Below are 141576 nucleotides of genomic sequence, written 5' to 3'. Positions count from 1 at the left end.
AACCTTCCTTAAGAGGCGACTACTGTCATCTCAGGGCTGGGGATGCAGCTTCACATGTACAAAGCCTGGGATTCCATCCCCAGCACTGGACAAAGGAACAAACAAGCAAACACCCCCAGACAACACATAGTAGACCATTGTAATCTCTCCCTCTTACAAGGTAGTAAGATTTTATCTGCACGTTAACTATTTATGACAATTAAACCTTACACTACACTAGTTGGTATTGCTTCTGAATCTATACACATTCAGAAAAGAATATCAGCCAGGCGGTGGTGGTGCACACCTGTATTCCCAGCACTTGGGAGGCAGAGGCAGGCAGATATCCATGAGTTTGGGGCCAGCCTGGTCTACAGAGCGAGTTTCAGGACAGCCAAGGCTACACAGAGAAACTCTGTCTCAAAAAAACAAACAAAAAAAGAATACTGTGTTAAAAGATATGGAAAAATCATAGCATGAACCCTACCTCCCCCTTCTGCTTAAAGGTCCAAGGCAAACCTGAACCTGAAGCAGCCCAGGCATGTAAACAGTAAGGAAGCTTGAGAAAAATCATAGGTTTGTAAAAGTGCAGACAGCCTGTCATTATATAACTCATTTTTATTCATTGATTCATTTGCATACAGATTATGCAAAAACTGTACCATAGAATTCACCATATTTGATGTATGTATCTTGTCAACAGGATGGGAAATAAGTGAAAAAAAAACTTAATTTTCTTTCAGAGGATCATTACCAGGATGATGAACATTTGTTCTGCTGGCCTCAAACTTGCTATGTAGTTAAGTCAAGGATGACCTGGGGATCCTGATACTCCTGCCCCCACCTCTGGATTTATGGGGTGCTGGGGAATCGAACCCCAGGCTTTGTGCATGCTAGGCAAGAGCTCTACTACCTGAGCTCTGCCCCCCTGCTCCTCTCTTCAGTTTGCTACTTCTCTTTAACCCTAAAGAAAGAACGTCAGAGCAAGGAAAGCGGGGAGAAAGGGTCAGCACCCCCACCCCTGGTCTTGGATCTAGATGTGACGACTAAAAACAGTGAGCCAGAAGAAGCAGGAAACAAGAAGGCGGGGCTAACCTAAGGACAGAGAGCTTGCATGTGAGACAGGCAAAGGTATGGACAGAACAGACCCTTGTCATCTGTGGAAGCCCAGCTCACGCAGGGAGAGGAAGGCATAGATGCCCCTCTTCCTGTCCACCACAGCCAGGATTCAAGCATGGACACTGACATTTCCAACTGCCCCCTCACCCAGCACTTTGGGAGAACAAATAAATGACTAGAATGTCATCGTGGTGGCATTCTGGGGCAGCGGCGGCGGCAGTAGCCCAGTCTCCAGGGGCAGTGTGGCCAGCACCAGAAATAGCAAGCTGGCAAGGCTGGCTTAATGGGGTGACTCACGGTCCTTGGGACAAGTCCAAGAGTTTCCCTTTCTGTAGGTCTCTGACTGCTTTTGTTTGTACTAAAATCGTACAGCGGAACACACGGTACACCACACTGAACACGGCAGACAGACCCCCAACAAACTCAATCTAGAGACCAGGCATGGTGGCACACACCTTTTATCCCAGCACTTGGGAGGCAGAGATGGGTAGATCTCTGAGTTCCAGGCCAACCTAGTCTCTATAGTGAGTTCCAGGACAACCAAGGATACACAGTGAGACCCTGTCTCAAAACCAACAAAAACCTCACGACAGCACACAACACAAGACAATGTGACATAATGAGTCTAGTTTATGTCTGAAATGTCCCCAAAGACTTGAAGACTTGGTCCCCAGCATGTGGTTCTAGGTAGGGAAGAAGGACTCAAAAAGCTGAAGCTGGCCGGGCAGTGGTGGTGCACGCCTTTAATCCCAGCACTCGGGAGGCAGAGGCAGGCAGATCTCTGTGAGTTCGAGGCCAGCCTGGGCTACCGAGTGAGTTCCAGGAAAGACGCAAAGCTACATAGAGAAACCCTGTCTCAAAAAACAAAGCAAAACAAAACAAAAGCTGAAGCCATAGGGTCACTGGGGCCCTGGGAGTTCAACACCAGCCTGGGAAACAGCATGGCCCTGTGTCCTAGATAGGGTTATCATTGCCATGATGATGCAACATGACCAAAAGCAAGTTGGCGAGGAAAGGGTTGATTTGGCTTACCTTCCATAGCACTGTTCATCATGAAAGGAAGTCAGGACAGGAACTCACACAGGTCAGGAACCTGGAGGCAGGAGCTGGTGCAGAGGCCATGGAGGGTGCTGCTTACCAGCTCACTTTCCATGGCTTGCTCAGCCTGCTTTCTTACAGAACTCAGGACCAGTTCAGGGATGGCACCACCCACAATGGGCTGGGCCCTCCCCCTCCCTCATCAATCACTAATTAGGAAAATATCTTATAGCTGGGTCTTATGGAGGCATTTTCTCAATTGAGGTTCCCTCCTTTCAGATGACTCTGGCCTGTGTCAAGCTGACATAAAACTGGTTAGCACACCCTGCCTCAAGAAATGAAGAGGTGGGCCCAGTTACAGGAAGCTGAATCACTGGAGTTGTATACCCTTGAATGGGATACTGGGATTCAATGGGATACTGGGATCTTATTATCCTACCCCCCACACAGGGTGAACAGTTTCCTGTGTCAAGTGTACCCATCATGGGGTACCATACATAGGTGGAGAAGTGTTTTCCTATTAGTTTTAATTTCTGAAACTTTGAAGAAAATTTCCCTTGTAAAATATAATAAAAATGGAGGATTAAAAAAAAAATGAAACTAAAGGAGGTCATATAAAACTCAAGCCAGGGCTGGAGAGATGGCTCAGCAGCTAAGAGCACTGCCTGCTCTTCCAGAGGACCTAGGGTTCAATTCCCAGCACCCACAAGGCAACTCACAACTGTCTGGAACTCCAGTTCCAGGGGATCTGACACCTTCACATAGACATACATGCAAACAAAACAGCAATAAAATGAATAACTTTTAAAACAGTAAAAAAACAAGCCAATATTTTAATTAGGAAATTCAGTAGGTATTAAATCACTTTGTCCAACGACTACAAACATATCTATATGCTCACTCCCACTCATCACTCACTGTGGCTAGCAAGCAGTCCAGGGGCCTCTGACCTCAGCAGGGCACCTTCTCTGGATCAGCCCGTGTCCGGCCTGTTGGCCTCTAACTCCAGCTCCAAGAGGACCCAACAGCTTTAGCATCCACAGACATCTGCACTTATGTACACACACACACACACACACACACACACACACACACACACACACGATTTTTAAAGTAATAAAAAAATGTTAAAGGAAATGAAACTTCTCACAGTTACAGAGGCCAGAAGTCCAAGATCAAGCCTGGGGAATAGTTGACTGGCAGTCTATTTCCTGGTTCATGGATGGAAACTTCTGACTGTGTCCTGGCTCTCTAGGTCCTCTTTTATTTTATTTTAGGCTCAGGAGCAATTTTATGAGAGAAAAACATCAGGGTGGGCCGCTGGGACCGAGTCGAGTCTCTCTCCTTGAAGAGAGAGGAGAAGGGCTCCGTAGCGTTGACACTGTAGGACTTTGAAGCTGTAACTGTTGGCAGCTGTGGGACCCAGGGGTCTGGATGAGAGGGAAGGAGAAGCCTGCAAGGAGGTGCATGGGTGAGAAGGGGCCTCCAGAGAAAGATGAATGCCCAGGTGTCAGGGGACTCGTGCTTAGGGTTTAGGCTGGTACCTACCCCCTCCCTCCATCCAAAAAAAAAAAAAAGTCACACCTTTTAGAGTTGGAATTTAAGAAAACAGGCAGTCGTAGCAAGGAGTGTTTATAAGCACCTGCTTGGGTTCCTTTTTTTATCAGAGTGCTCATCCTAACCACACATAGTGGTACATGCCTTCAGTCCCAGCACTCAGGAGGCAGAGTTGACCTCTGAGTTCAAACCCAGCCTAGTCTACAGAGTGAGTTCCAGGACAGCCAGGGTTACACAGAGAAACTCTGACATGAAAAACAAAACAATAGGGCTGGAGAGATGGCTCAGAGGTTAAAAGCACTGGGTGTTCTTTCTGAGGTCCTGAGTTCAATTCCCAGCAACCACGTGGTGGCTCACGACCATCAATAATGAGATCAGTTGCCCTCTTCTGGCCTGCAGGTGTATACTCAGGCAGAATATTGTATACATAATAAATAAATAAATAAATAAATCTTTAAAAAAAAGAAAAATAAAACAATAAATAGATAGATAGGTAGATAGATAGATAGACAGACAGATAGATAGATAGATTGATTGATTTATTGATAAAAGAGTGATCACCCTATTCATGACAGCAGAGGCCTAGTGACCTAATCGCTTCCTAAAGGCCCCACCTCCAAAGACCATCATGGGAGGGGGTAGAATTTCAAAGTGTGAATGATGGGGGACACAAACCTTCAGACCCAAGCAGTTTGGTTCAAGGTTGGTGTCCTAGTTAGCTTTAATGACTTGACACAGCCTAGAGTCACCTGAGAGAAAAGCCTCCGTTGGAAAAAGAATCGCCTAGATCACTTTGAGCAGGTCTGTGGGGGATTGTCTTGATTGCTACTTGATGCAGGAAGGCCCAGCCCACTGCAGGTGGCACCGTTCCCTAGGCAGGTGACCTAGGACTGTATAAGAAAACTTGCTAGTCATGAACTAGCAAGCAGCATTCCTCTGTCACTTCTGATTCAGCTCCTGTTTGTGTTCATGCCCTGACGTCCCTCAATGATGGACTGTAACCTGGCAGGGTTTGCCAAATAAATGCTTTCTCTCCCAAGTTGCCTTGATCAACATTATTTTATTATGGTAACAGGAGGAAATTAGAAGAGTCAGTAAAAGAAAGCAAGCAGGGTCTGTGTAAAAGCGATGATACTTCAGGGGTCACTGTGAAGGGTGTGGAAACATTGATCTCCACCGTCTCAGAGAAGAGTCTCAGAACATGGCTGACAGAGAAGGCCAAGATGCCCCACCAGACTGACAGGCCAGCCTTGTCCTCTAATTCTTATAGCTTGTGCCTGATAGAAGACCCTTCCAAGTTTGAAATTCACATGGGAAATATCCTTGTCCTTGATCTCTGGGAGCAAAAGACAGGTCTGGAGGTGTGGAAACCTCCAGAAATCCAGCACTGTTATGCACTGGCTAGAATAGGGAGTCCCTGAACCAGGGAAAGAAAAATCACCATGTGGTCCCTCAGGCCTCAGCTATTCTATCTCCTTGAAAGGAGACGGATGGGATCAGTAGTCTAGTTTGATTCCCATAGACACTGAAGCACATGCGAGCAGCATGAGGGGACTGATGGGTTTGAAGGGTGTTTCACTGTGCCATTGCTTCATAGTAAGCACTTTGGGCAATGTTTTAGCATTCTCCATTTGTCCAAGAGCAAATCATCCTAAGAGTTGCATCTTGATCAAAAGCACGCACCAATAAATCAGTGTGGTAATGATTGACCTGAGATGTTTATGCAGTGTGGTAATGACTGAGCTCCTGAGATGTTTATGCAGCCGCTCAGAACGACGCTTCCATTCCCTGCTTGGGGTGGTGAAGGAGCAAATTTATTTATCATTTCAGTTTTTATTTATTTTTGGTTGTTTGGTTTTGTTGTTGTTTTCTGTTCTGAGACAGGATTTTGCTATGAAGTCCAGGCTGGCCTTTAACTACTGGTGCTCCTTCAGTTCTATCCTCTTCAGTGAGGGGATTACAGGCCTCGCTCACCATGACATTTGGCTCTTTCATTGTGTCATTGAGACAAGGTCAAATGTAGCTCAGACTCCCCTAAAATATTCTGTGTAGCTAAGGCTAGCTTTGATTGATCTTCTCCACCCACTCTGACCTTTTTTGAAACAGGATCTTATTTTACTTGTTTTGTTTGTTTGAGACAGGGTTTCTCTGTGAAGCCCTAGCTGTCCTGGAACTCATTCTACAGACTAGGCTGGCTTTAGCTCATAGAGATCTGCCCACCTCTGCCTGTTGAATGCTGGGATTAAAGGCGTGTGCCACCACTGCCCACTTTATACTATAATTATCATAGCCTGGGCTAGCCTGAAACCTACCGTGTAGCCCAGGCTTGAACTTACTCCTACCTCATTTCCCTGAGTGCTGAGGTCATGGGCATGAGCCACCACATCTGATTTAGGTTTTGAAATTTTTTATTACATTTGTTTATTGTGTGTATGTGCACACACACACACACACACACACACAGTAGGTATATATGTGGGAGACATACATACCATGGCACATATGGGCAAGTCAGAGAACAACTTTTAGGAGTCCATTTTCTCCTTCTACCCTGTCGGTCTTGGGAATCGAACTCAGGTCTTCAGGTTTGGAAGCACCCACTTCTATCTGCTGAGCTGTGTTTTTGGACCTGGTTTTAATCTATAGTTCACTTTGAGAATAGACTGAAGGGATGAGATAGAAATTTGTCATTAAAAATACAGAATTCCAAATCCTACCTCTTTACAAGGAATTGATTGTTGGGAAGTTAGGGGAATGTTCAAACACATCCATCCATTCAGTTTCCTTACCTCATCTGCCAGAAGGCAGCAGAGTAGGGCTTCTGCCAGTTCACAGTGTTTTCCTTGGGCTCTGCATCCTCAACAGTGTCCACAAAGCCCCATGTGTAAAGGCTTGGCCATGAATGTGTGACTCCATTGGGAGATGCTGGGACTTTGAGTCCTTGCCTTCAGTGGAAGGAAGTAAGGACATTGGAGGCGTGCCCTGGAAGGGGATACTGGGATATATGGATGCTGGGGTGCTGGGATGCTGGGATGCTGGGATGCTGGGATGCTGGGATACTGAGATGCTGGGATACTGGGATGTTGGCATGCTGGCATGCTGGGATGCTGGTGAAGAGCTCTTCTCTACTGCATGCTCCTGGCATGATGCCTCATAACACTACAGACTCAAAGGAACAGGGCCGGGTGACTGTGGACTGAAATTCTGAAGTGATGAGCCAACATAAACCCTTCTTATTAATTGTCTTAACTCAGGTATTTGCCATAGCGACAGAAACTCTTTTGGGGTGTGATGAGACTGTACGTGGCATCCAGGAAACAGCAGAATCAGAGAGGAGCCAGCCTGAGTGGTATATTCCACTTTTCCCTAGTACAGAAACTCTGCTTTCAACTGAAAACAAGACCATTCTAAATGTCACCACGCTACACCCCATCTGGACTCCTGAACACAAGCTGCCTTGCTTCTGAATCAGATGTCATCACCCACTGAAAAGAAGTCTCCTGCATTTGGCTAGCAGCGGGGGGGGGGGGGGGGGGGGGTGTCTCAGCTTGGTGGGAGAGACTCACACCTCTCCACCAGCAAAGTGGCCCTAGGTGACTGGCATTATTACTTCTGAGACAGAAAGAGGGTGGAGAGGGCAGCCGGGAAGAGTTGTTCCTCCAAAGATCATCTGACCCTACAAAGGACAAACAGTGGAAACAGGGACTGATGGTCCACTTACTGAACATTTGCCCACATGAAGAACCAAGCAAGTGCTGCCCCTCAGTGAGACTCCCGGAAGAAAGGGCGGGAAATTAGCATCCCAGTGTATTAGTCTATAGGCTAAGACAGTATTCGGTTAAAATCCAATATGTGTGGTCTGGGGATGGTAACTCAGAGCCGACAGGAGACAGAGCTTGCCTGAGCCAGTACTGAGTGGAGAGGTCGGTCTTGGGGGAAAGCATCCAGAGCCCTTCAAGATGCACTGGCATCCTTTTTAGCTCCCACCGTGAGCCTCCTTCTCAGAAGAATGAAACAAAAAAGCAGGAGGCTGGGGCAAAACACTTGCCATACAAGCATGAGGATCAGAAGTTGGATTTCTTAGTGGCCACACAAATACTGAGTAGTGGGCATGGTAGCCTGTCTGTAAGCCCTGTGTTTAGAAGGTAGAGACAAGGATTCTCTGGGGGAAGCTCGTATGTATGTTAGACTAGCCCAGTGGTGACTCTGGATTCCCTGAGAGAGCCTGACTCAATGAATAAGGTTGAAAGCAACAGAGGAAGACTCCCTGCTCATCCTTGGGCCTCTACAGGCACACACACATACATGCACACCCACCCACCACAAGTTCAGCCACACATATTCACATGTATGTGAGCTGCATGCATGCATACATGAGTGCAGGCAAGAGTGTCAGAGCTATAAATAACCCATCTCTTTGAGGGAACAGGTCTTCAAGATCACAATAGTTCTCAATCTCCCGAATTAAGTTGCATTTGTGAAACTGTATACACAGTCAAAAATTTTCAAAACTTAGACTTCCATTCCACGTGATATTCCCCAAGGAACAGGAAGCCATGGGAGATTCTTCCAAGAGGGGACAAATGTTTGTTTCCAGAACTTAAAACGGTATCCCATCATGTGACTGCCTACCTTGTAACAACAGCTGACATTTTGGCAGAGGTGTTATACCATGAAAAGCTGTCGTGCTACAAGCCAAAAGACCTTTGGGAATCTACGTTCAACATTTAAAAGCACAAGACAATATTTGTATGAGCACGTTGTACTCTAGCAGCAGGATGAAGAGAGACGGGCGTTTATTGAACTTTGACAACGAGCCGGGGCTTTGCCCACCTAGCCATACTCAACAATAACCGGCACAGTACAGAGCGTTACCACTTCCGCTGAGGGAGGAAATGAGGCTTCCCAAAGTGGCTCGTCTGAGGTCACATAGGAGCAAACAGCAGTCACTGCATGGCTTCCCTAGGTTCTCCAGGTCCCGTTTGGGATATTTCCTGCTAGAGCAGTTTTGTTGTTGTTGTTTTTAAGATCTATTTATTTATTTATTTATTTTCAAAGCAGAGTTTCTCTGTGTAACAGTCCTGGCTGTCCTGGATCTCACTTTGTAGACCAGGCTGTCCTCGAACTCACTGAGATCCAGCTGCCTCTGCCTCCCAAGTGCTGGGATTAAAGGCATGTGCCACCACCGCCCGGCTTAGATTTATTTATTTTATGTATATAATGTTCTAGCTGCATGTACACCTGCACACCAGAAGAAGGCATCAGATCCCATTATAGATGGCTGTGAACCACCATGTAGTTGCTGGGAATTGAACTCAGGACCTCTGGAAGAGCAGCCAATGCTCTTAACCTCTGAACCATCTCTCCAGCCCGCTAGAGCAGTTTTTATAGTTAACTGTTGATCACTACCAAAGAGATAGGAGAAGGATGGAAAAGGTTGGAAAAGACAGAGAGAGCCCCATCACATACAGAGACATTTCCAGAAGACACTAGCTAAGAATGCAAGCTCATCATTAATTAGACGCCCATGCATGTGGAATGCTTCCTTTCTGCATCATATTTTGGAGATTTAAATGTGTTTTGATTGCATTCCAAGCACAAATCGAAAGCTACCCGCATTCCACCGTTTCTGTCCCCGATTCCCCCGCTGTGGTCCTCAGACCACGGTCTCGATGGAGATGGTGTTACCGTTGGCCTCCTGGCGTCTGGGCTGCATCTCATCTTTGAAAGCCCTGGTCAGGACCACTTTTAAGGACTCCCTGAAGCGCTTCTTCTTGCTGCTGCCCACAAAAAAGTAGATGAAAGGGTTGGCGCTGCTGTTGATGGTGGAGAAGAGCAGGGAGACGTTATGCAGGTTCCCGAAGGCTGACCAGTACTCATAGTACAGCAGGTAGAGGACCCGCATGGGCATGGCGAAGATGAGGAAGATGATGATGGTGACCATGATGACGATGTACAGCTTTGAAGAGTGGGAGGCCCACGTGTTCTTCCGTATCTTCACCACCAAGATGGTGCTGGACACTAGCATGAGCGGGGTGAAGACCAGGAAGCTGAGGACGGCTATGAAGATGATGACCGCCCGGCAGTCACTGCGAGAGTGACCGTCCCCGCCGCTGTCAATGCACATGACGTACTCCATGGTGGTCACCAAGCACGAAAGCGCCCACAGGAGGGCACAGACGAACGCCGACTGGTGCTTGGGGCGGTGGCATCTGTACCAAATTGGGTAGAGGACCGACAGGCACCTCTCCACACTGATGGCTGTCAGCAGATAGAGGCCCGTGTTGTAGCCAAAGAGAAAAGTCACCGATAACGTAACAATCGTGTAGTAATGGCCAGAAGAGAGTTCATAGTCCAGAGCGTAGTCGATGGACAGAATGAAAATACAAAACAGGAGGGAGATGTCGGCAATGGACAAGTGGGTGATGTAGACTGTGAAGGGATTTCTCCTCATCCGGAAGCAGAGGAACCAGAGGAGAATCCCATTCTCCACAAAGCCCAGAGGGGAGATGCTCATAATGACCCAGTGCACTATGGGAATGGGCGGGTGCGAGCTCCCCAGGGAAGCATTCCTGCTGGAGGTGTTCATGGCTTTCTCCTCAGCCAGGGAGGTCATATTTGACTGGTCCATGAGGAGGCTTCGGGCTGAGCTGCTTCAGGTAATTTCCTGCAAATAAGTCAAACAAACAAAAAAACTATGAAAACCGGAGAATTAAAATAGAAGAGAGGGCTTGTGGGGATAGGGGAGGCTCAGTTAGGAAAGTGTTTGCTTTGTAGTTGGATCTCCTAGACTCACATTTAAAATAATAATAATAATAATAATAATAATAATAATAATAATAATAATAATAATAATAAACCTGGGTGTGGGGCCTGGAGAGATGGCTCAGTGGTTAGGAGTACTTCTCTGCAGAAGGGTTCAGTTCCCAGTACCCAGATGGAGGCTCACAATCTGTAACTCCAGTTCTGGTGGATCTGATGTCCTCTTCTGTAGGCACTGTATGCATGCGATGCACATATATTCATCCAGATAAAACACGTATACACATAGAAACAGATATATTTTTAAAAGCTAGATGTGGCAGCACACATTTGTAATCTCGGAACTGGAGAGGCAGAGCTGGGGGAGTACCTAGAGCTTGCTAGCCATCCAGCCTACCCAAATTGGCAAGTTCTAGGCCAGTGAGCAATCCTATAAAAAAAAATGCATGGCACCTTAGAAGCAACACTCAAGGTTGACTTCTGGCCTCCAACACATACCCACCCACATGCATGTGTACCTGCACACCCATTAACACAGACATACACACACACACTCATGAACACACACACACAAAATAAAATAGAAGAGAGACGTTCAGCTATGAATCATAACCTTGGCATTGTGGCTAGAAAGTTCAGAGGCTGGAGAGATGGCTCAGTGGCTAAGACCACTTGCTTTTTTTGCAGAGGACCCAGGTTCCATACCCAACACCTACAGGGTGGCTCCTGAATAACCTATAACTCTAGTTTCAAGGGATCCAACACCCTCTTCTGACCTTGAAGGACACCTGGCATATGGTATACAAACATACATGCAGATAAAAAAAGTAAATAAGCCGGGCAGTGGTGGTGCATGCCTTTAATCCCAGCACTCGGGAGGCAGAGCCAGGTGGATCTCTGTGAGTTCGAGGCCAGCCTGGGCTACCAAGTGAGTTCCAGGAAAGGCGCAAAGCTACACAGAGAAACCCTGTCTCAGAAAAAAAAAGTAAATAAATAAACCACTCGTACACACACACAATAAAAATAAATAGGGGCTAGAGAGATGGCTCAGTGGTTAAGAATTTATTGCTCTTAGAGAGGACCCAGCCTGGGCCACAACCTGTTGGCCTGTTGCCACCAAGGGCCATGTGGATGGCCAGGGTCAGGTCAGCCAACTGAGTCCATGTTGGTGTCTGAGGGCCTTGCTGTAGCTGGGGCCATACAGATCTGAGTGGCTTGCACTGCTACCCAATGCTATGGTGACATCCAGGCCAGAGCTGCAGCTGAGGGCCATGTCTGGGTCTGTGGCCCTACTGCAGCCAGAGTGTGTGTTGATGTCTGAGGCTCCTGTTACCATCAAAGTCCATGTGGATTTCTGAGGTCTGGGGCCATGCTAGTGTCTGAGGACCACGCTGCCGCTGGAGCCATGCCGATCTGAGTGGTCTGCAGCACTACTATCTGGGGCAACGGTGACATCCAGACCCGGCTGCTGCCAAGGACCACGTCTGGGTCCATGGTCCTACTGCAGCTGAGGTCTGTGTTGAAGTCCAAGGTCCTTGTTGCCACCAAAGGCCACACGGAAGCTCTGGGTTGGGGCCACAACCTGTGACCTTGCTGGTGTCCTGATCTGAGTGGCCAGTACTTCCACCTAGAGTCAGGATGTCGTCCAGGTTGAACTGCTGCTGAGGGCCATGTCTGGGTCTGTGGTCCAGCTGCAGCTGGGGTCTATGTTGATGTCTCCAGCCTGTGTCACATGAGGGGGCCATAGGAACCACGTGTGATGAAATCAGAGGGCCTTGCTGCGCTGGCTATGCCCTTTGCTGGCCTTGGGAAAGCTGGCCCTGCCTCTTGCTGGACACTGCAGCAAGAGAGTTGATCCCTGTCCTTGAGAGAGATGACACCACCCCTCACCACAGGCAAGGGAGAGCCAACCCTGATGGCGTGGGCATAGGGGAGCTGACTCTGCAAGCTTGCCTGAAGACAGTGGCCTGGAATAACCAGTTCAGCTACCACCCAGACCCATAGCCAGGCCTTGGGTTGGCCCACCCTAACAGCTACCCATCTAGGACCCGCTGGTCCTGTGGAACGACACCCACAGGATCTCCATGATTCTGGGCAGCCGTGGCATATCCCAGAGGAATTTTGGTGAGGATCCTATGATGGTGTGCCAGAAACCAGAGGCCTTGAACCAGACCAGGGACTTATAGCAGTGAACACTTGCTAGTAAAGCTGATGGGACAAAAGGGTAATCTGTGTGACACACCAAGGCCTCCCAATGCCACCAGGATGAATGAAGAAGTATGGGAGAGGCGGGAAAGATGGAGAAGCCAAAAAGTTCATTTGGTTTTATTCTTGTTTTTGTTTGTTTGCTTGCTTGATATGTTTTATTTTGGTTTGATTTTTTAAAATTTTCTTTTGGGAGGTACTGCAAGGATGAGGGGAGGGCTACGGGGAGACTGGGAGGTGAGTGGAATTGGGGTGCATGGTGTGAAATTTCCAAAGAGTCAATAAAGAAATTACGTTTAAAAACTGGGTGAAATAAACCTTTCCCTCCCCCATCCCCTCATAAGAAGAGAGGACCCCCAGGCTTAATTCACCTCTATGTGGTTTACAAGCGTCCAAATGGGGGTCTGGTGCCCTCTTCCGACCTCTGCAGACACCAGGCATGCAGGTGGTACTCACACATACACACATGCCGGCAAAACACTCGCTAGAATAAAGTTAAATGAAATAAATATTCTTAAAAGAAGCAAAAATAAACCAACGGAATTTATTCTGATGATGTATTTTATTTAACCCGGTGAGTTCAAAACAGCATTTCATCATATAACTGATATGAAAATAAAAATGGGAAAAAAAAGAAGGATGTGTGTCCCACCTGCAGTGTGTAGCTTAGCAGATGAGCCACATTTCCTACGCTCCAGAGGAGCAGGTGACCAGTGGCCACACACACACACACACACACACACACACACACACACACACGCGCGCGCATAGGGAGAGCTCAGGCTTTCAACTGTCACAAACATGAAATCTCTCATACAAAGATAGGTAGTCCAGGTTCTTAGGAGCAAACCCACACCAAATGCTGGGAATGTGTAACACCAGACGTCAGCTGGGTTTTTAGGGTAGGTGACGGGGACGTCCTGCTGTCTCAGACAAGACACACACCCAGGACCCTCTAGACCTCGAAGGCAATCAGCTCTTGGCTTCTCACCTGAGAAAAAGGGCTCCCTTGTTTGACTGCAATGATGGGGTGAAAAGGATCCCCACCATGGTGCTGCCTCCCTTCCCTATCTCCTCACTGAGCCCCAAATTCACAGCCTGCCCCTCCCTCCTCTGAGAAGCCGTGTCCCACACTCTCCTTTTATGACACAGTTTTTATTTCCATTCAACTGTCCTCCCTCTTCCCAAAAGCTTCAAACTACATTCACAAAAATAGTTGAGAAAGCTGTTTGAACATGTTAGGCCCAGTCATATCTGTCTTTTAAAAAAATCAAACCGAACTTCAGTTCTACAGTGGGGGATTCATCTTTGTGATGATGGAACAGGCTTTCTCCATTCTTTCAAGATTTAATTGTAAGCTCTTATACAGACTGTTAAAAATAAGAGCCTTTGCGTAGTTTTGTTGGGGAGAAAGAAACGGAATCTAATTCAATTTGGTGAGCAGAATGAGGGAGAGAGTGCCAAGAACAGGCAAGCACACAGCAAGACATAGCTTTATACGGTTCCAAGGGAGGCCTAACATCACCGGGTCTTGAAGGGTCAGTAGGAGTTCGTTTGCTGAAGAAGGGGAAGAAAGGCATTTTATGAAAAGCAAACACCATGGACAGGAACATGCATGAAGGCAGGAGGTACAGAATGTCCCTGCTAGCTGCACATGATAGCTTATGTCTGTAATCCTAGCAGTCAGGGGGCCAAAGCAGAAAGAGCATTACAAATTCAAGGTCAGCCTGGTCTACATAGCGAGCTCCAGGCTAGCCAGGACTGTGTAGTAAGACCCTGTCTCGACCCCAGAACTACAAAAAGAGTGGTCAGCTGTGCATGATGGTGCACATGCCTTTAATCCCAGCACTCGGGAGGCAGAGGCAGATGGAGATCTGTGATCTCCCTGAAGGAAAAGCCCTCACTTCAGCCCAGGGTATCCCAAGGAGTGGACACAGTTTTCTCGGGGTTGGAGCAAAACTCTTGAATCACATAGTCAGACTGATTTTGATCATTGGGTTTTTAATGCAAATAGATAAATTATGAAAACTAAACTCTCATTAAAAACAACAACATATATAATCCCCCCATTGATTTGTTATAGTGAGAGTTTACCTAAATGAACACATTGCTATAAAAAAAAATAATCACATCCTCAATGTTATTTGATCAATGGGAATTTCCAACTGTCTGGTGGCAGTTTGGGAGGCTTGGGAACCCACTGGCCCTGTATGCTCACCATCCTAATCCCCATCCCCTCAAGGCTCCTGGCTGTCTTATCTACCACACATCTGTGGGAGTAGCTGGGGTATCTGAGGGTGGGGAGGGTAGGGTGAGTAGAGCCATAGTTGCTGCTCATGGACAAAACAGTCTAGCTTGGAATTTACTCTAGCCACAGTGATACATTCCCAACAGTCACAAGCACCCCGTGGTTGGGCCCCCTGATGAGGGACCACACCTGCCTGGCATCTCCAGGTAGACCCAGTTCTAGGATGGCAGGCTTCTGGTCCAGACATGCACCACGTCATCTTGTTATTGAGTAACTGTAGCTGAGGCTGCGTGCTTACCTGGCAGGGACAGTCCAAGCAGAAGGACAGCTCATCCTATCCGGTCTTGGTGGAGAACGCAGTGGCGGGAACCTCAGCTGGGGACAGAGTTCGAGAGGATGGGAGCAGGGGGTGGCGTCATTAGTCAGCTACACGGTCAGCATCACAGAGCGTCGTTCCCGCCTCGCTGTTCCTCATGGAAGCATCTCCTAGGGAGAATGAAGTTTCCTGGAGCATCAGAGTGCAGATGCTAGCATCCAAAGAACCCTTCCTTGCTGCCTAACTATGGGTCCTTCTCACCAGTGTGGGAGGCTGGGAAAGAAGCCATCATCATCCCGATTTAACAGGGGAGAAAATGAAGGATTAATAAATACCAAGCTTGGAACCTCTGCAAGTCACAACCCCACTGGGGGTTCTGCCGCCCACAATCGCTTGATGGTGGCTGATGTTCCCTGGGCAGCAACACAGCGGTGCCTGAAAATGCTCAAGGGTCTTCATCAGAGAGCTGGCCAGGTCTCCCAACTGCCAACCAAAGGCCGAGCCTGTTTCCCACTCACCAGAGAAGAAAGTCTGGAGACCATTGGTTTAACCAAGCCTCTCACTTCACAGACAAACAGAAGCCAGAGAGACCGGGAGGTGGACCAGCACTCACAACCAGGGCAGAGCTTTGCCAGCCGGAAGTCCTGACCTAGCCCTCGCTCCTTCACCCTGCTGCAGGTCTCACCCATGGCAGAAGTCTTCCCATGCTTACATTTTGTTCTCCACGTTAGCTTGTCACTAACCTCCTCTTTGAGGACTTGAAGGCACCATGTTCCCTGATGGAGAGGACTTTTTTCCCTCTAAGACCTAAGGTTGATTTCAAACTATGATCTCGTCTACGGTGGGTCCAGGGTTCCTGTGCTCTCTCTACATTAAAGTCTATTGTGATGCTCATGCTTGTAGTCACAGAGGCAAGAGGATTACTACAAGTTGGAGGTCAGCCTGGTTTACATAAGAGTCCTAGGAAAGTCATCAAGCAGCAGAGTGGCTCTTAGGGACAGATCAAACCGCTCCTACCTGTGTAAAAGGGCCACCAAAATGCCATCCTGATGGGCTCCTCTATGATCCACTTAGCTGTGATACAAAGTGGGGGGACTTTAATTTATTTTACCTTTTATTCCAACTATAAAACAATATGTTCTCACTGTAGAATATTTGGAAATTTCACATGTAAGACCAGTACTCAAAATTAACCTTATTTAAAACTTGAAATAGTCCCTTATCTTTTTTTTTTCAATGTCTCAAACACTTAAAAAAAAGTTGGGAGGCTGGAGAAATAGCTCAGTGGTTAAGAGAACTGGTTGTTGTTCCAGGGGACCCAGGTTCAATTCCCAGCACCCACATGGCAGCTCACAACCGTCTGTAACCCTAGTTCTAGAGTATCCAATGCCTCCTTTGACCTCCATTGGGCACCAGGCATGTATAAGGTACATGAACATACCTGGAGACAAACACCTAAACACATAATAAAAAGAAGTTGGGATCAGTTTAAGATAAGGGTTGGTATCATACATTTTCTCACTTGTATATCATATTTTTCCTCCTATCAGGGTATTCTCTAAAATGCATTTATTTTCAACTAACCCTCTAGCCTTGAACATATCAGTTCCTTCTCTTCATCATTATTTTAAATATACATATATGCTCATATTTACAATTGTATACATGCACTTACAATCATACTTATGAAATGTGTATGTGCACACACAAATACATACATCTATACCAACATCTCCCAAGTCAATTGAAGAGTTGGTTATCTCCATGTCTATAACGTCCTTCTATGATAGTAAGGTGCTGGCTCCTCTCATCCACCTGTGTACAAATAACCCACTTAGAAGCCCTTCTTCTGTGGTTGAACATCCCACGCTGCCACTGTGCCCTGCTTTGGAACACTTTTTTCACTTATCAAGGGCTCCATGTTTACCTCCCACATAGATGCCCTGTCTAATGCTGCCACCCTCTGTCACGGTCCCATTCCTGTGTCCTCTCCCTGCTGGGCTGCATTCCCTGCACGAGCAGACACTACCCACCTTAGGCCAGACTGGCCAACACAAAGAATGCTTAGCACAACCCATCTACCTGTAGGAATTAAAACAACTGTCGGCAGCAATATCACATCTGAGTGTAAGAAATTTTTTTCTTTTTTTCAAAGTCAGTAGAGGTTGTATTACATCATTAAAATGTCACAAACTAGTCTTATAGTCTGGGATCTTTTTTTTCTGGCATGAGGCAGCCCTTTGGTGGTGTGCATCGCCTGCTGAACCGTCTCTTTTTTCTGAGACACAGGCACCTCTACACGAATTGTCAGGGGTCTCTGGGTTGTTGTTGTTGATGATGATGATGATTTTTTTTTTGAGACAGTGTTTCTCTGTGTAGCTTTGGAGCCTTTCCTGGAACTTACTCTGTAACCCAGGCTGGCCTTGAACTCACAGAGATCTGCCTGCCCCTGCCTCCCTAGTGCTGGGATTAAAGGCGTGCGCCACCACCGCCTGGTGTTCATTTGTTTTTTAAGATTTATTTTCAACCCCTACAGTCACTAAGGCTCAGAGACATCAAAGAAGAGAGAACGGAAAGGTTGTGAGAGCCAAAGAACCAGGAAGTCTGCATCAAGATAGTGTCTTCTATATATGCCAGGGAGGTCGCACCCACGAAATCTCAAAAATATTGCTGCCAAAAAGACCAGAAAAATGGCAACACCAGTTGACATGCCAACATAGATGGGCAAGCATCACAAGACCTCACTGCTAGACGAAAAGCTACAGATTACTAATGGCTGCTGAGAAAGGGAAATTCCATCTTCTCCAGGGATGAGTCCCCTGATAGTTATCCAATCCCAAGTGGTTAGCCTTAAACATATATACATACAAGCAGCACTAAAGGGATTCTAAAGGTTGTATTTATAAATTTACATGTATATGTGTATATATGCAACAATAATAATTAAAGAATAAGAGGCCAGGGATTCAAGAAGGAGTGGAGGAACACTAGAGGAGCTGGAAATAGGAAAAGGAGGGGGAGCGTGATATAAATATAATACTCATACATGAAAGTCAAAAAACAATTTAAGATTCCCATTTTTTATTTTTTAATTGTGTCTCTGTGTGTGTCTGTGCACCTGAGTACAGTGCCCACAGAGGCCAGAAGAGGTCGCCAGATCTCCCAGAGCTAGAGTTACATGTAGTTGTGAGCTACCCAGTGTGTACTAGAAACTAAAACTAGGTTCTCTGCAAGAGTAGGGCGTGCTCTTAACTGGTGAGTCGTCTCTCCAACCTCAGATCTGTTTTTTTTTTTTTTTTTAATTTTCCGGAGCTGAGGACTGAACCCAGGGCCTTGGGCTTGTTAGGCAAGCACTCTATCACTGAGCTAAATTCCCAACTCCTCTGTTTTTTATTTTTATTTTATTTTTGGTTTTTTCAAGATAGAGTTTCTCTGTGTAGCTTTGGCTGTCCTGGAACTAGCTCTGAAGATCAAGTTGGCCTCGAACTCACAGAGATCTTCCTGCCTCTGCCTCCTGAGTGCTGGGATTAAAGGCGTGGGCCACCACGGCCTTCAGATCTGTTTTTAACTGTTGTGGTTTGCTAAACCACAGCAGCAAGATTTGAAGCCAGTTCCACAGTGCTTCTTTAAGTGTGGCCTCACCTGTCCCAGCACCCCAAACTTCAGACTTCAACAAGTGGCCTGGTCACCCTAACGAGGTGGTGCAAAGGCAAACAAACGCACGTGTTCCGTGACTTGTGACAGAGCTCAGCCTGACACCCCTAATTGCCTTCCGTGTATGACCGTAGATAAAGTAAATGGCAGCCAGCTTCTCCTGATTTCCACACCATTTGTCAAGTCAGAGTCTCTTCCTCGTCTTTCTCAGGAGACTAGAATCTACCTGGATGTGGCCGAAGTCCCTCTGCAAGGTTCCTCCAGGGCCTTTGACCTGATGACCTATTCCTAAGAGTGGCAAAGGCCCAGAATGTGGTCAGCCTCGTTGTTGAGAACGGTCTTTGCTCTCTCGGCAGACGTGGCGAAGACTGCCAAGGAGGCTTTGTTGTGCACATGACAGTGCAGGGGCCTCTGCTGTCTGTGCCTAACCCTGCCTGGCTCAGGAGCTTAGCTTCCAAGCCAGCTAGCTGATCACAGATGCAAACCCCAAGCCAAGCAGTCCGGCCCCTCTGAACCTTGGCTCCTTCATGTGATTATCAATTTTAATGTATTTCTGGAAGGCTGAGATATGAGAACAGCTAGAAATTGAAAAATCTAGAGATTGAACGGTTCTTTGCCAATGTGAGCCCTGTGGAAACGTCAGGCTGAGATAATGAAGTCAGCAAGCAGGGAAAAGAAGCCTGGTGGTTCTCACAGCCGTGGAAGGATGTGAACTCGCACAGCCAGGTCCTGACAGCTCCATCCAGGGCTTACACTCATCTCTCCTGCACGTGTGAGGAGTGTTTGCACAGTGGAGCCGATGGCAGAATCAAGGAGCTCCAGTGGGGATGGAAGGTTTAAATTCCCTCCACAGGCTGATGAGATGGCTCCACAGGCAAACGTACTCACAGCACAAGCCTGCTGACCTGAATTCAATCCCCAGAACCCACTAAAGGCAGAAGGAGAGAACCGACTCCATAGAGTTATCCTCTGACCTCCACTTATACCCCCACACATATGTACACACACAATAATAGTACATTCAATGTTTAAAATAACAAATGCCATGTGTTTGTGTGCATTCTCTAGAAACTCGGGAGCAGGCATCCTCTTCCACATTCCCGCTCACTTAGTCTTTCCTGAGCCCCAGACTCCCATTCTGAAACATTCCTTCTGAGAGGAGGGGGAGGGGGAGGGGGAGGGGAGAAGAGAGGGGCTGGGGTGATGACAGAAAAGACAGAGGGGGGAGAAAGAAAATCAGAGCAACAGCAATAGCAGCCATAAACCCAGGGGTTGGAGGAGTGTGTATCTGGAACCTGCTCCTGTTCCCAGGCAACCGCAGAGAAGCTGACCCCAGGCAGGACCTTGTTTGGTGTGTAGATGCAAAGAAAAGGGTGCATTCTTTCCTCTGTGTATGTGTGTACACTAACCTGCACAAATAGAAAGCCATTTGTGAGGTGGAATTTCCATGGCAAGGAAGGGCACTGAAGGGAATGTATGGCAGGAACACCTGTCCTGTGTTAAACACATCCTCACATTACCCCAACACCAGAGCCACCTGCGTACAGGAGCAAGGACAGGTCCCCTTTCTAGTGTGCAGAAAAAAGCAACGTGGTGTGCTGCTTTCAAAGGTGGAGGGGAATTATGTCTCCTTTGGGACATTTGGCACGCCGGGTGGTCTAGAGTTCAAGCTGAGTTGAGTGTGCTAACAGCATCTAGTGGCTGAAGTCCTGCAAAACGTAGGACAGCCACACAACAGAACCATGCAGTCTTCAAATGTCCACAGTGCTGAGGTGAGCCTCCATGCTCCAGAGGCCAGCTTGTGATCGCCTTGTTGTCACATACAGCAATGTGTCAACAGCCCGTACACTCACTCCTTGCCAAATTACCCCTCCCACCCGGGCTGGGAAACACTGCAAAGGTCTACCAAAGACTGCTTAGTACACCTTGTCATCACTGGACTAGACAGAGCTTCACAAACACCGATAACCACTAAGGAAAGCAAACAGAAGCCCACCCAGCTTGCCTCTAGCCATGCCCAGGGACTAAGGCAAGCATTTTCTATATGGTAATCAATACTGCCACAGCCCTTTCAGTCCCCAGTTCTGCAACAACCTCGAAAGCATCTGCATCCACCATCCAACCTGCGAATCAACCCAATGACTCTTCCATACCTTCCCAGTCATGAGTCAAGACGGCAGAGCCACGGTAGAAGTTTCAGCCCGGAAGTTGGAAAGCGATATCTGGGAACAGCTCCCCCAGCAGAAAAGCAAACTTCCCAAAATGAAGGCAGTGGGAGACAGAAGTTTTTGCCAACACACACTGACAGCAAATAACTAGCACTCCATAGAAAGCAATCGGCATAGAAATCGCTGCCGGGGTGTCAGCTCTCGGCACAGGGGAGATCTTACTGCATTTGTCAAGAGCATCTGAACAACTCCTCACCGGAGCGCAGACTCACGGGTGTCCTCCGCTCAGGAAGGGTCAGAGGTGACAACGGGAAGACAGCTCCTTGGAATCCTGTGGCATCCATGCCCAGCCAGCCCGCCAGGTCCCCTGTCCCAGCATCTCCAAGGATGGCTGCAGACTAGTCTCTGAAGTCAGAGCTGCTCTCCCACTTCGGAGAATATTTGAGCTGTGCCAAGCAGATGGTCCCACGCTTATCAGCAGAGGCAGCACTTCAGATGGCATCATTCACTGACACACAAGTGAAAATCTGTACCCTGATCCATAGTGGGAGTGACTGAGGGTAGCACAGGGTGGCTCATCACCCTGAGAGACTAGGGCCAGCCTGGGCTAAAGAGAACGGTGCTCCTGAGACATAATGTATGAAAGGGCAGAATACATAGACCCATTCCTATTCCTAGCTGAGCTCCTAAGTAAGCACATGACCTGCATTGAGCCCTTGGAGACTCAGTCTTCTTTACTGTAAAATGGATTTTTAATATTACGTCAAAAAGGTGTGGGGATTAAAAGGGACATGTATGTCTGTATAGTGGGAGGCACATGGGTAAGTAATTCAATACACATTCCCTCTTACAGGTCCTTGGAGTATATCATGCACAATTTACTGCAGAAAGTTAGGCTGAGAAAATGGAGAGGAAGGGAAGCCAAGGAACCAGGGACTGTAGTAGCGGGGTATGTCTGCTCCGTGGCAGTACCCAAGCAAAGTCCTTCCTAGGACTTTGTTAGATTCTCTTGCAGGAACCTGGGAACACAGCATTAAATAGCTTTTCCCTTGACTTCTGTCCACTTTTCTCCAAGAACCCAAGATAGAGCCAAGCAAGAGAATTCTAGACTACCTGGATCTCAGGTGGCCATGCCCACAGTGGAGAGCTCCCCCAACTCCCATTCCTGTCCACACTTCTCCTTTCAGAGAGCTTCCTCCAGTTACCGTGAAGTAGCAATGACCCCGGAAGCAGTCAGATCAAGGGGGAGGGAAGGTGATTCCAATGTGTCAGAAAGCAGGTGTCCATGGACCAAGTCCGAAGCCTCTGCTGAGACTGTTTCCAAAGCAAGTCTGAAGGGCAGGAGCTCAATTACTCTGCAGGAAGCCCAGGGCTCAGTCCTCGAGGAGGGGAAGGAGACCACGTGAGAGGAGGCTTACCCCGAAGACCTTCAGACCACAGCTGGCACGGACACAGAGAGATGATAAATCAACAGAAGCGATGAGCTCTGGCCAGATGTGGGAAATGCTTTCTCATTACCTGATTTCCATGTTCCAATGGAAGAGAAGGCCAGCCTCCTGGAGGAGCTTGCGTTTCAGGAGGAAAGTCAGAGAGAAAATAAAACCCACTAAGGCAAACTACAAGGTAGAAAGGAAGGAACACACGGTGGGGAGGGATCCGTGAGAGAAGCCAGGATCCCTGAGGATCCTGAGACAGCCAAAGGCTGGCTAAGAGGTCCCCAGCAGCAGTCCCCAGGGGACGGAATGAAGGAGGATGGGATGGGTCAGAAGGATCCTCTCTGCTCCTTTATCCACATTTGGTGCTCCTCAGAGCTGAGTCTGTCCAGATTTGGTGAACAGTTGTCCCCAGGAGTGCCGTGGAACCCTGAACAGAGTGACCAACTAGAGAGAAGATGCCAACGTCATTGTTTAAGTCAACAGAACAGGCGCACACCCATTGCCTTTTTTCCATCTCGAAACATAACAGAGATGCCTGGCCACTCTGGCAGTGGACACAAGTCACCCAATTTGGAAGTTGATACCAGTCACCAGGTGAATGCAGAGCAGAGCTCCCAGGAAGCTAGGTGGTCAGATGGTCTCCAGGGAAGTTGACCACTGGCGGAAGGGGCCCACTGCAAGGGAGGGTTCTCCTCCCACAGAGTGAGTGGGTGGGGGAAGTTGCCAATTGTTTTGTGACTAATTGGCACCACCAACAAAGCAGGAACTATCACAGATGGGGCTGGAGTTTCATTTGTGGTAGATAATGATTTATGCTTAGAGAAAATACAGCAACTTACTGTAAAAATAAAGCTGCTTGCATTGAAGCCGTAAATAGGACGGTTATTTCTGCGCTCGGCTTGTCGTGGTGAGTAATCATTTTCTTCAGAGGTGGGAAGACTTGGGGGGGAAGAAGGTCTAGAGAGAGCAGGAATAGGCTGGCTGAGCCCAGGCAAGAGAAGTATCTGTGACCCCCAACTTTCCTTACATAGATGTTCTAGGCTACACTCCTGTGAGGTAAGTCACACCTTCCAGAGTTCCTTAGAGAAAATTCCCATGTTCCTCCTGTCAAAGGACAGAGAGATGGCCGGGCGGTGGTGGCGCACGCCTTTAATCCCAGCACTCGGGAGGCAGAGCCAGGCGGATCTCTGTGAGTTCGAGGCCAGCCTGGACTACCAAGTGAGTCCCAGGAAAGGCGCAAAGCTACACAGAGAAACCCTGTCTCGAAAAAACAAAAAACAAACAAACAAAAAAAAAAGGACAGAGAGATGAAAGAAGCCTTGGTGGTGGTGGTGGAGTCCAGGGACGTGAGAGAGGAGAGAGCATAGTAACAGAAGCAACTGAAGGAAGGGAGGATTGGTTCGGGCTCACCGTCCAAGGGTCCAGTCTGTCATGATGAGGAAGTCACCATGATGGGAGCCTGAGGCAGCTGCTCACATTCCATCAGCAGTCAGGAAGCAAAGAGCAATGAATGCTACCACTCAAGGCTTTACTCCCTTCATTCAGTCCAGAACCAGGACCCAGGGAACGGTGCTGCCCAAATACAGGGTGGCTCTTCCAAACTCAGCTAACCCGATGACATAATCCGACAGGCGTGTCAAGAGGCTTGGCTTCCAGGTGCTCCAAGTTAACAACTCAAGTTAACTACCACACACAGTAATACAGGAAGCCAGGTGGTGGGTTCATAGCAGGAGACTAGTCAGTGGTAGAGTCCGTATGTGCTAGAATGGCAGAACCCAGAAGTGGACCCCTAGCCCCTGGGTTGGAATTCCTTCCTTCCATCTTAAGCCTCATTTCTTAAGTTCCAAAGACTCTTAGTACGGAGGTGGGGGGCGGGGGTGACTCTGCCCTGACCTAGGGAAGCAGGCGCACTTCATCGTACCCTCAAATGTGTCCTCACCTGGAGCCAACTCTGCCCAGTCCTAGATGTTGATTGTTGATTACAGGAAGAGTTCCTCAAGTGCTTCACGGAAGCCCACATTCCCTTCCGACTTAGAAAACGGAGAGAACTGGCAGAACTGAGTGGTAATGAGAGACAGAAGGAAGATGGATCGGCCCCTCAGAACATGCTGACTGACAGCCCGGTGCACTGTCCTGGTCCGCCATCAGAACTGACTTCAGGGACGCTAGATATTCGATCTTGCAAACTTGACCGGAGTGCTAAGCAGTTCTGTATCCCATCATTCTTACTGACAGGCTCCCAGAGCCGACCCAGTCTTCAGATCTCAGGGACCAGATCAAAGCCAAAGATAAAACCCTGAGAATGGAACTCTCCCAGGCCATCTGATCCCTTCAGCCTGGGGGAAATCTTCTCTCCTGCCCTGTACAGGGAGTGGCTGGATCTGTCCCAAGCAAGGATTTTCATTTTCAGAGCACATTCTTAGACACCAAATCTCCCTCTTGTGCTTTTCCGTCCACCTAGACAGGCCCAGGTGGTGAGGTCCAGTGAGAGCACTCTACAAGGTGGAAGAGTCCCAGGTATGAAAAGAGAAAACAAACTGGTTTAGGAAGATAGCTGTAGCCTTCCTAATAAATCCTAGCAAGGATGCAAACGGACCCAGCTGCAGACTGAACTTGGCCCAGCCCTGAGGGCCCCCTGACATCCCCTGTGTTTAGGATCTGTCTGAAAGGAGTTTTTTCCCACCCTTTGCTAAGCAATGAGGAGGGCACGAAGTGACCCAGAATGGGTGACAGTCCTCATCAAAGACAGCATCTGCGCTAAGGGCCCTGAGAATATTCTGGGCCACTCCCCTCCAACAGACTCTGTGACCGGTGATGGCTACAGCAGACAGACAATGCACCGTTTGCTCCAGAATGAAAATGCCCAAATCAAACATCAATGAAGTAAATGAATGCCTCCCTGAGTTCCTCAGAATCACCAGGTACCATGATGACAGGGCTAGGCAGTCAGAAGCAGGAAGAAATAATTAGAAGATTAATTGATGAAGTATTAAGAAGCCTAGCCTGGCCCAGCCCAGTTAAAGGGGCCACAGTGGCTTCAAACACACTATGTCTTTGAGGATTGACCTCGAACTTTTTTTAAGGTTTATTTTTACTAGTTTTAATTATGCGTATGTGGGTGTAGGTGTGCGCACGTGAGTGCAGGTGCCCACAGAGGCCAGAGGAGTTGGATCCCCCTGAGGCTGAAGTCATAAACAGTGTAAGATGGCCAGCGTCGGTACTGCGAATCAAACTCGGGGCCTCTAGAAGAGCAGTGTGTGTCCTTAACCACTGAGCCACGGCTCCAGCCCCAACCTTGAACTTTTGATACTTCCATCCCCACCTCATAAATGCTGGGGTTTACAGGTTCATACCACCATGCCCAGCTTTATGCAAACCCAGGACTCCCTGCATGTTATGCAAGCATTCTACCGTTTGAGTCCCATCTCCAGCACCTTAAACAAGTATCTTTAATATATATATATATGGGGACTGGAGAGGTAGTTCAGTGGTTAGGAACTTTATTTGCTTTTCCCAAAGACCCGATTTGATTTCCAGCACCCACATGGCCACTTCTAGCATCTGTAACTCCAGTCATAGAGGATCCAATGCCCTCTTCTGGCCTCCACGGGCACTGCATAAATTTGGTGCATAGACACACACGTAGGCAAAAAAACCCATACACATAAAATAAAAATAAAGTTTAAAATGTTTTAATATTTATTTTTATTCTATGTGTATGGGCATTTTTGCCTGCACGTATATCTGTGCACCACGTGTGTGCCTGATGCCCGCAGAGGTCAGAAAAGGGTATCAGATCCCCTGGACTAGAGTTATAAACCTGAGTGTGAGAAAAGCAGTTCACAGTCTTAGCAGGTGAGCTGTGTCTCCAGTTCCATTGAACAAATATCTTACAAAAGAAGTTAAACAATAACCTCATGAATACATTAATCATGAAATCATCAAAACATTAATCATCAGAGGAAAGTAAATTAAACCCTAACGAGATACTACCTCATACCTGCTAAAATGTGGGTACAAAAGATTATAAACAAAAGACTATTCATTCCAAATCTCTCTCTCTCTCTCTCTCTCTCTCTCTCTCTCTCTCTCTCTCTCTCTCATACACATACAAATAAAAATAAATCTTAAAAAATAAAGTAAATATCTATCCACCAAAATCCTCATGTGAGAATAGTCATAGCCACCTTTATTCATAAAAAATCAAAATCTGAAAATAGCCCATTCAGAATTAATCAGGTCAACGAAGTGACATACAGTCACACAATATAAAGCTACTCAGGAATGAAAAGGAGAGACTCACAGAAACATGCAGCAGCATAGAATTCCATCTATATAGAACATTCCGGAAGGGACAGAGCTATCCTATACTGATAGAAATCTGATTATTCTCCACTGGTCATGTCAAACTGTCTAGGAAAGACAATGCCCTGTGTCTAGGTTAGGGTACAGCCTACAGGGGGTGTGTACTTATCAAACTAGACCAAAGGGGACAACTAAGAGTTATGATTTTCACTGGGTATAAATCAATACAAGAGTTTCTTAGTTCAAAGAATTCTTATAGCTGACCTCGCCATGGAAAACTTTACACGTTCCTTCTTCCATGTCTAAGACGGTGACTTGGTACTGAAACTCAAGACAGTAAGTTCATGTTCATGCAGGAGCCCACGTGGAATAGCAAACTGAAATGCCTTCCTTGCAAACTCCGAGAGGAAATAAAATCTTACATTTATTTCTTTAACAACTTCAAGTCATGTAGTAAAGTGATAGGCTGTTGCCTCCTCACATCAGTTCTCCTCCATTGTCTGCTGTCCCACACTCAAAATATTATTCAAGTAGCTTGTGTTAGCTGACAGAAGTCTTTGTGGGGAAAGGCTAGATTAAGAAATTAATCGTACTCACAAAGCTGAGGTAGAACAGTAAGGAATTTGGACCTAGCATAGGTCCAAATAGGCTGCATAGCAAGACTGTCTCTAAACAAACCAAACCAAACCAACACAAACCTCAATTGTAAATGGAGGACTTTACACTGGCCTACAGCATCAAAGCATCATGATACTTCATTTTTATTTCATCTTATCCTATGTGTATGGATATTTTGCCTACATGTGTGTCTGTCTACCATATGCATGCCTGGTGCCTGTGAAGGCCAGAAGAGGATATCCAATCCCCCTCCTGGAATTGGAGTCAAAAATGGTTGTGAGCTTGCATGTGTATGCTAGGAATCAAACCCAGTCCTCTGCAAGAGCAGCCATTGCTCCAAACAGTGAGCAATCTCTCCAGCCTTGTTAGGGTACTTTAAACCTGTGGAGCCTCATGCACGTCCCAAAGTTAGTCCTGGATTTTCTGTTCGCTTATGTTTCCACTAGAGGGTATCTGGGCCAGTGAGGATTAGCACGCTTAGTCTCTGAAAGTCTCCGGCCAACTGATAAGAAAACACACTTAAGACTGCCAAGGAAAAAATGTAAAATATCCACCAGAGAAATATAAATTTAAAAAAAATATGTTTGCCATTTTCCTGTACTGAGTTGGCAAACATTAAAAATAAAATTATCAATGCTGGAAAAGCATGCAGATATGTTGCTGCTACAGATGCCAATTAATAAAATGTCTCGGTAAGTAAGAACTCCCTTCTCTGGGTCCTAATGAGGTAACCATCCATACTCACAGCACTGAGCAGTGTGCTGGTTGGCTTTTGTCAACTTGACACAATCGGGGGCCGTCCCGAAAGCAGGAACCTCGATCAAGAAAGTGCCTTCATCAATTGGCCTATAGGCAAGGCTATGATTGATATGGGAGGGCATAGCCCATGGTAGGCGATGCCGCCCCTGGCCAGGTGGTGCCATGTTATATAAGAAGGCAAACTCTAAGCAAGCCCTGAGGAACTAGCCAGTAAGCAGCTGGCTCTGCTTCACTTCCTGCCTCCAGGTTCCTGCCTTGAGTTCCTGTCCCGGCTTCTCTCAGTGATGGACTGTGATGGAATATGTAAACCAAAATCAGTCCTTCCCTGAGCTGCTTTTGGTCTGCATTTTATCACCGCAACAGGAAGCAAATTTAGGACAGATGGGCTCTGAATTTTGAATAAACACCCCATTTCTCTCCTTGTCCTCTGAAGGCGCCTTACTGGACACACACACACACACATACACACACACACACACACACACACACACACACACACACACACACACTTTGCCCTCTCTGCCATTTGCCTAGATTATGATCATGTGCTCTCCCTTGTCCAAACATCATGAAAAAAAAATGTCCAGTTGTGAGAAAGAATATTTTTGGAGTATTGCCTTGGGACATGGAGTCTAGCTATGCCACTGGCTGTTGTAAACATTTCCCTGGGCTCAGCCATGCACACTTGGCTTGCATTGTTTTGGCCCTTCGTAGAAATATAACTTCTAAATTTTCCCTCACAGATATTCATCAGCTATACAAAAAAAGGCATAAGACGCTGAAAGCCGCGCTCCTTAGGGCCCTCCACACTACTTCCCACAACACTCCCTGACTTTGCATGGAGACTGCACCTGGTGCCTCCCTCTATTTCTTCTGAGCAGTGCTTGGTCTGTCTGTGTTGATAGAGCGTTTATTATAAAGTAGATATAGGACCTGAGTCTGTTGTTCTCCTCCTGACTGTGACAAATCCCTGCAAAGACAACCTCAGGAAGGAGTGTTTACCTTAGCAGCTCAACTGTGAGGCCGCTGACCACGTGGCATCCTCAATCAGGAAGCACAGATGAATGCTGGTGCTCAGGTCTCTTCTCTTTTTCACTCAGTCTGAAACCCCCACCCCACAGAACGGCATCACCTGTATTTAGGGTGAGTCTTCCCACCTCAGCTTACCCAATCTAGAGACTCTCTTACAAACATGCCCAGAGGCTTGTCTCCACAGCGATTCTAGATTCTCTCAAGTCGACACTCTTAACCGTCACAGGGGTATTCGTTTCCCATTTCTTGCTAGAAATCCTGAAGACACATTTGATCTACTTTTACAAAATACACCATTTAGTTGACTGAACTTAGTCAGAGGCCAACCCCAGGTACCATTAAATGTGTTTTTATTTTTCTTTTCTGCCCATGATTGTTTTGTGAAAAACAGTGAGTTGTGTTTTTTTTTTCACCTGTAATATCTTCAAAGATGCTGGAAAAAGAGTCACCTCCAAATGAAAGCAGCTTGTTCAATGTTTTTACACAAGATGTGAACTTCAACAACACTGCCTGAATCCTTGCAGAAGGAATTTTCCAAATTCTATAACATATATTAAATTCCATAGATTTACTTGCTGTCTGTCTGTTTTTCAAATAAAAATTAGCACCTTGAAGCAGTAAGTATGCCTCACTCATTTAGAATTAGTGAAAGCCCAAAATAAATTGAATAAATTAATTATGTTTAGAATTTACATAATTTTAAATATTGGTTGTTTTATAGTGTGTGTGTGTGTGTGTGTGTGTGTGTGTGTGTGCGCGCGCGCGCGCGCGCGCGCGTGTGTGCGCGTGCGCACATGTGAGCAGGCATATGTACAGGTGTGCTTGCCTATCCATGCCTATGTGGACAACAGAGATCAACACTGAATATCTTCTTCCTTTATTGCCCTCCACCTTATTTATTTTAGTTTTCTTTCTTTCTCTCTTTCTTTCTTCCTTTCTTTCCTTCTTCCTTTTTCTTTCTTTCTTTCTTTCTTTTTTTTTTTTTTGAGACAAGGTTTCTCTGTGAAGCAGTCCTGGCTGTCCTAGAACTCACTCTGTAGACCAAGCTGGCCTCGAACTCACAGAGATCTGCCTGCCTCTGCCTCCCAAGAGCTGGGGTTAAAGGCGTCCACCACCGCCCAGCAAAATTGTTTTATTTTCTATGGGTATTTTTTCTGGATGTATGTCTGTGCAGCATGTGTGCCTGGCACTCACAAAGGCCAGAAGATGTCGTCAGAGCCTTTGGATCTGGAGTTATAGATGGTTGTCAGCTACCATGTAGGTGATAGGATTTGAACCCTGGTCCTCTGGAAGAACAGCCAGTGCTCTTAACTGCTGAGCCATCTCTCTAGCTAGTATTGTTATTAATTCTTTCATACAAAGCATTTGGTCTTACTCATCTCAACTCCTCCCTTTTTTCCCTCCCAGATCCACCCTAGTCCCCTTCCCACCAGCTTTATGTCCTCCTTTACACTTCTTTTTCATTTAATAACCCACCAACTTCAATTTGTGCTGTCTATATCCTTCTGGGTGTGCGGCCATCCATGAGAGTGGCTCCACCTTAGTGTCTGAGACAATGAATTTGGACCGTTCATTTCAGCTCAACCGGCTGGCCGCTGAGCCCCTGGGATCCTGCCTCCACCTCCTGGGACCCAGTGCTGAGATTCTAGATGTAAGTCACCACCTGATTACTATGTGTAGAGTGGACAATTTACTTCGGAGCCACTTATCTCCCCAGCTCTAGACTGGTTTCTTGAGAGCTGATTTAGTTTCTCTGGTCTAGACTGTATGTCGTTTGGGAAAGTAAGGACACATTGCGGCAGCTGACTGATGGACTGACAAAGGGTCTGCTCCCTCAGAGCCCTTTGGTTAATAACTTGCTGAGTGTTGTGTTTCTGGTGCTCACGATTAGCACTTAGCAAACACTCCCTGATGATAACTTAATAGAATGTGCATGACCCAGCCACATAAGTGGTATGCTTAGTTTGATCATTTTCTTATGTAAAACCAGAATGCCTCATCATGCCAATGGGCACTTACTAAACAATTTTGGTGACAGATTGAGAAGGTGAAAATGCAAATAGCTTTGCTCTGTTGGTCTAAAATTAACGGGAACAACACCTGAACTTCACACTGTGGGCAAGCCAATGCCCTAACAATGTACCACCAATTCTGGGCCCTCATCTCCAGCCAGCAGGTCAGAGTTTAACATTCCTGGCACTGTAGCTACCGAACAGCCATCCAAGTACCTTATGTTCAGTTACAAAACTGGAGAAGATGGAACAAAATATATGTCCTGCTAAACAGTCTAAACTAAGCAAAACAAACGAATCAAGTTGGTCTTCCTAACTTTGTTCCAACTTCAGCCATCCTTTAGGGGAGAAGTATACCGTCGGGTCTGATGCCTCCAGCTTGGCCGTGCAGTGTGTGCCTCTCTGTGGCATTTCCCTGCTTGCTCTTCTTCATTCTGATACACCAGAGTGATTGGAGAAGCAACATAGGCAAGCCTTCCTAGGAGAACGTGGTGGAGAAGGGAATTGTGCTCTTGGCTAATAATGGGATAATTTCAGAGTTTTCCATTCATTCCTTTTAAAAATTGGCTAGCTCTACACATTAGGCCAGGTTCCTGTTAGAGACACAAGCTTCAGGGGCCTCTGGACTCTGAGACCACGGAGGAATAGGAGTGGTGTGGAGGGCTGGAGCCCTAAGTGCTGGCGGGGGCGGGGAGGAATAGATGACAAAGGAGACAGTCCCCACAAAGGGCAAAACTGCATGACTCCTGGGAAACTGCCTCCTCACTGAATCTCTCCAATCCAAAGTGAAAAGTCACAGTCAGAGAACAGAACTGTTGATGTCAATGAAACCCAGCCCAACCCAGGATCAAGATTCATGTGAGTTGCATGTAAATCTCTTAAATGGTTCTGATACACAAGAATTGCAAAAAAGTGAAAAGTTCTAGAAGAGGAACATTCTAATTAGGAAGCTGACGTGGTCCCCCTGACACGGTCTCCCTGAGAGACCATTCTGTCACACCTGGCTTCCTTGGCGGAGGTATGCACTCTAGGGGCCGCCTTGCTAGAGACCACACTTGAGGGGTTCTCTTCTAGTTACCAGGGTCAGCAGGAGGTTTTCAAGCCCACATTGCAGAAACAGGCTTGTTTATTCTCTTTACTCCCCAACCTTCATGGAGAGACATCCAGGAACACATCCATCTCCAGCCAGCTCCTACTCTCCATCCTGTGCATTTAGCAAGGCTCATCAAGCAGATGTGTAGTTGGGTTTTTTTTTTTCTCTTTACTCTTTTGGGGGCCCACCATCCAGCTCCCAAATAAATACACGGAGACTTATTCTTACTTATGAATGCCTGGCCTTAGCTTGGCTTATTTCTAGCCAGCTTTTCTTAAATTATCCCGTCTACCTTTTGCCTCTGGGCTTTTACCTTTCTTTACTTCTTACTCCACAGCTGGTTGTGTGGCTGGGTGGCTGGGTGGCTGGGTGGCTGGGTGGCTCGGTGGCTGGGTGGCTGGCCCCAGCGTCCTCTCTCCTCCTTTTCTCACTCCTCTCCATTTCTTTTCTCCTCCTATTTATTCTCTCTGCCTGGCAGCCCCGCCTATTTCTCTCTCCTGTCTAGCTATTGACCATTCAGCCCTTTATTAAACCAATTAGGTGTTTTAGACAGGCACAGTAACACAGCTTCACAGAGTTAAACAAATGCAACATAAAAGAATGCAACACATCTCTGCATCATTAAAACAAATGTTCCACAGCACAAGCGAATGTAACACACCTTCAACTAATATTCCAGTGGAGTCTGTGGAAACGGAGAAGAAAATGAGGAGCCGTGAGACTGAATGTGACAGTGTCATCAGCCTGCCAGAGTCCCCACTCAACTCCACCATTGTCCACTTGGAGCAAGTCACTTAACTTCCCAAAGCCCCAGCGTCATCTCTAAGGTAGGGACAAGGATACGCCCACACCACAGGGTCCCCCAGTAAGTGTTCACATGTCTCAGTTGTTGCTTTGGCAACTGTGTGGGGCTGCCAGTGCGACACATAGATGTTGAATTCAGAGTTCCATTTAAGTTTTCAATGAGTCAGTTCCTGGTTTTTAATCAAGCAAAACGTAGAAAGGGCTTAATAAAGTTGGTCTGACTTGTGGGCTGTGGAGAAAGCAGAATAGGAGAGTGTTGGGTGGAGAGGGTGGTCATTAGCAGGCATTCTGAAAAATCGCTGTGCCAGTTGGTTGGGGTTCGTGTAACCCACCACCACAAGCTGAGTAGTCTAAAATGGCAGAATGTATTCTCTCACAGTGTCAGAAATCAAAAGTACAAATTCAGATGCCAGCATGGCCAGGCTCCCTCTGAAGATGGGTACCAGCCCTCCTTGCCTCTCCCGAGCTCCAGTGGTGGCTATCAAGCCATGGCATCCTTTGCTTAAAGGTACAGCACCCCTCTGCCTCTCTCGCTCCGTGGCCTTGCCCTCACAGGTTAAATTAATACAATGTGAGTTCACTCTACTCCAGCATGACCCATCTTGACTGATTACAGCTGTAATGAACCGATTTCCAAAGGAGTCCTCAGTTGATGCTTCAACATAGCTGTAGGGGTTGGGGGACACACAGAAATTCAAACCATAAGACTTGAATTGTGACTTCCATGCTAGGCACTTTGGAAAGGTGTTGAGATCTGTCTTCTCAAGCAGTTCAGGTAACTGAAACTCCAACACCTCGACAAGCACTCTTCAGTTACATATCAGTAAGCACAGTGATGTGGCTGTGCAGCCAGCACTGAGAACCATCTCCTGAACCTTCCCATCTTCCCAAACAAAAACCCTGCTCACTAAAATACTATGTTCTAAACGCACGCACGCACGCACGCACGCACGCACGCACGCACACCCCTCCCCTCAGCCATCACCTTCTTTCTCTCTTAACTAACACTATTCAGGTACCTTCTGTAAATGGAGGAAGACACTGTATGCAGGTGAACTCTCCTACATAGGCTGGTGCACTGGGGGTTTGGTTGCCAGCTTTGGGATCATGCAGGCTCTGGCTTCATGAACAGATTAATCCACTGGTGGATTAATTGATGGTATTATTGGGAAGGGATGGCAACATTAGGAAGTGGGCACGGTTGGATGAAGCTCCTGGTGGTGTATCCCTTCTGCCCTCTCCTCTCCATCCAGCTCCCTCTGCTTCTTGCCTGTCAGGAGGTGAACCACTTTGCTCCACCCATGCTCCCATCATGCTGTTCTGCCTTATCATGGCCCAGAAGCAACAGAGCGAAGGACTGCAGACTGACTGAAACCCTGACACCAAGCCCAAGTGGGTAATCCCCTCCTTTAAGTTTTTTTTTTAAAATCAGGAATTATGCTGCAGTAACTTGTAGACAGTGTTTTCAGTTTTGTGACTGACTTATTCCACTTACCATGATGCCTTCAAGGTTCATCCATGTTGTAGCATGTGCCAGAATTTCTCCCCTTTTCAATCTTGCATGGAAAAAAAAGCTCATCTTGTTGGTTCATTTCCTCTGGGAGTAGACCCTTGAATTGCTGGAGGACAGCTTTCATAAAGTATCTTTACTTTTAATTGACATATAATAGCCATTGTGTATATTACACATGTGAGGTACAGTGTGACATTTTCACACATTATGTACAATGTCTAACTGGTCTGTCCATCACCTCAGACATGTCTTTGTGCTGGGAACAAGAATCCTCTCTCTTAGCTGTTTGGGAATATTTAATTGATTACTGTCATGGTTAATACTGTCAACTTGATGGGATATAGAATCACTAATCCTCTGGGCGTGCTGGGATTTTCTAGATTAGGTTAGTTGAGGTGGCAATACCCACCCTAAATGTAGGTAGTACTGTTCTGTAGGCTGGGGTCCTGAACTACATACAACCAAAAAGTGGTCTGAGCATCTGCATTCATCTCTCTCTGCTTCCTGACAACCAAGGCGACATGTCTAGCTACCCCACTGTCCTGCAAACATGCCTTCCCACCAAGGTGGACTCTATCCCCTTGAACTGTAAGCCAAATAAACCCTCCCTTCCGGCAGTTGCCTGTGTCAGAGCCACAAGATGATGATAGTTAGGGTGACATCTTTTCTCAGAGAGCTGCATTAGAGAGTTGAAGGAGACATGTTTGCTGATCACCCCCTGAGTCCCTTTCTTCCTTTCTGACTCTTGGGAGCCTTTGGGAATCAATCGCCTGGCAGACTTCACCGAAAGAAACCCAGAAGGCACTCTACGGGACCTGCAAGCAACACAAAACGGCCACCGACTTCAGTAGAAAGAGCATCTATTAAAGGAATGTTAGCTGGCTCACCAAATCTCCAGGAGGCAAAAAATAATCCAGGCTGTTAAGTTAGGTTGCCAAAAAAACAACTGCATGAGCTAAAAGCGTGCGGCAGATTTAGCTCCACCAAGTCGTGGCTGCTGCCTCCACAAAGCACCATGAGTCAGTGGCATCCTGCCATCCATGGTCCCCTCCGTCATGTGCTGTGTCTTGCCATTGTCACCCCCATGCTGAAGGCGCTTTCTGTGTCCCTGCCCCTTACGGACAGAGTCCTTGAGGTACATGGAGCATGTCTGGTGTACCGTGCCAAGGTCAAATGCCCGTGGCCAGCATGTGCATAGAAGGTCAGGAAGAGACACACGGTGGGGAATCCCCGACATAGGAAGGGACTCAGACACAGAGTGGCCAAAAGGAGGGAGCTGCTTCAGCTTTTAGCAACTTCTCCAGTTCTGTCTGTAATGGCAAGCCATAAGTATCCTAAACTACTCATGCTGTTTTGGGGTGGGGAGGGGGTGTCCCTCCTCGGAGTCTCCTCTCCATAGGCCCGGTAGCCTTTTCTATCTTGTTCCACTCTCAAAATCCAGATGCCCCATGTCCTCACCGACACTTGCTTACATCGTGTATGTGTGTGTTGAGTGTGTGTGTGTGGTACAGCCATCCTGATGGGTAGAAAGGGTTACTGTTTCATAACTTTTCAACCCACCTCGGCCTCCCTTGAGTCTGTTCCTGAGGAGAGTGTGGAAAGCCCTCAGGAGGGGAACTGGTTGCCAGAGGAGCTGTTCATGTGATTAGAAGGTTGAGACTCTCATGGAGGAAGGACCGGGGCCAGAGGTAGAGTTCACCTGCTACTGCCAGTGACATCTGTGTAATAGAAACTTTGTAACACTCTAAAGGGACGGGGATTAGGAAGCTGGCTGAAGAATGCATGGAGGGTCTGGACACGGTGTCCCTCCCCACACTCCTCCCGTGAGCAGCTCCATCGACGGCTCTGAGGTGTAGCTCTATGACCAATCGGTACAGCAAGTTGTTGTGTTCGGAAGTCTCCTGAGCACACTAACACACTTGAAGGGGGGCCCTGGGAGCCCCAATTCGTCCTGGCAACTGCAGTCTTGAGGGACAGAGCCCTCAACCTGGAATTTTACACTGACTCCAGGTGATTTCAGAAAGGAATTAAATCATACGGCATCAGGCTAGTGTCTGTAGAGAGCAAACGAATCGGCTGGTGAGGGAACTGTGCACATCTGTCAGAAGAGACGTGAGTGGACGTAGAAGAACAGCTAGCGTCCCCTCTCTAGGACTCGCCCCACCCCCCACCCCCATCAGCCCTAAACCTCCAGGTCTGTCTTAAAATAAACACCCTATGCTTAGTCCTCCGTGAGAGACCGCTGATATTTTTACAGACCAGCCTTGGAAGTTTCCAGAACAGTCCTCCTTTCACTGGCAACACAGTGAACTTTCAAAGTCTGCATTAAACTCGGGCTGGGCGGTGAAGTCTGTTGGAACCCACTTCCCAGAGACCACAGTCCCAGCCTCGGGTTACAGAGCCTCTGAGAACAGAGATACATTCAAAACCACCTCAAAAAATAGCATCCCTCCCAGGCACTTGGGAAAATGCCCAGGGTTCTACCAGGAGGCGAGAGGCCCCTGTGGGTTCCTTATTTTCTGGTGCCATCAAGTGGTAGGTTTGCTTTTTCTTTCTTTTTTTTTTAATTAATATTGCTTGGTAGGCTGGGTGGTAATCTGTGCTCAGATATGTTTATGTCATGAAACACTCTGTTTGGGGACTGGAGACATGGCTCAGAGGAAAAAGGTCCTTGGGGGTCACTGGTCCTCCCAACCCACCCACTGTCCCATTTCATGGATGAATACCTTTGCTCCCTGCCATGATGATCTGTTTTATGCCTGGCCCCGAAACATTACAGACAAGTGACCATGGGCTGACACCTCTGAAGCCATGAGTCAAAGGCACCGAGGGAGGTCATTGTCGTGACTTGTCCTGTCGGTGGGAAGCAAGTCTTTGACACTGGTGGGGGCGGACATTTAGAAAGGCTTGGAAATGTGAGCTAGAGAAGCACCTAGAATCTTTCAAGTTGAGCTTAATAGGGTGTGAGCTTAAAAGATCTGATTCTGAAAGATATCGGACTGCGCTCCTGAGGGTGAGATGGGAACAGAGTCTTTGGAGAACTAGGCTGGAGAACCATCCATCTGGGTGAGCGCCTTGTCTGCATTGTGTCTGTGTCCTTGGAGTCGATGGCATTGAATTTAAAGATGACAAATTAGTTGATTTGCCAAAGAAAATTTTAAGGAAGCACACAAACAGTGATATAGATATTTCTGCTGTTTTTGGACAAATGTATAGTAAGAATAATGGGCAGGAGCATAGTGGGGCCATTAGAAAAACTCGTACATTGGCCCAAAAGGACCTCCTATAAAGCTGGGGCCATGGCCAGCAAGATAACTCATCAAGTAGAGTGAACGTGTTTCTGAGCAAGCCTGGACCCGAGAATCGTGGAGGCAATCCCCAGAACCCATGGAGGCAGGAGAGAACGGACTCCTGAAAGTTGTTCTCTGCCCCCACACACATACACATGCGACTGCACTCACTCATACATACACACATAAGACCATATACACGCATATACACATAAGGAGAATAATACTAATTATTACTATTATTCTCATCATCATTATACGTCTTAAAGAGAAATGCAGGCAGCTGCATGTAGTGACCTCTGGGCCACAGTAAAGGCTTGCCCACAGTCCACCTTCTTTTTGTCTTCTGACCAACTCCAGGACTTCCTAAAGGGCCTGTGGCTGGGTCCCTGCCTTACCTACTTCTGGGGACTATGAAATAAGTGTCTTCCTTTGTGACAGTCATCTCCGTGTCTTCGTGTCTTGCATGGCTGACTGAAGCTCATCCTGGGGGCTGGGTGTAATGAGAGTTCATTCCAGTGCTGGGAGGCTGAGGCAGAAGGATGGCAACTTCAAGAAAGCATCTCAAAACAAAAGGGCAACCATAAACACGTAGACTCTGGGCATGGTGGCACACGTTTGTAATCCCAATACTTAAGAGGTGGAGGCAGGAGGACTAGGAATTCAAGGACTAGGAATTCTGTAGACCTTGTCCAAGTGAACCAACAGACTTAGCATCGAAACAATATCCTAGCAGCTTTGCCACAGCGTCTTAGTTAGAATCAAGTCGGTTTTCTCCGCACTTAAGGGAGAAGGACCACAAAGGCTGTGACTCACGTGGGGTTGGGGGGGGGGAGTCTTCCACAAATACCGTTGACTTTTTAAAAAATCCTCAAGTAGCACAGGCAAGATGACTCAGTGAAGAGACACTTGCCACCAAGCCTGACAACCTGAGTTTGAGCCTTGGCACCTACATGGTAGAAGAGAACAACTCCTAAAAGCTGTCCTCCGACTCCACGTGCGTGTGCCAGGACACACTTGTGTGCACACACTAGCTGCTAAAGCTAGCTAGCAACACCACCGCCTTTCCTCAATGCCTCTTTTTCAGCCTCCTTCTTGAGACCTCATAAAAACGGGACAACGCAGCAGCCCCCAGAAAGGACAGACACAGGGTCTGGGACAGAGGCAGCCACATCCCTCCCCACTCCCCAGCCGCCATTCCTCTGGGAACACCGCTTTCTGTTCTATCGCCCACCTCCCCACACGTAGCCCTGATAATCATGTCTTCTGGCCATTGTCTGTAGCAGAGAGGTGGAGAGTGTAATTATCTCAGTGGGAATAGGCCAAGAAACCCCACAGTACCTGTTCCAGAGGGTGGGTTGAGGGCTGGTGCCTGTAGGCTGGCCCTCCCATCTGTGGGGAGGGTAGAGATGCAGGAAGCAGGAGGGAGAGGGATGGGAGACACAGAAGCACCTATAAGCAGAGTGCTGAGACATGCTTCCGGTTCACTAACAACCTGAACGTGATGAAATGCCAGGCTCCTACTGGGGTAGATTGGGATATTTCCCCATTAGCTGGGACTTGATGCAAACCACCAAGAGTGTCGAGTGATTATTGGTTTGACTGACAGGTCTCAGAGGAAAACTGGCCCCGCCCTCTGCCCTCAGGGCTTGCCAACAGGAATCTAAGTTTCACTGGCCAGAGATGAGGCCAAAATAAGACCCTGAGAACAGACTGGTGCCAGACTGGTGTGGGCTCTTTCAGCCTTCCAGAACCGTCTTGTCTGCTGAACAGGGCCTGAGAACCAACCGAAATAGCAAGCCCTAAGGGAAGAACCAGAGATCACCACAGTGGCTTCACACCGGCAGACTGTGAGTGCTCCTTACTTGCCCCTTCCAGAAAGATCTCTATGACTGAGTGTACAGGGAGCTTTCCTCGCCCCCCAGCTCTCTGCAAAGAGGGCCATGCTGAGTGGAAAGAGAGTTCGCTCTGAGAGGCTCCCCAGGGCTATCTGGGGGGGGGGGCATATGTCTTCTGAAGCAGGGGTCTTCTGGCTTGACTGCAACCATAGAACCTCCCCTACAGCACCATAAAAAGTTAAAAGGTCACCTAATAATCATGTTCCATATATGTGTGGGCGTGCGTGCTCACAGGTGTGTGCGCAGCGTGCAGGGTGCTGGGTCTGCACACCCACTGAGAGACACTTGGTTTGGAACACTGAAGCGGCACCAGAAATAAAATGTGGCTCTGTTCTATTTTGTAGTTTCCCTACTAGAGCGTTGTCGCACAGATGTGAGCACATTTAACTCCCGCTGAGCTTCTTGGATTGACTGGATCTGAGAGCCAGGAGGAGAGGTGGAGAGAAACCATTAGAAAAGACCATAAATAACATGTTCTGGACACCAGGCTATAAATCCAAAATGGGGTGCCTGCAAAGCCACTGGCCGCCCCCCATCAGAAGGTGTGGGACTGTCCGCACGTGGCAGGTTTAGCAGACTCTACCCACTTTGAAGATGAGCTCGGCTTCTCCTTGGAAAGGCCCTTCCCTGCTATGGCCTCCTGCTGCCTTCTCTGCAGTGAGAACTTCCCGGGATAGTGACAGTGGTGACTGAGGTATAGGTATCTGCATTCAGACAGGAGTTAGAGAGCTCTTGCCTGCAGGAAATGGTATTGGTAGCAGGTTGGGGAACCGAGGCAGGTCCTCAGAGCCCAGAGTCCTCAACACGTTAAACGAGGATGGCCTCCAACCTCCCTGGGTTCCTTAACAATCATATGGAATCAGCCAATCAGAATGATTAGTATAATTGAACTTATTTGTTCTGCTCTCAAGTCTACACATTCTCTCTCTCTCTCTCTCTCTCTCTCTCTCTCTCTCTCTCTCTCTCTCTCTCCCTCCTTCCCTCCCTCCCCCTCTCCTTCTTATCTCTGGTTTCTCTGTGTAGCCTTGGCTGTCCTGGAACTCACTCTGTAGACCAGGCTGGCCTTGAACTCACAGAGATCTGCCTGCCTTTACCTCGCCAGTGCTGGAATTTGAGGCATGCACCACCACCACCTGGCTCTACTTTTTCTCTTGAATTATGCTTTGTTCCTATGGCCAGAATATTAAGACATACAATTCAAGTAAGTTTCTTTTTGTTTACTGATACGCTTGGATCCAGGCAGAAAGGTTAGTTTGGGCAGTGTTACACAGACAGACCCATGCCCTTATTTCTTCAGACGTCCGTGGAAGTGTGGCCATGAGCATGAGCTCACTTAACATGCTGCTCCGTGCTCAACACTCGGTCTCCAGGCGGGCTGTTGCAAGCGGCTTCCCTGGTGGCTCCTGGTCTATGACAGAGACACCCTGTGGGATCTTTCTGCCCCACCCCCCGATTCTGCTCTTAGCCTAGGCCCGCACAGAGGATTCTGACAGTTGAGTTAGTGGAATCGAAGAGAAGGGAAGAGAGAAGGATTTGAGTGGGAAGGGTCCGCACTCACCTGTGCCGGGACCAGCCCTTGAGAAGCCCAACTGGCCTGCCTGGAGGTCTGCGCTTTACCTGGAGAAGACCACTGGAAGCCACAGAACAGATCAATGCACCTTTACAGGCCAGCAAGGACCTCAATTCCCACAAGCAGAAAATATGAGCAAAGCACACAGAGCATTCTGTTCAAGAAGAAACAGAACATCGAGACTATACCACCTTGCTGAGCCCTGAGCTGTCCAGTTAAAACTTTCAGATGTCTTTTTCCCCCCCATCAAGTTAGCAAATTTTGTTTTATTTGAGAAAAATGATCAATATAGAAAAAGCTTCATTGTTCACCTCGATTGTGCTGCTTCCAAAAAAAAAAAAACCATTTAAAAACATTTCTATTATTCTTTGAGAATTTCAATGCATACGGTATAATTTTATCATGCTTACCCCCACCTTCCCGCTACCTCCTCTCAGGTCCACTTCCCATCCCTTTCTCCCAACTTCATCTCCTTTTTTGGTTTTCAGTTTCTTCCTTTTTTTTTTTTTTTTTTTTTTAAATAACCCACTGGGTCGGGTTTGAGCTGTCCATATGAGCGTGAGGCCATCTGCTGGGGCACAGTTGACCTGCCGGGGGCCGTAGCCTTAAAGGTGGCTCTCCCTCCTCCAGGGGTCATCAATTGTCATCGGCTCTTCAGTGAGGGGTGGTGGTTTGTGAGCCCCTCCCCACTCCATTCTAGAATGTTGACTGGTTTGATCTTGTGCAGATATTACACACAGCGGCTGGGTCGCTTTTAGCCTAGACCAGCCTCTGTCTAACTCCCTGGGTAGCCGAGTATGACACTGCCTTCTGATAGCCCTGCTCCTACCTCCTGAATCCTGAGATTACAGGTATAAAACCCCGTACCCAGTGTATGTGGTGAAGGGGATCGAACCCAGAGCATCCTGAGAGATGAGCAAGCATTCTACCAGCTGAGCTACATCCTTAGCCCTGGAAACCAGACTTTTTGAAAATGGCCAATCTAATGACCTGCATGTGTCTATGCTCTGTGTCAAACACTTAGAATAAAAGTACTCTTTTTAAAAAATGAAATCTAGGGCTATGGAGATGGCTCTGTGTGTAAAGTGCTTGCCGGCAAACGTGAGGACCAGAATTTGAAATCCAGAAGCCATTTAAAGTCTGGGAGAGTGTAGTGGCTGCCTAAAATCTCACTCAGTGCTTGTAGGACAAAGGCGGGATCCCTGGTACAACTAGCTGAGTTGTTGGGGTCCAGGTTCAGTGAGAAACCCGCTGACCTAGTTATCTTTCTATTGTTGTGATAACAACCATAACCAAAGACAACATGGGAAGGAATGGATTAATTTCATCTTACAGTGTACAGTCCTACAGGACAGGAATTCAAGGCAGGAACCTGGAGTTGGGACTGAAGCAGAGACCATGGAGGAATGCTGTTACTGGCTTGCTCCGAGGCTCTTGTTCAGTTACCTGCTTCATACTTCCCAGAACCACCTGCTCAGGAGTGTCACCACCCACTGTGGAATGGTGTCCCTCCCACATCAGTCATTAATCAAGAACATGTCCTACAGACTTGACTACAGGCAATGTGATGGAGCCACAACCAGGGGTCCCTCTTCCTGGATGACTCTAGCTTGTGTCAAGTTGACAAAACCCGTGCGATCATCATGCTCTCCCTCAACAGACAAACTAGAGAGCTATGGGGAAGACACTCATGTCAACCTCCACACACACATATGCGAGCCACAGGGACAAAGAGGAGGAGAAGGAGGTGACCAGTTGATTTCCTCGAAAGCTGTGCAAAGTGCTGCTGTTATTACCTCCATTTTGCAGACAGAGAAACAGGTTTACAGAATGAAAGCCGCCCAAGGTCAGATAATCCTGTCCTGGAGATGGAATTTAACCCCAAATCTCTGAGCCCAAAGCCAGTGTTCATGTCTATTATGCTTTTCTGACTCAAGCCTTAAGGTCTCCCATGAGAAATTGTTGCTGAAGTAATTCATCCCAAGGAAGAAATTAGAGATTTCTGACTCCCTGCATTCAGAGACAACATCCACACTCAGCTCTGGCCACTCTTCAGACGTTGACTACAAGTTCCAGTCACTTTACCTGTGGTTCAATCCATTTCCCTAAACAGATTGTAGAACTCAGCAGGAAATCTTTTTTTCTTTTTTCTTTCTTTCTTCTTTCTTTCTCTCTCTCTCTCTCTCTCTCTCTCTCTCTCTCTCTCTCTCTTTCTTTCTTTCTTTCTTTTTTTTAAAGACAGGGTTTCTCTGTATAGCTCTGGCTGCCCTGGAACATCACTCTGTAGACCAGACTGGCCTCGAACTCACAGAGATCCACCTGCCTCTGCCTCCCAGATGCTGAGGTTAAAGGTGTATTCCACCACTGCCCAGCTCAACAGAAAATCTTAACAGTGCATTTCAAATGTTGGCACAATGACTATAGATGAACAGATATGAAGTGTGAGGAATGGTGAAGGGACAGAGTTTTCATGCCCTCTCTGCCCCCACCCCCAGGAATCTCCACATGTTCTGTTTTCTGGAATATCTCTGAACTCCGTTCTGTTTGGGGAGGGAAGGTGGAGACTCTAATACCGACATGATCATTGTCCACTGGTGGTCAATTCAACATTCAGGCCCTCTCCTTCCCTGCGGGTTGAGCAGTGAACCTTCCAGTGACCAAGTCCATCCTGAAGCTATCTAGGGGGCAGCCAACCATCAGTCACTGTAGACAAAGATAAACTGCTGTGGAGATCCCAAGGTTGTTTAGGAGTTGTACACCAGGAAAAGAATGAAGACCCAATGTGAAGTCCATAATAGCAAAACCCATTTCTAACTCACATTAAGTCTGAATCTACCAGCTATTCTGGGAAATCCTGCTGAGTCTCCAGAAATATTAATTCTGAGTTTCTAGGAGAGACTGAAAGCATCTTTAAAAACAGTGTCTAGCCAGGTGGTCGTGGCACACGCCTTTAATCACAGCACTGGGGGTGGAGGGCAGAGGCAGGTGATCTCTGTGAGTTTGAGGCCAGCCTGGTCTGCAAAGCAAGTCCTGGGACAGCCAGAGCCGTTACACAGAGAAACCTTGTCTCAAAAACCCACCATAGATAGATAGATGATAGATAGGATAGATAGATAGATAGATAGATAGATAGATAGATAGATAGATAGATAGACAGATAGATAAAAGCTTATCTACCTGTAAAGAGAAGACTGCTGTGCTTTATGGACGAGTCTATAAAAACAGCCTAGGATGTCCTTGCTCTGTCAGTGCTTCCTGAATTCCTCCCACACTTTGGTTGGCCATGATGAGGTCATCCTTTGGGCAATGGGGACACTGAGTAAGGAAGAAGTAAGAATTACGCCGTCACAACACCCAACAGCACCTGGGCACCCAGGCTGTCCTGGGTCTGGAGATTACAATTCTGCATGACTGTCCACTCTTGATAGCCTTCTCCTCTGCGGACCCCAGCTCAACAGAAACTCCTTCTCAACCTACCCCTCTTCCCACCTTTCCCAATCATGACAAGGTTGTCTTCTCCTTAAACCCAAGGGAGTGACCTTCAATGTCCAAGAGGGAAGCATCCAACTGTCCATTAGCTGTATCTCTTGGTGAACTGGTCAATGAGTGTAGCTGTTCTAAACTGCAAACTGAGACACGGGGACAGGGAAACAGCGGAGAGACGTGGCAGAAGAGATCAGCAAAATTCTACCTATGCCAGAGCTGCCTGTTCTCTCTCTCTCTGTCTCTCTCTGTGTACTATTTCTCTTTCTCATTCTCTCTCTTTCTATCTCTCTCTCTCTTTCTTGTCTCTGTTTCTTTTCTGCTTCCTTTCTGGTATATGCAAGGGTATGTGGTGGTGTGCATGTGTGTATGTGGGGGGGGGGGTTTCTTGTCTTTGCAGGCATCTATGAGTGACAGAAGACAATATTAGGTGTCTCCTATTTAATCAGTCAGTTCCCCATCTTATTTTTTAACACAGGGTTTCTCAGTGAGCCTGGAACTTGATGTTCCAGCTAGACTGGCTGGCCACTGAGGCCCCAGGATCTGTCTGTCCCCACTGCCTGGTGCTGGGGCTATAGATAGATGCTGCCGTATCCAGATTTTTTTTTTGTTTTGTTTTGATACAGGGTTTCTTTGTGTAGCCTTGGCTGTCCTGGATCTCACTCTGTAGACCAGGCTGGCCTCGAACTCACAGAGATCCACCTGCCTTTGCCTCCCAAGTGCTGGGATTAAAGGTGTGCACCACCACTGCCCAGCACCATGCCCAGATTTTTATATGAATGCTGAGGATCTACACTCAGCTCCTCAGGCTTGCACAAACATTTTTTCTGAGCAATCTCCCCAGCCATGGTTTCTTCTTTTGTTAATGCATTGGCTTTTGTCATTGGTGTATTTCAAGTTATCTTTAAAAAAAAAAAAAATCCTGTTCCTAATTCCGTCGCCTAGTTCTAGTAAGAACTCTTAGAAGTAAGAAACACAGTGGGCTTGCCCACAGAGCCAGGCAAAAAGAAGAATTGTTGTGGATGCCAGTAGCTGGGGCTGAGGTTGGAAGTCAGCCCTGGTGTTAGTGGAGGGGATGTGGACATTTCAATGGCATCTGCTGGGTAGAGAAACGGAAGACGAGAGAATGGGGCAGGGGATGGAGAAGATGGGAGGACACAGCAGGGGACTCTGGCTCCCCTTATCCCTCATGTGGGAGTGTAGCGCAAATTCTAATTGGTCTTAATAATAAAAACCTGGAGCCAGATATTGGGGTAAATGCTGAAAGATCAGAGAAGCAGAGCAGCCAGCCACTAGAAAGACTTCTTACCTCTAGGAATCCTCAGACTGAAAGGGCCGATGGAGCTCCCGTCTCCTCCCGCCTTATCACTTCCTCTTTCCGCCCAGCCGTATCACTTCCTGTTTCCATCTCCCTAGTTCTAGAATTAAAATCATGAGATCCCAAGGGCTGGGATCAAAGGTGTGTGCCACCACTGCCTGGCTCTGCTTCCCTTTTAGACTGGATCAATCTTGTGTAGACCAGGGTGGCCTCCAACTCACAGAGATCCGTCTGCCTCTGCCTCCCTAGTGCTGAGATTAAAGGTGTGTGCTGCTACTGCCCGGCCTCTGTGTCTATCTAGTGGCCAGCTCTGCACTCTGATCTCCAGGCAAGCTTTATTTGTTAGAGTACAAACAAAATATCACCACATGGGAGAGAGCCTCCCCAGTAATACAAAACCATCTTGAGATGTAGAGCAGATGACACTTGTCACTGTCTTCCATTTGTGACCACAGGAGACCACAGAGAAAGAGATTTCCCAAGAATGGAGCCCTTGGCAACGACCTTTTGTCCTCTGGAATCCACACAATACACCGGAAACAAATCTCTAAATGAAACTGCCTGGTCTTCAGAGCAAGTGGCTGAGTACAGTTATGTTTCTATCTTCCTGGTGATGTGTATGTTGGGACTGGCTGGGAATGGACTTTTCATATGGTTCCTAATCTTCTGTGTCAAGAGGAAGCCATTCACCATCTACCTCCTGCACCTCGCCATTGCCGACTTCATGAATCTCCTCTGTTCATCCATCATTCAACTAGTGAACATCTTCCACATCCATGACGACAAGTTGCTGACTTACGCCATCTTCCTCATGATCTTTGGCTACAACACAGGCCTGCACCTCCTCACAGCCATCAGCGTGGAACGGTGCCTCTCAGTACTTTACCCAATCTGGTACCAGTGCCGACGCCCAAAGCACCAGTCGGCTGTGGCCTGTGCACTGCTGTGGTCCCTGTCTGTTCTCGTGTCTGGGTTGGAGAGCTTCTTCTGCATTCTGGAAGTGATGCCCCAGTTCCCAGAGTGCCGTTATGTGTACATATTTTCCTGTGTCTTGACATTCCTGGTCTTCGTGCCTCTCATGGTCTTCTCCAATTTAATCCTCTTCATCCAGGTCTGCTGCAACCTGAAGCCACGGCAACCAGTCAAGCTCTATGTGATCATTATGGCCACGGTCATCCTGTTTCTCGTCTTCGCCATGCCCATGAAGGTGTCGCTTATCGTCGGCTACTATTTCGACACAACAGATGCGTCTGTATGGAAATCCCTCCCTTACCTGAACATGCTGTCCATTATTAACTGCGGCATCAACCCGATTGTCTACTTTGTGGTAGGCAGTCTGCGGCGGAAGAGGAGTAGGAAGTCCCTAAAAGAAGCACTGCAGAAGATCTTTGAGGAAAAGCCGGCGGTGGGCTCAAGGGAGAACGTTGCACAATTCTCTCCACCTTAATGACCTCCTGCTAGGACATCCCCAGGCAGGTTCCCTGTGTGGGAAAAGAACGCCATTCTGAAACCATCTTCCCACCTGGCGGCTCACCAAGATTAAAGAGAAAGTCCTTCATTCCTCCTGGAAATAAATGATAACCAAACACACTGTACCCATGACACACTTGGCCACTGATAACTTGATGGAAGCTAATCATTTTTTGCCAGTACTGGAGATTGGCTTTTGAACATCATACATGCTGGGCAAGTGCTCTAGCACAGAGTTCCAACCCTGGCTTGATCCCACCTTCCCAGCACAACAGTGTCTCACTTAATCTTGTCACTCTTATGACCCACTGTTATTAATCTACTGTCACAGATAAAGGTAAGAGGTTTAGAAAGATTTCAGAGTATGGATGGTGTTGAGCCGGACTGTGACCTAAGAAGTCTGACGCTCAGACCAACCCTTGAGACCGTAACACCCAGGTCAGTCTTTGAGAGGTCCTCTCAACTGTTCATACCTTTGTTGTCAATACTACTCCTCACTTCTCCCTTGGGTCCCTCTTTCCATCTTATGCTTCGAATGCCTCAGAGGGAAACATGTTAGTACATATAAGGGACAGACACCCATGCTTTCTTACAAGCGTCTTTACTATTCATACACTGAGGATTTACCATGGGACCAACTGAGAGATAGATAGGACGTCCCATGAACCTTTAAAGATGTCATCCTATAAGAATTAGAGGGAGCCTCAACAAGCATGAATGAAGATTTGCTTAGGCATAGACATTTTCTCTTTATCTCCCTTCCTGCCTCCCCCCACACCTCCAGTCTCCCTCCTCTGATTTTCTTCTATCCTTACTTAGTGTTTTGAGACCAGGTTTTACTATGTAGCTGTCTGGCCTCAGACTTTCCAAGCTCCTGCCTCAGGTTCCCGAGTGCTGGGATGACAGGCACATTCTACCCTTCCTGGTCTCTTTTTTTCCATCCTTTCCTCTCTCCTCTCCTTTGCTTAAATATGAGGTGCTTACACACCCAGGGACAGCATGTAGTGCATTTTGTTGTAAAATGTGTACAAAACAAATCCGTGTTTTTCCCTCCACTGTCTCAGCATACAGCTATTACCCAACCTCCCTAACACATCATCCCTCCTGCCTCAGCTCTTTGCTGAGCGGCTGATTGGAAATGCTGCTGCCGATACTTTGGAAATGGAGTGTTTTCTGTTTTTATTGCAAAGAAGACATTCTGCAGCAATCCCAAGGCACAGTGGAAGGACTTCACTATTTTAAGGTCAAGCCCAGCTTCTCAGCACTATTTATAGATTTTGTTCATCCAGTCATTTTCTTACTAGGATAAAAATCCCATAATACAACTGGCTTTCATAACATAAACCCTTAAATGTAAACCCGACAAACTAGGAATTATACTGAATGCTTCAAATTTTGGTGGCTTTGGGCCTGTTCCAACTATGATGAGAAGTTACAACTATGATAAATCATGAATTAGAAAAATGTATTTTAATAAATATGACAACTGGCTAATATCCCTTAATATATGGAATGTTCAACTAAACCAAGAATAAAAATGGTGGGATACCAATAGATAAATGAATGGGTAAAGACTAAATGAAGGACAATTTATAATCCCACTATAAACAAGCAAAAATGACCCATAGTCAGAAGTGTTTGAACTCAGTAGTTACCAAAAATGCTAATTAAGACAACAAAATAGAGCCAGGTGTATCCAGATCCATAATCGGAACACTTAGAGGTGGAAGCAGGGGGATTCCTGTGAGTTTGAGGCCATCCTGAGCCAGTTAATGAGATCCTGTCTCAAAATAAATAATAAAGTAAAATAAAATATCTGAATGCTGTTTAGCTCATACAAATGGCAAAGCCTAAAATAAATTGCTGTATGTGTATGTGTGGTGCTTGGGGAACAAACCTCATATGCTAGGCAAGGACTCTGTCATGAGCTATACTCCCTGCCACGTATGAATGTTATTAGTCAAGTGGTGAAAGGGGCCTCTTCGGATACCACTGAGTCTCTGCCTTCATGGTTTCCACCTCACTCCATCCTGAACTGGGTTTGGTTTGTTGAGTTTCATGCTGAGGAGGGAACTGGACCTTTCCTTTGGTGGCCGAGTTAGGAGAGTGTCTTGCCATTACCTCTCAGCTGGGGATGTAACCTTACACCCTCGTCAATCACATAGCTGTGAGGAAGCAACTGACATCATCGCCAGAAGAGCATGGGCTCTGACTAAACTCTGGTGGGAAGATGGGTCACTTCCGAGCTACAAGCCCGAACGTGTCATTCCTTCCATAACATCCACCTTCCTTCAAAAACTTGCACTTTGGTGGGGTGTATTTGGCTTGCTCTGAGAAATGTGGAGAGAGACCGTCATGGTGACCTTCCCTCCTGAATTTGACAATGAGATGTAGCTGAGGAGATCATCCTTCACACCCCAGTGTCCTTCTTGAGCCCAGGACTAGCTGTGAAACCACAAGAGTGAGTGAGCCTGTTCTTGTCTGGACCCCCTCAGCCTCTAGGCTGACCAATCCCTGAGGCCAGGACCTGTGCAGCATCTTTCTCCAGCTCCAGGAAGTTTCAGGCACCCAAGAGGTACTCTTCTTCTAGAGGATCTGAGTTCAGTTCCCAGCACCCACATCAGCTGGTTCACAACTGCCCGTAACACCAGCGCCAGGGGGATCCAATCAATGCCTCCGGCCTCTGGCTCATACCCTCATGTGGACACACACACACACACACACACACACACACACACACACACGTGCACACAACATACACATAATTAAAAATAATAAAAAAAAATAAATCTTGGGGCTGGAGAGATGGCTCAGAGGTTAAGAGCACTGACTGCTCTTCCAGAGGTCCTGAGTTCAATTCCCAGCAACCACATGGTGGCTCACAACCATCTGTAATGAGAGCTGGCACCCTCTTCTGTATACATAATAAATAAATAAATCTTTAAAAAAAATAAATCTTTAAAAGCAAACAATTTAAAAATGCCATCAGGCAGCATTAGACATTTAGGCAACCTTATTCTTTGCTATAGCTGACTGACATTAGTTAACCCGTGGAGGATGAACTCTCACACATTCTAGCTACCTCAAAGCTCTTGACCCACCCTTGCCTCACTTGATAAAGGTAAACCAGGGAGAAAAAGCGGAGTGAGCTGGCTCCACTGCTCTGGCTTTTCTCTGTGCACTTCCTCTGCCTCCAGGTGGCAGGAAAGGAGAGAGCCGGCCTCAGCAGGTGTGGGCAGGCTCGAGTCTTCCTTGCCCCTGCCCAGAGTCAACGTACTTGGACTATTCTGGAAGCGGGGGCTGCCTTCGCAGGCTGAGGCTCAAGAATCACTGGAGTCAGGGCCCGGGGAAAGCACCAAGAACAGGGGGAGCTCCTAGTGTAGAGGTGACAGTCTCAGAAGCGTGCTCCTACGCACTACTCACACACTCCCCGGGGAAGGCTTGAGCATGCCTGGATGTGCACACTGCCCTAAGCAACTGTCAACCAAGGATAAAACACACAACAATCCATCCCTGCTTGCCGGGAGGGCTAAAATTGAGTGGCTACTTAAAGTTATATTTTGGTTTTTAGCTTTTTATTTTTTTATTATTATTAAGACATGGTTTCACTATTTAGCCCTAGCTGGCTTAGAACTCACTTTGTAGACTGGGCTGGCCTCAAGTTTATAGATATCCACCTGCCTCTGCCACCCCAGTGCTGGGATTAATAGCTCTTAGATTTCTTGAGACTAGTCATTCAGGTTGGCCTTGAACTCAGGAAGCAGTGGAAGATGGCCTTTAACTCCTGATCCTCCTGTTTTCATCTCTCTAAAGTAACTTTAAAAAAGCTATTTCAAGGGCTGGGGAGATGGATCAGAGGTTAAGAGCACTAACTGTTCTTCTAGAGGTCCTGAGTTCAATTCCCAGCAACCACATGGTGGCTCACAACCATCTGTATTGAGATCTGGTGCCCTCTTCTGGCTTGTAGGAATACATGCAAACAGAACACTGTAAACATAATAAATAAATAACTTTTTTTTTTTTAAAAAAAAAAAGCTATTTCAAGGGGTTGGGGATTTAGCTCAGTGGTAGAGCGATTGCCTAGCAAGCGCAAGGCCCTGGGTTCGGTCTTCAGCTCGGCGGGGGGGGGGGGGGGGGGGGGGGGGGGGGGGGAGGCTATTTCAAGCTGGGCGGTGGTGGCATATGCCATTAATCCCAACATTTGGGAGGCAGAGGCAGACGGTCCTTTGTGAGTTTGGTCTACCGAGCAAGTTCCAGGACAACCAGGGCTATACACCAAGAAACCCTGTCTCAAACAAAAAGAAAAACAAAAAACAAACAAAAAAATTATTTCAAGGGAGAGAGAATGTAGCTCAGTTGGTAGACTGTTTGATTAGCATGCATGAAGCCCTGCGTTTAATTCCCAGGGCCCCATAAACTAGGTGTGGTTAACAAGTGACTGTAGTCCCAAGCACTTAGAGGGTGGAGGCGGGGACTGGAGGGATGGCTCAGTGGTTAGGAGCACTGGCTACTCTTCCAGAGAACCAAGTTCTGATTTCCAGCACCCACATGGCAGCTCACAACCATCTGAAACTCCAGTTTCAGGGAATCCCACCCCCTCTTTCTGGCCTCTGTGACACACACGTGGTACATAGACATACCTGCAGACAAAACACCCACGTTCATAAAATAAGTAATTTTTTAAAGATGGAAGTGAAAAGAATAAGGAGTTCAAGGCCATCCTTGGCTACATAGTAGGTTTGAGGCCAACCTAGGCTCCATGAGACCTTGGCCAGAGGCATTATGGGTAAGGGGCTGAAGATGGTGGTGTGATCTAGGAACTGTAGACTCTGTGAATGTAACCTGAAAACTCACTGTCAGTGAGCCATGCAATGCTGCTGAAATGTGTGTATCCTTCACCCTCATGAAGTGCACAGACCCTACTTCCAGAGGAGGTAGTTACAGGTGAGGCGAGGACTTCAACACATCTTTCAGATGATCCGTTCAGCCCTAAGGGTGGGATCTGCTCAGAACCAAGGTGGCCACTGGGGAGAAGGCTTCTACTGACACCCAACTGAGGGCTGAAGAGAGCAGATGGAACTGGGCTGTGAGACCTCCTCAGACCTGCCACTGCTCCTTGGAAAAGTCATGCTTGCTCCATTTTCTAAGCACTGAGTCAACATTTCCAGTTAAGAGCCTGGAAATGACAGAAGAGACACCAGGAGACCAAGAACTTAGTACCTGCCCATCGGTGGGTACCAGAGCACCTAACCTGCTAACCTGACTGGATGGGATGCCACAAAAGAAAATGGGGGTCTGAAAGAGGTAAGGGAGGTGAATCCCACCACATCAGGATTCTGTGGCCTCACAGCAGGGGGTGGAGGCCCCTTGGATTGGTGGAAATGTAAGTGAAGACACAAAGGACCCAGCATGGTCCTGTCCAAGATCTAGAAATACAAGATGGTTGAAATAAGTACCAGTGACTTGAGATCTCTTCACGGCCAGCTCAGAGACAGTGGATAGCCTCACCTAATAAGGTGGCAGGTGTTGCCACTGGCTGCTGTGGCCTGTCCAGACAGACAGCACATGATATGGGGAAGCAGAACACCAAAAACACTGACCTGTAGCTCCCTGCTGAGAAGTCCATCATGCTGCAGGACTCAGGCACCATTCACTACTCCAGACCCAGAGCAGGAAGCCTGTTAGAGACCCCCCCACTCAGGCCTCTCATCCTGTGGGGGTGCTGGGAGGAACCAGAGTCCCTTGCCTCTTCATCTCTTGACCAGGCCCCTCTATGGGTCACACTGTGTGTGGCTCCACCATGCCCTGCACACATGCCCTGGGGCAGCTAATCCTGGGTTCAGACCCTGCTAGGCTCTGTACCCCTGACCAATTTTTCCAGTCTCCTAGGGCTTCAGGTACCTCATCTGTGAGAGGAGAATGATGTGCCTGAGGTACACTGCGTCCATCATGGGAGGTCTTCCATAGCAACTATCGGAGCAAAGGCCACAGTTATGGACAGTTTTGTTTGTTTGGGGCTTTTGTTTTGTTGTTTTTGGGTTTGGTGTTTTTTGTTTGGTTGTTTTGTGATTTTTCTTTTGTTTTGTGTGTGGGTTTTTTTTTTTTTTTTTTTTTTTTTTTTTTTTTTTTTTTTGAGACACAGTTTCTCTGTGTAGCCCTAGCTGTCCTGAAACTCACTCTGTAGACCAGGCTGGCCTTGAGCTCACAGAGATCCACCTGCCTCTGCCTCCCTAAGGGCTGGGTTAAAGGTGTGCACCACAACTACTGGCTATAGTTCTTTTTGTTGCTGTTGTTTTTATTTTATTTTTTTCTATCATCAGCTTGGTACAGTACTTTTAGTTTGAAGTTTATTTTATTAGATATTAGGATCGCTACACCAGCTTGCTGCTACACCAGCTTGCTTCTTAAGTCCATTTGATTGGAAAGTCTTTTCCCAGACTTTTACTCTGAGGTAGTGTCTGTCTTTGAAGTTAAGGTGTGTTTCTTGTATGCAGCAGAAGGATGGATCCTGTTTTTGTATCCATTCTGTTAGCCTGTGTCTTTTTATAGATGAGTTGAGACCATTGATATTGATGGATATAAATGACCAGTGATTGTTAATTCCTGTTATTTTTTGGTGGTAGTGTTGTGTTTCCCTTCTTTGGTATTTGTTGGGGTGGGATTATCTATTGCTTGAGTTTTCATGGGTGTGTTTAACTTCCTTAGATTGGATTTTTCCTTCTAGTACTTTCTGTAGGGCTGGATTTGTGGATAGGTATTGTTTAAATCTGGTTTTATCAAGGAATATTTTGTGTACTTGGTCTATGGTGATTGAGAGTTTGGCTATAGCTCTTAAAATTTCACTCTTACCTCTTGAGAATTCCCTGCTGTGTTTTGAGGAACGCTTCCTTCGTTTGCCTAGTCCAAGGAGTACGATGTGAGGACCAAGTGACAGTCGCGCTCCCAGTGCGGGCTCTAGGTGTTGTGACACATTTTACTGAACTAATGTCCCCTTTGGCCTTGTCAGATGTATTTCATGAACTGTCTTTCAAATCCATCAGCATGTATCTGACAGCATGGGCATCCGCTCACCATCCACACACAGGACTCCTCTGCCCACAGCCCCTCCAGCATCACCTAACTTCACGGCAGCCTTGGGTTAGAACATGTCTGGACCAGCTTTGCACTGGATATGCTATCACCCCACACAGTGCCAACAAAAGCTGCCGAAAACACAGACCTGAGATTGTGTGCTGTGAACTGTCACGTTCGGACCGTAAGCACAAAGCTTCCTGCACGTAGGTTTCATTAGGGACAATGAAGGTTGACGATTTCTCCCATAACTCCTCAGCATCTGTCAGTCCAGCAGCAGTGTACCCTTGGATTAGAACTAAACAATTGCTTGGTTCTAAAATTTTCTGGTTGAGCTGCTTAAATTTCATCTCTAAAAATGTAACATGAATTTTGGCTTAGGCTTAGGACATAATTCCAGCAATTTCTGAAATGGCCCCAAACATACTTCTACCACTTTGTACTATGAATTTATATGAAATAGCATCCTCAGAACTGGCGATTATAAAATCAGAATATCAGCCAACTCTGAAAAACACTGATGAGGTTTTCAAATAGTCAGCCAAGATTTCGTTCTTTATATAAAAATAAGCAGATATCTCATTAATTTATGAATGTCTTCATCTTTAATGTTAAAATTACATGTATGCTAGAGAAAAGTTGTGATTATTAGTAAACACTTATGTTTTATGTCTTGAGATAGTCTTATTATATAGCTCTGGCTGTCCTGGAACTATGTAGACTGATCTCCAGCCCAGAGATCCACCTTCCTGAGTGCTGGGATTAAGGGTACACACCACTACACCACCATCTTATAAATGCTTGATTTATAACTTAATAGACTTACATACCTGAGATCACCTGAAAACATCTCGGGTGGAAAGATGCTGTGAGTGGAGAAAAAGCCACGAAGCCTCTCCTAAGATAATGATACAGAATACGGGAGGAGCTCCATCTCTCCAGTCTGTGTAACGTCCCCCATTGTAACATTCAAAGCCTACCTTGAGGGGGTGGTCTGAAGAGATGGCTCGGTGGTTAAGAGCACATACTGTTCTTGCAGAGGACCCAAGTTCGGTTCCCAGGACCTACATTGGTCATCTCACAACTACCAGCAACTCCAGTTCTAGGGGATGACAATTTGGATCTGACATCTGCTTCTGAACTCCAAGGACACTGCATTTACACACACCCTCGTCAGTCTGTCTGTCTCTCTCTCTCTCTCTCTCTCTCTCTCTCTCTCTCTCACACACACACACACACACACACACATGCAGAGTTTTAAAATTAAAAATCTTTTTTAAAAACAACTTTGCCAAAAGCAGAGGGCATACAGCTCCTCTCTCCCCTCAGTGGCAACAGGACTGAGGCCCGTCCTGTCACGAGTCTCTGTGGACAGACAGTCACAGAGGCCCCTGCAGGTGTTACACTGTACTTGGGGCTCTAGGGATAAAAGATAAAGCTGAGTAAAGGAGGGAGAGGGATAGAATACTTTCTTGGTCATGGTGGTCTGGCAAGGTCTCTCGGTAGAAGCGGCATGTGAGCAAAACACCAGGCTAATGTGAAGTCATGTGACTGGGACTATAACAATTTAGGAATTCTAGGTTGAAGCTCCATTGGTGCTGAAAAGCCTAGACAGGGTTCCCACCAGTTCAAGACGGGGTGGTGTGGGCGCACATGCGCTCATAACTGCAATGAAAACAGGCGCCTGGTTGAGGAGAACGGTCCCAAAGAGAGAGTAAGGAGCCCACACCTGCCCTGCTAAGCTTTGGACAGTGCTCCTTGTTGGACGTCCCCTAAGGGTATATCGAAGGCTGGGTCACTGGATGGTACCACTGGGAGTGGTGGACCTGCAGGAAGTGAGGCCTATAGGAAGGTGCCTGGGCCCAAGGTCTTCAAGGTGCATTTACACTTTTCCACCATGGTGTGATTTCTTCAGAGAGGAAAGGAAAGCGAGGTGGGGGCGGGAACCGTGACCTTGAATACTGGACTTCCTAAACTGGGAGCTAATCCTTTTCACTAAGATAGTGGCCATGTGTATCATGTTGTATGTGGCACTGGGACACTAAGAGGAATACCCAACTGATGGGTCAGAGGTCAGCAGGCACAGGAGTCTGTCAAATCCCATAATACTGGTTGAAAAAGTATTCTTTATTTATAAAGCAGCAATAATGGGCAGAAACACTGCGATTTTTAACTGAGGGTCCCTGTCCTCCTCTCTAGAGGGGCTGTCCATCAATCATCTCAGGAGAGAGCAGGCTTGCCCAGAAAGTCAAATTCTTGGCTTCTGAGATTAATTTATTTAGAATTTTGGAAAGCTGGAGCAGAGGCAATGGATGGATGCCAAAGTGCCTGGACTCTCAAAAATGGGTTCCAGAGAGAGGCTTTATTTGGTTTATTTTTTTCACAGTTCTAAAAACTTAGCATGGCCTGTTTATGGCAGACCTCCTACATTCTGAAGAGTTTATGAGTAAAGTTAAGGAGAGGAAAAAGAACTATGCTGATAAAAAGCAATTTTCCATCCAAACAGAGATAAGTGTCCAAGCAGTCAGGCTGGTGGGAAGCTGGGGCTAGCAAGTCTCAGGCCCTGTGTGGGCAGCAGGCTACAGGGACCTCAAAACTAAGTGTGAGCTCCACTGAAAACCCATCCATGCCAGGCAGTGGTGGCACACACTTTTAGTCTCAGTACTCGGGAGACAGAGGCAGGCAGATCTCTGAGATCGAGGCCAGCCTGGTCTACAGAGCGAGTTCCAGGACAGCCAGGGCTACACAGAGAAGCCCTGTCTTGAAAAGCTAAAAAGAAAAAAGGAAGAAAAGGAAAAAGGAAGGGAGGGAGGGAGGGAAGGAAGGAAGAGAAAAGAAAAGAAAGTCCCACACCCAGACACAGGAAGGTCATGTGGGGACAAGTTGGCACCCAAGGTTAAGCCGAGTTCTACCATGCATACATCAGGTGGCCCTCAGGAAAACTGAGGCCACCTGTGGGGAGCTGATGACAATTTGGTCCTAGAGGTGAGAGAACAAGTCAAATGGCCTTTAATCCCAGCACCCAGGAAACAGAAGCAGGTGATCCCTGTGAGTCCGAGGCCAGCCTGGTCTACATAAGTTCTAGGACAGTCAGGGCTACATAAAGAGACCTTGGTGTCAAAAAAAAAAAAAAAAAAAAAAAAAAAAGAGAAAAAGAAAAAATTAAAATAAAAAAAAAAATGTCCAACCGGGCGGTGGTGGTGCACACCTTTAATCCCAGAACTCGGGAGGCAGAGGAAGGTGGATCTCTGTGAGTTTGAGGCCAGCCTGGTCTATAGAGCGAGATCCAGGACAGGCACCAAAGCTACACAGAGAAACCCTGTCTCGAAAAACAAAAAAACAAAAAAACAAACAAACAAAAAAATCCTGCACCAGCTCCCACACGTCTCCACTAAATGCTGCTGATCACAGTGGGCATGTCATCTGAGGGAGGTGGCCTCCATAACAGACGGTGAAGTGTGGCTACCAGGGTAAGTGGGCTCAGAACCAGCCTAGTCCCAGAGGACAATGTCAGCCCTGGTGGAAGGAAGACGTAGGATGGATGGGGCCTTCCAAACTAGGGCCCAGCTATGATCTCGGTAAAAGGTGTCAATGCATGAGCATGGGGCCCCGATGAGGGAGGAGGGCTGGGGGGTGGGGGGGGGCAGGGGGTGCAGAGAGGCCCAGCTGTCTGCAGGCAGGAACACAAGCCACGTTAGCCCAGAGCTGAGGCTGCTCTGATAGAGAAGGGGAGGAAAGGAAGAGGATCCCGAGAGGCATTTTAAACCCCGAGTCACTGAGAATCTGGGGTGGGGAGTGAGTTCGCTCCACCCCACAACTCAGAGGAAAAACGCTTGGGTTGTCTTCTCAGCTCTGGAGAGAAAAATGATACAGCTCCTCTCTTCGTTGAGAGAACTAAGGTTTTCAAAGCGCTCTGGTAAGATGGCTGTGTCCAGTCTTCGAGCAGTAAGGTGATAGTAGAGCTGGGCCTGCTCCGACCGTGGAACTATGAATTTCACATGCTGCCCGTGCTGCTCGGCTGGGGCAGAATCAGCAGGACAGAATGCTGGGAGTCTGAGTCCCCAGCAAGGACATGCCTCCCAAGCTTGGGTGACTGACATCCCTCCATTCTGTGACCTTGCCTCACGGTTTCCTCCACAGCATCACTGTCTGCAACTGCTCTCCTCCCGTTCTTAAACCACGAGTTCCGCAAGCCTGGAGCTCTGCAGGTCTCACTGTTCTTTGCATCTCAGTGTTGGCCAGATACCTGCAGTGTGGTGCTCACACAGCATCAACAGAAGCCACAGCAGCCCCTTCCCTCCTCTCTGCCAGCTCCTTGTCAAATAGCCCCTTCACTCACACATACCCACCAAAACTCTGGGCATGCTGGGGCAGTGGCTCCAACCCAAGTGGCCAGGACATCGCCCGGCAGTTTACAGGCCATGGACATTGGCCATGGACAAAGGTCCTACATGCAAGGGTTTTGTTTGTTTTATCACCAGTCATATTTACAGAATCTCACATTCAGAACAAAACAAAGTATCTACAAAGGACCACACAGGTCTGCCTGAAAACAAACTGGTTCATACAGACGGGCCGTGAGGGCCATCTCGGGAAGCTAGGGCAGAAGCTGAGGCAGCTCACTGCACTCTGGGGCTCGATCTTCCCAGGACGAAGGCAATCATGGCCCAGGTGGTGATGATGCTGCAGACTCTGTAAGACAAGGACACAGATGAGGCCTGGACGGGGCAGGGTCTGCCTGGGGACCAGGGCGACCAGCACAGGCTCTGCTCTCCATTCTCCCCTCCCAACGTTGTCCAAAGGTCCTTCTTTTTTTTTTTTTTTTCCTCCCCTTGGAGACAGGATCTCAAGTATCCCAGGCTGGCCTCAGACTTTCTATGTGGCCAGAGATGCCCTTGAACTCCTGGTCCTCCACATCCCAAGTGCTGGCAGGTGTGGACCACCACATTTAGTTTAGGTGATGCTAGGGAATGAAGCCAGAGCTAAGCAAGCACTCTGCCAGCTGGGCTACATCCCCAGCACAGATGTCATTTCAACCCTTCTCTAGGCGCCAATGGAGTCTGCCTCTCGGGGTCAATAGAGAGACGCTGCCTTCCCCAGAGCTGTAGGTCAGAGACTGGCAGGACAAGAGACTGTCCGCAAGCAGACTGTCCTTGGCTCCCGAGTCCTCTGGGGCCCCAACCTCAAACACGACTTAACCCTTCTCAGGGCTGCTGCATGCTTGGTCCCCTCCCTCACCCAGGCTGGACCATTTCACAGCTATACTTGCTCCCTGAAGCCCCTCCCATCGGCACAGGAGGCTGCAAGGCTTTGCAAATGGGAGTTGGATTATGTCCCTCCTCCTCTCAATCCCTCAACACTCGGTTTCTCCCGTATCCACAGCCCTCACAGGCACAGACCCACCGGATGAGACCCACTCCTTACCTGGTCCCTTTGCTGGTTCCCTTCACTGGCCCTCTGCTCACCAGGCACCTCCATTCAAGGGCTGCTGCCCCTGCCTGCCTGCCTGCGTTCCCCACAGCCTGGCTCACGCCTCCCATCACCTCCTCTGCACGCCTTCCCTCGGGTCTCTCCCGGTCCCCACCCTTCCTTACATTTTTAATATGCATGACACCAATGCCACATACGGTCCCCTCAGTTGCTTATCACATTCCTGTCACCTCCCAACTAGCTCAGAGTTCCACTTTGGTTCACTGAGAACACAGGGCCCAACACACACCTATCAACAACCGCTTGACAACTCAGAGCAGTTAGTGAACAGGGCCAGAATCAGACCAAATGGGGCCTCGGCAGGCAGGTCACTCACTGTAACAGGCAGGTGATGTTGGGGGAATGTCTCCAGTAGCGGTACAGGGAGACCTGCAGGGTTGGATGGCTCCTGTACTCCTTCAAGACACTTCGGGCACTGCCAAAAGAAGTTTGCTCAAGTCAGCTGACAACGTGGCCAGAGCCACGGAAGGCGAAGAGGCAGGGAGGAGAGGAGGGGCCTGGACTCAGGTACCTACTCCTTAAACTTATTGGTCAGGAGCAGGAACTGGCTTCGGGTGAACCGCCTGACGTCGAACTTGCAGAGGTTCTGGAACTCACGGTAGACCTGATGCTCGCTGACCCCAGGCCACCTCCTGACGGTGAGGATAAGTATAGGAGGGCGGATACTGGGGTAATCTGGGCCAGAAAAATTCTAGGAAAACAAAACCAAGAGAGATTCATGCAACTGAAAATGCTAAAGAACCTAGAAAGGTCTCCACCTGGGGCTGGAGCAGAAAGTAGAGGGAAGGAAGGAGCCCATCTATGTGGGTTTTGACAGAAAAACAGAAGAAACCTCCTCCTCCTCCTCGGCTCCCACTGCACTGTCATCAGAACCTGGAGCACATCCCGGGTGAGGGAGCAGAGTGGGCCATACTCACAATTTTAGGGACCCCAGCTCGGATAAGATTCACTTGGTTCACGTAAGGCGCCAGCACATCGAGGTACTGAGGGAAGGTGGGCTCCTCGGCAGGACCACTGCTGCAGGGACAGAGAAAAGCCTCAAGTTCTCAGGCACACAGGTTTCTGTGCAGGTCCTCAGTCATAGCTAAGGCTCTAGGGGAAAAACAGGGGAGAGTTGCCTCAGGCACCTCTCTTTCCACCTCTCCCAAGTCTTGGGGCTCATTTTGGTGGGCTTCCCTTACACACACAAGCAGAGTCTGGACCAAGAGCTTCTGGTCTCTGCTGACCAGCTACTGGCAGCAGGCTGGAGAATGAGGGGTCCTTGTTTGGAGAAAACCCCACTTTATCCTCTCTAAAGTGACATCACCCTTGACTCCAAACGGCCATCCCTTGCCACCAGCTGCACCCCAAATGCAGATCCCAGAATCGGCAGGCCCAGACCGCCATGAGCTTCTCTACCCTGAGAAGAGTTTTCCAGTCACGAAGCTATAAGGAACAAAGGGAGCGAGGCCCGGCCCCAGGCCCTGAGCCACACTGCCCCAAGCAGCTCACTCTGGGCCAGCACACAGCACCTGCCAGCGAGCACCTGAATGCTGCCCCATCAGAAGAGAGGGGAGACCAGCCGGCAGGCTCCTCACATAAGCTATAAGCCTCACATCAATATGTCACACAACATTTCTATTTATATCTGTGGCCAAAATAGACAAATTAAGGCGGTTCCTAAATTAACAGATTATAGTTCAAAACATTTCTAGACCAGTCCTGGAGAAGAGGTCACAACGGTGATAAAATCCTTCTGTGGGTACCAAGTCCTACTGAACTCATGTGACCCACTAACAGCTCTGTCACACATCAAAGGTGCTCACATGCCAGCTCGGGGGCATCAGGATGTCACCACCAGGGGCAATGCATTTATGTTGATTTGGGTTTCAGTGCTCCTCCATCCAGGCACCTCTCCTGGCCACCATGTTCCCTGCCATCTTTGTGGACCCCTGGGATCTGTCTTTCATCTGAACATCTTGTCTTCTTACCCACTGTCATTTCCAATAGCTGTGAGAACACTCGGAGCTGACCAAGCCCAGGCACTGAGCCAGGACGTTCTCTAGGAGGAATTAGGACTCTAGTCAAACCCTGCTGTGTGGGTCCCCTGATGTGGGTCCCCAATTTCCCCATTGCTAAGACAGGGGCAGGACCCAGGCAGGAGGCAGGGAGGCAGGAAAGGGCTCCTTGGAGCAGACTGCTTGCTTCAACACTGGCTGGCTCCGGGTGAGAAACCCACAGAAACACATTCCTTCTCATTGGTGGTCCTGTGACCCAGAGGTCCTGATTGAGACCTGGGGACTTGGTAACAGGACGGAAGGGAGGACACTCACCCATGCACCCTCTGCAGGAGCAAGTGCGCCACTTTCAAGAGAACTAGAAGAAAAAGCTAGAGATGTAACCAGTCTCAAGGCTTGTGGAAAAGTGCAAACTCAACTCTACGTGCAACCCAACATGAACCCAGCACACATCACCAGAGCAGACTGCCCTTCTGAGGAACACGTTACCTGACCCGCAGAGGAAGGCGTCATACGCTGCTTCATGGGGGCACTTGGTGTCGGCTGAAGTGGTTTTCCCAAAGAGAGGGGTCAGACAGTGATTAGACACATCATGAGGAAGAAGTCCCTCTCCCCATCCCATTCAACCACCATGGCAATTGTGGCACACACTGTGTGCCCTTCTCCTGCTCATAAACATTTGTCACCTTGGTCCCTGCCATGTAGAGATGGCAGACTATACCCCACACGTTAAGAGAAATCAGGTTCCTGTGACCTGAACGTTCTCTGGGTTAGCATATCTGGAAGGCAGAGTTGTGTGGGCAAAGCAAGGCAGGCCAGGAAGGAATGCCCACCAAAACCTCCACAGCCTGCTGCCCAGGGAACCACAGAACCTTCAGCTCGGCCCCAGGGCCCTTGGCCAATTGTGCAAAGGGCCAGAGCTCAGGGACATACCGTATTTTTTACACTGTCTCGCATGAATAATCACTGGTCCAGAATTCTGAGTGGGATTCAAGTTACTATTAGGGAAAAAAAAAAAAAAGAGTGGGGGGTAAAAATTCAACTCACTAAACGTAACTCCTCCTCTTGTCCCCAAGCTTCTTAAGTTATAAAGATAACACATTCAGCATATCCTTTTTAAAAGGTGTGGATCCAGTTGTGGTGGCACACGCCTTTAACCCCAGCACACAGGAGGCCGAGGCAGGCGGATCTGTAAGCTCGTGGCCAGCCTGGTCTATAAAGTGAGTTCCAGGACAGCCAGGGCTACACAGAGAAACCCTGTCTCAACCTTCCCCCCAAAAAATGTTTTAAGAATAAAAGGCATGGATCTAAGTATGGACAGATAAGGTGTTGACGAGGCCACAGAACAAGAGAAAGATAAAAGGGACTCTAATTCGAGTGTTCTAGGCTGTGGAAAACATCTGGACACCACATAAACAGGCAGCTACCTGCCCTGTGGAGCTTGGAGTCTCTAGGTACAGAGATAACCACATCGTGTCCTGGGGAACAAACAGAAACTCCAGGGTCCCTCCAGATAGTGGCATCAGGTCACCAGGCTGCCAGAAGCAGGTGGCACTGGAGGACAGTCTTGAGCCATGTGAACTAACTTGGCTGGAGGAATGAGTGGCAGCGTGCAAGCTGAGAAGAGCAGGTGGCAGTGAGGAGCAGATCTGGCCCTTGTGGAAAGCACAGCTGCAGGCCAGGTGGGAAGGTACTCCAAGGCACACGGAGACTTCCAAAAGCACTGAGATCACAGAGGCAAGAAGACAAAAGGGTCAACTGGGCTACACAGTGACCTCAGAGGCATCCTGGTCAACTTAGTGAAACCCTGCCTCAAAATAAAAACATTTTAAAAAGTGTTGGGATGTGGGCTCAGTGGTAGAGTGCTTGCCTAACGTGGAAAGGCCTTCAGATCAATCCCTGCACTGTAAAACCAACAGCTGGAAACAGCTATGATCCTGAGAATGGAGAGAAGAGAGTTACAGAGACAGCTACAGGGAAACAGCAATTGGACACCAATGAGTAGGTAGGTGTGGGTGGCACGGCTCTGAGACCATGAGGTCTGGGCGAGTGACAGCATCTGCCAGTATGGAAACTACCACATTCGCTCCCACCCAGAATCTTACCCACTTACGGATGCTGACCTTCTCTGGGCCATCATGACTGTCCCTGTGCCACGTACCGCTATCAGGGTCAACAGCAGTGATGGCTGCTAAGTTCCAACAAGCACAGACCAAGCCCAAGGCCTGTCCTCAGCCTCCCCCATGGCTGACCTCACCTGACCTCACCGCCACCTCCTGAGTTACATCAGGGTTTTACCTGCTCACTTCATAGATGGCGAGGCTGAGACTTCTTCAAAGTAAGTTATGAAACACTGAGTGTCAAATCCTGGGTTTAAATCCAGGAAGCATGAGATCAGAGTTTGGGAGTCTAAAAAAAAAAATTCTCCCCTCACTCTAGTGCCCGCTTAATGGACATGTGGCCATCAGCATTGAGCCTGGTGCCCTAAAGACTCAGCAGATGTTGCAGGCCCTGGAATGGGCCTAAGGGACAAAACTGAATATTAAGTTGAAGATGTCTTCAGGTCATGCAGGGAAGGAAGATGGTAGAGGACCTCCCAGAGCTGCCTACCCTGATGGCTACAGCGGCAGCTCAGTGGCGAGCTCTTAGCGCTAACACTCGAGGCTCTAGGTTCAATCCCTGATACTTCAAACACACAAAAACAAAACACAAGAGGACAGACCAGCCAACTGTGACCTGCGGCTGCACAAGGGCAGTGTGTGGTGGTGACACAGGGAAGGAGCGGTGGAGGCTGCTGAAAAACGGTGCTGGGCAAGAGGGGGGCTGAGGAGGGACGGACACGGACGGACAGACGGACACACGCACGGACACACAGACACACACACACATCCTAGGAGATGAGGAGAGACACAATCAAGGAGACCAACCAGCCCTCCCACCAGAATAGAGAAATCCAGAGCATCTCCGACAGAGGAGAAGGCCCAAGCTCCGAGACGCTGTAAAGCAAGCCTTGACCGGCACAGGTGCCACAGCCTGTCCCTAATGCCTTATGTGCAACATCCTGTCAAGGCCCAGCATAGGTACCCTGAGTAACGGGTGAAGAGTGAGAAAACCTAACAGCCCTGGGCATGCGTGACACTGCTGAAGGAACCAAAGACAAGCTGGGTAACTTGTCTCTAGGGAGCAGACATGCTGCCACACCAGTTTTAGGCACCTCACCAAAGGCTTCCCTCCAGGGAAGGAGGTCTGACCCTTTTATTCCACATATTTCACACACGTCCATGACAAAGCCACAGGGGTTACCGTGGGAGCCAGGAAGAGGGCCAGAAAACGAGTAGCTTGGTTTTAAGTTTTAAGTGGTGATGGTAAGAGAAATGAGAGGTGGCGGCTTGGATCCCCAGGGAAGGAACAAGTAGGCAGAGTCCAAGAGAAGGAAGATGGCGAGGAGAGGACAGGGAGCCCACAGAGAGCAGCCCTGCAGGCCTCAAACAAGGGAGGTATGTGGGATACAGTTCAGCTGCTAAAGTGCTCGCCTAGCAGGTACAAAGTTCTACCCCAGCACCCCACAAAACCAGGCATACCGGTACACGCCTGTGATCCCAGCACTGGGGAAGTAGAGAGAAGTTCAGGTCCGGGGGCTGGAAAGATGGCTCAGTGGTTAAGGGCACTGACTGCTCTCCCAAAGGACCCGGGCTCAAATCCCAGCACCCACATGGCAGCTAACAACTGTCTGTAACTCAAAGATCTGGCCTGCATGCAAAACACCAATGCATATAAAATAAAAGTAAATAAAAACTTTTTTTAAAAAAAGAAGTAGTTCAGGCCATCCTCGGCTACTTGGGGGGGGGCGGGGAGAGTGGGGAGAGGTCAGCCTGGGACACCTGAGATCCCGTCTTGCTGGCGACAGGACAGACAGTGGTAAAGATGACCTGTCAAGTGTTCAGGGAGACAGGCAGCAGGCTGACTTGGCCTCTGACCTCTGACTTTTTCTTCTCCGAAGTGGGGTCAAGAATGTTGTCTGAGGCAGGACAAAGGCATGAGGAGCTGGGTGGAAGGAAGGACACGAAGTCCAAGCAGCTGGGTCATAGGGAGCTGTACCACAAAGTTATTGTTTTGTTGTCCAATGAAAAGCATGCCAATTACATACAAATACATCAAAACCAGGGGCCTTGTGCTGTGGGATGGTCTTTCCGTACGCTGTGAATATATGTTGCTCCCATTGGTTAATAAATAAAGCTGCTTGGGCCTATGGTAAGGTAGGATAAGAGCCAGGCAGGAAATCCAAGCAGAGATACAGGAAGAAGGGCAGAGTCAGGGCAGATGCCATTCATCTGCCCAAGGAACAAGATGCCAGCAGACCAGTAACACCATGGCCACGTGGCAAAATATAGATTAATAGAAAAGGGCTAATTTAAGATGTTACAGCTAGCTAACAATAAGCCTGAGCCACAGACCAAACAGTTTGTAATTAATAATAAGCCTGTGTGTTTATCTGGGACTGAGTAGCTGCAGGACAGAGGAAAACTTCCAGCTACAGGCCTGGAATTAGTTAAAACCAGAGAAAGATCTCAGGGGTCCCTTGTGGCTTGGGCAGCTGAGGCCACAGGCCTTGCTCCAGAAGCCCCTTCCTCACCTGCTCAGCACGTCATACACTTCTGAGAGGTTGGAGACTCGTGGGAAACGCAGTTCCTGCAATCATGAAGAACAAGGCACTGGGCTTGGGGTCAACATCTGCTGCAGACCTCACAAAGGGTCACTACCCGGACCTGGCAAATCCCAGCCTCAACACCTCCCCCCGCCCCCACCCCGGGGACCTGTCTGCCCTATTCCTTCTCCAGGGTCAGGAGACCAGATGTCCTGATAACGCCGGCTAGAAGTAAGTGTCACCCAGAGAACTCACACCTTCTGTTTAGGGAAGTCTGAGAACACAGGAATCTGAGACCTTGGACTAAGTCCAGGCCATACATGCAGAATACTCGGCATTCTAGGATCAGAAGGTCTTGGGGTGACATCTGATCACTAAGTCCCAAAATCAAAGATGAAGCAGGTGAAGGTCAAGTACTAAGGGCCTCTCTGGACAAACAGAGAGTGTACCGGATGGAGTGTACCAGACGGAGACCCTCTTCCGGTTCTGCTGCCCCTCCACCAACGGCCACTTTGAGCCACCATCCCAAGACTTTAGAACACTGATGGATTCCCCTGGCTGTTATTCTGTTTAATTCCTAAGAGCATTTAAAGCCATTCAATGCTTCCCTTTTCCACAGGTAGTGTGTGACCTGGGCTCCAGGACAGTCATGGGGGGCGGGGGGGAGCTTTCAAAACATCACCTGGCTCCACTCTAGACCACACATGAAGTGGATGGCAGAGCTGGGATCAGTCTGCAAACTCCCTTGTAATTTTGTCAGAGAACCCATGGCCTCAGTACTTCTCCAGACTTTATGAGGGGTCCCTCATCCTTTAGGCTGATCCTCTCTAGGCATCCTTCTCTCTAGGCATCCCTCTCCCTAGGCGTCCCTCTCCCTAGGCGTCCCTCTCCCTGGGCGTCCTTCTCCCTGGGCATCCCTCTCTCTGGGCATCCCTCTCTCTGGGCATCCCTCTCCCTGGGCGTCCCTCTCCCTAGGCGTCCCTCTCCCTAGGTGTCCCTCTCTCTAGGCATCCCTCTCCCTGGGCATCCCTCTCTCTGGGCATCACTCATGGGTTTATAAAATATGTACTGAGCTCTAAAATAAGCTGTTTGGGCCAAGCATGATAGTATACACCTTTGATTCCAGTACGTGGAAGGCTGAGGCAGGAGGGCCTAGCCAGACCCTGTCTGAAGAACAGAACAAACCCCCCACAAAACTACTGCTCTGTTATCCAGTGAAAAGCACACATTTACACACAAAGACAACATAACTGGGACTCGGAATGTGTTCAAATCCAGAAGGTGTCACCTGCACAGACTCAGCAGCCCCTGCCCTAAAGCAACCTGCTCATTACCTTCCAGATGTCCTTTGTCACATTCTTGGTGTCAATGAGGACAGGAAATAGGCTGTGGATGTTCTGCTTAAACTGATCGTAGCTTTCTGGGGGGAAAGGTCCAGATGGGGACATGTGAATTTGTGGGCTCGTGGGAACAACACAGACCCACCCTCGAGGCTAACTTGCCACCAGCGCTGACCGGTACAGCAGACAGAACAGACGAGGATTGGAAATATCCGTATCCCTCGTCCAGGGCTGTGATGCTCCAGACACATCACTACTGCTAGTTTCTATGGGAAAGGTCACATGGCTTTCCACCAAACTCCAGGCCCTACCTACAGCCACCATCGGCTAACACTGTCCAAGACAAAAATCAACCCAACACCTTATAATTAAGAAAAGCACCCTGGTAGGAGAAGGGTTTCTGATGGGCCCTTGACAGGTTATACTCTGTGCAGTTACACCGCATACAGCTAATGAGGCTTACTACAGACGGAACCTCACCACACACACTTCCCATACAGAGAGGCCCAGGACTCTCCCCACCACACTCCCCTTTCCTCCCCAACAGTAACTTCTGCCAGGTCCTCTCCCTGGGGTCCTTGTGCCCACCCGAGTGCCATTTTCAGCACTGTGGTCTTTGATACCTCGCCGTTGACGTGTGAAAAGGTCCTGACCCCTTCCTTCCACCTGCCCACTGCCCACATTTCCCACAGGTCTCACCTGCACTGTGTGGCTGCAGCACCTCGCCACAGCCACAGGCCCCAGAGCGACAAGGACCGCTCCAGCTGCGGCGACTTCTCTATGTGCCTCACTTCCCCTCTCCCATGATAACTTGGGCTTTCTGAGTGCCTCCTACTATCTGCCTTTAAATTCTCCAGTATGCTCCAACGTGCCTGTTCTTCCCAGACCTGTTTTGCACAACTCCTTCCAGAGCTTTCCGCCCCTTTCCACCTAGTGTGCGGCACACCTTTCCACCATCTAGTGTGTGGCACACCTTTACGAATTCGCTTAATCCTGCCACCATGCCCAGGCTGCTACTGCCATCTCAACTCACTATGCTACCCTGCCATTTGTCTATCAACAGGCTCCAGCATGGAAACGGAGCCTGGGTAGTCAGCGCTATGACGTCTGTTAGGTTTATAATGGTGTGAGGAGGAAAGCCAACCTGAAGCTCAAATACAGTCTTCACAAGTATGTCAGGACTCAGAACAGAGGGAAAAGCCAAGGCACTAAGCAAGGAATGGTGGGCTCTCGGCTTCACACAATTCCGATTTTGCCCAATGTCACAAGAAGAGGGTGTGTAATCACATTAACCCTCCTTGAGGAAGTCTCTTGGTCTCTACCCAGAAGACGGTACAGACACAGACCTGAGGTTAGGAGAGCACAGCCTCACCCCTACCTGGAAGAGGTCGGAAGAACTTCTCATGGAGATGCAGCAGGTCCATCATCATGTTATGTCCGACCAAGGGCTACTTGGAGTAAAGCAACAGGTAAGAGAAAGGGAATTCTAAACTCGGCTCTGACGCTGCTCAGTCTGGAATCGGGCTTTTGTTTCTTTCCATAAAGTCACCTCTCTAAATCACCTGATACTCCAGCATCACTGTCTCTCAGCTCCCACTTAAGGTAAGGGGACTGCTGAGATGGAAGGAAACAGGGAGGGAGGGGGAGGGAGAGGGGGAAGGAGAGGGGGGAAAGGCGGAGGGGGGGAAAGGGGGAGGGAGAGAAAGGGGGAGGGAGGAGAAAGAGAGGAGGGAGAGATAGAGGGAGGGAGAAAAGGGGGGAAGAGAGAGAGAGAGAGAAGGAGGAAGGAAGGGGAAAGGTGGAGGGAGGAGGAGGAGGAAATGAGTGAACAGTGGAGACCTGGCAGGGTACACACTGGGACTCTGAGGAAGACACAGTTTCTCTAAGCAATTTTAGGTACTTGTTAAAATTCCTGTGCTGCTGCAAGGGACAAAACACAGGAGCATGTCACACGCATAGTCTTTCCTCAGACTGAGCCACCACAGGAAAACAAGGCTGGGTCCATGAAGCTAGTTAGCAAAAACAGAGTCACCTGAAAATTTTACTACTAAGTCAGTCTATGCTCTATGGGTGTTTGGGCTGCATGTATGTCTATACATCATGTACGCCTGGTGCCCACGGAGGCCAAAGAGGGAGTCAGATCCACTGGAACTAGAATTACAAATGGCCGTGAGAGGCCCTGTGGGTGCTGGGAATCGAATCTGGGTCCTCTGCCACAGCAACAAGTGCTCTTAACCACGGAGCCATCTCCCCATCCCCCGAGAATCACTTATTGTAAAAAAGACATCTTTAATCTTTTCTTGGCCTTCTGAATAAGGTTAAGTGAAGAAAGGTAATTTTATTGGCAGAGAAGCCTTCAAAATCCACCACCATTAATACAAAAGATGATGGGGAAAAACAAAAACAGGAAACACAGATGCTTCCTACCTTCTGGGCTTTCACCAACATCTGGAAGAAGACAGAGAAGCCCCTTGCAGAGAGAAGGATCTGCTCCTTCCAGCAGCTGACTTGGTCGCAAGAGGCGTGCTCAAGGTACCAGCGATGGGGCTGGCTGACCTTCTTCACAACCACCTGCCGTGGAGAGAGAGAGAGTGTGCCCTGGGGACGCAGCTGGAAAGCAGGCACCTCTTTAACACGGAATGAAGGGATGGACGGATGGACAGACAGACACACAGACACAGACACACAGACACACACACACACACACACACGATAGAAGCCTTTCAGAGGCCAAATGTGGCTGACCGAGAGAGAGATGAGGGGCTGCTAGGAAGGCACAGCTAGGTGAGGACTCACCCCCTCGTCTTTCAGCACTGTCCAGATGTTGGGGAGGGCCTGCCTCAGCACCAGTTGGACCTCAAAGGCTTGGAACCCTGCAGCGAGGAAGCACAAGGTACATACAGACCCTGGGACACTATCGAACTTTCCAACTTTCCTCCCCCGTGGGAGACGGCTGGAAGGATTAAAGAGCTGAGAGCCTGTGACTAGTGGACTGCACCGGAAACCTGCTTCCAGGGTGCCCAGGCCACGTGCCTGCTGTCATGGTCTAGGGCCAAGTCCTCAAAGGTTGGGGTCTCTGCTCTTCAGTTGGGGACACTCACCTGGTGGTTTCTGTAGTTTGCAGCTGTTGATATGAACCCTGTTAGAAACTAGTACTAGTTATAACTCACAAAAGGCACTTCAGTAGCAAAAAGTTAAAAATGACACTTACGAAAAATAACTAGTGGGCTGGAGAGATAGCTCAGCGGTTAAGAGCACAGGCTGCTCTTCCAGAGGTCCTGAGTTCAATTCCCAGCAACCACATGGTGGCTCACAACCATCTATAGTGGAATCTGATGCCCTCTCCTGGAATAAAGGCATTCATGCATACATACATACATACATACAAGAAATAAAATCTAAATAAAAAGAAAAAAGCACAAAAAAATGAATACATCTAATAAAATTTAAAAAAAAAAGAAAAGAAAAAGAAAAATAACTAGTTTCTCAAGCAAAAATATTTAGCCGGGCGGTGGTGGCGCACGCCTTTAATCCCAGCACTCGGGAGGCAGAGCCAGGCGGATCTCTGTGAGTTCGAGGCCAGCCTGGGCTACCAAGTGAGTCCCAGGAAAGGCGCAAAGCTACACAGAGAAACCCTGTCTCGAAAAACCAAAAAAAAAAAAAAAAAAAAAAAAAAAAAAACAAACAAAAAAAATATTTAGTAAATTGGGTGTGGTGGTGCATGCCTTTGCTCCTAGAACTTCAGAGCAGAGGCAACCAGACCTTTGTGAGTTTGAGGCCCTCCTGGTCTACCTAAAACGTTTCAGGCCAGCCAAGGCTACACAGTAAGATCTGTCTAAGGAAGTAAGAGAGAAAGAGGGGATAGAGAGCTTGATCAATGATTAAGCACACTTGTTGCTCTTGCAGAAAACCTGGGTTCTGTTCCCAGCACCCACGTGGTGGCTCACAACCATCCAAAACTCCAATCCTGACCCCTAAGACATGCACATGGTGCACATATACACACGGAGGCAAAACACGCATATACATAAAATGAATTCTTTAAAAAATCTTTTAAATAATACATTTAGGGGAAAGAGAAATACAATGTCTAACATCTGCTGGCATCACATCCACTTCTGTATCTGATCTACTGTGCTATGTTGTGGTCCTTAAACACTAGAAAATGAAACAAACAAAAAGACCAAAACCAGGCCCAAACATATGTGATGGTAGAAAAGAGAAAGTCGCCAGTCTCAAGTGACTCTGGGGGCTGGGAGGCTCTTTGAGGCTTTTTGGAGGTGGAGTTTATGCTTGTTATGAGACAGGGTCTCGCTATGTAGACCAGGCTGGCCTGGAACTTGGTATGTAGACCATGCTGGTCTGGAGCTTGTAGAGACCCACCTGCCTCTGCCTCCCAAGTGCTGGGGTTAAAGTTGTGTGCACCAGGCTGCTGGCTGCGTATGGTCTTTGTATGCTGTCTAATGTTCACTAACGGTAATCCCTTAGGTACTGGCTGTTACTAAGGAACTTCGTCATTGGGTGGCATGAGACCCACTGGCCTGCCCTGGGCCTTGCTTTTGGAACAGCATAAGCCCATTACTAGGAAGACGCGGGCTTGCGGTTCTGTCTGTCTTCCAGATGCTCACACAGTTCACTAGGCCAACACCAATAGAAAGCATGAGTGCACACAGCCACTGACCTCATCAGAAAGGTCGCTGTTGAGAGGCTGTCAAGCTTATGGCAACAGATCTAAGTTTCTGTTTTGTGGTTTTTGTTGGGACAGTCTCATGCAGCCCAGGCTGGCCTCGAACTCACTATACAGATAAAAGGAACCTGAACTCCTGATGCTCCTGCCTCCACATCATGTGTGTATCGCCACATCTGATTTTATGAAGTGCTGGGGATTGAACCCAGGGCCTGGTGCATGCTAGGCAAGTACTCTACCAACTGAGCTACAGTCTCGCTCTTCTACATACCTGTTTCTTACGGCTAGCAAACACAGAGTCTTAAAGTGACAGGATTTTCCATTTGAGGAAAATGACTAAAAACACCCAGGTCAAAATAACTTCGGGTTTAGATAATTTCCAGTAGAAGTTATATTCCACTAAAATAAAAAAAGAAGAGGTTGGCAAGATGGGTCAGTGGCTAAGAGTACTTGCTGCGTTTGGTTCCCAGCACCCACATACCAGCTCACAACCATCTGTAACTCTAGTTCCAGGGAATCCAATGCCCTCTTCTGTCCACCTTGTGTACCAGACACACATGTGGTGCACATACATAGATGCAAGCAAAAGAGCCATACACATAAAACAACAAATGCTAAAAAGAAAAAAAATTTTTTTTGCAGCAGAAACAGCTGGGGCTGGAGATGCCACTCAGTGGTACTTACTTAGAATGCACAAGGCTCTGAGTTTGATCTCCAATGCATGCACACATGCACTCAGCTGATCCAGGTCTCTACTGAAAACGCTACCCAGGTGCGCATCCCCAACACAACCACTCATTTTTCTACACTTAGGCTGACACACAGAATTTAAGTAAAAGGTGACCAAGAGCCAGGGCTTGACAAAACTGAGAACGTTATTTCCCACCGAGGAGGGTCTTGTGTAAAGTTTCCTTTCTGACCCGAGCGGCCGGGGAGGGTACAGTGGCTACCAGCAGAGGTTGAGCTGACCACAGCTTGTACATGGTGCAGGTGGGTTTCACCATCATCATTACGGCACAAAAGCATTAACACGTCATGGCCAAGCAACACTTTGAAGACAGTTTCGACCTCACAGACTCTGTGGCAAAGGGTCCACAGACCACGCTCTGAGCATTGCTACACTAGGTCATAAATTGCTGTAAGTTACTAAAACAGGCACTCCAGTGGGATGGAAATGATCGGCTCAGGGGTGATTCTTACCCTTGACACTCAATGCAGGTTAAAAAGCCTTTGAGACTTGGGAATTCAGGTCAGGACTTTAACCCTAAGGATTAGCTACCTACTGAGCAAATATCTCAGACTCAGTCATGAGGCATCTTAGATCAGGACTTATAGGAAAGAGAATGTGCTCCCCACCTCCTGGTGCATGACACCCCCATGCTCCCAGATGGGAAGGAATGGCCTCCTGCCTACCAGAAATGCCAGACAGAGTCATCTGGTCACCTTCCTCAGCCAGGTCCAGCCACCGAGTCACCTTGTCAATCACCACCTTAATTTGGTCTTTATCCAGAGAGCTGAAAATGGACACAGGAAAGCAGAAATGTTGGCAGAGATCACACCAGACTCCTAAGACAATCCTAAGACTAACGTGCCTGGAACCTCTGCTTTTAACGCTGTGACCTCATAGTGAGAATTAACAGCAACAATGAAAGTGGTCATTTGTTCTCCACATCTTTTCGTGCAAGAGGAAGGCAAGCTCTCATCTCTGCTCTTCAGAGGTCCACAGGAATACAAGCCAGCTTTGATGGGATGGAAGAAGAGCAAGTGAGCGCACACTACTGTCAGGACGTCCACCTGCGCTCCCAGAGGATCTGTAATGAACTGGCTGGAAACATGAGGAAAAGACAAGGACATGGGCGAATCCTCTGCTTGTCTGTCAGAAACCGAAGCTCTTTCTTCAACACTTGAAAGTAACAAAAGATTCGAAATTCAAATTGGGGTCTGGAGAGATGGCTCAGTGGTTAAGAGCACTGGTTACTCTTCCAGAGGACCCAGGCTCAATTCTCAGCACCCACATGGCAGCTCACAACCATCTTTAACTCCAGTTCCAGGAAATCAGACACTCTATTCTGGCCTCTGTTGGTAACAGGCACACACTGGTGCAGCCATACATGCAAGGTAAAACACTCACGCATATAAAATAACTTTTTAAAAAATTCAAATTGAAAAAAAAAATTCAAATTGTTTTTCCTCTGTTTTTCCTCTTGAACCTTGAGGACCGTTTAATTAGAGTTTGAAGGGAAAACAACAGGGCATGCAAGCTGTAAACCCAGGCAGCAGCTGTGGGAGAAGCAAGACAAAGGAGGCAGAAAGCCAGCTGCGCCCTCCGAGTTAGGGTTCAAGAAATCAAGCAGATTTGGCCATGGAGGTCAGCAAGTAGCTCAGGGGAGGGGAGGGGCTTCAGAGAAACAGTGGGAAAGTCCACAAGGTCAGAGCAAGCATGCTTAGAATCCTGGCAGGTATCCAGAGAAAAAAGGGAAAGTCACCCCGCTTTGAAAAGCAGGCAGGCTTTAGCAGTGAAGTTCTGTAAGTGACTTCCTGTCTTTCCTTTCAAAAAAACCTACACTTTTGTACGAACATCAATACTAAATACAAAAAAAACAAAACAAGTTTAAAAAAAAAACAAACAATGAAACAAAACCACCAAAATATCAAGATTATCCAGGCCATGTGAAAACCACACTTCAGAATCAAAGCTAATTGATTTTTCTTTCTGATGAAGGTGAAAAATCTCAATCCCAAAGAACTAAATAGTTCAAAACTGGCAACTAAGTGGTGGTCATAGCTCACTCCACCAGACCCAAGCTACCACCTCACTGCGGTCACTGTGGACCTTAGTGCAAACCTGTGGGAGGCTGCCAGGTCTGGGCCTGCCAAAGGCCACTTTGTCCAGCGACACAGACAAGGCCCATGCTGAGCAGGGTCAGGCCGGCTAGGGCCCACACAGACACACTGCAGTCTTAGCGCCCTCTGTGCCTCCAACAGAGCTATCTTGTGAATCCCTCAGCTCACACCACAGACTCAATTCTTGTCTCTTTTGATTTAATAAACTTAAGAGTTCATTTCTTTCTTCCCTTTCTGTTTTTCTTTTTTAGAGATGAGGATCTTCCTATGTAGCTCAGGCTGGTCTGGACCTCACAATCATCCTACCTCACTCTCTTGAGTGCTAGGGTGACCAGTGTGTCCCATCATGTTGGATCCTGTATGTGAAGGTGCTGGCTGTGGGAGAGAAAGCAACCTGTCCTTTCTCAAGTATTCTCTACCACTTTGTGAGAGAGTCTGTCTCTCACTGGCCTGAATCTCACCAAGTCCACTAGGCTGGACAGCCAGCAAGCCCTAGGAATTCACATCTCTCTGCCTCCCCAGTGCTAGGATTACAAACACATTTTAAAAACATATGTTTTAAGGATCTAACTGGGGTCCTCTGAGGCAAGCATTTTAGTAACTGAGCTTCACCTCCCAAACCACGTTTTTTAATTTTCAAGATTAATGTTCACATGGGAGCTGAAAGGAGATGGGAAAGAGTTTCGGCCTCTCAGGAAAGTACAGGCAGCCAAATCCGTCCCAGCTAAGTGTGGATGGATGGGCCAGCATCCCCATCTGGAGAGCAGGATGGAAACAGCAATAGGAAACCAGAGGGACGTGGGAATGTGAACCCTACCTTCGGACTCTCCAGTTCCCTCTCAGGATACTGTGCTTAATTTTCTTCTCCTGTTCTTCATTCATATATGGGATTCCATTTTTGAGGAACTGAAGACGGGAACAGAACAAGATGACTAGTAAGAGCTGTCTGAGGGCCGGGCAGTAGAGTGAGGGGAACACCTTGGCTTCATGTAGACAAGGGGTGGGGGATGGTGACTCAGAACATTCAGAGTAACCCTCCACAGCCACGGCCCCCTTCTCCAGGTTCATACCTTGTTATAGTCGAAGCCATACTGATTCAAAAACTGAACGCTAGACGCCTGGAAAGAGAACTCTGAGTCCAAGATCCCAAACGTTGTAGGAAAGAGAAAGAAGTTACAGGAGTGGGCTACATACCTACAAAGGAGAACGTGATGAGAAACCACAAACTAGAACAGGATGGACAGAAAAACCAGCCAGGCGCATACATCATCGGGCCCTGGGGTGGGCTAGATTTCATTTCTTAAGTATCTATATGTTTTCTGAAGGCTGGATGTATTTTAGGTGCTCTATGTAGGGCCAAAGAAAATAAGTGATGATACTATCCTTGGGGAGCAAAGTCTAAAGCAGAAGTAGGCCCATGGCCCACTCAGAGGATCCCGATGTTCAGCCAGAGCAGCTGGGAGGTGACCCCCAACACACACAGGGTCAGCCTCCTGCAGCAGCTTCCCAGCAAGGGTGTCCCCAAAGATGCAGCATTCTTGTGACTGATGGTGCCTGAGGGCTTCCAGGCAGCTCAACATCTCTCTGGATGTCAGCACACTTTTACTAACTCCCCGAAGATGCACGAGGGCCAGCTGATGGAAATGAGAGCCAGAACACTTAAGACACAGGCCAGGAGAGGCCCCACAGGAAAGGTACTACTGCCAATCTGCAGAGCACGGTATGTATGCAAGAGCCAGAAGTCAGAACAGAGTGTCCAGGACAGAGTGATTCACACGCCCAGGGCAGGGCTGCCAAGCACGGACGGGAAAAGCTGTGTGTGTTATAGTCGTTATACATACTTGTTGGACTCTCCTTCAATGCTGGAGAACACAGACAGTCCTAGAACAGCAAAAGCAGAAGTAATGAATGCCGAGGCAAAGCCCCCTGATGTCAACCAAAGACCAAACCTTCCCGCCCACGCTTTGCACCCACAGACACAGAGGGGGCTGCAGAAAAGGCAGGGGTACAAAACCTTACTGAAAAACAGACTTGCAGCGTGAGACCTGCCATACCACAGCTTGTGCTGAAATTACCAAAATGTAATGGTGGCCAGTTTTCCAAGCACAAGAAGTATTAGATCAGCATTTTCATAGCTTTCAAAGGAGCCAAGAGTCAGGCCCAATGACACACACCTGTAGTCCCAGTACTTGGGAGGTGGAGGAAGGAGGATTAGAAGTTATTCCTTCTTCAGAGGCTAAGGCAGGAAGATTTTTGTAAGTTCGAGGCGATCCTGGGTTTCGGTGTAAGATTCTGTCTCAGGAGAGATGGTTCAGTGGGCAAAGGCACTTACATGTAAGCCTGGTGACCTGATTAATCCCTGGAACTGATTGTAAGGGCGGAAGGTAGAATGTACTCCACCAAGTTAGCTTCTGATCTCCACACATGTCCCACACTCATAAATAAGGAATAAACTTTAACTCAAAAACCCACAAAAAAGACAGATTTAATTACTTTAAAAATCCCTGTATTACTAAGTAAATAAGCCACTCAAAGTGGAAAATTTCCAAAGTTCTCTACAGAACAAAAAAACTTAAAAGCAATTTCTTGTACTTCTCAAATATATAGGGGAAAAAAAGGGCAGCAAAGTCCAAAAACAAAGGAAAGCAGATGTGCACACACATAAATGTTTCTCTCCAGAGAAAGCAGATGTGCACATACATAAATGTTTCTCTCCAGAGAAAGCAGATGTGCACACACATAAATTTTCCTCTCCTGAGAAAGCAGGGGTCCGTAAAACTTGGCCCAGAGCTTGTATCTGTAATTCATCTTACTGAAAAAGTCAGGACCCCTATTACAAAGGCAAGCCTTGTAGAAGAAATCACATCACCTGCAAAACCTTAGGTACTATCTAGTCCTTCACATAAAGCTGTTGACCCCAGTTATTATAAAATGTAAATCAGAATAAAAGTAAGAGCAGTTTTTAGACTATCAGGTTGGGTTAAAATTTTTCAGCCTTTCCCAGGGTTTTCGTATGGGAATGTACACTCACTGTTGCTGGTGTTGGTCACTGAAAACATTGTGAACGACTGCCAGTATTCACCAACACTGGAATGCACACACTCTAATTCTGCAGTCTCACTGATAGAACTATTCCAGGTGCACAAAGTGCAGTCGTGTGTAAATATGAAGGCCGTCAATATTGCAAATGCATTTAATTATAAACAAACAGTTACTAAATAGACCTTATTTAGGACACTAAGTGCTAATCTGTAGTTTGTAATACCATGGAACTGTGAAAATGACCAGGTCAGTATGGGAACTCAGACTTCCAAACTCTATCAAATAAAGAATAAAACAAAAATCCAAAATTTAAACTATGTGTACAATCCTGTTCCTGGAGATTTTCTTTTAAAAATCATACACACTGGGGCCGGGGAGATGTCTCAGTGGTGACAGGGGATCCGTTCCCAGCACCCACATGGTGACTCATATCCATCAGTAACTCCAGTTAGAGGGGATCTGACAGCCTCCTCTGACCTTTGTGGGCATCTATATATATGCAGGCAAAACACTAAAGACATAAAATAAATCTAAAAAAAAATTTAAATCGCATATACTCACTGACACATACATTTTTGCTCAAATGATGGAACAGGTTTAACAGTGATTGTCCCTGACATTGGTCTGTCCAGACCACAAAATAATGCTGATAAATTCTTGCTTGGTCAAAAGCCACCCCCACCACCTTTCACACAGTAAACGCTACAAGTGGTACACACACACACACACACACACACACACACACACACGCACACACTGAAAACAGAACAAGCATACAAAACGACACACAATGTCTTTGAAAACGGTCAAAGAGCAACAAGAAATCTACACAGTAAAAAAAAGAAAACCTTGAACGATCCACAATAAAGGGCTGAACATCAGACTCACCAATCTGACAGATTGTAAATTGCTGAACACTCTGACGGGTCTTCACATACCACTCAGACGGCAAATCAAAAAGACTGTGAAGAGAGAGGCATCTCATGGCACCAGCGAGGGGGGGTCAGATGCCTGCACAAGACCTCTGGGGCAGGCTCAGCTACTCTCAATCAGGGCTCGGTTGTCCTTGTTACCACAATTAGGGAACATGTACTAGCATTTGGCCAACAAAAGCTCTCTCTCTCTCTCTCAACAGGTGGGAGCAACCCATCAAAAAAATACCCCACACAGGGTGTCATTAACGAGACACAGGCGAGGAAGGCTCCTCTCTGTGGGCTGTTAAACAGCAGCAGTACCTGATCTGCTGGGGCCGGGACAAGTTTGAACGCAGACCTGTGAACTCTATGTCGAGACCTACGGGAGAGCAAAATAGACGAGTCCTCAGGCTCAGAGCCAGCCACCGGCTTTCACACTGTAAGTGCTCCAGGTGGTACTCGTGTGTACACATACACACGCGCACACCTTTTGGGTACTCAAGAAGCCAATTTAATCAACAGGAGACAACGGGAGCCTGGGGTATGGTTTCAAACGGGGCTGTTCCGGACAACAGAAGCAGGGGCTGTGGGTGTGATTGCTTCCGGCCCCGTGGGAAAGCCTCCTCTCCTTCCTAGGGACGCTCTCTGAACTCCTCTGGCCTGGAGACCGATCCTGTACTGAACCACACACACCGGTCCCCAGGCTCTCCCTGGCATGCGACTCTGGTGACAGGGCCTGCCAACCCCAGACACCTTACCCACGAAGTCCGCACCCGCGACAAGCTCCTGCAGGAGTGGGAGGCTCTGTTCAAATTCGTCGGCGCCCACGTCCATAGCCGCTGGTTCCCCGGGCGCGCCGGATGCCGCCACGTGCCGCCCACGCGTTTCCGCTGCGCAGGACCTTAAAGCTCGTGCACGTGGCCCCCTAGGGCCAGAACGTGGTTGGTGCGAATCTGAATTTGCGTGTGATGCCCACAGCCTTGATCTTAACTTGCTGGGAAAGTGGGAGCTGTTGCAGTCAGCTAGTGTGGTCTTTACTTTGCAATGTCTGCCTATGGTACCCAGTGACCAGTCCCCACACTTACTAGTCTCCGGTCTGATATATCCTGTCAGTTCTAGACTTACAGTCTCCTAGAGACCTGGGCTTCTAAGTGAGGTGCTTCGATACATATTTAACCTGAGGGGGGAAAATATATACCTTTGCCTCCACTTGGGTATTTATTGATATGATTTCTATGATATTGATATGACTCCTATGCCATCAGATGCTGAATGCCTCAGAATCAGTGTTTAAAAAAAAAAAAAGAGGTATACGCTTACCATTTTTCTAAAATAATAATGAATTCTCAGAAGTAATATATCCCACTCCTGAATAAAGCTATTGAGGTACACAGTATTTGGAAACTGCACTAAAAGTCACCTTGTTTATATGTCTTTTTCACATTATATCAACTTTCAGAGAGCTGCCATGATCTCCCCGAGCTCCAACCTAAGTTAACTTGCATAACATTTTTAATACCTAACTTTATTATGTATATTTTGCTGGCACGTACATGTGCACCACATGTGTGCAGTACCTGTAGAGGCCAGAAGTGGGTGTTGGATTCCCTAGAATTTGAGTACCAGCTGTGACCTACTTACTCTTGTGGTCGTGGGAACCAAACCCAGTTCCTCTGCAAGAGCAGCCAGTGCTTTTAACCACACTGAGCCAGCCACCTTTCCAAACGGTTGTATGACTATTTATTTATAAAGCTTCTTCTTCAGCCAGATTTGAATTCTCAAATGAACATTCACCACCCATCACTTCTACCTCCCGTTGGCTGCTCCTCACACTCATTTCTAAGATTTGCCTAAAATCGCTAGGAAGTGAGTCCAAGGAAGTCTACAAGGCATTTGCAGCATATTGCCATAGTATTTACAGTTACACTGATATTAAAAAAGAGAGGAAACACTAGCCCCCATCCTGGGCAGCAAGCAATCCTCATTCCCTGATGACTGGCCAGGAGCCATCCATGATACCTAGTGCTTTACAGAGACTTCACATTTGCTCTGCAGCCACAGGTGCTTAGAGAGTAACACAAGGGTTCCGAGTTCGTTATAAACGTTTTAATTTGCTCTTCAAATGGTTATAACTGCTTTTAAGTACTGATGTCCACGAAAGGGGACGAGTTTAGTCCTTGATCAAAACAACAAAACCACACAAGCACAAAGAAGTGGGAAGAGGCTCACTTTAAAAAATTTTCCACTGTTACATTATTGCTATGAAGCTTTCAGTCTGGTTTTCCTTCCAAATGCTTTTCTCTCTGTTTTCAGAGGCAGATGCTTTCTTTGGACAGCTCGAGTAGCTGATGGTCTTATGTTTATACTTTCAAAGCAGTTCATGCTTCTACTTCATTCATAGATTCTCCGAGGCTCCTGAAGCACCACACCGCCCTCTGTCATGGCATTCTGTAGACACTTTATCTGGTTTGAAGATCAGAGAGGAAAAAAAAAAAAGGAAAACACTGTTAACCTTCAGAAAACCTGAAACATGTTTACCTTCCAAGAGACAAAGATATGATTGATTCATCTTGTTGACCTCCCAGCCTGCACTGGTTTTTCTCTGGTGATCTTAGGAACATAAGAAAAAGGAAATGGAGAGCTATCAGTGATCAGCATCTTCAACTACACAGGCCGATGCCAGCGTTAACATAAGGAAGTGCAGTGCTAACATCCTAGACTCCAGGGACTCCGTCATCTAGCATTTTAAACTTGCAATACTTACTGACCTCAGTTTGTGTAGAGAGTGGGAGCATTAGCTCCTGTGGACTTGCAAAAATCAAGTGCTGTCACAGTACCCAGCCACAGGCCTAACATGTGGAATATCCTCAGAAAACAATGTAAGTGTATCTAATACCAAGAACTAATAAAATGTCCTCTATTGTCTCTGTATGTTGCTAGAGACTACACATGCTAGGCAATGCTCTCAGGCTGCATCCCCAGTTCTGAACCGTGTGTGTCTGTGTCTGTATGTCTGTGTGTGTGCACACATGCTATGAATGGAACACAAGGCATCCAGCATGCTAGGCAAGGCACTGACTTACAGCCCTAGTCCCCACTTTTCCTTTTAAAATTTTGAGACAGGGTCTTACTAAGTTATTCAAGCCTTGAACTTGAGATTCTTCTGCCTCAAACCCTCGACAGCTGGAATTATAGACCTGTGTCACCAACAACCAACTTACCACCTTCCCCCCCACCCCACCCCCACCCCTCCGAGAAAGGGTCTCACTATATCCCTGACTAGATGGAACTTGCTTTGTAGACCTGGCCCTGAACTCAAGTGCTCCATCTCTCTCTGCTTCTACCACACCAGGCCAAATTTTTATCTTTTTGGTTTGTTTGTTTTTCTAGACAGGGTTTCTCTGTGTAGTCATAGCTATGCTGGAACTCACTCTGTAGACCAGGCTGGCCTCAAACTCAGTGATCCGCCTGCCTCTGCCTCTCGAGTGCTGGGATCAAAGGTGTGTGCCACCACCAACTCCCCAAATTTTTATCTTTTAGGTAAATATACAGAAATAAAAATACCGAGTCTGAGGATGCCTCCCAAGGGGTTGGTTGGTAGACCATGAAGTTGATTCCTGCTTCTAAGCAGCGCTGTGCCAACACACGTCCTATGCTCTCACAAGCCACCACGTTTCTGGTATTATAAAGGTGTTTTTTAATAGCCCATTCACGAGTAGATGCTGAAACCACCACCTGGCCTTTTTGGTGCTCAACCAGTGCTTCTATGTGATGCTGAGTCTTTATAACTCGCAACCTAAATGGGATGAAAAGAAAACTGTCAAACTATTTATCAAAAAGTTCAGTTACTTCAGGTGAATAAACGCCTATGTGTTTCTCAAGAGTGTAGTGACTAGGCTGTTAAGACAGATCAGTGGGGGCTGGAGAGATGGCTCCAGGGTTAAGAGCACTGGCTGCTTCCAAAGGTCCAGAGTTCAATTACCAGCAACTATATGGTAGCTCACAACCATCTACAATGAGATCTGGTGCCCTCTTCTGGCCTGCAGGCATACATGCTGTCAGAACACTGTGTACATAATAAATAAATCTTTTTTTAAAAAAAAGATCGCTCAGTGAGTAAAGGTTCTTCCTTCCAAGACTGGCCACCTACATTCAATCCCCAGGACTTACAAGCCAGAATGTGATGTAGGAGTGTGTGGCGTATGCAAAGACCTATGAGTATGCACACACCAACAATAAACTGAAAAAAGAAAAATCCCACTCTAACAAATACCGAGGAAACATCCCACCTCCATACTGTAGCACTGCAGTAATAACCTAATGCTCTGGCTCTAAGGTCACATACGAACATGTCTGAATCCTAGCTCTGGCATTTACTCATCATATCTCCCTCTGTTTGAATTCCCCAGTCTCTGTAAAGTCGAGAAAATTATTACACCTGCTTCATAATGTAGTTTACATAACTAAATGAAAAAAATACATAAATTCAAAGCAACTAGCATAGTTCCTGGTAAACACAATGTTTTCAATAAACAGCCATCTTGGGACTGGGGAGTGCAGTCCAGAGGGAGAGCACTTGCTTTGGGTGCTGAAGGTCCTGGTCTAACCCTCACAGTTCTCCCAAAATAAAGTTTAACACTGATTTTTATGTGTATGAGTGTTTTGCCTACATGTACGTCTGTTGTTACAGACTGGAGTTACAGCCAGTTGTGGGTGCTGGGAACCGAACCAGGGTCCTCTGCAAGCTCAGTAAGTGCCTTTTAACCAATGAGCTCCAGCCTCCACAATTCAGAAGTTTTTAAAGAAAGTACCTCATTTCTATGAAGTCTTGTAACTGCCCTTCCGATTATTGCCCACCTTAAAAACTAAGGCTCGGGGCTGGAGAGATGGCTCAGAGGTTAAGAGCACTGGTTGCTCTTCCAGGGGTCCTGAGTTCAATTCCCAGCAACCACATGGTGGCTCACAACCATCTGTAATGAGATCTGGTGCCCTCTTCTGGTACACAGGCAGAATACTGTATACATAATAAATAAATCTTTAAAAAAAAAAAAAAAAAAAAAAAAAAAAAAAAAAAAAAAAAAAAAACTAAGGCTCAGACTTTATTCTCTATTATTTACCCTAATCCGTAAACTAATAACCTAATTCTACTTACTACTCTGTTTTCATCACACTTCACTCACCCTTTTATTTACCAAACTCCAGGTACACAGGTCTGGAGGTTCCTCACAGACACTAAACTCAATCCCAGCCTAGCAGCCTCCTCTACTAGAATGTCCTTTATGGCCGATGATTAATCGTCTTCCTGTTCTTTAGGATCTCAGCTTTTTTGTTTGCTTTTGCCTTTTCAAGACAAGGTTTCTCTGTGTAGCTTTGGTGCCTGTCCTGGAACTCACTCTGTAGACCAGTCTGGCCTCTAACTCACAGAAATCTGCCTGCCTCTGCCTCCTAAGTGCTGGGACTAAAGGTGTGCGCCACCGCTGCCCGGCTAGATCTCAGCTTTTTGACATGTCACCTCTTCAGAGGCGTCAATACATAGTCTCTTGTTATCTTTAAAAGTTTTCTTCAGGACAACTATTAGTTGCTTGCTCCATGGTCGCTCTACTCACGTCCTCTTCCTGACACAACCCCGGGCTTATCGGGCAGGGTCGGTCAATCAAGGAATTAGGAAAATGACGTGTGAGGTGCTATGCACAGCTTTAATTACCTGTGCCAGAACTCACGGCTGGGCCACACTGTAGCCCAGCCCCGTTCTTTCCTGGCTACACCTAAGAGCTCCAGATTCCGAGGGTTCCGGTTGATGAACTCTGGGGCCACAGCCTCGTTTGCCTTCGTCTCCACTTCGTGCCGAATCGCGGGCGTGGAACTGGTCGAGAGGGCTGCGAACCCACACTCTAGGGAATGAAAACGACCCCATGGATGTTTAAAATGACTAATGCGGGCACGAGCGGGGCATGCTCTGACCATTCCCATCACAAGGCCCAGAAGCGGGGAGAAACGGCCGTCTGCCCACAGGTGATCACCACAGACCCACAACCTTCCACGGTCACCCCGGGGCGGTTAGTGCGTTCACTTTCCCACATGGAACCCGGCGGGGACGAAACCGGATTTGCAAATTCCCATATAGTGTGCACAGAGCGCAGGCAACGGAGTGGGGCGAGATTAGTTACCCAGGCTCCTGCAAACAGACAGGCATTTCCAGAACCGCGGCTGAAGCGCCATCGCTGACGGGACGTCGGCAAAGCCTCCCAGTGCCCTGGCCTGCCTTTGCTCACCGCTGTCCGAGCGAAGGACTAGCGGCCCGCAGCCATATTAACTGAGGGAAAAGCTACAGGTGCCAGCAGGTCCTTGGTGTCTCCGTGACCCGGAACTAACAAGCTCCCTAGTCCTGAGTGGCCGAGCGAGCGGTCAGTTATCTCTAGTCCGCCAATCACCGGTGACGTCGAGGCGAGGGGCGTCCCCCCCAGGCTGAGGTTTTGTCGGGGCTGGTCGCAGAGCTGCCGACCACTGGGGGGCGCACCCGCCTTGAGCTCTGCAGAGGAGCGCGGGGTGCACGGTTTTCTCGTTGAGCCTGGATTGAGTCTCAGCTGATTCGCCGTGTGCTTCCTGACACCTAAATATGAGAGCTCAAAGACGAGAGGCGCTCAGGCTCCCACCTGAACCCAGGAAGGGGGTCCGTTTGCTCCCCCCCCAATTCCACTCCAACTCAACCCTACCCACTTCCCTAGAAAGCACTAGAATGTGCAAACGCGCATGCGCAACCCGCGGCCACTCTCGCGCCTTTCTTATCCAGCTTCTAATTGGACAAAAATCGTAGGACCCTCCACTTCCGGCATTTTCAGCCCCTCCCCACCCCCCCACCCCCGCAATCCCTTCTTCCCAGCGTGCCTCGCGGTTAGCGGAAAGTGGGCAGCGGGCGGGGCGTGTTACCCAGCAGCCCGCGCGGCGTCGCTCGGGCCTCTCCACGCCGTGGTCCCTGTCGTGGTGGCCGCCGACCGGCCTCGGAGCGGAGATACCGTTTGTGTGCGGTGTTAGCGAGCTTGGCCAGGTTCCCTAAAGATGGAGGGTCCTTTGTCCGTGTTCGGGGACCGCAGCACCGGGGAGGCGATCCGCTCCCAGAACGGTAAGGACGAGAGCGTGCCGGGCCAGGCCCGCGGCGGCGCAGGCCGAGGCCCAGTCGCGGTCGGGAGGCCGGGGCCACCGTCTTGGCACCGTGAAGTGCCCCGAGGAGAGGCCCGGGCCCAGTGCGGCCCTCACCCGCGGGCCGGCTCGCCGCCATTGCGCCCTTCCGTGTAGGCGGAGAACGGTCGGGAGCGCAGCACGTTTTTGGGGGGAAGTGCGCGGGATGGGTGTGGGCGTCCACGCCCGGAGTGAGAGCTGAGTTAGCATTGATTGATGCTGAGCTCCAGACCTACTGGCCTGCCACGCCCCACGGCCCCTTTGTTCAGGTTGTAGCCCGGTTGCAGCATCCCTGACATGACCGGAGAAGAGTAGTTTGCAACCCGTCCCGCTTGCTCCTGAGGAAATGCCCGCAGATTTTAGGTGGTCCCTGCGTTGCTTCCCTCCGGCTGGCTGGCCGGGTTCTTGGATGTCCAGATCTTGCAGTTGACAGCTGCTCCCAGTAAAACTTAACGGATTGCAAATTGAACGTTAGTAAGCGACACTTAGCTGCCATTATCGTTGTTAACGTTAGTAGGAATTAACACGTGGTGAGCTGTAGTTGAGCCTGCTTTTGAAAGCATTTAAGGTCTTCGAATCGTGGTTATGTTTACTAATTTTTTTATTAAAGCCTCCCCCCCCCCCCCGAAATACAATCACTACTCAGATGGACTATCTACTATTCTTATTAAAACTTGCTAGAGTCTGAAGGAAAAGTCTGAGGTGTACCTTAAAATTTTTCTTGAGGGGCTGGAGAGATGGGTCAGTGGTTAAGAACACTGACTACTCTTCCAGAGGGCCCGGGTTCAGTTCCCAGCACCCACATGGCAGCTCACAACTGCCTGTAAATCTAGTTCCGGGAGATCTGACACCTTCACACCAATGCACATAAAATAAATTTAAATAAGTTATTTTAAAAAATGTTTTGCAATGAACAGTGGCAGGGATTACTCTTTGGAAGATTTATTTTATTTTATTTGAGACAGGATTTCTCTGTGTAGCTTTGGCGCCTGTCCTGGAACTCGATCTGTAGACCAGGCTGTCTGAAAACTTTTTGTAACATTTGACATACTCAAAATAAAATAGTTAAGCTTCACTAGCCCTTAAATAGGTGGGTTCCCCCCCCCCCAGATTTGTAGATTTGAGAAAATCATAGGTGGTTGGATGTCTCTTGTTTGTGAATTGTTCTGATTTTTTTTTTCCCTATCTACAGTTATGGCTGCAGCTTCTATTGCCAACATTGTTAAAAGTTCTCTTGGGCCAGTTGGCTTGGATAAAATGTTGGTGGATGATATTGGTGTAAGTATATCTAACTGTTTTTGGTTGCTTTGATAAAAATAATTTCAAAAAAACCTCAAAATGGTTTTCTCTGTAAAGTCTTTGTTTCTACTTAAATATATTAAAGCTGAGTGTATATTTCACAGGATGTAACCATTACTAATGATGGTGCCACCATCCTGAAGTTACTGGAGGTAGAACATCCTGCTGCTAAAGTTCTTTGTGAGCTGGCTGACCTGCAAGACAAAGAAGTTGGAGATGGAACTACTTCAGTGGTGAGGCACTACCTGGGAGTGGCTAGAGAATAGTCACTATTAAAATTGAATCCATGACAGAATCCTTTGCTTTAGGTCAGAAATAAGTCACGTGTTTATGGTCTCACAAACATTTGAAAACTAATCATTGTAATTAGTTGGTGCAATTTAAGTAGGAAAAGAACTTAGATAGTTGAATATAAGCTTGTTTTAAATACTAGGGTCTGATGAATTTGGGGGCTTATTTTCAACCCACTTGCCATGATAATGTTTACATGTAGAAAAGAGTTTCTTATTTAAAGAAGAAAGTGTTACCAGGTTTGGGCTTCTTTGTTTGTTGTTTAATACTTTTGAGTTTTAAATGTGGGCAGGAAATCTTGGAAATTCAGAATAGAAAGTTGAAGAAGTTAATTTGCTACCATACAGTGCTAATAGCTAGTCAGCAAACATGGTTAATAAAACACACTTGAATTATCCAGCATACTGGTATAATACTGTTTAATGAGGAAGCTGTTAACTCTAGCTAAACAGATTGTGGGGAAATTTATTTAGAGACTTAACTTGGCCTTAAAAGACTGGAATCTTATGATCCTAAACAGTGAAAATGGCCTTTGTCTAACTTGTTTAAAATAATGTGACTTAATAAATACCTTAATTCCTCTCAAAAAAAGATTGACAGATTCTTTTGGGGATTTTTTTTTTTTTTAATTCAGGAAAGTGGTTTTTAGTGTTCTATATTTTAAATGATTTTAAGATTTAATTAAACATACTAGAATAGCAAAAATCATTTCAATTGTTAGATATTTAGCTTTTATTGCATTCAGTCTCTAAATGTAATGGATATAAATTCTGTGGCTGATATGTAAAATTAAATTTAAATTATAAAATTAAAAAAAGATATATTTAAAATAAAAACAATTAAATAAATTCTGTTGTGCTGGGGTTTTAGCATTTTTCTGGTGTTTGTGGCTTGGGCCATTTGCACAGAATACTTTGTAGTGGTCTCCATTTTATATTTTCAGAAAGCTGCCACTCACTTGTCTACTGTGGCTAGTTAATAATGCTAGGTCATAGCTGGGCATAGTGGTGCACGCCTTTAATCCCAGCAGTTGGGAGGCATTGGCTGGTGGATCTCTGAGTGAGACCAGCCTTGTCTGCAAAGTAAGTTCCAGGACAGCCAGGGCTACACAGAGAAACCCTGTCTTGAAAAAACAAATAAGTAAATAAAACAAAAATAATGACGTTAGGTCATTTTAATGTTTTTCTGTATATACATTGTGCCATGAATACTTAAAGCAGTATTTAATCAACAGGTAATTATTGCAGCAGAACTTCTGAAAAATGCAGATGAACTAGTCAAACAGAAGATTCATCCAACATCAGTTATTAGTGGCTATCGGCTTGCCTGCAAGTAAGATTACATTCAAAGAAAATGTTACTTTGTGTAGTGGTTGTAGTCTGTCTTAATGTTGTGACTAATCTTAAATAGGAAATGTCGTGTCTTCGCGTTCAGGTGGTACTGTTTGAAGTACTTAGCCCAGTGTGCTGCTTTTTTCCCATTTGACTACCACATTTTCTCCTGATAGATTTTAGTGGCTATGCTTATGGGATAGAGGAAAGGTGCCGTGATCTGAAGAGGGAGGACTTTTCAGTGTCTTCCCCCTATATGAAATGGCTGAACAGAAAACTATTGCCTGTGACATTCGATAGTGTGTTAAGCGTGGTGAAATGCAAAACTTCTGAGTGATGTATCTGTATTTTTCTTTCCTGTAACAGGGAAGCAGTGCGCTATATCAGTGAGAACCTTATTATTAACACAGATGAACTTGGAAGAGACTGTCTGATCAATGCTGCTAAGACATCCATGTCTTCCAAAATTATTGGAATGTATCCTTAAATGTTCCAGTGAAATTTGGCCCACCTTTCACTCTTAAAAATAAGGCTAGGTTTCATAGAATGTCAATTTTATGCAATAAAATTTAAAATGCTAGGCTAATGCAGATTGATCTTGTTAGAGAAAAATGGCTGAAACTGCTGCTGCCTTTCCAGCCTTGCCATGGCAAAGGGTGAGGTGAGATGCAGGTGGAGGTAAATGTACACACGGCACCTTGACTGTAGGAATAGTACTTTCTTCTGTTGGTGAATTACTCCCAAGTCTGTTGTTGTCTTTAACTCTTGTCTCAGAAATGGAGATTTCTTCTCTAATATGGTAGTGGATGCTGTACTTGCTGTTAAATACACAGATATGAAAGGCCAGCCTCGATATCCAGTCAATTCTGTTAATATTCTAAAAGCCCATGGGAGAAGTCAGATAGAAAGCATGCTGATCAATGGCTATGCACTCAATTGTGTGGTGGGATCTCAGGGTAAGTAAGGTTCAGCGGTATTTGGAAATTGAGACTACTACAGTTCAGTCACTTTGTTTGGTTTGGTTTTTGTCTGTGTTTTTCATAGTGTATATCTTAATAGGCTTGAATAGTTGAGATAGGGAGCTGGGCATGGTGGCAAGGGCATTTAATTCCAGCACTGAGTAGTGGTGGGTAGGCAAGTCTCTGAATTTAGGGGCCAGCCTTGTCTACATAATGAAACCTGCCTTTAAAATAAAAAAATAAAAAAAAGAATTTGTGGTGGGTATAGATTGAAAGAATTGTGTGCCCTTGCAATCATCAGACTTTCCTAAGGTTTAATGTAGTTACTTGCCGTCTAAATTTGGTTTATGTATAACATGAAATTTTTTTGTTATGGTTTTAAGGATAACTGTCTTTTATGAACCCTAACATTGTTATAGTTGACCTTTTATTCATTTACAGGCATGCCCAAGAGAATAGTTAATGCAAAAATTGCTTGTCTTGACTTCAGCCTGCAGAAAACAAAAATGAAGCTTGGTGTACAGGTGGTTATTACAGACCCTGAGAAGTTGGACCAAATTAGACAGAGGTATGTGGGGAGAGTTTTGCCTGTGAAAGGATGTTTGTAAATCAACACTTGTACTTAGTAGAAGAAGCATGTTATAAAATAATAATTAGTCAAGCAGGCATGGTCTAGCTTTATGTGTCTGAAGCAGGTGGATCATTTAAGCCAGGAATTGTGGTCAAAATGGGCAGCATAGTGTTGCCTCAAGTGTTCGGTACTGGGTGGCTGCTGTGGTTCTCACCCGAGATGCTGTGTGCTAAGGCGATGTGACACAGCTGGCGGTGCCGACTGCAGCTGCTGTGACGTCACTCTAGCAGACATGCTTTCCTCCATTGTACTCTTGGGCATTGCTGTTGTGTAGTTGGCCTATCGCTGACCAATATGTCCATTATGTGAATGGGACATGGCTTTAATAGTTGACTTTTAATCTCTTCCATTTGCTTATGATTTTCATGGTACATGTTACTGCCTCCTAGCAGGTTCATCTCAGACTTGTTAAAAATGTCCACAAATGAGCCAGGCAGTGGTGGCACATGCCTTTAATCCCAAGAGACAAGGACAGGGATTTCTGTGAGTTTGGGGCCAGCCTAGTCTACAGAGCGAGTTCCAGAGCAGCTAGGGCATCACAGAGAAACCCTGTCTTCAAAAAAAAGAAAGAAAGAAATGTCCACAGATGAACTCTGATTGCCTAACTGTATTTTGCTTCAGGAGTCCTTGGCTGTACCTTCCAGGAACACAATTTTATAAACTCTTACTTTTCTGGTCAAGCTGTCTGTCCTTGACAGATTACTTATCTCTAGTTTCCGTCTCTGAAGTCTTCATCTTTTCAGTCATTTTCGCATTAACATTGTAGGCTCATTTGAAAACAATAAATGTTGACAATCATAGCCTTAGCTCAGAATATTGAAGCGTCTTCACCATCTGCTCTTCAGCATATTCTTATAGACCTCTCATGGGTCTTCATTCTTTGGTCTTATATAACTTCTGCTGGTTCAACTCTGAACCACTTTTTGTTATGTGTTTGTTTTTTGAGACAGGATTTCTCTGTGTAGCCCTATCTGTCCTGGAACTCCCTCTGTAGACCAGTCTGGCCTCGAACTCACAGAGATCCGCCTGGCTCTGCTTCCCAAGTGCTAAGATTAAAGGCATGCACTACCACTGCCAGCGTGAACCACTTTGTTATCCCACTATGTAAGGCTGGATTTCTATCTTTCTTGCTTGTCTTGACTTGATACAGCTTCAGCTTTAGTGATGCTGTCTTTGGATTGTCCTTAATAATAAATCTATTGCATCCTTAAGGTGGGAGAGGGCACAAGGTGATGGGTTTTTTGTGGGTTTTTTGTTGTTGTTTTGTTTTTGTTTTTGTCACCCTTAATTAGGAACTCAAATTGTGGTTGAAAGAGCAAGTGTTATTTTCAAGTCCTTGAAATTAACACAAGTTGGACTGATTGAACTTACAGTCTTAGTGGGAAAGAATAGTTAATATAATGTGTAACTAGTGAAAGTTACAGCTGCATTATTTAAAATGCTGAAGTTGTTCATTTTGGTATTTTCTCTGTAGAGAATCAGATATCACCAAGGAGAGAATTCAGAAAATCCTGGCGACTGGGGCCAATGTTATTCTGACCACTGGTGGGATAGATGATATGTGTCTGAAGTATTTTGTGGAGGCTGGTGCCATGGCTGTTAGAAGAGTTTTAAAAAGAGACCTCAAGCGTATCGCTAAAGCTTCTGGAGGTATGTGTTCTTCCAGCCTGAGACAAACTACTTAGTAATATATGTGACTGGGTCAAAGGTCTTTCAGTTGTAGTATTGGTACTAAGTTTCAAAAAGTTTTTTTCTTGTGGTGGTGCTCTAATGGAGCCATCCCCCCCCCCCAGGTAATTGGAAAAGTTGTTTAATGCTGAGTTTGTTAGAAATGAGTAAACTGATTTTATCTCAAAAATGACAGTTTTGTCTTGTGTTAAGTTGTAGTGGCTTGTCTGTAACCTTGAAATAATGCATTGCTTTTCTTATAAGGAAAACCACTAAACTGAAACCATGAAAAATATGTATCATTATGACTCTTTCATACAGCAAGTATTCTGTCCACACTGGCCAATTTGGAAGGTGAAGAAACTTTTGAAGCTACAATGTTGGGACAAGCAGAAGAGGTTGTACAGGAGAGAATTTGTGATGATGAGCTGATCTTGATCAAAAAGTAAGAACTACTTTTGGTTTTTCGAGACAGGGCTTCTCTGTGCAGTTTTGGTACCTGTCCTGGAGCTTGCTCTGTAGACCAGGCTGGCCTTGAACTCACAGAGATCCGCCTGCCTCTGCCTCCTGAGTGCTGGTGTTAAAGGTGTGCACCACAGCCGCCCGGCAAGAACTACTTTTATAAGTTACAAAGCGATGGAGATTCTGTTGTTATAATTCTTTCCCATTTATTTGCTGCTCTAGTCTCTCAGTGGTAGGAGCAGTTATACGCATGGGATAAAATATACTGGGCCATTGTAAATTGGGATGAAATGTGTTTTGTCTCTTCTACATGGTCCAGACATTGTTCTTGGTGCCTTATGTTTAAATGTGAACAAGATTTAACCAAGGGTGTTTGTAGTTAATATTGTTTTCATTAATTAAAAAACACTGACTTCACTTTTTGTTTTTTTTGTAGTACTAAAGCTCGTACATCTGCATCAATTATCTTACGAGGAGCAAATGATTTCATGTGTGATGAAATGGAGCGGTCTTTACATGATGCTCTTTGTGTGGTGAAGAGAGTTTTGGAGTCAAAATCTGTGGTCCCAGGTGGAGGTGCTGTAGAAGCTGCCCTGTCCATATACCTTGAAAACTATGCAACCAGTATGGTAAGGGTGGATTCAGAAAGGCGGCCTAGGAGATGGTGGTGTTGGGTAGACCTGTTGGGACCTACTGCTGTGTGCTTTGTTTTCTTTCCTGAAGACACTGCATGTCTTTCTTCCTAGGGATCTCGGGAACAGCTTGCTATTGCAGAGTTTGCAAGATCTCTTCTTGTTATTCCTAATACACTGGCAGTGAATGCTGCCCAGGACTCCACTGACCTGGTTGCCAAGTTAAGAGCTTTCCACAATGAGGCTCAAGTTAACCCAGAACGTAAAAATCTAAAGTGGTGAGTATACAATGTTCCATTGTCCACTGTCATGAGTTCATCATAGTACCTTTGTTCCTCTCTACACCTTTGTGAAATATTTGTCACATACTGAAACATTACAGGTATCATTGTTGCTTGGTACCTATCTGATGGTGGCTGCTGACTTTTAGCAGTGTTGTGTTCTAGGTGTAAACTCTGGATTCCATCCTGACACTCTGGGTAGTCTATAGGAAGTCCACGAGGATGATCTTAGATTATTCTTACCCTTTTCAGGCAGCCCCCTCAGCTTACAGTGAATATAGTCTCAGAATGGTGTGTCATTACATCATCTGGTCCTTATGAGGACTTCATAAAGCATACTTAACACCAAGCAAGACAACTGTGCTGTCACTAGGCAAAGGAATCTTTTGGCCACCAAACTATGCACAACTTGGCTGAACATAATATCAGCATGCAACATGTGACTATTTGCTAATTGTTGGGCAGATAGGTTTCTCTGCTACACTACCAGCTTTTCTATTCCCAGAGGTACACTTGTTAGAACTCCCAGAGTCTTCTGGACTAGAATAGCTGGAACACTCCACATCAGCTTGGAAGAGGTCATTGAATCAGATTTTCACCGTTACAGGATTGGTCTTGATTTGATTAATGGGAAGCCACGAGACAACAAGCAAGCAGGGGTGTTTGAACCAACCATAGTTAAAGTGAAGAGCCTGAAGTTTGCAACAGAAGCTGCAATCACCATTCTTCGAATCGATGATCTGATAAAATTGCACCCAGAAAGCAAAGACGATAAACACGGAAGTTATGAAAATGCCGTTCACTCTGGAGCCCTTGATGACTGATTGGATCTCCCTTTTATTTATAGCAGTGCCAGGTGCAATGTCTTAGCCTTGGGTGACTCACATTAAAGTTCAGCAAGCTGTCCACCTGGGTTCCTGTCCTCACTTTGGTCCTCTGATTTCACCTACTATCTAGTGTTTCACTGATTTAACAAGAACATTCAAGGCTGATGGCTGTCAGGCAGGTCATCCTCTCTGAACACACATTGCTATCCCCATCCCACCCCCAATGCACAGGGCTGCCACACCACGTGTCCCGCCCATTCTCTCAAGGTTGTGTAACAAGGTCACTAGAATCCTACAGCCAGATGCTCCCAGAGGATGGCCCAAGGCAATGGCTCCTCCATCGATGTTGACCTATAGGAAAGGAGAGGATCTTAAGTCAGTCTTGTGTGGACACAGGCTAACACCCCCAGTCTTATCTTTCTCCTCTCAGTGTTAATGCTAGCAAACCACCCTTTCAAACTCAACTTTCACTGTAAATACTGCCTGTGACACCTCTGATCCCTTGTTTCTAGAATGTCCCGTTCATTTGTTATGAACATACTTAGTTTTTTGCTCCGCAAACCAACAAATCAACTGAACACCTGGCAGAAACAAACTTGGATTGTGCAAGTTCATTAGCAAACAGCACAACTTGGTCCTGTTGGTTACCTTCTCGGGGTTTAATCCAAGTTCTTTAGCTATTGCAACAGAGAGGGCTGCGTAGGCTTCATTGATTTCAAATGCGTCAACATCTTCTAGGGTCCAGCCTGCTTTGGCAACCTACAGGAAAAATGAAGTTAAACCATTAGTTATTGACAGATACATGATGTATGGGATTCTGGAAACTGCTACTATGAAGTTAGGTGTGTCATGGTGGCTTCTACCTGTGTCCCAAGGGTTCAAAAGGCTAAAATCAGCCTACATAATGTTCCCATAAGAGCGGTATGATGGACTCCTTTAGTGACACACCACAGGGTGGAAGTTACTCTCTAGCTAGATAGAGAGTGGCAGGCCTGTAGTCTGGGCATTTAAGAGGCTGGATAGGACAACTAAATTTGAGGCCAGGTTGGGCTATGTAGAGCAAGGCCCAGCCTCAAAACCGAAATGTACTTTCTCCCTAAGGTAGAAAGGAAGTCCAAACTGTCCTGTTAGGTGTAATACAGAACATTTGGATCTAGTATTTTTTAAGTTTGAACTTGCAGAGAACTGCAGGTAAAATGCTTTGAATAGCACTTGAGTTCAATCCTAGAACCCGTATTTTAAGAAAGCCAGGTTTAGAGATAATCCCAGTGTTGAGGTTGGGGTGGGCAGGTCTTAGGGCTAAGAGGCAGCAAATGAAACCTAGTGGTGCAAAGTCAAAGCACCTCCTTACATTCGAGAGTGGAAAGGTTTAGAGTGGAGGTTTAAAGAGTGCTTACTGCAGAGCGCACACTTGACACCATGTACATGCACACAGAAAAGTGAAAATTTAAGAGTTAAGGTCACTGCTGAGGCTCACTGTAACCTCAGCATTTGGGAAGCTACTAGGTAGAGGAGCAGTTCAATATCCTCTGCCTACACAGTTTGAAAGCAGCCTGGGCTTCCTCAAACTGTCATACATGTGCCCAAGTGTGTCCACAGACACACATACTCATTGCTAGAGAGACTCACAGCTTGCTTGATGGCTGGAATTGGTCCTACTCCCATAATGGAAGGCTCCACACCAGCCTGTGACCAGGAAACTATTCTTCCTAAAGGTCTCAGCATTCGACTCTCGGCTTCTGTCTTCTTCATAAGAACCACAGCAGCGGCACCATCGTTCATCCCTGTAAACAGGTGACCTGGTTTCTACAGTGCTCTTTGTACAGTGCTCTTTAACCCCAGGTTTAACCCAGGGCCACCTCTTCTACCTGAAACTATTAAGCTACTGACAAGTTAGCAAAGCCCTTTGCTGTGATTCATCAGACTGCATAGTGTACTCAAAAATGGGTCAAGTCTGGAATATGGTGTCGACCATACATTATGAGATGCCCCCAATAGCTATGGAGACGAGGGGGACGGGGCGCCGAGGAAGAAAGAAAACTGAAGGAACAAGCCAAGGCCTTACAGGTACTGGGACTTCCTGGAATTGGAAAAGTATGTAGTGGATGAATATAGGGTTTACTTTTCAGATAGTGTCTCACTATGTAGCTCTGGCTAACCTAGCATTTATTACTTAGACCAGGACGACCTTGAAACCAAAAAGATCCACCTCCCTTTGCCACCTAAGTGCTGGAAGTAAAGGCCTGTGGTACTCCGGAGTTTTGGGTTTTTTTTGGGGGGGGGGGGTTGTGGGGCGAGGAAGGGTAGCGTCCATACAGGGTTTCTCTGTGTAACAGCCCTGGCTGTCCTGGAACTCAAAAAGATCCACCTGCCTCTAACTCCCAAGTGCTGGGATTAAAGGTGTGCACCACCATACCCAGCTACTCTGGAGCTCTTATATATCTAGTCTAGATGTCAAGAAAGCAAATCACCTCAGAACAGATAATAATCAACACTATAGAAAGGACAAGCTTTTCCATAAACCCAGCTTTAGGAAGCATTTTGTGTAGAAAGATTCATTTGGTAGACCTCACCAAAGTCTGTACTTTCCCCAATGCCCTTCAGAAATTGAACCTGTTGCATTGGCAGACGTGACGGTTCCCGTCCCATCAGTAAGAAAGTAAGGTTTTAGCTTGCCCATGGCTTCCATGTTACTCCCATGGCGAGGAAACTCATCAATTTTCACTTCAGTAAGACCTGAAAAAAGTAAAACCAGTTACCTGGGATGAGGACAGAGAAGTCAGAGAGCTGGGATTGGGGACGTCTCAGAAACAAGAGGATTCATATTTGGTAGAAAGGTTTATTAACATTTACCCACTTCCATTCCAGTAGGAATTACTAGAATTACTACATGCTACCCCATGAGAACTCTTCATGAGACAGTCTGGCTGTGTTCCAAATCCACAGGCCTTCCTAAGGACAGAGGTATTTGTATTGTATGTACATGGGTTTGTGATTGCATTGAGCTGGCTAAAACTGAGTGGGTCAGGAGTAGAACAATCCATCCTCTGTGAGCTGGGCATGGATGTCAGTTATTGATATTGTCTGCAGATTCAGAGCATGGACAGTGCCCTAACATGATGTGTCCTCTGCAAATGGGATGTGAGATGCACATGGGAGCAACTGGAAAGGCTTTATTTAGATTGCATAGGAGAGTTGTGTCTTCCTGACAACCACAGACTGATGCTCCACTTCTCATGGAGCCCACTGGATGACACACACTGCAGCTGTGGACAGTTTGAAGATGACAGTTTCCCATGTGACCATATCCCGTGTAGACAGTATTTTCCAGCCAGGTGTGGTGGCTCACCTGTAATCCCAGCACTCAGCAGGCACAAGCAGGAGGAGGGTAGCCTGGTCTACATAGTGACCTGTAGTTCATCCAGGGCTACACAGCAGGACCATGTCTCAGAACACCACATCACCATCTGCTCGCTCACATTCACACTCACATTCAGATGTATAAAGCCTACAGTTTGACAACTTGTAAAGACCAGTTCACAAACGGCCCTACATAGCATCCTTGCAGGTGTTATTGATGCCTGCAAACAGGCTCATGTTTACTGTGCTCTCCACACTCACCTTTTCTGGAAGACACCAACACTGGCACAATCTCCTTGTCAAAGTGGCCAGCTTTCTGTGCACGCTCTGCCCTGTTCTGGGACAGAACTGCAGCCTGGTCCTGGGCTTCTCTGCTCACTTGCCATTTCTTGGCTACGTTTTCAGCTGAGGAGGAGAAAAGGCAAAAACAGCATATTCGTGAGCTGGGTTTTGGTAGCTCAGATAGTCACATTTAACCAGAATTAACAGTACACACCAGCAGGCCTCTTGGTAGGAGGAGAGGCACTGCTCTGCAGGCTGGTTCTGCTGTCCTGATAGTGGACCTGAAATCCAGTGCCTCTTGAGAGGCATTTCATTTCTTTCTCTTCCTTTTTCTTTTTTTCTGTTTCCCCGAGACAGGGTTTCTCTGTAGCTTTGGAGCCTGTCGTGGATCTCACAGAGATCTTCCTGCCTCTGCTGGGATTAAAGGCTTGTGCCACCATGCCCAGCTTTTCTTTCTCTTTTCTATATAAGGAAGTGTAAACTTCCAGAAATCAGTATCCAGATATACCATTGATATTTTTACTCCATTTACCTGAATATTCTCTTTCTTAACCACCTGAGGGAAAGATGGAAATACAATTCCCTTTTACCTCTGAATTATATCATTATAATTGAACAAAATATTTACAGATTATTTAAAAACAGAATTGGGCTGATGATATGTCTCTGCAGCAAGATAAAGATGCTTGCTGCCAATGCTGAAGACCTGGATTCCACAGAGGGAGAGTAACTGCAGGTTTACCTATAACCTCCAGACAATCACTTTAGTACTTGCATACCTGTGTGCCCACGCACACACAAATATAGATTTTAAAACCCTTTTTAAACAATCAGGAAATTTAACATCAATACTAATTCTTAGCTCATCTTCAAAGTTGATCTATTTTACTATTAAGTCTTGAGAAAAGAAAAAGCCAAGTGTGGTGATACACGCATTTAATCCCAGCACTTGGGAGGCAGAGGCAGGTGGATCTCTGAGTTCCAGGCCAGCCTTGTCTACTGAATGAATTCTAGGACAGCCAAGGCTACACAGAGAAACTCTGTATTAAAAAAAAAGAAAAAAAAAACTTTTGTAGAATATTATTTTAAGGTGTGTTACTTTTGTTTATGTTGCATTTGTTGAACTCTGTGATGCTGTGTTACTGTGCCTGTCTAAAACACCTGATGGTCTAATAAAGAACTGAATGGCCAATAGTGAAGCAGGAGAAAGGATATATAAAAGGAGAAAACTGGGAGGAGGATCAAGGAGGAGGAGGAGAACTCCAGGGACCAGCCATCTAGCTACACAGCAAGCCACGGAGTAAGAATACGAATTACAGAAGAGAACAGGAAAAGCCCAAAGACAAAAGGTAGATGGGATAATTTTAGTTAAGGAAAGCTGGCTAGAAATAAGCGAAGCTAAGGCCAGGCATTCATAAGTAAGAATAAGCCTCTGTGGGTGGTGGGCCCCCAAAAGAGCAAAAACAAACAACAAAAAGCCAATGAAATAGACTAGTGAGTCAAGACACTTGTTTTCAAGATGGATGATCTGAGTCCAATTTCGTAGATCCATATGTTGAACAGACAGAAACACACACACACACATACACACACACACACACACACACAGAGAGAGAGAGAGAGAGAGAGAGAGAGAGAGAGAGAGAGAGAGAGAGAGAGAAGAATCACCAAGTTCGCTACCACACCATAACAGATTAGCAGGACAGCCTTCAGACTTAGAGCTTCTGCAATAACACCGTCACGTGCTCTCGTCAACCTCTTTCTTTAAAGCTGGTGTGTGCAGCCGCATCAGCCTCACCTGTAATGCCCATGTGGTAGTTGTGAAACGCATCTGTGAGACCATCACAGAGGATGCTGTCAGCCAGCGGCATCTCCCCCATCTTGACTCCTGCTCTCAGGTGAGCCAAGTGAGGGGCCTGGAGACAGGAAGTAAGAACAAGTTAGACTTGGTTGTCATCAGCCCTCTCCTTAGGATCCCACTCAGACTCAGAATGGTCTGCACAGTGCTTCCTCCCTCTTCATTTACCCATCAAGCCCTTCTCCCCACTACCTGCTTCCCCAGGTCAGAGCCTGAAACCTCTTGGCATTAGCAGACAATCCCACCTGCCTTCTCTTAGCAATCTATTCCTCTGTAACTTGCCCGTTTCTCTCTCAAACCTGTCCATTCTGTGTCTTCATTCCTTATGGTTTCATTTTTTTCCTTCTAGAGAAGTAAGCATTACCTAAGGAGATGGAATAAAAACCAGAATCATGTACCTACTTTAAAAAATGTTATGTGCGGGTGCCTGAATGACTTTATGGGCACCAAAGAGACCAGAGGGTATTGGACGCCCTGCTGGACTATGGGCAGATGTGAGGCCCCTGACAGGGATGCTAGGAACTGAACTTGGGTCCTCTGCAAGAATAGTACAAGCCCTTCACTACTGTTCATTGCTCCAGCACATCCAATATCTATTCTGATAGGAGACAGAGTATCCACAGGGAGAATACTCAGGTTGCAACATGAGGAGGGTTTTCGAGAAGTTATTCTTAACTTCCAGCATTTCAAAAGCAGCCAGCACACAATGGAAAGGGTAATAATGGGCAAGGAGTCAACAGAGGTGAATCAAAGTACAATGATATCTAAGAGTGAAAATGACATAATTAAACCCATAATACCATATGCTTATTGTTTTCAAGAAGCAAAGAAGCAAAAGCCATACATTTAAGTGGCAGCTCTGGACATCAGTGTTCCCACCTGTAAATTGGGAATAACAGCACTGACACCATGTTGGCTTGTGTGACCACACACAGCAGCCCTAGGTGCAGGCCTGCACTTTACTACATCCAACCAGAAGGACTCCATTCACTTTGTGACCTTTGGCCTCCTCCTGAGCTCTGCAGTTGCTGAGCTCACTGATCTCTGACCAGTGGCTCCAAGGTCAGACCTGGAGCTGCCTCCACAAGAAGGTACTGTTCCACTGCAGGGCCAGCTTGAAGGACAGACAGCACTGGGTGACACAGACCGGAATGGCCAGCCTCCTGGACAGGGCAGCTCCCTGTGATCCTCGGCCATGTTCTTTCCTTTGGTTTTTGAGGTGAGGTCTGGCTGTGTGATCTAGGCTGGTCTTGAGTTTCTGGGCTCACGCGCTTCTCAGCCTCCTAAGCAGCAGGGACTGGGCATGCTTCACCATGGGTGGCTTTTACATGTCCTACCCTCTAGAAGATCAACAAGGTCTGGTCCCTGGGGTCCCTCCTGATCAAGGGCCATGACAAGAAGGTTAAGGGGCAACATGTGACTCGACTCTTCCTCACAGAGGGAAAGCAAGTCCAAAACAAGCTAGCCTATTTCCTGTTTCCCTCTGGTCATGCCCTGAAGTGGTAGGGATCTGTCCTGCTGAGGCTCCTTGTGCTCTGTGTGCAGATCATGGTCTTGATTATTTGTGTGTGGACTGTTCTGAGCTCTGGCTCCAGGTCAAAAGGAGAAAGAACACTGCCTAGGGATGTGCTGTACCCTGGGCTGATGAGCTGTGTCTAGGAGCAGGCTGCTCGAGGTGCTCAGAACCCTACCTGACTGGTGTGGGCAGTGATAGGTGGATTTCTGTGAATTTGAGGCCAACCTGGAATACATGGGGAGTTCCAGGCCAGTCCAAGCTACACAGGACCCTGTCTAAATTCTGGGGGCTGGGGAAGTGGCGTGGTGGTACACACCTTTGATCCCTACACTCAGGAAGCAGAGACAAGTATCTGAGTTTGAGGCCAGCCTGGTCTACAGAGCAGGTTACAGCATAACCACGGTTACCCAGAGAACCTGTCTTGAAAAACCAACAAATAAGTGAAACCAAAAGGGGAAAAAAAAAGAAAAAGAAAGCAAGGCAGTGTCAGTGAGATGGCTCAGTCATACAGGCACTGGCACCAAGACTGATGACCCGAGTTCAATCCCCGCAACCCACCTGGTGGAAGGAGAGAACCTACCCCAGCAGTTGTCCTGACTCCACCTGGTGTGGGGGCATGTGTCCGCTTCCCAGTAATATGGGTGAGAAATGTGTTGTATTTACTATCATTTCTCTTTTGAGATTAAAGGTGTGCCCTGCCACACCCAGCCTCTATTATTATTTTTTTTTTAAAGAGGAGAATGGCAGTAGTGCATGATAGGAAACAATCTCCCATGGAAATGAAAAATGTGACAATATTTCAAGTGGAAAATCTGGGGACCTAACCAAGATTTTGACATAACCAAGCAGTTGCTCCTTTGTTGAACTATCTAATTTTTATTCTTTGATAATAAGTGGAGGAGTTGAATTATGAATCTGGATGATTCAGGTGGCCTTCATGACCTTGTCAACTTTGTAAGGATGACACCTCAGAAGTTAGTCAATGGCCTGTGAAATAGTCTTTTTAGTGTTCTCAAGATGAATTTCCTGTAATAGACACGTTTATTAACTTTTTGAGCATGATAAAAAGGAGCTTTTAAACCTTTAAAGTTGTAAAGAAGACAACTCTTAAAAGAAGCTTTGGCCAGGTGGTAGTGGCTCATGCCTTTCATCCCAGCACTCTGGAAGCAGAGGCAGGAGGATCTCTGAGTTCAGGACAGCCTGATCTAGAGTGAGATCCAGGGCAGCCAGGGCTACATAAAGAAGCCCTGTCTCAAAAAATCAAAATAAATAAAGGAAGGAAGGAAAGGAGAGAGAGAGAGAGAAAGTTAAGTTTTGGATACTTGGAAAATATCCAAAAATTTAAAAAGGTTTTTCTGGGCACAGTGGCATATGCTTGTAATCTTAGCACTCAGGAGGCAGAGCTGGAGAGGCAAGCACTTAAGGCTAGGTTAGACTACACAGCAAGTACTAGGCTAGCCTCGGCTGCATAGTGAGCAGGGACAGCAAGAACTAATCTTGTGGGTTCCTTTCAGAAAACACTGTATGCTTCTGGAACAACAGCTTAGAAAAGTTATCCTCTGCCTCCTCCACTGCCTGGCTGACAGGCTGTTCTTCACATCGGATTTCTCATCCAACCTGGAGAACAGTGAACATTCATTCAGGCAGGGGTCCAGGCTGAGTGGCTTTCTGTGCTCCTCAGCAGGACATGCACCCTGGCTGAGGAGGAGGGTGGGCACCTCGGCACTTACCTTGCTCATGTTCTCCATGCCTCCTGCAACCACAATGCTGGAGTCGCCTATGGCTATGGACTGGGCTGCAAGGCACACGGCTTTGAGGCCTGAGCCACAGATCATCTGGCAGCTCCATGCTGGAACCGAGTAGGGGATCCCTGCCCCCACACTGGCCTGTCGAGTAGGATTCTGCCCACAACCTGGAACAGGGAACACGGGAGCCTCTAAGCCATCAGGGGAAAGGTAAACATCGGGGACAAGTGAGGGCTGAGTCAAGGAGATGGCCTGCCGCCCCCAATGCCTTCAGGCAGCTCAGTTCTCCAGCAGCACAGAAGCCTGTCTCCCTCTCTGCCTGCCACTCTAGACCTGGGACAGAGGCCACCTTGTGCAACTCCTCCACAAGCAAGTTCCCAACACCTTAGGACAGAACCTCGAGACCTTCCTCTCTAGAGAGGGCCAGACTTTTCCTCCTGGTCGGGAAGACACATAGTTAAGACCAAGGATAACAGCCTGCTAGTTCTGCTGCCTGTAAGCACAAGGTGTAATTCAGACTTGTAGAGCATTTTGCTCCCAGAGGCTAGGCATACGACACTCAGAACAAAAAGGAGGGTTACTACTCACTATACTGTGAATAGAGCATATGTAACAAATTATATATAAAATCAGGCCATTGCAGTGGTTCACAACACTCTTTGAGCTTAGGCAGGAGATCATACACAAAGCTAACCTGGGCTATACTCTTAAGTTTGAGACCAGCATGTATTACATGGTCAGTTTGAGGCCCACATGTACTACATAGCAACTTCTAGGTCAGTCTGCACTACATAGTAAAGCTGTCTTAAAAAAAAAAAAAAAAAAAGTGGCGTGGGGGTTGGAGAGATAACTCAGTGGTTAAAAATTCTTATAGTCCTCGCAGAGGAATTGAGTTCTGTTCTCAGCCTGTAACTCTAACTCCATGGTACTATCACCCTCTCTTTGCCTCTGTGGGCATTTCTCTCAAGTACTTAAACTCATATACACATATACATAGTTAAAAGTATAAAAAATAGGCGGGTGGTAGTGGTACATACCATTAAGGCAGAGGCAGGTAGATCTCTGTGAGCTGGAGGCCAGCCTGGTCTACAAAGAGAGTTCCAAGACAGCCAGGGCTACACAGAGAAATCCTGTCTCAAAAAACCTGAAATAAATAGCCGGGCGGTGGTGGCGCACGCCTTTAGTCCCAGCACTCGGGAGGCAGAGCCAGGCGGATCTCTGTGAGTTCGAGGCCAGCCTGGGCTACCAAGTGAGTTCCAGGAAAGGCGCAAAGCTACACAGAGAAACCCTGTCTCGAAAAACCAAAAAAAAAAAAAAAAAAAAAACCTGAAATAAATAAATAAAATCTATAAGCAACACGTATATGTTACATATTATATATACACACATATACATATATATAATATATATAGCAAAATAAGAACTGATAAATGCCTTTTTTTCTTTAACTGAGGGTACTCTCTTCAGTTAGAATAAATATAAAAGTAGCAGAAGGCCAGGGAAGTTCGTTCTTCACATACCCAGGATATGCAGGACCAAGAAAGGCCACTGTGGAATGCTGGAGTTGGAGGGAATCACCAGCCAAGGACTTACCATTGCCCCTCCCAGCCTCAGAACAGAGGCTGCAGATAGCAAAGGCTCCCATTCTCTTTGCCACACATCCTGTGGAACCAGACAGCCAGAGGGACCTGAGAACTTTACCTTCTGGCTCAGTTCAACTGTAATTCACTCCTTAAGTATTCCTTTTCTCCTCTTTAATTTTATTCTTCCATCTCTCAGGCTGGTTTTGTTTTTTCTGTACATTGCTCAGGTTTTAGGCCTTTTGTGTGTGTTTCTTCACCCAGTTTGCTGTTCTTCACCACACTCTTTGGACACGCCTTAAATAGGATCCTCATATTCCTATGTGCCTCCCTCTCACCTTCTCCTCCTTCTCCTCTTATTCTTTTTATTCTTTCTCTTCTTCCTCTTCCTCCTCCTCTTCCTCCTTCTTCCTCCTCCTCCTTCTTGCCCGCCCCCAGACAGGGATTCTCTGTGTAGCCCTGACTTTCACTTTGTAGACACCTCAGACTCAGAGATCAGGTTGCCTCCCGAGTGTTGGGATTAAAGGCATGCACCACCATCACCTGGCCTTCTTCTCTTTGTTACTTCTTAATTATAACTTTCAGTAGCTTTAACAGACTCTGAAATCTATGGACAGTAACAGTCTCAACTTTCCCCTCCCAGCTACTCACCTCGATTTTTTTTTCAAAGTTAATCTAATCCTTAATCCTTACCCACTCTACCTTTACAAAGTCCATCTAAATACTTCTTCCTACCCATGCTCTCCTTTCCAAGTCCATCTACCACTTAATCCTTATCCTTACCCACCCCATTTCCCTCCCACTCCTAATCTTATTAATTGAAATCCAATGCATTCCATAGTATCTTTGGTTGTTCTCCAAGTTACTGACGTCAAAGGGACCACTGTTATTAATTGGCTAGTATGATGATTGCTTAATGAAACTACCAAACATCTCTTGTTACTCTCCCATAGAATAATATAAAGCTTATGTCAGGCATCCAGAGCTTCTGGTCTGAGGAATTATTTTCTAAACTACACACTCAACACTGCCATATCCAAGTCCCACTTGAACACTGCAAATACTTCAACTGAAAGAATATAGCTGATTTAAAAGAAAAAAAGCAGGCAAGCAAAGAAATAACACCAGATACCTAAAATCTCAACACAGGAATATAAGAAACATAAAAAATATAAACTGGGAGGTGATGGTGCACTCCTTCAATCCCAGCACTTGGAAGGCAGAGGCATGTCTACAGAGCTTGTACCAGAATAGCCAAGGCTACACAAAGAAATCCTGTCTCAAAGAACAAAAATGAAATTCAACAAAAGCCAAAAAACATAAACAAGACAACATAATTCCTCTAAAAAATTAACCCTAAAACAATGGTATCTAGTGAGAGTGAGTTAAATGAAACCCCAGACATAGACTATTACAATCATATTCAAGAACACAAATGGTTGAATGAAACAAGACAGGAGATGGATGGATGGATGACAGGAATTCAACAAAGAGATAGAACTGGTGAAGAAAAAGCAACCTAAATTCTGGAAATAGAAAATGTAATAAGTTAGATTAAAAATAGATGCTGAGCAATGGTAGCTCACTTCTTTAGTCCCAGCACTTAGGAGGCAGAGGCAGGTGGATCTCTGAGCTCAAGGCCAGCCTGGTCTACAGAGCGAGTTCTAGGACAGCCAGGGCTACACAGAGAAACCTTGAAATATCAGAAAAAAGACCAGAAGAGAACTATTCTTGTCACACTATAATGAAAACACTTAATATACAGAATAAAGGAAGTAAATATAAAACATCAAGAGAGATGCACCAAGTCACACATGAAGGCAGACTCATCAGATGACACCAGATTACTCAACTGAAAGTATTTTATTTTAACTTTTATCTTGTATGCGTTGGTGTGAAGGTGTCAGATCCTCTGGAACTAGAGTTACAGACAGTTGTGAGCTGCCATGTGGGTGCTGGGAATTGAACTCCGATTCTCTGGAAGAGCAGCCAGTGCTCTTAACAGCTGGACCCCTCAGCTGAAAGTTTACAAAGCCAGAGGGCTTGGAAAGATACATAGCAAGTTCTGAAAGATAAAATGCTGCCAACCTATAATACTATACCAGTAAAACTATCTGTTATAATTAAAAGAAAGATAAAAACCTTCCATGACAATAATAGACTAAAGGAATTTATGGCTATTAAGCCAACTTTACAGAACATACTTGAAAAAAATACTTAGAAGAGATAAACAAATTCACCCATGCAGCCACAGGAAAGAATAAACCAAGCTAGAATAATACCAGGCAAGAGAGAAAGAGAAAAAACAAGCAAACAAACAAAACCACTAAAATTCAACAAAATGGCAGGCATCAATGAGCACCTTTCAAAAATATCTCTGCATATTAATGATCTCAATCCCCCAATCAAAAGACTCAGACTAGTAAACTTGATTGAAAAGCACGAACTATCTGTTGCCTCCAAGAAACACATCTCACCAAAAAAGCCAGACACTACCTTAGTATGGAAGAGGGAGCTTTGGATTTTTAGATGTGTGTGTTTAATTTCTTGAGCACAGGAAGTTAGAACGGACCCGTGAGAGGGGGAGAGGAAGAGGTCTTAGGGGGTGAGGGGCTATTAGACACAGGTATATGACAGTAAAAGAAGGAATACTGGGGGCTAAAATTTTAACCAGGGAGAGGGATGGATAATGGGGAGAGGGAGGGATGAATGAAAAACCCTTATGGGAACAACTACTCGGTAAGCTAATTTAAAAGTACATTTTAAAAGGGAGTTTGAACAAAGATACCCTATGGAAGTGGAGCACACTTTCTCTAGAAGGCATGGGTTGGTAGTGTAAACCTGGTCAAAGCCCGTGGCTCAGGAAATCATAAACCCTAGCTGAGGGAACCTGAACTTTGTTCCCAGCACTCATGGCGAGCAGCTCACAACTGCCTGTAATTCTAGGTCCAGAGGATTCAAAGCCCTCTTTTGGCCTTCACAGGCACCCTCACATATGGATGCATGTATATATACATACATGCACATATATGTGCACACAGATAGACTGAGATGCACTAAACAAATAAAAATGCAGAGACAGCTGGATCTCTGTGAGTTCTAGGCTAGCCTGGTCTTCATGGTGAGTTCCAGGACAGCCAAGGGTATACCATGAGACACTGTCTCAACAAACAAATAACCTTCCCCCAAAAAAGAACCACCCCTCCAAAACAAAAAACAAAACAAAACAAAACAAAAAACTAACCAGCACAACACACTATTTGTTAGCCCCACACAGAAACTTATCACCTTTAAATGATAACTTTTTATCCTTGTCCCTAAAGTATCAGGTTAATATCGTAATATAAAATGCAGTGCAACTTTAAAAGTCCAAAGTCTTTAAAAATATCAGTGTGTTTAAAAGTCCAAAGTCTCTTTAAAAGTCCAAAGTCACTTAACAGGGCTTCCTAAAAATAAAAATAAAAAGCAAATTATACACTTAAATATTCTTGCTGGGTTTGGTGGTGCATACCTTTAATCCCAGCACTCGGGAGGTAGAGGAAGGTGGATCTCTGAGTTTGAGGCCAGCCTGATCTACAGAGCGAATTCCAAGACAGCCAGGGCTACACAGAGAAACCCTGTCTTGAAAAACCATAAATAAATAAATAAATAAATAAATAAATAAATAAATAAATAAATAAAACAAAACAACCACACTTAAGTAAAACCCAAATCTAGTAGTATACATCAAAATCTCATAGTTCAGGTCAGACAGCCTTCTGGGATGCAAAGGGCTTAGGCGTCCACTGCTCTGCCTTTCACCCCACAAGGTTTCCTGCTGCTTCTAGCTCAGTCCTTACCTGCAGCTCTCATTGGTAGACATCCCACACTCCTGGCATCTCCAATATCCTGGAGTCTCTGTTCCACCTGAGGCTTCACCTTCAATAATTGCCTCTCAGAGACTTTCTGTAAAGACCAGACCATGCCAAAAGGTGCCAAGCCTCACATGCTCTCCAGCACCCCTCAAAATTGCATTTTCCATGCCTTCAAAACTAGTACCAGACAACTACTCCTAGATTGCTGAATCTCATTTGCAGGTCAAGATGTAGCCTGGCCCCACTTAGGCCAGCTTCTGTGTGCCCACCCTAGGGAAACACTTCCTTATTGTCCTAATGAACCATGAAGGTTTCATCTCCATGGTGAGGATGGTCTCTGCTCACGCTGAGTCTTCAGCATCATCCTGATCAGCAAACAGACTCTCAATCAAAATATCACATGACTGACCCCAGGCCCAGTTTATGATAAACTCTCCCTCTGAAATCTCTTGAGCTAGGCATCCACAGTCCACATTTCTTACAGCATTACTGTCTTCCAAACTTCCACAAAAATGGCCTAGTAAGTACTACAAATAGCAAGGGATTTTCCAGCCTAAGTTTCCAACATCTTCCAAGTTCCTCCCAAAAGGCAACATGGCCAGCTTTTGCACAGCAACAAACCTACTCCTGATAACAATTTCTATTTTAACTAGTAAATACCTGACCTGGTGATAAAATATCCTAACAACCTGCAAATGGGCAAGGTCTCAGACAGAGTAAGAACAGAAGTTGGTTTTGAATACTAACAATTAACAGAAATTGGTTTTGAATACTAACACTTCAGGATCCAAATCAATTATCAGCATGGAATGGTCAGTGGTCTGGTCTACAAACCCAGCAGGAATCAGAGGTCAAGTGAAGGCATTCTTAGACTCTGCTGTCTTCTTCCAGGGAGTGATGAAGCTCCCACGAGTGAGGAACAGCCTATCTCATGACAAGAGGACAAGAGTATACCTGTTCTGCTACAGCCAGCCTTCCTGCTGCTGGCACAGTGCTTTTACTAAATGTGTGGCATTTTCGGGGCATGTGGCGCACTATGCATACTCTCCTATGCACCAGCCTGGCCTTGCTTCTAACAATGCAAAGGCATTGTACAGATCCGTGGTCTAGAATCATCAGCTTAGGGAGGAGGGGGGACAGACAGAAGGATCCTGGCAGAGGGAACTCTGAGCCAAGAAATGTCCGGTGGGTGAGTGTATGTGTGAGAGAGTGTGCCAATAAATGAGCCTGACTTCTCCTGGGGTTACTGAGGAGTTACCTGCCGCCAAAACGTGTCCAAATATGACCTCGGACACCTCTTCTGGAGCCACCTTGGCCCTCTGCAGGACTTCTTTGATGACAGTGGTCCCCAGGTCGTGGACAGGCACAGTAGACAGGGCACCATTGAAGGAGCCTGTAACGGAATGGGGAAGAGGGACGGTGTCTGAACCCAGAGCACACGGAGGACCCCCAAAGAGGAGGAGGAGGAGGAGGAGGAGGAGGAGGAGGACACATGCGACAGGGACGTTAATGCTTCGCCAAGGCCAGAGCTGCCCAGGGCCTGAGCTCAGACCGCCAGTGCCTTGCAATTGCCACCATGCAGGAGAGCTGTCGGCCAGGTACTCTGTGCACCTGCCGGGTAGCGGGTGGGAGGCCTTCGGGGACACCCACCTATGGCAGTTCGGGCCGCTGAGACGATGACCACGGGCTCGGAACCTGCGTTCATCCTGTTGCTCCGCTGGCGTCTGCACAGCTCTGGCTGCAATTGAGGAAAACTTTGCTGAGTCCTGCTGAGTCCGGCTGAGCTGGGGGTGGAGCCTACAGCCGCCCCGCCCCGCCCCGGCTCAGCACCCCGCCTCTCCCCTATCCCCCAGGCTCAGGGAGGGCCAGACCATGGCGGGGTGTGTGTGTGTGTGTGTGTGTGTGTGTGTGTGTGTGTGTGTGTGTGTGTGTGTGTGTGTCTGTGTGATGTAGGCAGTGCGGGTGTGTGTGTGTGTGTGTGTGTGTGTGTGTGTGTGTGTGTGTGTGTGATGTAGTGATGTAAGCAGTGTGTGGTCCTGGGGTAGAGACCTGGGGATTCCTGGTGTGTAGGTTGGGGTGGGCGTGGTCAGCGTGCAAAGGCCCAAGGTGTTCGGGAAGTCTCAGGCTGTGGACTTCGGACACATGCAACGCACTCCTCAAATCTTTCTCGGTACCATAGGGGTCACAGTCCCCTTTTTCACATCGTGAGTTCTGTTTTTGTGTATTTTTGAAGCAATGAGGGTGACTAAAAGTTTACCTCTGGTTCAGCTGGGAATAGAATTCCCCTGGCAGAACTCTGCCATGAGCCAGAGGGAGCATGATACAGTGTCAGTCAGCTCACGCGGACTTCCTACAAGGGTGCCTGGGCACTATAAACTGTAGTTCACTTGGATGCAAAGAACTTGTCAAGGAGAGAACCCCAGGGGCCTAGGATGGGTCGCTTCTGGAAGGTGCTCTGTGGATCCTCACTGAAGGTCCCTTAGGGCCATGGATCACTGCTGTTTAAAATACCCGTGGAGTGGCCAAAGTTAGAATTTGCTAGCACTTTCTACCTTTATGAAGTTAGAAATGGGCCTGGGTCCTGTGTGTCGTCCTGTCCTGTCCTCCCCCTGAAATCCCCCCACCTCCACCAAAGGGTCACACAATCCACAGTATGTGGGCAAGCCAAAAGTGTTATTTCTACAGAGGGCATAGGACTGTGTTAAATTCTGCAGGCTGTGGTTGAGGCTAGGCTTTCATTCCTGACAGGAAGGACTCATGCTTCACTCCAGCTGGCTAGAGCTTGGCCTCACATTTTTTTTTTTCTGGAAGAATAAATATTTTTAAATTTATTTTATGCATATCAGTGTTTGTTTTTTTGCCTGCCTGCCTGCCTGCATGCATGTATATGTACCATGTATGTTCCAGAATCCCCAGGTAGGTCAGAAAAAGACTTTGAATCCCCTGGAATGGAGTTATGATGGTTTTGAGTCACCAAGTGGTTGCTGGGAACTAACTCAGGTCCTCTGTAAGAATAAGTGCTCTTAACCTGTGAGCTCTCTCTCCACCCCCAAAATTATCCCCCCCCCCTTTTGAGACATGATTTCACAAAGAAGCCATTAGCTGACCTGAAAGTCACGATGTAGATCAGGTTGGCCTGGAACTTAGAGATCCACTTGCTTCTTCCTCCCAAGTGTTGGGGTTAAAGCTGTGTGCCACCACGCCTAGCCTTAGCCTTACATTCTGATGTCACTGGCTAACTCAAGTGTAACTTGAGAGATGTAGCCTTGAGTACATATTGTTATCTGAGAAAAATGCTGACTGGGGAAGGGACTTTTGCCAGGTGATGTCATTTCTAGTTAAAGATGGAACATCCTTGATCTCATTTAACCTTTTGATAGAAAAGAGAACATTTTACTTACATTTCCCACAATGCCTTGTGTCATGCCTCTTGCAGACCTACTCTGACTATCCTTCCCACCCCTGACTCCCTCACAGGTCAGCTGCAAGGCCCCCAACATTCTGAAAGGACAGTCATTTGGTTTGCATCTGCAGCTTCATGCCCTTTCCATCCCATTTCCCCTACTCTGTGGCCGTCCCTCAGTCCCCTTTGTGGGCTAACTGTAACTTCCCCATTATTCAGCTTTGCAGCAGCTCCCGGGAAACATCATGTCCAGCCCAGTTACCACCCATTATGTTGGCAGCTCTGAAATCCTTTTATTTGCTATGAGCAGACAGGCTCTATTTAAATTTCCTAGGATTAGACTTCAATTCCCAGCACCCACATGTCCTTACAACTACCTGTAACCTCTAGCTGCAGGAGTATCCGTGGCCTCTGGCTTCCTCAAGCTCTGTATTCACATGCAATGCCCCCGCCCCATTTAAAAATGGGGCTAGAGAGATGGCTCAGTGGTTGAGTACTTGCTGCTCTTGAAGAAGACCCAGGTTCAGTCCTAGCATCCACATGGTGACTCACCACTCCAGTCCCAGGGGATCTCCGAATGTGCAAACACAAACATGGGAACACATATATACACACAAATAAACCTGGGCTTGTTTCTGCCAAATGTTTGTACAGTTTGTATTGCAAGTTCCTAAGGCAGAGGCAGGACATGTTCCTGATGTGTAGTGCTAGCCTGCAGTGGCTGACTGCTGTGGAATGTTCTGTATGGCAAATGTGTTGCTCTGATTGGTCAATAAATAAAACACTGATTGGCCAGTGGCTAGGTAGGAAGTATAGGCGGGACTAACAGAGAGGAGAAAAGAAAGAACAGGAAGGCAGAAGGAGTCACTGCCAGCCGCCACCAGGACAAGCAGCATGTGAAGATGCCGGTAAGCCACGAGCCACGTGGCAAGGTATAGATTTATGGAAATGGATTAATTTGAGCTATAAGAACAGTTAGCAAGAAGCCTGCCACGGCCATACAGTTTGTAAGCAATATAAGTCTCTGTGTTTACTTTGTTGGGTCTGAGCGGCTGTAGGACTGGCGAGTGACAGAGATGTGTCCTGACTGTGGGCCAGGCCGGAAAACTCTAGCTACAGCTGACTTTGTAGGAGCATATTCTAAAATAACGATTTGTCAAGTAGGGCAGTGGTGGCACATGCCATTAATCCCAGCACTCAGGAAGCAGAGACAGGCAGATCTCTGTGAGTTCAAAGCTAGCCTGGTCTACAAAGTGAGTCCTAAAACAGCCAGGGGGGGACACAGAGAAATCCTGTCTTAAAAGAATGAAAACAAATAATAATGATTAGTCAAGCCAGGAATTATGTCCTAGCTTCAGGTGTCTAAAACAGGTGGACTATTTAAGCCACGGAGTTATCAGCATGATCAGCATAATGGCCTCATGTTACAAATTAGAAAATGATGTAAAAAGTAGAGAGTACACAAGGTCCACTGCTTATTATCAAGTGTCATATCCTGTGTTTAACTTTTTTTTTGGTTGTTTTTTGAGACAGGGTTTCTCTGTGTAGCTTTGGCTGTCCTGGAATGCACTCTGTAAACCAGGCTGGCCTTGAACTCACAGAAATCTGCCTGCCTCTGCCTCTTGAGTGCTGAGATTGAAGGCATGCACCACTTTAATAACTTTGTAACTTTCATCTAAGACTATGCCACTGTGCAGGTTAGTGCAAACTATCTGGGCTGTAGTCTATTTGCTAGTGATGCATTGCACTGACTACAGCTGCTGTGACGTCACTCAGGGGGAGGCATTTTTCACTCCATTATACTCTCTCTTTTTTTTTTTAAAGATTTTATTATTTATTTATGTATATGAGTGCTTTATCTGCATGTATAACTTTATGCCAGAAGAGGGCATCAGATCCCACTAGAGATGGTTGTGAGCCACTATGTGGTTGCTGGGAGTTGAACTCAGGACCTCTGGAAGAGCAGGCAGTGCTCTTAAGCACTGAGCCATCTCTCCAGCCCTCCATTATACTCTTGGGGGACTGCTGTTGTGTATTTGGTCCATCACTGACCAATCATGCATGTTCGGCACATGGCTTCAATAACTGACTTTTGGAATCCATCTCTATTACAGTTTGCTTATGATTGCCATAGTGCATGTGACTAACTCCTGGCAGGTTCATCTGAGGAACATAGAGGCTTGTTAGGAATGTCCATAATAAATGAACTCTGCTTGCCCAACCTGCCCCAAACACGTATTTTGCTCCAGGAGTCGTTGGCTGTACCTCTCAGTTACATGCTGTAAACCATGCTTCTCTGATCAAGCTGTCTGTCCTTAACACACTCTCATGTTCTGCTCTACTTCTGTTGTCATGGCAAAACTCCTTGACAAAAAGCAGCATACGGGAGGAAAGAGTTTATTTGGCTCACAATTCCAGGTTACAGTCCATCATTAGGGGAAGTCAAGGCAGGAATTTAGAGCAGGTAACATCCTATCCAGTCAAGAGCAGAGAGAAACAAATACATCAAAACTACCTGCTGCTCACTTTTCTACTCCCAGAGGTACACTTGTTAGAACTCCCACAGTTTCTGGACTAGAATAGCTGGAACACTCCACATCAGCTTGGAAGAGGCCACTGAATCAGATTTTCACCATTACAGGATTGGTCTTGATTTGATTAATGGGAAGCCACGAGACAACAAGCAAGCAGGGGTGTTTGAACCAACCATAGTTAAAGTGAAGAGCCTGAAGTTTGCAACAGAAGCCCCAATTACCATTCTTCGAATGGGTCATTTTGGGGGCTAGGCATGATGGTTTTAATCCCAGTACTCAGGAGACAGAGGCAGGTGGATCTCTGGGAGTGCAAAGCCAGCCTGATCTACAAAGCAATCTCCAGGCTACATGGTGAGGTCCTGTTTCAAAAACAAACAAACAAAAAAAAACCAAAACCAAAACAAACAAAAAAAAGTCAATGATCTGATAAAATTGCACCCAGAAAGCAAAGACGATAAACACGGAAGTCATGAAAATGCCGTTCACTCTGGAGCCCTTGATGACTGATTGGATCTCCCTTTTATTTATAGCAGTGCCAGGTGCAATGTCTTAGCCTTGGGTGACTCACATTAAAGTTCAGCAAGCTGTCCACCTGGGTTCCTGTCCTCACTTTGGTCCTCTGATTTCACCTACTATCTAGTGTTTCACTGATTTAACAAGAACATTCAAGGCTGATGGCTGTCAGGCAGGTCATCCTCTCTGAACACACATTGCTATCCCCATCCCACCCCCAATGCACAGGGCTGCCACACCACGTGTCCCGCCCATTCTCTCAAGGTTGTGTAACAAGGTCACTAGAATCCTACAGCCAGATGCTCCCAGAGGATGGCCCAAGGCAATGGCTCCTCCATCGATGTTGACCTATAGGAAAGGAGAGGATCTTAAGTCAGTCTTGTGTGGACACAGGCTAACACCCCCAGTCTTATCTTTCTCCTCTCAGTGTTAATGCTAGCAAACCACCCTTTCAAACTCAACTTTCACTGTAAATACTGCCTGTGACACCTCTGATCCCTTGTTTCTAGAATGTCCTGTTCATTGTGAACTAACATACTCAGTTCTTTGCTGTGAAAAGCAACAAACAAGTCAACTAAACCTTAACTAGTATTTGTTCATCTCTTGCCAAGGTGACCTGCCCTGGGAAATAACCTCATTTGTTGCTTTTTACAACCTTAAACATGGATTGTACAAGTTCACTGGAAAACCACACAACTTCTTGTTAGTTACCTTCTCGGGGTTTAATCCAAGTTCTTTGGCTATGGCAACAGACACCGCTGCAAAAGCTTCATTGATTTCAAACACATCAACATCCTCCAGGGACCAGCCTGCTTTTGCAACCTACAGGAAAGACAAACCAAAATCAGATCATTCATTACTAACATAAAGGTCTATACATGAAGTGCTGGAGAGATGGTTCAGTGGTTAAGAATACTTGCTGCTCTATCATGAGCATGAGACTTCAGATCCCAGCACTCATGTTGGGTGGCTCACAAATCTTTGTAACTCCAGCTCTATGGCATCACATGCCCTCTTGTGGCCTCGATGGGCACCTGCATGCTCACACACACACACAATAATTCAAAACGAAAAAAAGATATGCCTGATATATGTAATATACCCCTCAAAGATACACTTCTTAGGAAACTGCCTCCGCAGCTAGATGTGCCATGGTGGCTTTGGTCTGTAAACCAAGGGCTGAAGAGGCTGCAGTCAGCCTGTATAATGAACCCACCTGCAACCAAGGTCAGTATGGATTGTATAGATGAGCCCTGAGTGAAGCTGACTTCACTTAGACGGTAGATGAGGTGCTCTAGGGTGATGTGGTCATACACCTGTAATTTCAGCACCTCAGGAGCTCAGAAGGACAATTTCTAACTTAATACAGAGCAAGGCCCAGCCTCAAAACCAAAAGGATGTAATCTAAAACACCCCTTAATGTAGAAAGTCTAAACTGCCCTAAATATGAAACAAATAGCATCTGTTATATGCAGGTGATACAGCACACTTGGATCTGACTTTAAAAAAAAAAAAAAAAAGTCTAGGGGCTGAGAGATGGCTCAGCAGCAGATGCTCTTCTAGAAGACCCATGTTTGGTTCCCACACTCACAGGGTGGCTCGTAATAAAGTTTGTAACTCCAGTCCTAAGGGATCCAACACCTCCACTGGCACAAGCGGTTTGTAGACATATATACAAGCAGAACACCCATGCACATAAAGTAAAACTAAAATAAAAAAATGATCTGGGGCTGGAGAAAATGGTCAAATGGGTAAAGTACAAATGTCCTGACATCAATCCCCAGAACTTACATTGGAAAAAAAAAGTATGCTGGGTGATGGTGGCACACACCTTTAATCCCAATGCTCGGGAAACAGAGGCAGGTGGATCTCTGTGAGTTCCAGGACAGCCAGAGCTACAGAGAAAGCCTGTCTCAAAAAATCAAAACAACAACAAAAACTCCATGAGGCATGGTGAGGCACCTGTGACCACACTGCTGGGAAGGCTGAGATGGGCAGATCTCTGGGGCCAGACAGCCACCTAGCCTGCTTGGAAAATTCCAGGCTAGTGTGAGACTTTGTCTCAAAAATGCAGGGGAAGGATACAGTGCATGGTCTCAATGATGATAGTCCTTACTCTGGAGTTCTCCAGGTCCCACAAATATAAGACAAGAACAGCTCCTGCAAGTTGTTCTGACTTCCACACATGCACCAGGCCTACACACACACACCCCAACTAGCAGGTCATACACACACATACACACACACCCTGGACCAGCAGGTCACTCTTCTTCAGTGACAAGGTCCTAGATCTGGTGACCGGGAGGTAAGAAGACAGGAAAGCTGAGGCCAGGATGTTCTGCACAAGCTATGTCTTATGCTAAGCAAGCTTTCTAAGAAGCACCTTACCTGCAGTTTCTAGGGTGAAATGGGACAACAGAACAAAGTCAGCAGGAAGCAGGCAATGCTGCCCACGGGAAGCACAGGGATCTCACGTGCCACAGACCGATCAAGCACACAGTGGCCTTGGGACTAATAGTTCTACTTTCTTCATGGGGGAAAACAGGTTTCCAGGAACTGAATCCTTAACTCCTTCAAGGTCTTGACTCCAGCTCCAAACTGGATCTTGCCACATCTGTCCCTGGGCAAGGACACAAAACTAGCTTCCCTTTGTCCTATCAACTGGGCATCTGAGAAGCCTTGGATTGGCCTGGCTCAAAACACAAACACACAAACACACACACACACACACACAAAAAAAAAAAATGTAGTTTTTAAAAAATATATTTAAAAATGTTTATTTTGTGATGAGTGTTTTGCCTGTATGTATGTAAGTACAGCACATACATGCCTGGTGCCTGTGGGTTTTAGAAGAGGGCCTGAGATCCCCAGGGACTAGAGTTACAAATGGTTGTGAACTTCCACATGGGTGCTGAAAATTGAACCCAGGTCCCCTGGAAGAGCAGCCAGTGCTCTTAATCACTAAGCCATTTCTCGAAACTTCAAGTATATAGGTTGGTTTTGTGGGTTTTTTTTTTTTTTTCTTTTTCTTTGGTTTTTCGAGACAGGGTTTCTCTGTGTAGCTTTGCATCTTTCCTAGAACTCCCTCTGTAGCCCAGACTGGCCTCTAACTCAGAGATCCACCTACCTCTGCCTCCCAAGTGCTGGGATTAAAGGCGTGAGCCACCTCTGCCTGGCTTTTTTTTTTTTTTTTTAAGATGGAACAATGTGTCCTCTACCTTCACACAAACACCAAGACACAAGAGCATACACAAATATGTGACCCAAATGTTAGGGAGAGAACTAAATTCACTTAAGGCTTGGGAATTACAATGTTTTCCCAAAGGCAAATAAGCTGGTAGAAGTAACAAAATCAAGCACGTCCTTACACGTCAGAGTGGAAAGGGGATGGAGAGGTTGAAGAAGAGCTTGTGCAGAGCTGCAGTTAGCAGCCCTCAGAGCATCACCCAAGCCAAGGATGAGGTCCGCAAAGATGAGGCAGACACATGTGCAGGAGCTGGGAGGGAGAGGCTGAAGGTCGAGGAGTCCAAGGTTGTTCAAAGTCGTCCTGAGCACACAGTAGGTGTGAAGGCAGCTGGGCTACACAGAACTCTGCCACAAACAAACAAACAAACAAACACACACACACAAACAAAAGGCTAGAGTAAGACTCACAGCTTGCTTGATGGCTGGAATTGGTCCTGCTCCCATAATGGAAGGCTCCACACCAGCCTGTGACCAGGAAACTATTCTTGCTAAAGGTCTCAGCATTCGACTCTCGGCTTCTGTCTTCTTCATAAGAACCACAGCAGCGGCACCATCGTTTATCCCTGTAAACAGGTGACCTGGTTTCTACAGTGCTCTTTAACCCCAGGTATATACCCAAGGCCATTTTTTCTACCTGAAACCATTAAGCTACAGACAAGTTAGCAAAGCCCTTTGCTGTGATTCATCAGACTTTACAGTGTACTCAGAAATGGTCAAGGTCACTGGTGGTGGCGGCGCATGCCTTTAGTCCCAGCCCTTGGGAGACAAAGGCAGGTGGACCTCTGTGAGTTTGAGGCCTGCCTGGTCTACAGAGCTAGTTCTAGGGCAGTCAGGGCTATACAGAGAAACTCTGTCTCGAAAAACCAAAAAAAAAAAAAAAAAGATGGTAAAGTCTAGATACTGACCACACAACATTACAAGAGTCTCTTAAAGCAATGAGGAGGGAGATGGAAGGAAAACTAAAGAAACAAGCCTAGGGCTCACTCACAGATACTGGGAACTTTCTGGAACTGGAAAAGTAGGAAGAAAAATAAACTCTGAAGTTTTTTGTTTTTTGTTTTCCTTTTGAGACAGGCTCTCTCTAGCCTTGGCTGGCCTAGAACTCCCTATGTGTACCAGGCTGGTTTCAACCTCAGAGAACTCTGGTGCAGTGCAGGGATTAAAGGAGTGCCTCACCATGCCTGGCAACTTCAGTTTCTCCCTCCCCCAGACAGGGTCTCTGTGTAGCCCTGGCTGTCCTGGAACTCAATCTGTAGACCAGGTTGGCTTCGAACTAACAGAGTACTGGGATTAAAGGTGTGCACCACCATCGCCCAGACAACTTCATAGTTTCAATTTTATTCTTTTCATTTGTATGTTTAATTTAGATGTCAAGAAAGCAAATCACTTAAGTATAGATTAAATAGCCAGGCATATAGAAACTGTAAGCTTTGCCCTTAAACCCAGCTTTAGGAATCATTTTGTGTAGAAAGACATATTCACTTGGTAGACCTCACCAGAGTTGGCACTTTCCCTCAGTGCCCTTCAGAAATCGAACCTGATGCATTAGCTGGGGTAACGGTTCCCGTCCCATCAGTAAGAAAGTAAGGTTTTAGCTTGCCCATGGCTTCCATGTTACTCCCATGGCGAGGAAACTCATCAATTTTCACTTCAGTAAGACCTGAAAAAAGTAAAACCAGTTACCTGGGATGAGGACAGAGAAGGCAGAGAGCTGGGATTGGGGACGTCTCAGAAACAAGAGGATTCATATTTGGTAGAAAGGTTTATTAACATTTACCCACTTCCATTCCAGTAGGAATTACTAGAATTACTACATGCTACCCCATGAGAACTCTTCATGAGACAGTCTGGCTGTGTTCCAAATCCACAGGCCTTCCTAAGGACAGAGGTATTTGTATTGTATGTACATGGGTTTGTGATTGCATTGAGCTGGCTAAAACTGAGTGGGTCAGGAGTAGAACAATCCATCCTCTGTGAGCTGGGCATGGATGTCAGTTATTGATATTGTCTGCAGATTCAGAGCATGGACAGTGCCCTAACATGATGTGTCCTCTGCAAATGGGATGTGAGATGCACATGGGAGCAACTGGAAAGGCTTTATTTAGATTGCATAGGAGAGTTGTGTCTTCCTGACAACCACAGACTGATGCTCCACTTCTCATGGAGCCCACTGGATGACACACACTGCAGCTGTGGACAGTTTGAAGATGACAGTTTCCCATGTGACCATATCCCGTGTAGACAGTATTTTCCAGCCAGGTGTGGTGGCTCACCTGTAATCCCAGCACTCAGCAGGCACAAGCAGGAGGAGGGTAGCCTGGTCTACATAGTGACCTGTAGTTCATCCAGGGCTACACAGCAGGACCATGTCTCAGAACACCACATCACCATCTGCTCGCTCACATTCACACTCACATTCAGATGTATAAAGCCTACAGTTTGACAACTTGTAAAGACCAGTTCACAAACGGCCCTACATAGCATCCTTGCAGGTGTTATTGATGCCTGCAAACAGGCTCATGTTTACTGTGCTCTCCACACTCACCTTTTCTGGAAGACACCAACACTGGCACAATCTCCTTGTCAAAGTGGCCAGCTTTCTGTGCACGCTCTGCCCTGTTCTGGGACAGAACTGCAGCCTGGTCCTGGGCTTCTCTGCTCACTTGCCATTTCTTGGCTACGTTTTCAGCTGAGGAGGAGAAAAGGCAAAAACAGCATATTGGTGAGCTATTTGCAACATATGTCTGCAAACTTCCAGAAATCTGTATCCAGGTTTACCATTGATACTTCTACCTCATTTACTTAGTATTCCCTACATGACCCCTCTGGGAAGTGTAAGTCCATAGGTTTTCCCTCTGTGGAGCACTCACAGGATAACACGTTTGCTGCCAAGCATGATGACTTGAGTTTGACCTTTGATGAACATGGTGGAGGGAGGGAACTACAGCAGGTTTTCTCTCATTTTTGTTAAAAAAAAATTAAATCAGGAAATTCAACATTAATACCACTTCGTGGCTCATCTTCAAACTTTACCTTTTGTCATAACAAGACTTAACAATAAACCAGCTTGCTGGGCATGATAGCACACAGTGAGGCAGCAGGATCTCTGAGTTTCATGCCATTGCACTGCTTAGGATCTGGTGCTCTTCACTACAAATCTCTTTAGATCTTCATACTTTCTGTGCTCCTTAGGTTTGATATTGGTGTTTTATTTTGTGAAGATTTATTATTTATTTTATGTGTGTGTGTATGTGCACATGTGTGCATTGCCTGAGGAGGCCAGAACACAGCATCAGATGTCTGGAACCGAGCCTCCTGTATGGGTGCTGGGGACTGAACTCTGGTCCTCTGTAAGTGCAGCAAGCACTTTTTTCTTTTTAAAGATTCATTTATTTATTATGTATACAGTGTTCTGCCTGCACGTGTGCCTGCTGGCCAGCAGAGCGCACCAGATCTCAGATCTCATTACGAAGCCACTGTGAGCCACCACATGGTTGCTGGGAATTGAACTCAGGACCTCTGGAAGAACAGCCAGTGTGCTCTTCACTACTGAGCCACCTCTCCAGCCCCCAGCAAGCACTTCTGACACTGAGCCCTCTAACCCGGGGATAGATATTTCCGAAGACCAGGGCCCCTCTCTTCCATCACATTGTCTTGTGTTTCCTCACTGAATAACGGCTTGTCCGCACAGGTGATAATCAGTTTATCTTGGTTATGGACAATCAGTTATGCTTGGAGAGGAACTTTCTACATTTTTGTTTGTTTGTTCGTTTGTTCTGGATAGAACCTGGGACTGCACATGTTAAACAAGTGCTCCAACAGGAACTCTGCCTCTAGCTTCAGGATCTAAATTTTTTTTTTTTTTTTTTTTTTTGGTTTTTTCGAGACAGGGTTTCTCTGTGTAGCTTTGCGCCTTTCCTGGAACTCACTTGGTAGTCCAGGCTGGCCTCGAACTCACAGAGATCCACCTGGCTCTGCCTCCCGAGTGCTGGGATTAAAGGCGTGCGCCACCACTGCCCGGCTTAGGATCTAAATTTTTAATGATCATCTTGGTAATGTTTAGGCAGGTAGTCTGAGTATCACTTGAGAAACTGGCTAAGATCCAGGTTAAGAGCTATAGCATCTCCCATGGTCTGTGGATGCTCTTTAGCTCTCTGTGCTGTTGTTCTCACGGAGCAAAAAAGCCTTGAGTCCCTGTCGGACACATCCTCAAGACCTCCTTGAATTCCCACACACTGTCTCCTGTGCTTACGCTTAGCCTTTTCCCATTACCCTCTTCATATGACTGATACTTACTTCTCATGGAACCTTAGCCATTGCTGCAGCTTTTGAACAAGCTGCTTCACTTCTCAGGGTTTATTTATCTCACGGTCAAATGTTACTTCTGTTTAAGCTTTATTTATATAGAGTAAAGGTATTGATTTTCTAATTGCTTCATCTGTCAACAGAGGACACAAGGACCGAGACCAGTGGTTCTCAACCTTCCTAATGCTGAGACCCTTTACCGTTCCTCATGTTGTGGTGACTCCCAACCACAAAATTATTATTATTTTTTTTAAAGATTTATTTATTATGTATACAGTGTTCTGCCTACATGCATGCTTACAAGCCAGAAGAGGGCAGCAGATCTCATTACAGATGGTTGTGAGCCACCATGTGGTTGCTGGGAATTGAACTCAGGACCTCTGGAAGAACAGCCAGTGCTCTTAACCGCTGAGCCATCTCTCCAGCCCCACAAAATTATTTTTGTTTCTACCTCATAACTAAGTTTGCTAACTATCATGAATCGTGATGTAAATATCTGATATACAGATGGTTAGGCTACCCCTGAGAAAGGGTCTTTCAATCACCACCTTGGTGATTGAAAAGATTGATAACTGCTGACCTAGACACATGACTAACAATACAATTGTGTTACCAGAAGAACTAGTTTATCTGCTAGTCCTTCTCTTACAAGCCAGTATTTGTGGGCTCTGCTTTCTTATTTGAGGAAATGAAGGGATTGGTCCAGAAGAATCAACATTCTTCGACACCAAGGATCTACAAGTAGAGAGTATCAATTTTCTCCTTTCAGTTCCTTGAAGAGAAAATGTGTGTACAATTCTAAATCCATAGGGAAAGCTCTGTCTGTGAGGAGGAGCACGCTGAGGAGAGTGGACACTTCAGTGGCCTCTATGCTGCTGAGCTTCCTAAGGATGTGGTGTCTTTGACCATCAGCTTCCTGGGCAGGATGAACATTTTGGAATATAGTTTTCCTTTAAATACTTTTTTAAATTAATTAATTTACTGAATTTTATGCTTGAGTGTTTTATATGCATGCTTGGTGCCCTTGGATCCCGTGAAATCACGTTGTGGGTGGCAGGAATTGAACTTGGGTCCTCTACAAGAGCAGTAAGTGTTTTTAACTGCTGAGCCATCTCTCCAGCCCCTGAACTAGAGCTTTCATGCCTATACATAATAGTCATGTTTTTAAGTCTTTTTTTGTTTGTTTGTTTTAGACAGGATCTAAATGTGGTGTATCCCTGGCTAGCCTAAAAACTCACAGAGCACTATGGAGATGAGACTGGTTGAAAACTCACAGAGATCTGTCTGTCATTGCCTCTCAGGTGCTGGGGCTAAAGTTGTGTGCCTCAGTGCCCAACTATGTTCTTTAAAAAATTTTGATTTAGGTGTATGTGTATGGGGCTGAACTAGCTTATGTGCACCATGTACATACAGTACTTGTGGAGGCCAGAAGGCACAGGATCCCCTGGAACTGGAGTTACAGATGGCTATAAGCCACTTGATGTGGGTGCTGGGAACCAAACTCAGATCCTTAGCAACAAGGCCAGTACTCTTGACCACTGATCCATCATCAGTGGTCAAGATAACAGTCATCTTTGAACTGGTAGCTCAGCTATGGCATTAGCAAAATGTGCCTTTTAGGAAGTCAATTGCTGCCCGTTCAGGTTCCTAACTTAATTTTCTATTACTGTCTCACCTTTTTCTCTTATGACCTTAAAATCAGGTGAAAATCTGTTGTCTTGGCTTTCCTGTTTTTCTTCAATCCTATGTCATCTGTGGCTGTTTTGTATTGGTATCTGCCCTCTGCCAGTGAAATGTGGGTCATACTTTCAGCAGGCACTACAGGGAACGGGAACGGGAACGTTAAGGATAGAATGAGTGAGCTACATACATTGGGAAGACATGACCTCTCACCTTGCCTGTGTGTAAGGTCTAACCACCAAAGTTCTACTCTGATCAATGACATCTACAGCTGTGACAAGCTCTCCAGAATCAAGTCAAAAGCAGACCACACGGATACCTAGGGAAGCTCCATGAGGATCCAACACCACGAATATCCCAGGACTCTCTGTGAGCTTCGGTATGTCTCAGCTTCCTCACTAAAGCACATGTTGGGCACTATGGTAACCACAAGCCTCACCGTCACATGCTCTCGTCAACCTCTTTCTTTAAAGCTGGTGTGTGCAGCCGCATCAGCCTCACCTGTAATGCCCATGTGGTAGTTGTGAAACGCATCTGTGAGACCATCACAGAGGATGCTGTCAGCCAGCGGCATCTCCCCCATCTTGACTCCTGCTCTCAGGTGAGCCAAGTGAGGGGCCTGGAGACAGGAAGTAAGAACAAGTTAGACTTGGTTGTCATCAGCCCTCTCCTTAGGATCCCACTCAGACTCAGAATGGTCTGCACAGTGCTTCCTCCCTCTTCATTTACCCATCAAGCCCTTCTCCCCACTACCTGCTTCCCCAGGTCAGGGCCTGAAACCTCTTGGCATTAGCAGACAATCCCACCTGCCTTCTCTTAGCAATCTATTCCTCTGTAACTTGCCCGTTTCTCTCTCAAACCTGTCCATTCTGTGTCTTTATTCCTTATGGTTTCATTTTTTTCCTTCTAGAGAGACAAGTATTACCTAAGGAGATGGCATAAAAACCAGAATCATGTACCTACTTTAAAAAATGTGTGTGTGTGCCTGAATGACTTTATGGGCACCACGTGAGAGCACACCAAAGAGACCAGAGGGTATTGGACGCCCTGCTGGACTATGGGCAAATGTGAGGCCCCTGACAGGGATGCTAGGAACTGAACTTGGGTCCTCTGCAAGAATAGTACAAGCCCTTCACTACTGTTCATTGCTCCAGCACATCCAATATCTACTCTGATAGGAGACAGAGTACCCATAGGGAGAATACTCAGGTTGCAATATGAACTGAGAGGAGGGTTTTCGAGAAGTTATTCTTAACTTCCAGCATTTCAAAAACAGCCAGCATACAATGAAAGGGTAATAATGGGCAAGGAGTCAACAGAGGTGAATCAAAGTACAATGATATCTAAGAGTGAAAATGACATAATTAAACCCATAATATCATATGCTTATTGTTTTCAAGAAGCAAAGAAGCAAAAGCCATACATTTAAGTGGCAGCTCTGGACATCAGTGTTCCCACCTGTAAATTGGGAATAACAGCACTGACACCATGTTGGCTTGTGTGACCACACACAGCAGCCCTAGGTGCAGGCCTGCACTTTACTACATCCAACCAGAAGGACTCCATTCACTTTGTGACCTTTGGCCTCCTCCTGAGCTCTGCAGTTGCTGAGCTCACTGATCTCTGACCAGTGGCTCCAAGGTCAGACCTGGAGCTGCCTCCACAAGAAGGTACTGTTCCACTGCAGGGCCAGCTTGAAGGACAGACAGCACTAGGTGACACAGACCGGAATGGCAAGCCTCCTGGACAGGGCAGCTCCCTGTGATCCTCGGCCATGTTCTTTCCTTTGGTTTTTGAGGTGAGGTCTGGCTGTGTGATCTAGGCTGGTCTTGAGTTTCTGGGCTCACGCTCTTCTCAGCCTCCTAAGCAGCAGGGACTGGGCATGCTTCACCATGGGTGGCTTTTACATGTCCTACCCTCTAGAAGATCAACAAGGTCTGGTCCCTGGGGTCCCTCCTGATCAAGGGCCATGACAAGAAGGTTAAGAGGCAACATGTGACTCGACTCTTCCTCACAGAGGGAAAGCAAGTCCAAAACAAGCTAGCCTATTTCCTGTTTCCCTCTGGTCATGCCCTGAAGTGGTAGGGATCTGTCCTGCTGAGGCTCCTTGTGCTCTGTGTGCAGATCATGGTCTTGATTATTTGTGTGTGGACTGTTCTGAGCTCTGGCTCCAGGTCAAAAGGAGAAAGAACACTGCCTAGGGATGTGCTGTACCCTGGGCTGATGAGCTGTGTCTAGGAGCAGGCTGCTCGAGGTGCACAGAACCCTACCTGACTGGTGTGGGCAGTGATAGGTGGATTTCTGTGAATTTGAGGCCAACCTGGAATACATGGGGAGTTCCAGGCCAGTCCAAGCTACACAGGACCCTGTCTAAATTCTGGGGGCTGGGGAAGTGGCGTGGTGGTACACACCTTTGATCCCTACACTCAGGAAGCAGAGACAAGTATCTGAGTTTGAGGCCAGCCTGGTCTACAGAGCAGGTTACAGCATAACCACGGTTACCCAGAGAACCTGTCCTGAAAAACCAACAAATAAATAAGTGAAACCAAAAGGGGAAAAAAAAGAAAAAGAAAGCAAGGCAGTGTCAGTGAGATGGCTCAGTCATACAGGCACTGGCACCAAGACTGATGACCCGAGTTCAATCCCCGCAACCCACCTGGTGGAAGGAGAGAACCTACCCCAGCAGTTGTCCTGACTCCACCTGGTGTGGGGGCATGTGCCCGCTTCCCAGTAATATGGGTGAGAAATGTGTTGTATTTACTATCATTTCTCTTTTGAGATTAAAGGTGTGCCCTGCCACACCCAGCCTCTATTATTATTTTTTTTTTTAAAGAGGAGAATGGCAGTAGTGCATGATGGGAAACAATCTCCCATGGAAATGAAAAATGTGACAGTATTTCAAGTGGAAAATCTGGGGACCTAACCAAGATTTTGACATAACCAAGCAGTTGCTCCTTTGTTGAACTATCTAATTTTTATTCTTTGATAATAAGTGGAGGAGTTGCCGGGCGGTGGTGGCGCACGCCTTTAATCCCAGCACTCGGGAGGCAGAGCCAGGTGGATCTCTGTGAGTTCGAGGCCAGCCTGGGCTACCAAGTGAGTTCCAGGAAAGGCGCAAAGCTACACAGAGAAACCCTGTCTCGAAAAAACCAAAAAAAAAAAAAAAAAAAAAAAAAAAAAAAAAAAAAAAAAAAAGTGGAGGAGTTGAATTATGAATCTGGATGATTCAGGTGGCCTTCATGACCTTGTCAACTTTGTAAGGATGACACTTCAGAAGTTAGTCAGTGGCCTGTGAAATAGTCTTTTTAGTGTTCTCAAGATGAATTTCCTGTAATAGACACGTTTATTAACTTTTTGAGCATGATACAAAGGAGCTTTTAAGCCTTTAAAGTTGTAAAGAAGACAACTCTTAAAAGAAGCTTTGGCCAGGTGGTAGTGGCTCATGCCTTTCATCCCAGCACTCTGGAAGCAGAGGCAGGAGGATCTCTGAGTTCAGGACAGCCTGATCTAGAGTGAGATCGAGGGCAGCCAGGGCTACATAAAGAAGCCCTGTCTCAAGCCGGGCGGTGGTGGCGCACGCCTTTAATCCCAGCACTCGGGAGGCAGAGCCAGGCGGATCTCTGTGAGTTCGAGGCCAGCCTGGGCTACCAAGTGAGTTCCAGAAAAAGGCGCAAAGCTACACAGAGAAGCCCTGTCTCAAAAAATCAAAATAAATAAAGGAAGGAAAGGAGAGAGAGAAAGTTAAGTTTTGGATACTTGGAAAATATCCAAAAGTTTAAAAAGGTTTTTCTGGGCCCAGTGGCATATGCTTGTAATCTTAGCACTCAGGAGGCAGAGCTGGAGAGGCAAGCACTTAAGGCTAGGTTAGACTACACAGCAAGTACTAGGCTAGCCTCGGCTACCTAGTGAGCAGGGACAGCAACAACTAATCTTGTGGGTTCCTTTCAGAAAACACTGTATGCTTCTGGAACAACAGCTTAGAAAAGTTATCCTCTGCCTCCTCCACTGCCTGGCTGACAGGCTGTTCTTCACATCGGATTTCTCATCCAACCTGGAGAACAGTGAACATTCATTCAGGCAGGGGTCCAGGCTGAGTGGCTTTCTGTGCTCCTCAGCAGGACATGCACCATGGCTGAGGAGGAGGGTGGGCACCTCGGCACTTACCTTGCTCATGTTCTCCATGCCTCCTGCAACCACAATGCTGGAGTCGCCTATGGCTATGGACTGGGCTGCAAGGCACACGGCTTTGAGGCCTGAGCCACAGATCATCTGGCAGCTCCATGCTGGAACCGAGTAGGGGATCCCTGCCCCCACACTGGCCTGTCGAGTAGGATTCTGCCCACAACCTGGAACAGGGAACACGGGAGCCTCTAAGCCATCAGGGGAAAGGTAAACATCGGGGACAAGTGAGGGCTGAGTCAAGGAGATGGCCTGCCGCCCCCAATGCCTTCAGGCAGCTCAGTTCTCCAGCAGCACAGAAGCCTGTCTCCCTCTCTGCCTGCCACTCTAGACCTGGGACAGAGGCCACCTTGTGCAACTCCTCCACAAGCAAGTTCCCAACACCTAGGACAGAACCTCGAGACCTTCCTCTCTAGAGAGGGCCAGACTTTTCCTCCTGGTCGGGAAGACAGGTAGTTAAGACCAAGGGTAACAGCCTGCTAGTTCTGCTGCCTGTAAGCACAAGGCGTAATTCAGACTTGTAGAGCATTTTGCTCCCAGAGGCTAGGCATATGACACTCAGAACAAAAAGGGGGTTACTTAAAGAGAAATTCTGTGCATAAAAGCTGTGTAGAAGCTGGGCGGTTGTGGTGCACGCCATTAATCCCAGCACTCTGGAGGCAGAGGCAGGAGGATCTCTGTGAGTTGGAGGCCAGCCTGGTCTACAAAGTGAGTTCCAGGAAAGGTGCAAAACTACACAGAGAAACCCTGTCTCGAAAAACCAAAAAAAAAAAAAAAAAAAAAAAAAAATCTGTGTAGAAAATCATGCTGATATGGTAACTCACACCTATAATCCCAGCATTTTGTCACTTGTAACAGAATGTTCACAATTAATTTGAGGCTAGTCTGGGGATATATTAAGTTTTAGACTAGCATGAACCAAATAGTCATTTCATAGTAATCTGAACTACATAGTGAATTCCAGCCCAGTCTATACTACATAGTAAGGCCTTTTCTCAGAAAGTAAAAAATAAAGTTAAATCCATATAACAAAATTAGAACCAAAAAATGCCTGTCTGTAATTTACCTAGGATATCCTTCAGTTGGCAAAAACAAAACAAACCACTTCCTTAAAAGAAGCAGCAGATGGTGGTGGCGCATGCCTTTAATCCCAGCACTTGGTAGGCAGAGCCAGGTGGATCCTTGTGAGTTCGAGGCTAAGCTGGGATACAGAGTGAGTTCCAGGAAAGTCGAAAAGCTACAGAGAAACCCTGTCTCGAAAAGCCAGAAAAAAAAAAAAAAAAAAAAAAAAAAAAGAAGAAGCAGAGAAGAGGACCTTCTACTTCTTGTTGCCTGCGTATCAAGATGTAGAAGCTCCTTCTCCAGTACCATGTCTGCTTGCAGGCTGCCATGTCCTGCCATGATAATGGATTAAACCTCTGAAACTGTGCATAGCCACCTCAATTAAATGTTTTCCTTTATTAAAAAGGAAAAGCAGCAGCAGCAGAGAAGGGATGGAGTCAAAACTTTGAAATGCTCTAAGTTGAAATGTCATTGTATGATGAATGGCAAAGAGTGAACCTTTTGCAAGTTTCTGATGCACCTGCATCTATGACTTTCCTAGCCGTGGAACAATTCTTCATACACTGTAAATATGTATTACTCTCACTGTTAATAAAAAGCTGACTGGCCGATGGCTAGGCAGGATTTCTGGGGTAGAGAGAATGCTGGGAAGAAGAAGGGCAGAGTCTGAGGAGTCACCATACAGATGGAAAGAAAGGACACACAGGAGAGGTAAAAGCTACGAGCCTTGAGGCTGCACAAAGATTAATAGAAATGGGTTAATTTAAGTTGTAAGAGCTAGTTAGTAATAAGCCTGAGCTATTGGCCAAGCACTTATAATTAATAATAAGTCTCTGGGCTGGAGAGATGGCTCAGAGGTTAAGAGCACTGATTGTTCTTCCAGAGGTCCTGAGTTCAATTCCCAGCAACCACATGGTGGCTCACAACCATCTGTAATGAGATCTGGTGCCCTCTTCTGGCCTGCAGACATATGTGCAGGCAGAATACTGTATACATAATAAATAAATAAAAATAAATAAAATAAATTAAAAAAAAAAAAAATAATAAGTCTCTGAGTGGTTATTAGAAGCAGCTGCCAGGACACAGAAAACTCCACCTATATTTCCTTAGCGTGTGTGCTGGAAAAATACTAACCAATGGGACAGTGTCAAAAACTTAAAAACTGTATTAATTAGTGTCATTAATCTGAGGTTAGGCTGGAAGTGAAAAACACATAAAATTATTCATTTTTTTTGCCCTTAGGAGCTAGAGGCAGGTGGATCTCTATGAGTTCAAGACCAGACAGGGAATCAGAAAATTTTCTGGTTGAGGGTAGTGGCTCATGCCTGTAATCAAGGACTCAGGAGTTAAAGGTAAGAAGTTTGCCTCAAGGATTGCACATGTTCAAAGCCAGTTGGACTACAGTATTAAAATTAAAAAATTCTAAATTAAACTAACAAGATACTATTGAATAAAGGTATTACTATATAAGGTACCTGTTTTTTTAAACAATAAATGACATATTTAGGCAAATAACTACACACACACACACACACACACACACACACACACACACCCCTTTCCTAGTTCCCATCCTCAAGGTACTTAGGGCTCAGAAATGATTACTGAATATGATAGTGCTAACTTAGCCAAATATGAGCCTCATAACAGAGACCTGACATAGACAGTGTTATCGCTAGCTGGAGAGATGGTTCAGTGATTAAAAGCACATATTGTTCTTGTAGAGGACCCGAGTTTCCAGCACTGACATACAACAAACAGTCTGGCTTACAATGGTCTGTAATTATAGTCCTAGGGGATCAATGCCCTTTCTGGTCTCCCTGGGCACCAGGCATGCATGCAGTATATAGACAGACACATAGACAAAACACCACATACATATAAACACACTTATATACACGTATACACACACATATGTACAGCACACACACACTTTTTATTTTTTTAAAGAAAGAGCCAGGTGGTGGTGGTGCATACCTTCAATCTCAGCCCTTGCGAAGCAGAGGCAGGCAGATCTCTAAGTTCAAGGACCGCCTGGTCTATAGAGTGAGATTCAAGACAGGCACCAAAACTACAGAGAGAAACCCTGTCTCAAAAAAACCAAAAACCAAAAACCAAACAAACAAAAAAGAATCTCAAATGCTCCAAAGTATGAAAGTTATTATTTTTTCCATGCAAGGTATTGAACCTAGTGGCTTGTGTGTACTACACAAGTGTTCTACAACCTAGGAATCCTATGCTGGGCGAAGGAAGAAGTTAAAGCCTGGAGCAGGCAGAGGTGGAAAAAGATTTTACACACTTTGACAACCTGTCAGACCACTTTGTAGAGAGACTCAGAGGATGGGTCAATGGTGGGTGTGGCCATAACTTGACCAGGCTGTTTAGAAGTACAGACCTCCAGCCCTCCATCTAAAGTTTAATCTCACGTCTGGACCATGAAAATAGATGTGAAAGATCATTGGGTCTCTTTGCCTCTCTTCCCAGTTTAGCCAAATTAAATAAATCTCCCTTTTCTGCGATTTATTATCCCTTTTACTGTTCCAGCTAGCTTACAAAAGACAACTGACTGAACCTGGCTTCTTGAGATAACAATTGTCACACCAAGTTTGGTAACAGTGATACTTCAATACACACACACACACACACACACACACACACACACACAGATATTGCAAAATCTGGTGAGGGGATCTGAAATCAAAACAATTCTGGTTCCAAGTGTTTCAAACATGGGAGTATTCAACCTGCACACCTACAAATGGACAAGGTCTCAGACAGAGTAAGAACAGAAGTTTTTTTTTTTTTTTTTTAAAGATATATTTATTATGCATACAGTGTTCTGCCTGGATGTATGCTTACATGCCAGAAGAAGGCACCATATCTTATTATAGATGGCTCTGAGCCACCATGTGGTTGCTGGGAATTGAACTCAGGACCTCTGGAAGAGCAGCCAGTGCTCTTAACCTCTGAGCCGTCACTCCAGCTCCCAGAAGTTGGTTTTGAATACTAACAATTAACAGAAATTGGTTTTGAATACTAACACTTCAGGATCCAAATCAATTATCAGCACGGAATGGTCAGTGGTCACTGGTCTACAAACCCAGCAGGAATCAGAGGTCAAGTGAAGGCATTCTTAGACTCTCCTGTCTTCTTCCAGGGAGTGATGAAGCTCCCACGAGTGAGGAACAGCCTATCTCATGACAAGAGGACAAGGGTATACCTGTTCTGCTACAGCCAGCCTTCCTGCTGCTGGCACAGTGCTTTTACTAAATGTGTGGCATTTTCGGGGCATGTGGCGCACTATGCATACTCTCCTATGCACCAGCCTGGCCTTGCTTCTAACAATGCAAAGGCATTGTACAGATCCGTGGTCTAGAATCATCAGCTTAGGGAGGAGGGGGGACAGACAGAAGGATCCTGGCAGAGGGAACTCTGAGCCAAGAAATGTCCGGTGGTGAGTGTGTGTGTGAGAGAGTGTGCCAATAAATGAGCCTGACTTCTCCTGGGGTTACTGAGGAGTTACCTGCCGCCAAAACGTGTCCAAATATGACCTCGGACACCTCTTCTGGAGCCACCTTGGCCCTCTGCAGGACTTCTTTGATGACAGTGGTCCCCAGGTCGTGGACAGGCACAGTAGACAGGGCACCATTGAAGGAGCCTGTAACGGAATGGGGAAGAGGGACGGTGTCTGAACCCAGAGCACACGGAGGACCCCCAAAGAGGAGGAGGAGGAGGAGGAGGAGGAGGAGGAGGAGGAGGAGGAGGAGGAGGACGAGGATGCGGCATCACGCTCTCCAAACAAAACAGGCTGGCGCCGGGGCGGGCCCAGGCGATGGGGGCTTCCAGGACAATGCCAGGGCCGAGGCCTGCCCCGAGCCCCTTGCTCGGACCACCCGCTCCCGGCCCCCACCACCACAGCGTGACCGATGGCGCTTGGCAGAGCGGGCCAATCAGAGATCAGGAGAGAGAACGCGTCCCAGGGGCAGCCAATAGGTGAGTCTGGCAGAGCGGTGGTTCTACGGCCAGGAACCAATCGCAGCGCGAGGGGCGGGGCCGCGGGCGAGGCGCGAGGCACAGGTCCGTGGCGTCCGCGGCCGGCCGCCCCCTCCGGGTCACGCGAGCCCGGTTCTCGGCGCCCGGGTCGGGGGAGGCCGACGCGGCCCCGCGGGACACTCACCTACGGCGGTCCGCGCCGCGGAGACGATGACCACGGGGTCCGAGCCTGCGTTCATCCTGCGGCTCCGCTTCCGACCAGCTGTCAGCCAGGCGCCGTCTGCGACTGAGGTAAAACTTCCTGCAGCCTCCTTGGCCGTGCTGGGGGCGGGGCTATGGCCTCCACGTCACGCCTCCACGCCACGCCTCCACGCCACGCCTCCCCGCGCCTGCGCGACACGCTGGGCGGGCCCAAGTCCCCGAGGTGGGTGGGGTTGTAGACGCTGGTTGTATGGGATGGGGTTAGCATCCAGGCAGCGGGGTGTGTCGGGTTAAGGTGGGCGTAGACGATCCAGGGGTGCTGGGTTGGACGAAGGGAGCCTAGGGGTGTCGGAGAGCGATGTGGGGTGCCGACGGTCTAGGAGTCTTAGGTGGGGTCGGGAGTAAACGGTCTAGGGGTGTCGACCTGGGTGGGGTTCACACTCCAGAGAGCCTAGCCTAGCCTTTCCTGGGTAGGCACGTCCCGCCCCTGCTGGAGGGTCCTTCTCTGCGCTGGCAGCTTCCAACAAAGATCCTTAGGGCGATGGATCGCTGCTGTTTTCAAACCTTGCGGACTTCTTACGCAGCCAAAGTCATTCTGTTAGGCTTGCTTCTTACCTGTCTGCCTCGTGTCATTCATGCCTTTTGGAGACTCCCTCTGGCCACGCTCAGCCCGCTCCACCCCCCCACCCCCCCACCTCACCCCCTAGCTTCACCACCACCACCACCACAGGCCATCTACAGTGCCCATGTATTCGGAAAGGAGAGTCATCTTGGTTTGCTTCTGCAGCTTGCTGGCCCACAGAGAATGCCACCTATTTAGGAAAGCGGAATCCTGTGCTGGAAAGGAGAGGCTTTCTAGGCGAGTCTCGCAGTAAGCGGGAACAGTGGAGTAAGAGAAAGGTACCACAGGTTGTGAGCAAAAACTGACGTAAGCTGGGGCCTCCTCCTGAAATGTAAACTGAAAAATCATTAAGATCTTGAGAGATGTGAATGGGTCAAATAAAATGGGTAAGTGTAGACGCCTGAGATGGGGGCTAAAGAGAACACTTTCCCGCTAGAGAAATCCTTAGGGTCTGGAATTAGTGGTCCTCCCCGTTGCAAGCGCTCACTTTAAGTCTTACCTTTGTAGTAAGTCGTTTGGATTGTGCTGCCTGTTCCCACGAGTCCAAGAATTTAAGGGACTTACCCATGCTTCGTGCTTATTATATTTTTAAAGGATGTATTTATTCTTATTCTATGTGTATTGATGTTTTGCCTGCATGTGTGTCTGTGTCCTGTGCATGCAGTGCCCGAGTAAGCCGGAAGAGGTTGTTGGATCTTCTGGGACTGGAGTTAGAACAGGTTGTTAGCTGCCCTACTTGTAGGTCATAGGAATTGAACTCCAGTTCTCTGGAAGAGCAGTCAGTGCTCTTAACCCCTAAACCATCTCTCCAAACCCCCAAATAATAAATTATTTCTTTCCTAGGAAAAAGAGAAAAATCAAAGGAAACTATTACTCTTTTCTCCATTCATTAATTTTAGCTCGTATCTGGCCCATGCATGGCTCTCAGTAGACGATTGTAAGGGGCTGTAATGAAGACTTCACAGTGTTGCTGCTGCTCATTAACCAAAGCAGTTAGCTTCTTGAGATCTTCTCCTCTTCTGGTTCCTGGTAGAGCCTCCAGGCAGGAGACAAATGAAAACACACCTTGTCCCTAAAAGAATATATTCCTACTCACTTTTTATGTGTGTTTATGTGTGGAGGCCTGAAACTGGTATCAGATCTTTCTTAACTGGTCTTCTACTTTTGAGGCATGAGCGATCAGTAAACGAACAGCTAACCAATGCAGCCTATCTAACTAGCCAGCTTGATCCAGGGATCCTGTCTCTACCTTGAGACTGGAATTATAGGTGGACTTCCACATCCATCCAACATTTACATGAGTTCTCAGAATCCAAACTCTGGTCCTCTTGATTGCACAAATGCTTTAATCACTGAGCAAAGTCCACAGAACCATAATATATATATGGGTCATGTAGCCATGATTCTCCTGATTTACAAATGCTCAGATTATAGGCCTGATTCTCCTGATTTACAAATGCTCAGATTATAGGCCTGTGCCCCCTCACCTAGCTCATATCCATTTACTCTTATGCACAAAACATAAGGGATATACTAGTGTTCATCTGACTTGCTGCCTAAAATGTGCTAGGCATATACAATAGAACAATGTAAGAAGGGATCAAGAATACTATGTAGAGCATAATAGAGGAAACTGGAAACTAAGAATTATATGTTTAAGTAGAGAGATAAAATTAGGTATACAAAGGTAGGGTTTAGGAAGGCTTCCTGGAGGAAGTAAAATTTAAGCAGAGTTCAAGAGATTTCTAGCTTCTCCAGAGAAGGTTACACCATTCACCAAGTCTTCAGATAGAAGAAATAAGCTGAAGAGGTAGTTATAATGGCTTTGGATTAGATGTGATAAATTAGGTATTTTTATAGAAAGTTTAAATAGAGAGGGCCAGTCTGCTCACAGGCAACAAGGTTAGACAGAAGGATTTCAGAGCTGTCAACATCATGGGTGGTAACTGAAGTGATGGGGTAGACACGGTGGTTCCCGGGAGCTGCTGCAAAATTGGGTATGAGGCAGCCAGAGTAAACCCACAAAGGGGACTAAGGAGTGGCCAGAGTCATGGGAAAATAGAGGCTGGAGAGATGGCACAGTGGTTAAGACCACTTACTGCTCCTGCAAAGAAATGGGTTTGGTTCCCAGCACCCACATGGTACCTCACAACTTTCTGTAACTCCAGTTCCAGGGCATCCAGCATCCTCTTCTGCCCTCTGCAGACACTAGGCATGTATGCAGAGGAGAAGATCTCAAGAAGCTAACTGCTTTTGTTGAATGAACAGCAGCAACACTGTGAAGTCTTCATTACAGCTCCTTACAATCGTCTACTAAGAGCCATGCATGGGCCAGATGCAAGCTAAAAATAATGAATGGAGAAAAGAATAGTAGTTTCTTCTTATTTTTCCTAGGAAGGAATCATTTATTATTTTGGTTTACAGTTCTAAAGGGATAGTCTATCATGGCAAGGCACGGCAGCAGGCAAAGGAAACATGGCAGTATAAGGAAGCTGCTGGTCACATCTTAATCCCCACAGGAAGCAGAGAGCTAGAATAGTTTTGCTGGTGCTGTGTCTTTCAAAACAAGGTTTCTCTGTATAGTTCTGGCTGTCCTGGAACTCACTTTTGTAGACCAGGCTGGCTTTAAACTCACAGAGATTTGCTTGCTTCTGCCTCCTAAATGCTGGGATTAAAGGCATGCATCATCATGCCCAGCTTTTTTTTTTTCCTTGAATATTTGTGTTGTGTATGTGTATGCACCCCATGTGTGCAGGAGCCTGTGGAAGCCAGAGGGGGGTCAGATCCCCTAGAATTGGAGTTCTAGATGGTTGTGAGCCACCTTTATGGATGCTAGATCCTGAACCCGAGTTCTCTGCAAGAGCAGTCAGTGCTTTCCACTGCTGAGTCTTCTTTCCAGCCCCTGAAATAGTTTAACACCTAGATTCATATGCTGCTAGGCTAGCAGAAGAAAAAACATTTTAACAGTGTTAAGAACTGCTTGTCCTGAAGGGGTCTTGCAGTCATTCTAGGGTTGTTTCATGAATAGTTGCAGGAGTCTAGTTATCAGAAAAATGCTGTTTTGTGAATATTATTTTTTAAAAAAGCCATATTAAATACAGTTGAGAGGACAAGTTCATGTGTTGAAGTCTCTTTAATAAGCACTTTTATACATGCTCACATTTGTCTTCCCAGCATTCACTCTGAGAAATTAGCTTCAGGTTGGCCTGAATTCTCAATCCTGCTTCAGCCGACTCTAAGTGTTTTGATTAGACAACAGAAGACAACCACCATGACCAACTGTTCATTCACCAAACTGCGAATATGACAACTGTCTTCCGATGTTAGATTTATACTGCTTTTAATTCCTTTTGTCCATAAACCTTTTCTGGCCATGCTAGGGATAACCTGGGCTCTGACCATGCAAGGCAAGCACTCCACCACTAAGCCACACCCCTATCCTCAAATTGCTTCCAAGGACTGTGTACTTAACCAAGCTTATTGTCTTAGCCTGCCATTTTTAACTCCATACTTTTATATCATGCATTCTTTCAGTTACTGCATAGCCATCACGTTGATCACCCCCAGCTCCAGTCTCCAAATTTTGGCACAGCAACCTCCAAGACTGTCCTCCCCACTCAGGTTTGTATTGTTTCTTCCTTTTATTCAGAAGGGCGAACACAGGCAGGAAAACATGAAGGTGGCCTGCCAGCTTTGGAGTGGATATTATCAAGGGACATTCAATGATAGTTCTCTAAAGGGCAGCCTCAGTGTTACCAAGTATTGAAGGTGTCATTACCACATTTTATGAGAAGGACAATGACAAAGTGCTGCAGTTGCACAGGTAGGGAGACGAGGAAGAGAAAGCAGTATCATTTGAGTTAGCCATGGTGGTCAGCCATGTGGTGGACAAGCTCCTACATGGCAAAAATGAGTCTGGGGGTTGAAGAGATGGCACATCTGTTAAGAGCACTTGCTCTTACAGAGGACCTGGTTCCCAGCACCCATATGGCAGGAAGCTCACAACTGCCTGTAACCTCCAGTTCCAGGGGATCTGATAGCCACTTGACCTCAGCATATATTAGGCACACCCATGATACACACACCTACATAAAAACACTTCACATAAAATAAACCATCCCCACCCCCAGACAGCGTTTCTCTGCAACAGCTCTGGCTGTCCTGGAACTTGCTTTGTAGACCAAGCTAGACTTGAACTCACAAATCTTTTTCTTAAAGGGAGGTAGGGGGCTTCAGAGAGAGCAAGGCATATTGGGAAAGCATACTTAGACCAGGGAAAGAAGGAAAAAAAAAAACCCACTGTAATTCATATAGCAGGCCAGTTGAGGAAGCTGCCTGGCTGTGGCTCTGTAAGCTGACTGCTCTAGAGCAAACTTCTAGGAAGGAAGACTACATTATCTCATTAAAGGTATAATTAGTCCTTAGCATGCCTGAAGGTGGATCTGCCTTCCTGAGCAGTGGTCCCTTAGCCAGGTGACTGACCTGCCCGACTGTATTAACTCCTAAGGGAGAGGATAATGGTATGTCTCCACACAGGTAGATTCTCATCTTCTGGCTAGAAGGCAACAGCTTTCTTTTAATGGAACTTTAAGGCCCTGTAATACCAGAAGAAACTACTTTTCAAATTTATTTGGTAAATTATCAAGTAAAAACTTGTACTTGGCTGGGTGGTGGTAGTTAGGCCTTTAATCCCAGGACTTGGGTGGCAGAAACAGGCAGGTCTCTGTTGAGTTCGAGGCCATCCTGGTCTACAGAGTTCCAGGACAGCTAGGGCTATACAGAAAAACCCTTGTCTTGGGGAAAACAAAACCCAAACCAGACTTCTACTTCTACTTGAGTAGTAGCTTGACAAAGAGGTGGTCTGTCACCAGGACTGAGACGTCAAGATTTAACAGTGGCTGACATTTACTGAGCAGTCACTGTGTGCTTGGTACTTGCTGCACACTGAATGATGTATCCCTTACACCCTGACTTTGTATGCTGAAACTATTTCCTACTGATGAGAGGTGAGACCTTTGGATTACAATGACTGAACCCTCCCACACAGGCTGAGAAATGAAATGACGTCTCTACCTTCTGGAGATACATCTGAGGTCCTCACTAGGAACCAAATCAGCCAGCACATCACATTCACCTCACAAATCCCAGCCTCCAGAACTGAGAAATAAATGTTGCTGACACCCAACCTGAGCTCAAAACAGTACTTCACCTCTACCAACTCAGTTAATGACCTTTTATGGAGCAGGGCTCTAGTCATGACAAGATTACCAGTAATGCCAGGACTCAGCTTTACTACTTTCCCAAACCACTTCACCTGAATAGGGTCCATCACTTTTCCCAGCAAATGAGGCGTCCAATTCCAGAAATGAGGACTGCTGACTTCACATGCAACCATAAATCCTAAGTTACTTACCAAGCAGAATTAACAGAAATGTGAAATCTATTTTGACATTAAGCCTATATTAAATTTAGTCAGTTACAGAGCTGTTGAACAATTTCCTTTTGCACACTGATAATTAGATATTAGGATAGAAAAAGTTATATTTTTGTGTAAATTGGGTAAAAGGATATATATATATACATAAAGCCCAATAGTAATTCATAAATCAAGGGAGTATTTTTTTTGGAGGAGGGGGGTTTTAAGACAGGGTTTCTCTGTGTAGTTTTGGTGCCTGTTCTGGATCTCGCTCTGTAGACCAGGCTGGCCTCTGAACTTACAGAGATCCACCTGGCTCTGCCTTCTGAGTGCTGGGATTACAGGCATGTGCCACCACCGCCTAGCGATTCAAAGGAGTCTTTTAACATACATCAAACTGGTTAATTATATACAAATTTATTTAAAATTATATAGGCTTTATTCACTTAGGACTGCACAAAAGCTTAAGACAGTGCAGGGTTTTTTTTGTTTTTGTTTTTTTAATTGAGACAGAGTTAATCTGTGTCCTGACTGTCCTGGAATTCACTCTGTAGATCAGACTGGCCTTTAACTCAGAGATCCACCTGCCTCTGCCTCTGCCTCCTGAATGCTGGGATTAAAGGCGTGCTACCACCACCCAGCACAGTACCTCTGAAGCCAAGACCATAGATTATTTACCAGCTAGGCAAGAAAAAATACAACAGTTCTTTTCAAAGGAGTATCTTAAGTTTCAACTGTTAAAACTTCACTTCTACAGTTCCTTGATAATAAGTTAACTAAGAATCCTGTTGTTCTTAGAAGACATGTTTCATCATAACCATCTATGAAAAGTTGTAGATCTAGAGACCTTAAGACCTCAATACTTAGTATTACTAATTTTTTAGTAGGTGCTGCCAAAGCAAGTTAGTATTACTAACTATATTAACAAACAGTGAGACAAACTATAACAACCTTCCACAACACTTTTCCTATCTTCACACCATACATTTCCTT

The 141576-nt window shown here is 46.6% G+C and overlaps 7 protein-coding genes and 2 non-coding genes across 12 annotated transcripts; 4 read left to right on the top strand and 5 right to left on the bottom strand.

The window, feature by feature from the left end:
- Window positions 1-9349: 9349 nt before the first annotated feature.
- On the bottom strand, window positions 9350-10324 carry LOC131918321 (proto-oncogene Mas). Its single transcript, XM_059272400.1, has one exon. The coding sequence runs from the start codon at window positions 10322-10324 to the stop codon at window positions 9350-9352; it is 975 nt and encodes a 324-aa protein (XP_059128383.1).
- Window positions 10325-46298: 35974 nt separating this feature from the next.
- On the top strand, window positions 46299-47803 carry LOC131918320 (mas-related G-protein coupled receptor member H-like). The gene has a single exon (XM_059272398.1). It carries the CDS (start codon window positions 46662-46664, stop codon window positions 47622-47624), a length of 963 nt encoding a protein of 320 aa, XP_059128381.1. The 5' UTR covers window positions 46299-46661; the 3' UTR covers window positions 47625-47803.
- An 11363-nt stretch (window positions 47804-59166) lies between these two features.
- On the bottom strand, window positions 59167-80536 carry Pnldc1 (PARN like ribonuclease domain containing exonuclease 1). Its single transcript, XM_059272839.1, has 19 exons — window positions 80436-80536; window positions 79999-80056; window positions 79652-79725; window positions 77563-77602; window positions 76792-76915; window positions 76539-76627; window positions 74291-74391; window positions 70987-71063; window positions 70618-70761; window positions 69569-69638; window positions 68185-68270; window positions 66839-66894; window positions 63139-63203; window positions 62695-62748; window positions 62521-62563; window positions 61126-61225; window positions 60724-60899; window positions 60525-60623; window positions 59167-59410 (listed from the first exon to the last, which is right to left on the bottom strand). Exons 1-19 carry the CDS (start codon window positions 80509-80511, stop codon window positions 59338-59340), a joined length of 1605 nt encoding a protein of 534 aa, XP_059128822.1. The 5' UTR covers window positions 80512-80536; the 3' UTR covers window positions 59167-59337.
- A 1225-nt stretch (window positions 80537-81761) lies between these two features.
- Mrpl18 (mitochondrial ribosomal protein L18) lies at window positions 81762-86414 on the bottom strand. Of its 3 annotated transcripts, none has more exons than XM_059272838.1 (4): window positions 85845-86414; window positions 85382-85568; window positions 83391-83473; window positions 81762-82140 (listed from the first exon to the last, which is right to left on the bottom strand). In XM_059272838.1, exons 1-4 carry the CDS (start codon window positions 85894-85896, stop codon window positions 82073-82075), a joined length of 390 nt encoding a protein of 129 aa, XP_059128821.1. In that variant the 5' UTR covers window positions 85897-86414; the 3' UTR covers window positions 81762-82072. The 3 variants fall into 3 exon arrangements, with proteins under 3 accessions (XP_059128821.1, XP_059128820.1, XP_059128819.1); XM_059272837.1 differs by having other exon boundaries at window positions 83242-83473; window positions 85845-86402; XM_059272836.1 differs by lacking the exon at window positions 85845-86414 and having other exon boundaries at window positions 83242-83473; window positions 85382-85744.
- Window positions 86415-86582: 168 nt separating this feature from the next.
- Tcp1 (t-complex 1) lies at window positions 86583-95313 on the top strand. Its single transcript, XM_059272833.1, has 12 exons — window positions 86583-86797; window positions 88046-88131; window positions 88257-88385; window positions 89678-89775; window positions 90141-90251; window positions 90549-90730; window positions 91175-91301; window positions 92839-93014; window positions 93354-93477; window positions 93931-94123; window positions 94241-94404; window positions 95015-95313. Exons 1-12 carry the CDS (start codon window positions 86734-86736, stop codon window positions 95229-95231), a joined length of 1671 nt encoding a protein of 556 aa, XP_059128816.1. The 5' UTR covers window positions 86583-86733; the 3' UTR covers window positions 95232-95313.
- LOC131918931 (small nucleolar RNA SNORA29) lies at window positions 89917-90053 on the top strand. The gene has a single exon (XR_009381150.1). It is a non-coding gene; the product is annotated as a small nucleolar RNA SNORA29 (small nucleolar RNA).
- On the top strand, window positions 93693-93819 carry LOC131918930 (small nucleolar RNA SNORA20). Its single transcript, XR_009381149.1, has one exon. It is a non-coding gene; the product is annotated as a small nucleolar RNA SNORA20 (small nucleolar RNA).
- Window positions 95192-112698, bottom strand: LOC131918645 (acetyl-CoA acetyltransferase, cytosolic-like). 2 transcript variants are annotated; one of them, XM_059272835.1, is made up of 10 exons: window positions 112537-112698; window positions 111080-111167; window positions 110688-110822; window positions 103981-104162; window positions 100675-100792; window positions 98856-98999; window positions 97848-97970; window positions 96864-97018; window positions 95883-95993; window positions 95192-95585 (listed from the first exon to the last, which is right to left on the bottom strand). In XM_059272835.1, exons 2-10 carry the CDS (start codon window positions 111132-111134, stop codon window positions 95415-95417), a joined length of 1194 nt encoding a protein of 397 aa, XP_059128818.1. In that variant the 5' UTR covers window positions 111135-111167; window positions 112537-112698; the 3' UTR covers window positions 95192-95414. The 2 variants fall into 2 exon arrangements, with proteins under 2 accessions (XP_059128818.1, XP_059128817.1); XM_059272834.1 differs by lacking the exon at window positions 112537-112698 and having other exon boundaries at window positions 111080-111199.
- A 2515-nt stretch (window positions 112699-115213) lies between these two features.
- LOC131918643 (acetyl-CoA acetyltransferase, cytosolic) lies at window positions 115214-134675 on the bottom strand. The gene is made up of 9 exons (XM_059272832.1): window positions 134529-134675; window positions 133875-134009; window positions 129275-129456; window positions 125612-125729; window positions 121671-121814; window positions 120663-120785; window positions 119534-119688; window positions 116591-116701; window positions 115214-116227 (listed from the first exon to the last, which is right to left on the bottom strand). The coding sequence occupies exons 1-9, from the start codon at window positions 134581-134583 to the stop codon at window positions 116057-116059; spliced, it is 1194 nt and encodes a 397-aa protein (XP_059128815.1). The 5' UTR covers window positions 134584-134675; the 3' UTR covers window positions 115214-116056.
- Window positions 134676-141576: the final 6901 nt, after the last annotated feature.

Source organism: Peromyscus eremicus, chromosome 8b (genome assembly GCF_949786415.1).
Source record: "Peromyscus eremicus chromosome 8b, PerEre_H2_v1, whole genome shotgun sequence".
NCBI classification, from domain to species: Eukaryota; Metazoa; Chordata; class Mammalia; order Rodentia; family Cricetidae; genus Peromyscus; species Peromyscus eremicus.
The sequence above is the reverse complement of the archived record's forward strand: the minus strand, read 5'-3'. Positions and strand labels throughout refer to the sequence as shown.

Coding starts and splice junctions, on each gene's coding strand:
- Mrpl18 (XM_059272836.1), bottom strand. CDS start 85,647: ATGGGAATGGTCAGAGCATGCCCCGCTCGTGCCCGCATTAGTCATTTT. Junction 83,474..85,381: donor AGCCGTGAGTTCTGGCACAG/GTAATTAAAGCT, acceptor CATCCCATTTAG/GTTGCGAGTTATAAAGACTC. Junction 82,141..83,241: donor GGGAGGCATCCTCAGACTCG/GTATTTTTATTT, acceptor TCTTCAAACCAG/ATAAAGTGTCTACAGAATGC.
- Tcp1 (XM_059272833.1), top strand. CDS start 86,734: ATGGAGGGTCCTTTGTCCGTGTTCGGGGACCGCAGCACCGGGGAGGCG. Junction 93,015..93,353: donor TATCGCTAAAGCTTCTGGAG/GTATGTGTTCTT, acceptor TCTTTCATACAG/CAAGTATTCTGTCCACACTG. Junction 94,405..95,014: donor GAACGTAAAAATCTAAAGTG/GTGAGTATACAA, acceptor TCACCGTTACAG/GATTGGTCTTGATTTGATTA.
- LOC131918643 (XM_059272832.1), bottom strand. CDS start 134,583: ATGAACGCAGGCTCGGACCCCGTGGTCATCGTCTCCGCGGCGCGGACC. Junction 129,457..133,874: donor TGGACACGTTTTGGCGGCAG/GTAACTCCTCAG, acceptor TCCCTGTTCCAG/GTTGTGGGCAGAATCCTACT. Junction 120,786..121,670: donor GTTGGTGTCTTCCAGAAAAG/GTGAGTGTGGAG, acceptor TACTTTTTTCAG/GTCTTACTGAAGTGAAAATT.
- LOC131918321 (XM_059272400.1), bottom strand. CDS start 10,324: ATGGACCAGTCAAATATGACCTCCCTGGCTGAGGAGAAAGCCATGAAC.
- Pnldc1 (XM_059272839.1), bottom strand. CDS start 80,511: ATGGACGTGGGCGCCGACGAATTTGAACAGAGCCTCCCACTCCTGCAG. Junction 77,603..79,651: donor ATTTACAATCTGTCAGATTG/GTGAGTCTGATG, acceptor TTGCTGTTCTAG/GACTGTCTGTGTTCTCCAGC. Junction 66,895..68,184: donor TGACAAAGGACATCTGGAAG/GTAATGAGCAGG, acceptor TCATGATTGCAG/GAACTGCGTTTCCCACGAGT.
- LOC131918645 (XM_059272835.1), bottom strand. CDS start 111,134: ATGAACGCAGGTTCCGAGCCCGTGGTCATCGTCTCAGCGGCCCGAACT. Junction 110,823..111,079: donor AGCGGCCCGAACTGCCATAG/GTGGGTGTCCCC, acceptor ATTCCGTTACAG/GCTCCTTCAATGGTGCCCTG. Junction 104,163..110,687: donor TGGACACGTTTTGGCGGCAG/GTAACTCCTCAG, acceptor TCCCTGTTCCAG/GTTGTGGGCAGAATCCTACT.
- LOC131918320 (XM_059272398.1), top strand. CDS start 46,662: ATGGAGCCCTTGGCAACGACCTTTTGTCCTCTGGAATCCACACAATAC.